The 135,067-nt window shown below is 49.9% G+C and overlaps 1 protein-coding gene, 2 long non-coding RNA genes and 2 other non-coding genes across 7 annotated transcripts; 3 read left to right on the top strand and 2 right to left on the bottom strand.

Moving 5' to 3' along the window:
• The first annotated feature begins 13,673 nt into the window (after nucleotides 1-13,673).
• Nucleotides 13,674-14,160, top strand: LOC133259216 (uncharacterized). Its single transcript, XR_009740315.1, has 2 exons — nucleotides 13,674-13,758; nucleotides 13,980-14,160. It is a non-coding gene; the product is annotated as an uncharacterized LOC133259216 (long non-coding RNA).
• A 6,356-nt stretch (nucleotides 14,161-20,516) lies between these two features.
• On the bottom strand, nucleotides 20,517-123,619 carry SYNDIG1 (synapse differentiation inducing 1). Of its 3 annotated transcripts, XR_009740313.1 has the most exons (5): nucleotides 123,364-123,502; nucleotides 73,495-74,052; nucleotides 52,550-52,687; nucleotides 21,434-21,671; nucleotides 20,517-21,322 (listed from the first exon to the last, which is right to left on the bottom strand). XR_009740313.1 is itself a non-coding variant. In XM_061436427.1 (4 exons), the coding sequence occupies exons 2-4, from the start codon at nucleotides 73,972-73,974 to the stop codon at nucleotides 21,513-21,515; spliced, it is 777 nt and encodes a 258-aa protein (XP_061292411.1). In that variant the 5' UTR covers nucleotides 73,975-74,052; nucleotides 123,364-123,619; the 3' UTR covers nucleotides 20,517-21,512. The 3 variants fall into 3 exon arrangements, 2 of the variants coding, with proteins under 2 accessions (XP_061292411.1, XP_061292412.1); XM_061436427.1 differs by having other exon boundaries at nucleotides 20,517-21,671; nucleotides 123,364-123,619; XM_061436428.1 differs by lacking the exon at nucleotides 123,364-123,502 and adding an exon at nucleotides 122,874-123,307 and having other exon boundaries at nucleotides 20,517-21,671.
• Nucleotides 22,032-24,919, top strand: LOC133259215 (uncharacterized). The gene is made up of 2 exons (XR_009740314.1): nucleotides 22,032-22,682; nucleotides 24,656-24,919. It is a non-coding gene; the product is annotated as an uncharacterized LOC133259215 (long non-coding RNA).
• TRNAC-ACA (transfer RNA cysteine (anticodon ACA)) lies at nucleotides 94,400-94,472 on the top strand. Its single transcript has one exon. It is a non-coding gene; the product is annotated as a tRNA-Cys (tRNA).
• TRNAG-CCC (transfer RNA glycine (anticodon CCC)) lies at nucleotides 95,745-95,817 on the bottom strand. Its single transcript has one exon. It is a non-coding gene; the product is annotated as a tRNA-Gly (tRNA).
• Nucleotides 123,620-135,067: the final 11,448 nt, after the last annotated feature.

The raw sequence follows: 135,067 nt of genomic DNA, 5'->3' as shown, positions 1-135,067 counted from the left end.
AGTAAAAGACGCTTACTCCTTGGAAGGAAAGTTATGACCAACCTAGATAGCATATTCAAAAGCAGAGACATTACTTTGCCAACAAAGGTCCGTCTAGTCAAGGCTATGGTTTTTCCAGTGGTCATGTATGGATGTGAGAGTTGGACTGTGAAGAAGGCTGAGCGCCAAAGAATTGATGCTTTTGAACTGTGGTGTTGGAGAAGACTCTTGAGAGTCCCTTGGACTGCAAGGAGATCCAACCAGTCCATTCTGAAGGAGATCAGCCCTGGGATTTCTTTGGAAGGAATGACACTAAAGCTGAAACTCCAGTACTTTGGCCCCCTTATGTCAAGAGTTGACTCATTGGAAAAGACTCTGATGCTGGGAGGGGTTGGGGGCAGGAGGAGAAGGGGACGACAGAGGATGAGATGGCAGGATGACATCGCCGACTCGATGGACGTGAGTCTGAGTGAACTCCAGGAGCTGGTGATGGACAGGGAGGCCTGGCATGCTGCGATTCATGGGGTCGCAAAGAGTCGGACACGACTGAGCGACTGAACTGAATGATCAGTGATGTTGAGCATTTTTTTATGTGCTTATTGGACATTAATATGGCTTCTTTGGAGAAATGTCTATTCAAGTCCTTTGCCCATTTTCCCATTTTTGAATCAGGGTTTTTGTTGTTGTTGAGTTTTAGTTCTCTCTATATTTCAGATATTAATCCCTTATCAGATATTATCATTTTAATCTTGACGGTTGTTAGTAATCTTTTTTGTAAGATACATTTCACAATTTATTTCTCAATGATTTTCATACTGTTTCTTGAAACACACATTCACACGCTCGTTTGAGTTGAGAAATGTCTTACGCCATCACTGGGAGAAGTCCTGCTGGCAGTTCCTTGAGCTGTTTGAAGCCACAGCGGCTGGCTTTCTAAGCACCTGTGGGTGGCATACCCGTATTTGGGTTGGCTGAGAGATTTAAGCCTATGATAAAACAAAGTCTAACTCTTTCTCGGTGGCTTGGACCAAGCGGGCAGAACTGATGGCCCCCTGGAAGTCTTATAATGGGGCTTTGGGGCAGACTTTCCAGAGAAGGAGTAAGAATGATTTCACTGTCAGGCCAACAAATCCCTCTCTAAGGCAGGTGCTTTCTGATTCTTGGCTTCCAACAAAGTCAAAAGGAGATTTAACTGCTGTAACTCAGAAGGGGTTCCAAGCTGGGTGATGCTGGTGGGAGAAGGAGGTGTGAGTACAGTTCCTTGGTGCTTACAGGTGTAACATAAAACCCTGAAAACAAAAGGTGAAGATAAAGGGAATGCCAAGCCTGCCCTGCTGATTCCAGAATGAAGCAATATCCGCCTATAGTGAGGCCTCAGCTGGAAAGACGACGACAGGACCCCCAAGAAAGTGAATTTGCATTGACATGAGACACAGGAGAAGATGCTCGAGGGGCTTCTCCTGTGTCCCATGTGCCACTCCTGGCCTCATCACAGCGGGTACAGTGGGCACTGCCTCCGGAAACAGAGCAGCAACTACAGAACCACCATCTCGTTTAGAGACGTTTTCCCAGCACAGCCTCACTTTGTCCATGTAATCACTTATCAAAATCTCTACTGTCTTGACTTGCTCAGTAATATCAATAATAATCATAATAAAACTCAAGGAAAACATTTAAAACACCTAGACCTTTTTGATCATAAGAAACCAAAATAATTTCCATTTATACATGTGTTTCTATTGCAGGATTTTATGAGAATGATAATAAAGCATGTTCAGGCATAAAATTCTATAATATTAGGATAAAATTCTGTGAGAGCAATGTAATGAAACTATATTTAAGGAAACAAGAGGAAGGGGTAAAAATTCTAACTCCTGGAGTAGAAATTGCCTGTGTAGTAGTATTTTTCTCATGTATGTTTTTTAATACTTAGTGTATTTATTCTTAAGTATAATCTTCTTTTTAAAAATTATTTAATTTTTCTCACTGTTATTTTATTTACTTTTATATTTTGGCCATGTGGGATCTTAGTTTGCAGACCTGGGACTGAACTGGAGCCCCCTGCATCAACAGGGCAGAGTCGTAGCCACCAGACCACCTGGGAAATCCTGCTCATGTATGCTTTATCTTTTATTTTGTTTTATTTTTTTGGCATTACTGACTCGATAGACATGAGTTTGAGCAAGCTCTGGGAGTTGGTGATAGACAGGGAGGCCTGGGGTGCTGCAGTCCATGGGGTCAAAAGAGTTGGACACGACTGAGTGCCTGAACTGAACTGGTTTTTTGAGTCTTTGTTGCTGTGTGGGGGCTTTCTCTAGTTATGGCGAGTGGGGGCTACTCTTTTGTTGTGAAGCTTCTCATTGGAGTGGTTTCTCTTGTTGCAGAGCACAGGCTCCAGGCTCGAGGGCTTAGGAGTCGTGACTTGTGCGCTCTGGAGCACCGGCTTCAGTAGTTGTGGTGCATGGGCTTAGCTGCTCCTTGGCATTCGGAATCCTCCCAGACCAGGGATCGAACCTGTGTCCCCCGCACTGCCAGGTGGATTCTTATCCAGAGAAGTCCTCATTTATGTTTTATCAGTCGTGGTGGGTCTTACATTGATGTGAAACTTGTTTTCTATGATGTACATTCTAAAGAGATTTGAGAGTTTTACATGGAAATAATTTATAATATATTATAAATTTTTTATATTTAATATTTCTATAATATATTTGTATGTTTTATTTAAATATTTATAATTATAATATATTATATTTTATATTTACAAATATGAAATATAAATATACTTATACACTACGGTGAAAAGGCACATGTAATCTTAAATGTATATGAGGGGAGCATCACAGTTTTGTTAAGACAGTTGAGGAGCCAGTGCAGCGGCAGATGCACTACCATTGTGGAAGCTGCAGCATGGCCTGGGTGTAGACAGTGGGGTGTCCAGCTGAGGAGGGGAATGGGGAGCCCTGGGGGGAAGGGGGGAGTCTCTAAGTCCTCAGTGAGGAGCCGCAGGAGTGTCTGGGTGGCAGGCTAGCGATGGTGGAGGCCATGGCAGGCAGTGACCGACCGCGTGTGGGGAGGACGGCGGATCAGGCCCCAGGGGCTGAGGGAGGTGGGAGGACCCAGGCCGGGGCGGCAGCAGCAGAGGGAGGTGGCAGCATGCATGTTTGGCAGGCAGAACTGACAGGTGCTTGTGACTCACAAGGAAGAGGTGTGGGTGGGGCAGGTCCAGCCTCAGGCTCGTGACTCATCTCTGGGCACAAGTGGTGCGGGGATGGTAGCACAGCCGGAGTCCTCAGGTGACACCTCCAGCTCTCCTGGGCCTAAAGAAGGATGAGGTCTCATCACAGCCACCAGCATTTTGCTGAATGTATACGAATGTTCCTTTTGGTCTCTGAACTCTACTCTCAGTGATGGAAGTGGGAGGAGAGGGCTGGACAGGTCCCTGCCTGGGCAGGCATGCAGGTCTCATTTGCAGGTGGGCTTGTCAAAAGAATAGCAAACATCCATCCAACTTCTTATTTTACAAAGGAGGGAGCTGAGCCAGAGGGTAATGTGATGGGCAAGGTGACCAACTAGGTGGGTGGCAGTTTTCTTGAAGATGTCTTGGCAAAGGAGTAGAACAGGCAATCGTTTATGCTTCATGGGCAGAAGGTAAAGTAAGGCCCCTCTTCCCGTATCTCCAGTTGGAGACAGATTTGTAAATGGGCCAGACATTCCAATTAAAAGGCTGAGATCGGAAGAACAGGACAAAAACCATGTTCCAGTGATATGATAACTAAGAAAAGACACACTGGAGATTTCAAGACACAAATCGATTGAATGGGAAAGGATGAGAAAAGAGATTCCCTGGAAACAGCCACCCAAAGAGAGCTGGAGTAACTGTACTAAGAGCAGACAAAAAAGAGTTTAAGGCAACAATTGTTGCTAGAGAAAATTAAGTAATTTTATAATGAAATAGAAAATCCATCAAAATGACACAGCGATGATAACAACAGAGTCCCAGATATATGAAGCCAAACAGGCAGATGTAAAGAAGAAATAGGCAATTCAAAATAATAGCTGGAGACGTCAATAGCTCATTATCAATAATGTATAGAATAGCTATACAGACATTAGCAAATAGACTTCCAACATCAGGAAACAGTGACTCCTCACAATTGTCTGTACAACACCCCACCCAACAATCGTAGAAGACACATCCTTTCCAAGCACATTCCCCAAACAGACAATTTATCAGGCCACAGAACAAGTCTTTGTGTGTTTAAAAGGACTGAAGTCATATAAAGTATGTTCTCTGATCACAATAGAATGAAATTAGGAATCGATACGAGAAGGAAATTTGAGGATTTCACAAAAATGTGGAAAATAAACAGTATACTTCTAAATAATCAATAGCTCAAAAAGAACTACAAGGAACTGGCAAATATTTTGAGATGAATGAAAATGAAAACACAACATACCAGAATTTATGGGTACGCTGAAAGTAGTGTCAGAACAAAAATTATACCCGTAAATGCTTACTTTAAAAAAGAAATATCTGAAGTCAATAACCTCACCATTCATCTTAAGAAACTAGAATAAGCAGAGCCGCAGTAGGAAGTAAATAAAGCAGACAGAAACACAGGAAATAGAGGATGGGAAAACAATAGAGAAAATGACGCACAAACCTTCAAATCGGTTCTTTGTAAAGAAGAACGAAATTGACAAACCTGTGTAGCTGGACTGATCAAGGAAGGAAGAGAGATTCATATACTAGATCAGGGATGAAAAGGGACGTTGTTACGTGCCCCGGAGAGTAAAAAGGATTGTAAGGGGACACTGTGAATATCTGTGTGACAACACATTAGGTGATTTATAGGAAATGGACCCATTCCTAGAAAGACACAGACAGCCACAACTGACTCGAGGAGAGACAGAAAATCAGTCAATTTATAACTGGAGATTGAACTGGTAATAGAAAAGCTTCACACACACAAACCCCAGAACCAGATGGCTTTCCTGGTGAATTGTTGACAAGTCTGAAGAAAAATAAACAGAGTGAGCGTTCATTTTAGGCAAAGAGGGGGAAAAACACTGAGCAAGACAGGAAATTAAGAACAATAAAAGAAGGAACTGGTGAATCTGAAAATAGAAAATGAGAAGTGAAAAATAATCTTAAGTTGAAGATACACGTGTGTGGCACTCACAAACTCTGTGTCTGCCACACACACACATATGTACACGTACAGACGCTCGGTAAACTCAGCCTCAAAGGACAATTCAAGATGAGAAAGTGTAAGAAACCACAGATGCAGAGAAAACAGTCAGATTCAAATGGAAAAGGATACTTTGCTTCACTCTGTGGATTAGATGACTGATGCCAAGAGACCCAGGAAACTAAAGGGTCAGTGGCCACGTCTGAAGCTGAGCGGCCCTTCAGATGGCCTTCAAGAGAGGGGCTGTGAGAGGGGGGACCATGGCCAGGACACATCTCCAAGGTGCCCTGTGAGCTGTGGTAACATGGCACACTGGGGAACGCCCACGTGTAGTGTGTGTGGCCACGCCTGTAACCTGAGTACACGGGCACGCTGGGCACCATTGTTTTCTGGGCACCCAGGGAGCAAGCCTGGCGTATTGAGCTGGGGCACTCACGTGTGCAGGTGGGAAGAAAGTGATTTCCACTGCACATCCTTTTGGTCCAGCTGGCTGATTTTTACCACTTCTTATCATTTACTAATGCAAAAAAAAAAAAAAGGGGTGGGGGGAAGTTCCATGGAACAATGCCAAAGAGATCTCTCCATACCTTTTTCTGATAAACACCCTCAGATACAAGCCTCAGGGGAGCTTGGGACATCAGCTGAGGGTGCAGAGTGTCCTGACTGGAGTGTAGATGTTGGTCTCCTGTAATGACCAATGTGTCTCACTGGCCAAGTACTCTGTTGGCATTGGGAACACTCCGGGCTTGTGGCCAAGGTCTCTTGGCCAGTAGCAGTTCTAACCCATCCCTTCACGGTGAAATGATAAAATTGGGTTGGCAGAATGGTTTCTGAAATGAGAACGGTGATGAATGCCCACAGCTGTCAGTCTTTAGCAGAAATTTGTCATATTATATACAGAATAAAATCCATCCTCCATTAAAAGTATGACAAAAAGAATTAATTCATTTTCAATGTAATGACTTAAGCAAGCAGATCTTGCATAACAATGAGGGTTTCTGAACTTCTAATGAACTGTTTAAAGTGTTCGAGCTGAATTTGGTTCTCTGATAATAATTTCTAAGATCCAAGACTCCCCAGTTGGATGGCATTGCCGATTCAATGGTCTTGAACTTGGGCAAATTCCAGGAAATGGCGAGGGACAGGGAAGCTTATTGTGCTGCAGTCCATGGGGTTGCAATGAGTCGGACACGACTTGGCAAATGAACAATGAAAAACAACAAGACTCCCCTAAAGGAGCTGTTTGGTGAGACACTGTCCAAGGGAACTGGTCTGGAGACAATGAACACAAGTGAAAAACTCAGGGACTGTGGCAGGCTGCTTTATCTGTGGCCCCCATGGTGGCCTTACTCCCTGTTGATCTGGAGGCTGCCCATGTGGTTGTTCAGGGTGAGGTATTAACAACCGTGAGCTTGCTAAGTGCCATTGTGTTGGGGTCTGTGTTCCTGGGACACTGTTTTGTGGAAGTCACCTGCCATGTGCCAAGGCCAGTGGCCTGAGGCCACCTGCTGTCAGGAAGCCCAAGCTGCCCTGTGGTAGGTCACACGGAAAGAGCTCTGTGCCATCAGCTCTCGGCTGGGTCAGCTGGTCTGGCCGAAGCCCCACAGCCCAAGTGTGTTAGTTGGAGGGAAGGACTGCCCAGCTGAGCCCAGGTTCAGATTTTTACTGTTGCTCAAGCTGCTAAGTTTTGAAGCATCTTGTGCAGCTTAGGCAAGGGCTGGGGGTCCGAGGTGAGAGGCACCTGGAGAAAAGGGAGTAGGTGCAGGAAATAAATGCACCAAGAGTGATCATCTGTTATCGTAAGGCGGTCAGAACTCTGCTTGCTTCACAAGGACTCTCTGGGTGACAGCGTAGCCAAGATCCATGTGACTCAAGTGTGGTCCCCACACCGTAGCGCTGACGTACTCTGGGAGCTTGTTCATTTCTTAGAAAACCCCAGACCTGGGGCCCTGCCACGAGGAGGTTCATGTCTCAGAGGCCTGGGTTCTGGGGTTGTGAGCCCCGGGGTTGCCACACTCTCGGCAGTGAGCAGGTCATGATCATCTGCATGCAGATGGATTTCAAGATGTCCATCTCCCTGGAGACCTTTGCGAAGGAGTGATTCATCCACTGAAGGTCTCACAATACCACCCCCCACACACCCCCCGAATAATCAGCCTTCACGTTCCCAACCAGAAGCACACGTTTCTAGGTCATGTGGCCATCCTCAGAAAAGATCAGTAAGAGGGGGCTTTGTTCACTGCCAGTGCAGAGGCACTGTGTCGGCCGGGAAGGTGATGACCTGTGAGGGGCCTTGGGGAGGCGGGTAGATGGCGAGGGTTCCACGTCTCTGAGCCGCTGGTCACGCAATGGAAAGGCTGGCCCAGTGGCCCCTGGAAGTCTCATCGCTGGTCAGAACCCAGAGGCCAGGCCCTGCCCCTGCACCGGGGGCTGGGGTGGACCCGAGACTGGGCCTGCAATCTTGACAGGCAGTTCCGGGACCATCCTTCCTAATGTAACCTGAGCAGTAAGAAGGAGTGTGCTGTGAACCGGCAAGGCGAGATGGAAACAACCCACAACCCCACTGCCGAGCAGTGTCCCCTGATGTCTGCCGTGTGGACACTCTGACCAGCACAGACTCCAAGCCGCCAACAGCTTAACCACCAGCTCCCTAAACGTAGCCTGGCAGAGCCTGGGAACCTCGGTTGGATGCTCACAGAGGGGTGGGGGTTGGTGGGGGTTGAGGGGTGTTGAGGGACTGGCCCACCCCCTTCCCCTCCTGACCACAGCTGCCAGGCAAATGGGATGAAGGCAACCGAGGCTAAACTCCCACCCAGGCCCGGGATGGGTGTCTGGGATGGAGCCCGGGGCCCCGGTAGCCCTGGCCTAGGGAAGATCCCCGGCACATCTTTTCCCAGAGCTCTAGCACCACCTGGTGGCGGGGTTCCCAAGTCCGGGTGCACCTGGGATCCAGATGGTACCAACTTGGGCATGTTCTGGGTGAGCTCGGATCAGCGGGAGAGGGTCCCAAATAAGTCCCAGGAGGCCTGTGCCCCCTGCCCAGCCTCAGGTCCCACTGCCTCACTGCTGTGTCCTACAGGCGCATTTCTGGGGAATGTATCAGAGTGAGGCTGTTGTCCCAGGCTCTGCTTTACAGGGACAGAAATTGAACCCAGTCTTGGTCCCCGCTTGTGCCCCTGTGCTGCCTCCCCTCTCCCCAGTGGTGATGTGGGGCGTAGGGTCCAGTGTCCTTGCCCTGGCCAGACATCCGGGCCTGAGCACCCCGTCCTGCGGCCTGACCCGCCTCAGGCAGGATGAACTCCAAGAGCCGGGCAGCAACAGCCCTGATCATCCTGAGAGCCCAGGGTTAGAAAAGTGACCAAAACAGGAAAGTTTTGCTTTCTACAAACCTTTTAACATCTTCTCCAAATCCCAAATTCCCATATATATATTTATTATAATATTAACATGCAACATATTCATATATTATATAAGGTTTCCCAGTGGCTCAGTGGAAAAGAATCTGCCTGTGATGGAGGACACACGGGAGATGTGGGTTCAATCCCTGGGTTAGGAAGATCTCCTGGAGAAGGGAAATGGCAGTCCACTGCAGTATTCCTGCCTGGGAAATTCCGTGGACAGAGGAGCCTGGCAGGCTGCAGTCCATAGCATTGCAAGGAGCGCTCTGTACCCTGTTACCTGCCCTGAAAGGGGCGCTCTGCCTGCCTTTTGTTCCATTTGGCACGTTGGCTGTTTGGCTGTTGTCGGCCATCAGGGACTCTAAAGCCACCTGAGAAAAGCCCCTGTGATGTTTGGACCAAGAGATGTGACATAAGGGGGGCCAGCAGAGGCTGAAGGATGAGCTGCTGCCCCCGGCCTGTAATGCCTTCCTCACCCAGTGTGTCCCCACAGGCTTTGAGCTCAAGCAAAGTCATCCTTGGAGACACACCCGTTGTTTCAGTTGCTATGGCTTCACAACAAACCAGCCCAGGCCTCAGCAGTTTTAAACAACAGTGTTTGTTGACCTTGAGCATGTGAGTCAGGAATGTGGACAAACACAGCGCTCTCCACATGGTCTCCAGCTCCGAGGTGGAGGGGGCCGGCCCCCACGTGGAGGCCATGCCCCAGGAGAGAGAGGCGGCTTAGCCTCGGACGTCAGCATCATCTCCTGTGAGGGGCACTGAGGTCGGACGCATTTCACAGCTGCCTTTAGAAACTCATCGTCCAGGCCTCCGTTTCACAGAGGTGACCCCAGCAGCTGTGCAAACTGGACACTCAGGGACCACGTTGCTGGGCTGGGATGGAACAGGCTGGGGCCAGGGACTATGCAAAGGGAGGACCCAGGGTGTCTTGGAGAGGCCTCGGCCCACCCAGGCCCTGGCGATACCCCAGGTGGAGGGGGATGACTGGAGGCTCCAGGCAGGGGAGGAAGTGGATCTTGGTGATGAAGGGCCCCCTGTTGCTTGTGGATCATCAGTCAGCCAGTGGCAGAGGATGAAGAAAGGGAGTGGGTAGGGAGGGAACCACGCCACCAAGATTGCAGCCAAGCTCTGTAGCTGGACGCAGGCAAGAGGCAAAGTTTCCATCAACCCCATCTCTTAGCCCAGGGAGCCTCCCCACACCAAGAGCCATTCAACAGTGAGCCTGAGGCCTTTCTGCTGGGACGACAGACTGGGGCCTCTAGCAGCCCTGTTGGGTGGAGAAGGCTGAGGCTCTCCTACTTGTCTGGCGTCCAAGGAGATGGTCATCTCTCAGATGAAACTTGGGTGGAGGCAGGGCTCCTGAGACTACAATCTCCCCCGCTCAGATGTGGCTCCCAAAGCTAGGGTTCAGGGCTTTTTCCTGAGATGGGACAAAAAACATCCCAGGATTTCCGCCCCCCACTCCCATTTTTCCCTTCCTTCAGGAAGCCCTCCATGACTTCCTGCAAACAGGGTTCCGGCCTCTGCCCTGAGCGCCCACTGTTTCAAGGTGAGCGTGTGGTCAGGTCCTCCAGGCACTAAGTGCTGTCTGGTCCACAGTGGAGCCCAGACCCCCTCGCAGGCCTTGCTGGGTGGAGAGTTCAAGACTGTGGTTACCATACAGGGGGCGGGGTGCTGGGCGTGAAGGGTGTTGTGTCCTGCACACCGGAAGGTAAGGGGTAACGGCACGTGTTGGGAGCCCGTCTGAGCCCTCGGCCCCTGGCTCTGGTCCTGTGGGCAGGAACACGCTCATTCACGTCCACCCAGGGACAATGGGGCTGCGGGCTTGGTGGCTGTTACCCCAGTGCGTGGGAAGGAGGCTTACATAACTTGTAACCTGAGCAGGGCAGACCCTGGTGGGGAGAAACGTGGCCTGGGTTCGGAGGAATAGCTGGGCTGTTTCCTCCTGGGGGAGCCCCATTCCTGGGCCAGTTGCTGCTACTTACAAGGGTGCCAACCTGCCTGGCTCTTGCCCTCGCACCCACTGTCCCCACAAAGAGCTGCCCTGCTGGAGCCATGGGCATGGCTTCGGCTTCCCAGTTGGAGTCTGGGGTCCAGGTGACTCCCTGGAAGCCCCACCTGCATCCTCAGTGTCACCCTTTGATTCTGGTCTCCTCCTGGGGGCCCACACGCCCAGGCTCACTGCCATCGTTTGAGGGGGTTTTCTGGGGCTTGGCTTCTCTTTCCACTTGTCATGCATCCTCAGGTGACTAAAAGGGACTCTGTCTTGGAGCAGGTTTTGTTCAAACAGAAGGTGACTCTTGTTCGTGATGGAGAGATGGGGGCACCAGCATGACCTTGAGGCGGCAGTTTGGAGGCTGAGGTAGGGGCAAGGATGCTGGTGGGAGGCGGGAGGAAGATGGGGGCATGTTAATACAAGAGGGCTTCTGAGTGCACCCCACGCCTCCAGCGCTCAGGAGACTGGGAGCAGAGTCAGAACTCCACCCTCAGGGTCAGCCTCCACCTAGCACCCAAGCCCCGAGCTGAGCCCAAGAGGCTGGAAAGGAGCCTGTGTGAGCCACAGCCCTCTCTGGACATGGCTCGGGGATGTTTGGACTCTTAATTAGTGTGAATGTTCTTTAATCATCCTTAGATGGAGCTCCTGATGAGGGTTGCCATGGCCACAGGGCTCTGGTGAGTAAAGGGCCCTCCACACTTTCACATCAGTCACCTCACCCATGTGGAGCTCAGGCAGCTCTGCTCCGAGCCTTGGGCGCCTCCAGGACCTCCTGGGAGCTCCTCCTTCTGTGGCACCTGAGGTCCCTGGGTGCTCCTGGTAGGTACACATCACCACAGGCTACCACGTGGTGTGTCCTCTGGGCCCTCCCAGTAGTACCACCGGGGGCGGTGGAAGAGGAAGCAGGTTCACAGAGGACCAGTGACGTACCCAAGCCCAGTGATGACTGTCCACGCCCTGTGCCGGGTGAGGACGTGATGACAGTTCCATGGCATCAGGTGAGGGCTCGTGGCCTGAATACCAGCAGCCTGTGAAGTAAGTGCAGGTAGCCGTCCCTGCTTTGTAGGTGAGGTGAGCGGCTCGGAGAGGCTGAGTAACTTGCCCCAGGTCACGGAGCAAGTGAGAAGGTGAGGTGGGCTTCTGGCGCTGCCAGTGTCTGCTCTCGGTAGCAGAGGCAGGGCCCAGGGTTTGCTGTGGTTCCTGGGTCTTCCTGGAGCATGGAAGTTATCCCTTCTGCCCCCTCCACTGGCCCTGCGGTGGCCCCGAGGGCCATGGCACCATGGCATGAGGTGGGGAAAGTGGGGGTGATGGGGTGCTCCATGCATGGGCACCTGCAACCCAGGGTGGGTTTTAGAGTTCAGTGTCCCATGGGGACTGTCCCCAGCCTCAGCCCAGCAGCTCCCACAGTCTCCTTCAAAGGGGGCTGATTCTTCCTGGCTCCTGCCAGCGCACACGATGGTCTGGGGGCCAGGCCAGATATGTGACGCATCCCATGCCAGCTGCGGACAAGCCAAGGGCACGCGGTGGGTGGGGAAGCGAGTGCCTGATGCCCTCCAGAGGGGTGCTGACAGCTGGGTCCCTGTCCTCGTCATGAATGTCCTGAATGCAGGCTGCCCTGCTGTTCCTGGTCTCCTAATTAGAGTGAGACGTGGTCATGTGCATCCCCTGCAGCTTTTCCGGGTTGTTTTTCACCCAGCTGAGCAGAGGCAGGGCTGTTAGTCCTCGTCACGGTAGATGATCATGGGTCACGCGTGGTCAGATGTTTGTTCTGGGAAGTTGGGTCTTCAGAGTATGAGACTGTCACCTCTCCCCCTTTTCCATGTTCTGGAGGCTCCTAACCCGCAAGACTTAAGGAGGCCCCAGCGCCCTGGAGGGCTGCTTCTCCTACCCCAGGCGTGTGCCTTCCTGGACTCAACCTGGTCGTAGGTGTGCAGTCCTCTCTCCTCTTTTGAACGCCTGACTTTGCTCACACGGGTGGGTCTCGCGACAACCTTCTCCATGAGACACTCTGCAGGTAACCCAGGTCTGTCTCCGTGGGGGGCTGTGGGCTGCTGCAGCAGAAAGACCAACGTCCAGACTCTAAAGCACGGACGTTGGTGCTCATTCCCTGAGCAGGTTGGCAGGTGGCTGCCTCCATTGGGAGGCCCCTCCTGGGGGTGCGTTCTCTGTGTCCTTCGCCCCTTCTGTCCCTGGATCCAGTTGCAGGTGGTGAGGAGCGTGGGGAAGGTACAGCCACTTCCCAAATCCTGGACCAGGTGCTGGCCGGCCTCGCTGGCCCACGTCTCTGGGGTGAGGATGCAGCCGTCACTGCCACCTGCAGGGAGGTGGCAGGCGGTGCTCTGGGCGCCGGGAGGAAGAGGGGACGCAGCCTTGAGGGGCCTCGGGAGCAGGTGTGAGTGAAGAGGGGGACTCCTGGGGCCCGGGGCAGGCCTGTCCTCAGCACCTTCCTTGCATGTTCTCCTTCTTTGTGACCCGCTAGGAGCTCGTCCCAGACTTGGCCATCTCCCCAGATGTCTGGCCATTTCCAAGCTGGTTGTGCGTCAGAATCACCACGGTTCTCTGGAGACACGGACCCCTGGCCCCAGGCCCCACAGTGCTGCTTCACAGGCCCAAGGCAGGACCTGGGCGCCTGCAGGTAAAAAGGCCCGCAGGTCCAGCGGTCCCAGCCCCTACGCTTGGCCCCGGTTCTGCCCCAGGTCCAAGGAGAGGCATCCACGGCCCATGTGGAGGCAGCGCCGTGGGTTCACTCCCCGCCTGGCTCCCGCAGGATCTACGAGGGCCCCAGGGCAGAGTGGAGAGGACATGCCCGCCTTGGGAGACAGGAGCTGGGAGATGTGATGTCCCCGTCAGGAGGCACAAGCTGCTAATTGCTTTGTTTCGCGTTACCAACATCTGCGGGGAGAGAGCAGATGCCGCCACTTGCCCAGCCTGCTGTCCCCAGAGGTGACCACTCTGTGGCGTCCAGGGCTCTTGGCACAGAACCTGTCAGACCACAGCCGAGCACCCTGTCCGGCTGCCCCCGTGTCCTTGCTGCTAAGACAGTCGCACCCACACGCTGCCCTGAGAATGGGCACTGTGGTGACTGCCACTCCTTCCTGCAGCAGCACCAGGAGCATACTTCTCTCTCCTTCTCGAAGATTCCAGGCGGAACCTCTCAGCTCGGCGCCACAAACTGAACGGCTCCACCAAGGTTTCTCTCTCTAATTTTAAGGGCACCTTTCCCCCCAAGCTGCAGCTCTGGGCTCTCAGAGGATGCTGGAGGGCCAGAGCATGCAGGGGCGAGGGGTGGGGGAACGACTAGGGTCTCCCTTACAGAACACCTTGAATGTTTCTTTTTAAGTGGGTGGGTGGGTTCTCAGATGCAGAGAAAACCCACATCTTGGTTCAGTGGCCGTCCTGTGTCCCTTGTAGGAAGAGGAAGTGCCTTGTCTGCTGAGAGGAGCTCCATTCAGCCTCTGAGCCTCAGTTTCCCTGTTTGTGAAACCAAGAACTAACCCCCCTGCAACTGCATCATAGGGTTTTCTCAAGAGGATCAAATTTAATCAGGTTCAACAAGCTGTGTATTAATACAACATTTAAACTGCTTCCCAAATGACTGGTGCTGAGGGAATACACGCGTGCATAAAATGAGATGTCGTTCTCAGAAGAAATGGAAAATGCAGAGGAAGGCACACACACATCAGCAAGCAGGATGCAGGGCTGAATTAGTGATCATGGTTGTCCCCATGGCAACCACGGCCCCAGGACCCCTGTCTCCATAGCAGACTGTGCCCTTGCTGGCCTGTGCCCACCCTGCCCCCAAATGATGAGGGTCCATCACATGCCCACAAAGGGGAGAACCCAGCCCGTCCTGTTGGGAGTGGAGACGGTGACCCCTGGGCACAGGGGCTATGTCTTTTGAACCTCCTGGTGCTTCAAGCCCAGCAGAGTACCTGGCACAAGCTCAACCTCTGAGCTTTTTTTAACCATGAAACAAACTAGAGGCACAGTGACCAGTATAACAGTTTGAGAACAACAGCCCGCCCCCGCACCCTACTTGCTTCCCATCTTCTTCATCACCTAAGGAAGCGTCACTACTGTTTGGCTTTTCTTCCTTTGAACCAGGTCTAAATGGATGTCAACAGGCATCTTCTGGGACGTGTGTTTCTGCTCTCCACCGTATTGAGACTCAGTTAGTTAATGTCCCCTCTGGGGCAGGACTGATGGTGGTGGGTGCAGTCAACGTTGCTGAATGCAGGCAGGGGCTGTGAAGGCAAACACCGTGTGCCTAGCCGAGGAGGAGAGAGTTGGGAGCCCGCAGGAGCCTGAAGGCCAGGCTTGGCAACAGCTGCACTGCCTGGACCCTGGAGGGTGTGCCTGTCTCAGCTGGGTGCCTGTGTGGGTGGAGCCGGGGGGGTGTGGAAGCCGGGGCCCTGCCCAGATCGGGTGCGGAATGCTGGGGTATCAGCAGGCAGGGGCAGGGATGGGCCTCCTGGGGCCGAGGCCGGAATCAGTCCCTGAGCACACGGCTGCCCCCACCTCTCATCCTCAGAGGAGGCCTCCACCCGGAGTAAGGGCTGAACTGCCCATGCCCACTCCCCTCAGTGAGCTCCGCATCGCTGGATCACAGCATTTCTAGGTGGGGCTCGTCTGGCTGTCTGCTTGGCCTGGGTCGTGTCCAGGTCCTCGGCCTCTTCCCATCTAAGACCTTTCCAGGATGCATGTCCACCAGATACAGATGGACAAAAACTGCAGTGGGCCTGGTCCAGCTAGACCAAGCATATCCCTAGATCTGACCTCCTTCTGCCTTGGTCCCCTGAGGGCCCCTCGCCGTCCTTGTACGTGGTAGGTGCTCAACAAACTCCTGTCTGGCAGCCCTGAGATGCTGCACCTCGGGTTCGGTGCTGAAGCGATGTGGAAGGACCCAGAATAGATACGTCCTGTGCTGACCTGCTGACCCGCGTCCAACCTGGTTTTCAAACCCCTCCCCACTCTTCCTGGAGTGGGGAAGGGATGGCACTCCATCAGGGCCAGCTCTGGTCATGGGATCTGACATCCCAGCTATGAGCTAGGGGTGGAGGAGTGTGGCCCCAGGCCACCTGCCTGAGCCCGAGGCCAGGTCTGTCCCCTCCCCGCAGGTGACATTGAGGCCAACAGCCTCCGTGATCTCCATTTCCGTCTGAAACTGTGGATCTGACGGGCCTAGCACAGGACTGCTGTGGGTACAAAGTTGAGTCTACTTGCCACACCCTCTTCAAATGTAAGGGTCGTGTGATTTTTAAAAGACCTGGGATCTGAGAGCCCCCAAATGCCAGATGGAGGGCTGCTTCGGGAACGGGACCAGCTGGGCTTCTCTTTGGGCCTGGGGAGCTCCGCCGTGGGGTCCTAACATTTCTCCCGTATGGGCCAATGTGAGGGCTACGGAGGCTGAAGTGGCCTGAATCTGTTTCTAAATCTGACACTGTTGTTGGACACTGATCATTTCCAGCTCCTCTTTCACAGGCCCCTATGAGTGAGAAAATGTGGCTGAGCTGGGAGGTTTTATAGCCTTCACTCACCTCATTCCTGGGGCAAGAGCTCCATCCACTAGGAAATTCTGCTCCCAAGGCCAGAAAACGCACACCTTATAGAAAGTGCTGCGGCCACATCCAGGGAACAAAAACGTCACACTAGGTGACTGAGAAGGTGCTCAGTCTTCCCCAACTTGTCCTACCTGCGAGGAGCTGGAGCCCAAATATGGATTCTCCGGTGGCGGTAGACAGACAGCAGCCCGATCACTGTACGCTGTTCAGCTGAGTCATAAGCTGGACTTTGGTGACCTGAGGAGTCACAACTGAAGGCCTGAGGGAATGGAGAGCCGCGTGTCATGCTAGGATTTTGTGGGACCCCCCCCAACCAAAGACTTGCAGGTATTTTATGTATCGTCTATCTACCTATCGTTAAACTGGCCCCAGATGACCTGGCTCCAGTGGAAACTCAGTTCCCCTAGAGGCCATGGGGCAGTGAATACCCTCGCTGGCATTTCCATGGCCCCCATCGAGCACCTTGAATTCAATCAGTCTCTGCTGGTCAGTAGGGTGCCTGGCGGAGGCGGAATTCAGACGCATGAACCTCTCTCTCTCTCTGGCAGGGACTCGCAGCCCCCCTCACTGACTGCTGGCAGGAAGTTCACCCCTGGGTGACGAGGATGCTGGTCTGTGCTCAGTTAAAGGGACAGTCATCTTGGTGGCTGGGGGCTGGTGCAGAGGCAAAGAGGAATTGCAGCCCAAGGCAGGAGCAATCTGGAGGTTGCTTGCTGCTGAATTGGGAGGGGGCGGGAAGCCAGAGCCATTTCAGATCAGTATACCTGCCCCCTGGAGAGCCCGGGCCACCCCCTACCCCCACCTCTGGGGGTGTCCACCTGGGGCTTCTCCTTGGAGGTCCCCACATTCTGCTCCTATCACCCCAACCACAGTTCCTGATTCCCATGTTATCTTCTCCATCCAGCAGATTCGGTCAAATCTTTAGAGCCCGAGGGGCTTCCCTGCCCTGTGACTCACTCAAGACACCTGCAGGGAGCCCCACTCCCAGGGGTCACCACATCCTGCTGTGCGGGGCATCTGCCTTTGTCATCCACCTTGGAGCCTGTGTTGAGCTGCGGCAGGCAGACCCCACCTGTCGTTCCTCAAATGCCCTGTGCATCCTCACCCATGTGGAACTCCGGCCCCTTCCCATGGGTCAGTGAGATGACAAATTCTTTACTTGAGTTGCACCTGTGTCTAGTGGGGAGCCAGCTGTCTGCAGGCCCAGGTGTCTGTGGGTTTGGCATCTGCCTTTGCTTTGCTACCAGAAGCAGAATCTTCAGGGGGTGAGAATCCCAGGAGGTGAGACCCCTGACCCCTGGGGGGAAGCTCAGCTGATCCTGAAGACCAGGGAGGGGCTCTCAAGAGGTCAGGGGGAGTCATCACAGCCCAGGCCTCACGCCACTTCTGGTGCTAAGGTCATCGACAGCAGAGCACCAACGTGAGCGTGGTCTCTACTTGGTCAGAGATGGGACAGCTGCCTTTTGGAGAGGTCAGCCTTAGCTCAGGGTCTGAATCCACACTTAATTGTTTATTGACAAAGTGGGCCAACAGATGTCAATATCCATGGCGACAAAGGCAGGTGGACTTTGAGGGGATAAAACGAAACTGTCCTCAGGGCTGGTGCTAAAGCTAGTCTGCAGGGCCCCTGAAGGCTCCTACAAAGTCTCAGGGGCCCCGGAAAGGCAGCTTAATGCAGTGGCCACTGGGCATTCATGTCTGGAATGGACAGCATCTGTTGGTGATGATTTTAAACCCAGAGTCTGCCCCAAATGAGAGGTGGCCTCTGGCATCTGGAGAGGTGCAAGATGACTGGCAGGGCTGAGGGATGACCTGCCCAGCTCTTGGTGTCAGTGGGCCCTGTTCCCAGGCAGCTGTGTGGCCCCACTGTGGCATCTCTGGCAAGTGCTAACAGCACAGTGACAGAGGGGCGTGGCTTCCCCCATAAGGCTCTCCTTGGGACCCAGGCTCGTTCCCTGGAGAGAGTTGGAATAACTGGGCAAGCGGGGAAGCCTGGTGAGGTGGGGGCACCTGGTGAGGTGGGGGCACCTGGTGAATCAGGATGACCAGGGAAACAAGGGAGAGAGGGGCCTGGGGCAGCAGGAGACCAACAGGCCACAGGCGTCTGCAAGGATGTGGGAGGGCCTCACTCATGCGAAGATGACATTTCCATGGAGGTCACCTAGGCTCCTGCCCGTCCTGCCCCACTCACCCCACCACCACTGCCAGAGACATGCTGAGAACATAAACCAAAGTCTTTTCGGATCCCTAAGAGTCCTGACCCACTAACATCTGGGCCCAGATGAGATTTCACTCTTTGAAAACCACAGCTGAGGCCACGTGCCATAAGAGGGGTGACCGATTAGGATCTGGCTGTTCGGGGGCAGCCTAACTTTGCTGTTTCCGGGGAGTGTAACTTTGGGGAGATTACAGGCGCTGGTCTCTGTTGCAGAAAGGGTTTTGACAAGAATGCAGTGAACTGGCCAAGGGGAGGCTGTGCCCTCAGGGAGACCGAGGAGGTGGCTTCCACTGGGCACTTTGTGGCCTGCAGGGGCCACCGGGGTGGGCCTGTCCCCGCTGTACAGCTGCCACGTACGTGGTGTCAGGCGCATCACCTTCTCTGACCCTCAGCTCTGACTCCCATCCTCTGGCGCTCTCAGGACTCCATGGGGAAAGGGCCCAAGGGCTGGGGTGAGGCCTGCCTGGGCGGTGCCTATGGAGGCCGCCGTGATTGCAAGTCAGCTTGGGTCTAGGGAGGCATGGCGGCCTCATGCTTTTAGAAGATGGCGTGTGGGCAGCAGCGACTGACACAGTCCCCTCCCCAGCAAGGCCGAGGGGGCCGCGGGGGCCACCCTTAAGTGAGCTTCAGGCCACACGCGGCTGGTCATCAGTTGTCCTCTGATGGTTTGGCCCTGACCCCCACACCCTCAAGGCTACAAGGCACCATGTGTGGTCATGATGCTGGCCCTGGGAAGGCCTGGAGGAGCTGAGGGCACGGGGAGGGCTGAGCGTTTTAGACAGAGGGCTGAGGGGACAGAGGGTAGAGGTGTGGCACAGCCCTGAGGGGAATGGAGCCCCCAGTGGTGGCAGGGCAGGTGGATGGGAGGGACATAAATCCAAAGATAGGCAACTGTGGGCACTGCTTGAGTGAAAAATGGGCATTTTAAGACAAATACAAAGAAGAACACTTCACACAATGGCTCACAATGAATGAACTGGAGAGGCTAAGTAAAAAGGACGGGAGGGTGGCACCAAGCCTGGGGACGGGTCCTCGGGGCCTGTGACCACCCATCTCTGCACCCGGTGGCTGAACATGGCCTCCAGCCTGTGTTCACCAGCACCCTCTCTCATCACCCTCACCGAGAGATGAGGACCAAGAAGTGTGCCCACCTGCCCAGGATCACAGCTGAAACCTGGGTTGGTTTGGTCCCAAATCCAGCCTCTCTCATCAGGCTACTCTGACTCTTCCAGAAATCTCTGGGCTTCTTCCATATATCCTGTTTTGAGTGTGGTTGGTTTGCTGTTGGTTTTTATTTATTTTGGCCACGCTGTGTGGCATATGGGATCTTAGTTCCTCGACCAGGGATTGAACTTGTGCCCCCTGCGTTTGGTCCACGCTGGCTGGTGGACCACCAGGGAAATCATTAGGATGTGTGTCTGGAGCATCCATAGATTCAAATGCCTGATGGAGCTCAGTTTTGACCGAGAAAGGCAGTGCTAATAATTTTCAGAATGGGTGCATGCTAAGTCGCTTCAGTCATGTCCGACTCTGCGACGCTACGGACTGTAGCCTGCCTGGCTTTCTGTCCATGGGATTTCCCAGGCAAGAATAATTAGAGTGGGTTGCCATTTCCTTCTCCAGGGGATCTTCCTGACCCAGGGATCGAACCTGTGTCTCCTGCATTGCAGGCAGATTCTTTACCATTGAGCCACCAGGAAGTGTTTAAGGTTGACGAGAAGAGCAGCAGGTGAGGGGATCAAACCTGATCCCTTATCCCAGGACCGTGGTTCTTAATTTCCACTGCACCCTGAAATCACCAGGCTGCACTCTTGATCAATCATACAAGATTTCTGGGGCTGGGACCCAGGAAGCAGGGCCCTCCTAAGCACCATGAGTGGAACCACTGCCCTGGAGCGATGGCCTCCGCATGCGCTGAGGTCTCAGGATAAAAATATTTATGGACATGTTCACGTGGGAACCTCAGCGCCTCATGCTGTGACCCTCCTGGAACCCCCAGGACGCCCCGCTGCTGCTGCTGGTGGCTCTGCAGTCACTTTAACAACAAGGAAGCTTTGGTGAAACCCAAGGATTGGTATTAATCAGAAAGAAAAGGTCTAAGCAAAAAAAAAAAAAAACCTAGAAGATAATTTTTGTTAAATAATGAACACTCGTGAAACAGCCATGAAATGGTATTAAAATGTCTGTGATTACTTATTTCTCAGCATTCATCTGATAACTGAAGCAGCAGGAAGCAATAGTTGCACTTAAAAAAAATGACAAGAAAATAGCTATTCATTTAGTCGTGTCCTCAGTAAGATCACTAGTGTCACCGTCGTCACCAAGGTGTCAGCAGGTGGGGAGAAGCGTACCCCGGGGTGTCCGCGGCTCCTGGGCCTGGAGTTCCTGGAGCAAACCTGGGTCCTCCAGGGAGAAGTCTGGGGAGGGGCCGGCCTGCCCCGGCCCCAGATCAACGAGGACCCCAGGACTGCATATTGCTGCATGGTGGCTGCGGAGGTGGGACGTGTTCCAGAGGAGGCCTGACATTCCTCGGCCGGGGACAGCGTGGAGGGAGCGACGTTCTGGGCCTGGGGGCGATTCTGGTTTTGCATTCTCAGGGCTGGACTCGTCTGAAGATCTGTGACAGCTGGGGGTCCTTCCAGCAGCTTCTCTGTCTCTCCCCCTACCCGGCCTATTTTCTTCCCTCAGGGAAGGTGCGTGGATGGAGGGGGCGGTGCTGCCAGTGGAGTCAGGCAGGGCCACCGGCAGAAGAGCATGTGTCCCCTGCCCTCTTCCTGTTGCACCATATTCCAAAATAAATAAATAAATAAATGAACACATGTTCCTGTTTGTCTGTTGCTAATGCTCTGGCATCCTGGGCACTGGCCATTAATCCACCAGGATCCATGCGGAGACAGCCTTGAGGGTCAGGATCTTCGGAGCATCCACTGGGAATGGGTCAGCGGTACCCCATCTGTCCCAAGCTCTACACAGTGCTGTGAAAATGATATGAAAGGGTGAAAACAAAGGGAATCCATAAATCCCAGGGCTTCGTGGCGTCATTGGCGATGACTTACACTGTAACAGCCTCACACAGGTATATCCACCTGTGTGTCCACTCTGGCCAACCCTGCTCCTCTGCACCCGCACACGACTGGCCCAGGTTCCTCGTGTGCCCGGGGAAGCTCATAGGTGGTTGCTCTTGGAGAGGTAGGCGATGAGGGCCACGGCCACGCCCACGTAGATGCCGGTCCCTATGGTGATGGAGAGCACGGCCAGGAAGAGGGCCCGCCGGGAGCTGGTGCTGGCCTGGTGGAAGTCCCCCTTGGCCACGGCTTTGTTCGTCTGCAGAGAGAGGAGGGAGAAGAGAAAGGGAGCGAAGATGAGCGAGGGGAACAGAGAGCGGACTGGCCAATGGGAGGCCATGCGCGCTCCCAGCCTATGGGAGGGGAGGCAGAGGTGCTGTCACTCACCACTGTTCCACCCCCGCCCCACAACACTCCGCCCCTGCCCTGCAATGCAGGCAAAGCTTAAAAGAAAGAAAGCGAAGCCCCAGGGATGCCCAGGCCGGCAGTGGTCAGCTGAGCACCAGCCACTGGAGTCCTGGATCTCGGGCACCAGGATGGAGGGTGGGGACGTTACAAGTTGGTGCCTCCTTCTGCCCGGTAGACACTCGAATGATAGTTCTACAGTGTGTTCACACTCACCTCCTCTGGTCCTTACAGCACAGGGGCCCACAGGGAAGAAAACTGTAGTTCTTATACCTGGAGGGGAATCTGCCATCTAAGATTGTCCAGTCCACTCCTCAGCCAGTGTCCGGGGATCTGTGTACCCCAAGCCCCCTTTCTGCCGTGGAGGGGGTGGCACCCCTCCCACCAGAAAAATGACTCTGGGTGAGACCAACACCTCTATTTCTGGTCACCCAGTTGCACAACGACACGTTGGTTTCACTAGATCCACGTTCTGCGGGGCCATGAGTTGGAGGGGAGCATGGAGGCTTTGGGTGTTGTGTTGGATTTGGTGCTTTGTGGCGGTGCCCACCTCTCCACTGCCAGCCCCATCCTCCTTGTCCCCTTGACCAGGGAGGCACTGGGCTGTGGGGACATACGTGATTCAACTGTGACATCATGGAGGGCCAGCCCCCTGAGTGATGGCAGGTGAGGGTGGAGGCCCCCCAGGGCAGGTGCCCCTGGAGCCCCAGGGGATGGCCAGGAGGGCTGACCCCAGGCAGGGGGCAGGGGTGTCCTCATCAAGGCAAAGGTGGAGCCTGCTCCTCAGGTGGGACATCTCGACTCCCTGAGGACCCATCTCCAGAGACCAGCCTCTCACCAGATCACACTTCCGTGTGTGTTGCGTGTACATCTACGTCTACATTTTGTGGGCAGGATGGGAGGTGGCATACTGTTTACTCAAACAGTAAACTTGATGTGGTCAGAGGGCAGACTCAGAGGTCACTAGGAAATGGCTTTCTGTCCTCTGTGGTCCTCCCGCACCCACTCAATGAGATGTCGGCTAGAGAAGGGACTCCTTCCTTCTCTAACTTCTGGATCTTGAGATTTTATGTCTTCTTTCTCAATCTGGGGTCTTGGAAGTGAGCCTGAGGACTCCCTGTGGATGATCTTTGATGAAGTGGAGCGAAGGAAACACAGAGGGAAGCTCCCAGGACAAGAGTGACCCTCTTGGGACTCTTGGTGGCGAGCCATCCCTGCTGGCATGCCTCACCCCAAAGGGGCAGACCCCACGGAGGCAGGCCGGGGGTGGGGACAGACCACTGTCCCAGGAATGGCTCAGGTTTGCCCCACAGAGTACATCATAAAAAAACAGAGCTACATGCCACCCCTAGAATGGCTGCAAGGGAAAGAGACACAGCGGAAACCCATACTCTCATTTGATCCCGTTGAAAGTGTGAATTCCTGTAGATGGAGAAGAAAACAAATGAGAAGTTGAGGTTATTGTCATTAAATTGATTAAGGAGGAGTAGGCTTGTGGGCTGATTAGACTACTTGGGAAACGGAGCACTTGTTATAGCTGGATGTATAGACACACACATGACACAAGCGTTACCCCTCCTCCGCCCTCCCTGGCAGGCGCGCAAGGGAAATGAGGCGTTTGTGTACCAAAGACACCTTCAAGAATGTCTGTAGCTATACTGACCGTTATAGCCCTGACCTGGAAGTCATCCCAACATCCAACCACAGCAGAAGAATAGATAGCAATGATACCTGATGCAGGGGGCTTCCCAGGTGGCTCAGTGGTAAAAAATCTGCCCGCCAAGGCAGGGGAGCTCTGTTGTGATGGAGGCGCTTAAGTCTGTGCCACCCAGCCTGGTGGCCACAGTGATGGAGGTGGTTAAGTCTGTGCCGCCCAGCCTGGTGGCCACGAGCCACCTGCGGCTACAGAGCAGTGGGGTTGTGATGAGTGTGACTGTGAGTTTTTAATATCATCTGATTTAAATTAATTAAAATGTAAATAGCCAAACGTTAGAAGCCACCATGTTGGGTAGCAGACACCCAGAAGAAATGAGTGGAGGGTCCCACGGGGAGCAGGGAGGAGAGGAAGCCCAAAGGAAGGGGGCAGGATGAACCCAAAGGAGGTGGAAACCCGGGAGGGTTGGTTCAGGCATCAGTGCTGGGGAGCTGTGGGGGGTGGGGTGTCCCTGCAACCAGAAACTGTTCCACATACACATCTGCCTCTGCATTTACCTGTGTATTTGTTTCGGTGGCTCAGTGTCAGGTGGAGATAATGAAACAGAGGCAAGATAAAGGAGGCTGGGGTGACCCTGTGAGGTGGGAAAGCCCATGAAATCTCCAGATGATGGGGGCCTTAGGACCGGGGCGTGGAGTGAGCATGCTGGCCGGAGCCCACTGGCCTTGCTCCCAGATGGAATCTCTCAGGGGCTGATGCTGGTCTCCAGGTCTCAGTGACACATGGCAAAGCCCAGAGCTCCATCTCTGCTGGGGGATACCTCCCCTGAGCCCCCTACCCCCCGGGAGATGATGCTCCCAGGGTCTGGCACTGGATTGATTTTCCCATAAGCTTTTGCCAAAGTCCTCATTTTCTTTGGCTAAAAAAATACCTACTGTTGTTTGAGGTTCAGGAAAAACATGACTTTCTCTGCAATATATCCCTGCTTTGATTTTCTTGCTTTCTTTTTTTGATCAGATGGGTTGGGGGATCTTAGCTCCCCGACCAGGGATCAAACCTGGGCCCTGGAAATGAAAGCATGGAGTCCTAAGCACTGGACCACAAAGAAGTTCCCATTGTTTTGTTTTTCTTATGGTATTTTGTATTTTTATTGTTAATGTTATTTCTATGGTCTCTTATTTTAGGGGCAAGAACTGCTAAGGTTGGATGAGTCCACATCCACGTGGCTCTCTGCTCGGGTTGAGGGGCCGGGTCCAGGCACAGCTGGGACAGACTGGGCAGCACAAGGCTGGTGCCAGACTCCCACCTCCAAGGAGCGTGAGGGACGCACTCTCTGCCTCCCAACCATCTCTCTGGAAATTTAGAGCACGCTGGGCACTTTATGGCTCATTTTTCCTCTAGCACCAATATCTGTCTGGCTGGATTACATTTCTTTGCATTATCGCAAAGCTGATTTCCCTTATTTATTATTGTCTCCTGCTCGCTGTGCGCCAATGGGCACTTGGAGCTGTGTTGGGGGAGGAGGTGATTGTGTGGCGGTTTAACAGGCTCCTTTGGGGAGGGAGACCCTCTGCAGCCACACACACGCATTTCTTATGTGTGTTCAGTTCCACGTGCATTGCTATGACCCTTGTCTCCTGCTTTTATTTATTTTTAAAATTTTATTTATTTTAAATGAAAGGATAATTGCTTTCCAGTATTGTGTTGGTGTCTTCCATTCATCAACCTGAATCAACCATAGGTAGACATATGTCCCCTCCCTCTTGAACCTCCCTCCCCATCCCACCCCTCTAGATTGCCACAGAGCTCAGGTTTGAACTCCCTGAGTCATACAGCAGATTCCCATGGGCTATCTATTTTACCTAGGGTAATGTCTGTTTCCATGTTACTTTCTCCTTATATCCATATAAAGCAACTTTTCTATTTTAACCCATTAAGAAAAATAAACCTTGTTAGTTAGGTCTGAATGGCAGATAGATCAGCTATGAAACAAATGTATCTGCCATGAGTGAATGAAACCTGATGGGAGCACAGCCCCCCAATCTGGCCTTGGCTTGGGTCACAGATGGAACCCAGGCCTTAGGACCAGGGCGTGGAGTGGGCATCCTGACCGGGGCCCACTGGCCTTGCTCACAGATGGGATCTCTCAGGGGCTGATGCTGGGCTCCACATCTCAGTGACACGTGGCAAAGCCCAGAGCTCCATTCCTGCTGGGGGATACCTCCCCCGACCCCCCTACCCCTGGGAGATGATGCTTCCAGGGTCTGGCACTGGACTGAATTACCCACAAGCTTTTGCCAAAGGAGGGGCTTCTTATGGTGGCATCTGAGGGCCCCTGTCAGGAAGGTCGTTTTGTAGGGAAAACGACAAAAACATCAGCAGGAGCAATAGCCCCTGTGCCGTCTTATGTGGACGCCTGAGTGGCCTTGTCTCCATCCTCCATCCTTCAGCTGAGCTTGGAGGAGTCCCAGACCTCATGGCTCCTGAGAGGCACCCCCTCCCTGTGCTGCTCCTCCCTCCCTGCAGGCCTCTCCCCGTGCTGGTCACCGGGCCCTGCTGGACAGAAGCCCGCCTTGGTTTTCCCTGATGACGAATCATTATGAACTCGTGCTTAGCTTAATATAGGCACAGATGGATACATACAAAAATAATTTTACAAATAGACTATTTCTATATACAAAGATGTTGTCGCTGTTCACTCAGTAAGTTGTGTCCAACTCTTTTGTGACCCCATAGACTGCAGCCTGCCAGGCTCCTCTGTCCATGGGATTTCCCAGGCAAGAATAATGGAGTGGGTTGCCATTTCCTTCTCCAGGGGTAGACACATGTATTTCTACATATAGAACTAATAACATGTGAGTATACACAAGTGTATTTCCTATTTCCTAGCTCTGTTACCAAGAAAATCCAGAACCAATGACACGCCAGTAGCAATAAGCACACCCAGTGCCTAGATTGCGGTTTCTAAAACCATTTTTCCAAGAGAAGGGACTAGACCTCCATGGGGAAGTGGCTGATTTTACAACTTGGGCAGGAAATACATGAGATGAGCCTGGGGCGGCATTTTAGAGTACAGAAAAGAAGAAATACTCCAAGATCAAAAGGAGAGGGGCATGTCAGGGGGACATAGGAAATTCTCCTAATGGCCAAGGGACAAAACATTGGGTTGGCTGAAAAGTTCACTTGAGTTTTTCTGTAAGGTAGTATGGAAAACCCAAATGAACTTTTTGGCCAACCCAATAATGTAGTATTGGATTATAAGTCAAAGTGTAAAATAAACATCCATACTGATATTTGGTATGGATGGTTGATCCATACTGATAAATAAATGATCAGATGGATCAGTTCACTGGAGAGAAGAGACAAATCTTCCATACAGACAAATTCCAAATCATCTAGGTAGTTCCTCTACCTTCAGGGAAGTAAAGCACAAGCCCCACCCGTGGACAGAGGGTGGCACAGTGACTTCCTAGGGCTGAGGATGAAACAGAGAGGGGAGGAAGAGTGACCTCGAGGTGGAGAAACCCAACAATCACAACCCTGACCAGGTGACCAAGGTCAGCATCTTCAGCGACAGGTCATGTTGATGGGGTACAGCCCTGACCTTCACCTCTGTGCTTCTCTCCAAACCTGTAACCCCAGTCTAAGCAGGAGGAGCGCATCCAACAGCATCCCACGCTGTACCCAACCAGGGCTCCTCGCAGCTGTGAGTCATCAGAAACAAGGGACACCTAAGACATGGTCACAGCCCAGAGGAACCCAAGGAGGTCTGACCACCCAGTGCTGGGTGGATCCTGGATGGGACCTTGGGGCAGAAACAGGGCACCAGGCAGCTGCTAAGGCGATCTGGACAGGGCACTTAGAGTACGATGATGTGGTAACACCGGTCATCACCTGGGACAGACGAGCCCCACGTGAGATGCTGATGAGGAAGCCGTCAGTTCTGCACCACCTCCGTCCATTTCCTGCAGAGCTAAACTGGCCTAAGATAAGCCATTCATTTAAAAGGCAGGGTATGGATGGGGCAGGTGAGAGGCCTGACAGGTGCATGTTCCCCGGGCTCCATCCTTGAGAACCTGGGGGAGGCAGGGGGAGCTTGGGACAAACATACCTGCTCAAATCCAGCCCTGGTGGGATCTTGCTCAGCCCTTGAACTAGTTACCATTTCTCTGAGTGTCTGGTTCTACTTCTTCCCTAAAGCAGAGTTATAACACCTGTCTAGTTGGTATGTGATGATGTCAGCACAGGACAACCTGACTTACTGCTCTGCGGAAGAGCCACACAGACAATTTACTTGCCTGGTCTCACTTCCTCCTTCCTGACACCACAGAGAATGACTGTTGTTAATATTGGTTTCCATGAATATACCTTTAATACAACAATGAATTATGAAGATGTTCAAACACACAGAAAAGGGAAGAGCTCAGCTGAGGGATGGAGGATGGAGACAAGGCCACTCAGGTGTCCACACAAGACGGCACAGGGGCCGTTGCTCCTGCTGATGTTCTTGTTGTGTTCCCTACAAAATGACCTTGCTGACAGGGGCCCTCAGGGCCATAGAAAGCCCCTCCTTTGGCCAAAGCTTGTGGGAAGTTCAGTCCAGTGCCAGACCCTGGGAGCATGGTCTCCTGGGGGTAGGCAGGTGAGAGGAGATTAAAGATCTTTAAAACCCAAGAGGGGAAAATCAGGCCTTTCTCTTTAAATACCCCTTGGGGACAAGAACAATTCTTGAGAACAAAACCATCAGAGCCAGGAGTTCTGGATTCACACCTAAACCACCGTTTATCTTGACGCTGCCCTTGGCTCTCTAGCTCCCTTGGCTGGTCTGTCGGTTGGTTTGTTTTCAGCAGCCATCACTTTTGCAGATTTTCATCCAGTGGCGAATTAGAAAAACATACACTTCTGTTTTTACCTTCCACCATATTGCTGCTTTAAACATAGCTGCACGTTTATCAGTGATTGTGCTTCCTTTAAACAATCCACTTTTGCATCTGCAGCCGGAGGTGAGGGCTACCAGCCGGGTCCTGAGGCCCGGGGGGCAAAGTCCTCGGCCTTGGGCGGCGGGGCAGTTCTGCAGTCCCACTGGGATCGCTGTTCCCTTGTAGGGCCTGTGTTCCCAAGGCAGGTCAGGAGGGTCTGTTTCTCAGCCCTTTGATGAACGCTGGCAATGGCTTCCACCTCCTGGTCACGGGAGGGGAAGGGAGGGCAGGTTCTGTCTTTTCACTCAGGAAGCCAACTCCCCCGAAGTCCCCTCTTCCCGGTGAGTGGTCGCACTGGGAGTCTGGTTCCACGCCCAGCTCTTTGGCCGAGTCTTTTCATAGTGACCCGTGTCCACCTCTCTGCCCAGTCTGCAGCCTTCCCCATCTGCCTGCAGATGCAGGGCTTACATCCCCTTCCCCTCCTATGGGATGGCTGGCTTGTCCCACTGCATCCCAGCCTCTCTGTCACAACCTGTCCCTCTTGGCCTGTCCTAGAGGTGCTCAGCTGGTGAGCCCTGCCCTGCTGGTTGCTGGATCTCTGGACAGTGCCTGCCGGGGGGACATGTGCTCTGTTTTTTGCTGGTTTGTTTTGTTTCTGGAACACATGCTTCTCGTTCCCTTGATTTGAAACTTAGTGACTTGGTTGGCACCACATCTAGGAGGTAAGCATTGGAGAAGACTCACCCCGTGGCCAGAGCCCACATCATGGTGGAGTTTTCTAGGTCAGTAAGAGGGTTCACGAAGAGGATCCAAGGGTCAGATGGGATCCCGAGGACAGACCTCTCTCAACTGGCAGGCTCACCTTACCCATCTCGCCAGCATTGTTGCTTGTCTCAGGGGAGAGATTGTTAGAGTGAAAGGAAGGGAGCGTGGGGGGACTCCAGGAAAACCCTGCTCTGGGCAGAAGGGGTTTTATGTTGCCTTATATTTAACTGGTATCTTGGGCTTCCCTGGTTTGTATGTAGGGCTGCAACATCTGTCCAGACCGAAGGAAAGGTGTGCTGGCTCTGTCTGGAGGTGAACTCACCAGACAGACCATTTCCAGGCCCGCCTCCTTGGTGAATATTTACAGTGGCAAGGAGCTTGCTGCAGGCCCCCGAGCATACCATGTTCACATTAACCTTGGCCCATCCCTCACTCCTGATTTCCTGGGGGACGAGGACCAGAGCAGAAATATGAAGAACCACCAGAAATGATGGGAAAGATTGTTCTGAGCTGTGGATGCCAATGGCAACTTTACTGACCAAGAAGAAAACAGGAAACTTCACAAGAGCCACAGTGTACACTCCAGGACCTTCCAACATACCATAGCTTCTCATGGATTCATTCCAGAAGCGGGGAGGTGGTCGTGAGCCCCTGTCTCTGGAAGCCGGCTCATCTCTCCCAGACCCTCATCCTCTCTCGGCTGCAGGAGACATGCTTCCTCCCTGAGGCACTGCTGTTTGCTGTCTTCTTTCCCCCAAACACTCATGAACTATCCAAAGGAAAGGGCAACGTCCCGCCGCTCTTCCCAGGTCATTCCAAATGTCAGTTTGAAGCTACCACACTACATCTCAAGGGCTTCCCAGGTGGCTTAGTGGTAAGGAATCCGCCTGCCAAAAAAGGAGACTCGAGTTCAATCCCTGGGTTGGGAAGATCCCCTGGAGGAGGAAATGGCAACCCACTCCAGTATTCTTGCCTGGAGAATCCACAGACAGAGGAGCTTGGAAGGCTACAGTCCAAGGGGTTGCAGAGTCGGACATGACAGAGAGGCTGAGTCCATTGCCCACTACATCTCTTCCTGGGTTTCCAGCCTTCCTTGACTTCACATACACAGGACCCCAGGCCAGCCTTTAATTCTCAGCCTCACCCCCGTGGATGACATGGGGGTGACTGTGACATTCCCCAGTAAACCTTCTCCCCACTCATCAGGAGCCTCAGTCATTACTCTTCCAGATCTCGCTCACTGCTCCATCTTGCTGTCCTCTATCTCTGTGGAGTCTTATTCTTTGTTGCTCTTTATGGCTTTTCACTTGAATTCAGTGTGTGTAGTAGTAAAATCACTGCAGCTGATTGTTTCGGAACCACCTACCTTCTGGTCAGGAGATTCCACAGCTTGGGGGTTCTAGAAACAAGGGGTGCTAGGAGTGGTTCTAGGAGTAGGTGGTGCTCAAAACTGGTCCCGAAGGCTCAGAACAAGGGGGATGATCCCCACTCATGGCCCTCATCAACACACAGGCCGGGGAGAAGGGCCATGTGGGGCTCCACAGGGAAGATGCTCCAACCCACCCAGACTCTAGGTTCACAGCTGGTGTTTGCTTCAGAAGAGCCCTGGCCACCCCCAAAAGCTTCCCACAAGCCCTGGTGGCTGGGGCGAATTCCTCTCCTTTTTCCCCCACAAGGGATTTTTTCCATCGGAAGGGGGCTGAGCAGCTAAGGACGGCTCGGGAGCTGGAACAGGGAAGCTGTGTCCATGATTCGCCCACATCCACCGCCTTCACTCATTTCCCTGGTTCCCAGTGGGGACCTCTCCCCTCTCACCCGAGCACGTTAAGTACAAATGATCGAAAATGGTTTAATATCCACATTGTACACCCAGGGCATGAATAAAAGATCTAAAGATACACCACAGCGGAGAGCGCTGTTCTTCCATTTTTTCCTCTCCACCTCTCCTCTGAGCCTGGAGGATCTCCGTGCCCAGTGATGGGAGCACTTTATCCTCTGTGAGCATGTATACTGTTGACTGGGGTCCTGCTCCTGGGGAAGATCTGGAGTCCTGAGGGGCCCCCTCCTTACGATTCCTTCACCTGGACATCAAACACAAGCTCACAAAGGTCCCTTCTACTTTGGGAGCAAAGTATCTTGCTGTTGAGAATTGAAAGTTTTCCCATGTCTAAGGATGAAGGTGAAAACCAGTGTCAGCTCTAGGCACTGGGATGGGGGAGACGTCACACTTTTTAGCTGTTGGAAGACTGACCAAGAGAAAGACTTTCTAAGAGCAGGGAAACACCATCTTGCTCAAAAGACTTCAGGATATGGAGATGCCTGAGTGTCCTGGCCGCATGTAGACCCCATCCCAATTACATAAAAATGTCTAAGACGGGCCCAGACGCTGAGAGCTAGTCAAGGTTTCCAGGTGATTCCAATATACAGCCAAGGAGGGAACCATTGTTTGCACAGAGAGATGGCAATTCAAGGGGAGTCAAGTCTCCTTGCTTTCAAGGAATTGGTCATTTCATCTGGGTTACTGAATTTATGGGCACAGAACTCTTCAATCTGTTGAAATCTCTTATTCTTCTCTTAAAGTCCAGGGCATCAGTAGTGACAACCCTTTCTTTCCTGGTACAGGTAATTTCATTCTTTCTCTATTGGTTAGCCTGGCTAGCAGTTTATGGAGAAGGCAATGGCACCCTACTCCAGTACTGTTGCCTGGAAAATCCCATGGATGGAGGAGCCTGGTAGGCTGCAGTCCATGGGGTGGCTAAGAGTCAGATACAACTGATCGACTTCACTTTCACTTTCCACTTTCATGCATTGGAGAAGGAAATGGCAACCCACTCCAGTGTTCTTGCCTGGAGAATCCCATGGATGGAGAAGCCTGGTAGGCTGCAGTCCATGGGGTTGCACAGAGCCGGACATGACTGAAGCGACTTAGCAGCAGCAGCAGCAGTTTATGAATTTTATTGACTTTTTCAAATTGCATTGATTTTTTTTCCCTTTTTGATTTCTTTCAAAGAGCTGGGTTTGGATTTTGTTGATTTTCTCTGTTTTCCCATTTTCAGTGTTAATTGATTTCTCCTCTAATTGTAGCTATTTCCTTCATTCTGTTTGCTTTAATTTACTCTTATTTCTGTAACTTCTTAAGGTGGCCCCTTAGGTTATAGATTTTAGATCTTTCTCTTTTTCTAATATATGTATTTAATGCTACAAATTTCTCTCTACATACTGTTTTAACTACATCCCACACATTTTAATGTTTTATTTTCATTTAGTTCAGAATATCTTTAAATTTCCCATGAGATATCTTTGACCCACGGGTTATTGAGAAGCATAGTTTTAAAGTGCCAAGTATTCAGGAAATCCCAGCTACCTTTCTGTTATTGACTTCTATTTTAATTCCTGTGTGTTCTAGAATGAACTTTATATTTTTTTCTTTAAAGTTTTTTAAAAATCAATTTTAATCAGAGAATAGTTGCTTTACAATTTTATGTTAGTTTCTACTGTACAGAAAAGTGAATCAGCTGTATGTGTACATATAACCTCTCTTTTCTGGATTCCTTCCCATTTAGGTCATGACAGAGCAGAGTAGAGTTCCCTGTGCTCTACAGGAGGTTCTCATTAGTTTTCTGTTTTATGCACAGTACTGTATATGTGTCAATTCCAATCTCCCAATTCCTCCCACTCCTCCCTTCCTTTCCCCCTTGGAATCCATACATTTGTTCTCTACATCTGTGTCTCTACTTCTGCTTTGCAAATAAGATCATCTATATTATTTTTCTAGACTCCATATGTATGTGTTAATATATATTTAACAATGTTTAAGGACTGTTTTTTGGTCCAGGGTACAGCTTATCCTGGTGAACGCCCCATATGCTCTTCAGAAGCATATGGGTTTGGCGGTGCTGGCTGACTGACAGAACTGTTCAAGTTGTCTATATCTTTACTGATTTTCTGTCTACTTGATCTATCAAGTACTGACAGAGGGGACTGAAGTCTCCAACTATAATTGTATCTATTTCTTCTCTCAGTTCTGTAGTTTTGCCTCATATCTCAACTCTGTGGTTAGTGCATTCACTTTAGTTTACAATTGTTATTTCTTCTTGGAGAATCAATCCCTGTATCATTATGTGACATAACCTGTTTATTCTCAATAATCTGCCTTGTTCTAAGGTCAACTTTGTATGACATTAACATAAGATACTCCAGATTTATCTTGATTTTTGTTAGCATAGTATATACCTTTTCCCATATCATTGCGTTTAGTATTTTCAATCTGTCTAGGCTTTATATAAAAGTTTCTTTAAATGTAGGCTGCATATAGTTTACAAGTAGACAGCATATATTTGGATCTCATTTTTTTAAAACCAATCTGATAATCTCTGTGTTTTAACTGGCGTGTTTAGACTAGACAAATCATTTAACATATAAATGATTATTAATATAATTGAGGACTTCCTCAGTGGCTCAGCGGTAAAGAATCTGCCTCAATGTAAGAGCCACAGATGACACGGGTCGGTCCCTGGGTTGGGAAGATCCCCTGGAGGAGGGCATGGCCACCACTCCAGTATTCTTGCCTGGAGAATCCCGTGGACAGAAGAGCCTGGTGGGCTACAGTCTATAGGGTTGCAAAGAGTTGGACATGACTGAAGTGACTTAGTGCATATGCACACACACACACACACACACACACACAATATAATTGAATTAATTTATCATCTTTGTATATTCTTGCTTTGCTTTCTTTCTTTTTTCATTCTTTTCAGTCCTGTCTGGTTTTAACTGAGCATTTTGTGATTCCATTTTACCTCCTCTATTGCCTTATCATTTATACTTCCTTTTAAAATTCATATCTCAGCTGCTAAGCCTACTATTTGAAACACAGCACCATGTTGTTGCAAGTATAGTGCTGGTACCTTATGATGGAATATTCCCCAAATCACTCCTCTCACTCTCTCAAAACCATTGTCACTTTTAAACTTTTACATGTTCCCTAATTGCCAGAGCATGGTTACTATTACTGCGTTTTTTCCTATTCTTGCTTTAAACAGGCAGCACTCTTTTAGATAAATTAAGAAAAATAAAAATAAAAATTATATCTCACTTTTATTTATTCACTTTCTGCTGTTCTTTTTTAAATCAATGTAGATCCGGTTTCCTGACCCATGTTGTTTTCCTGATGCCTGAAGAACTTGACTATTTTTCTAGACCTCAGGTCTGCTGGCAGTGAATTCCCCCAGTAGTTTATTTGAAATCATTTTTATTTATCCTTGACTTTTGAAGGATATTCTCCTGGATATACACCCAGGTTGGCAGGTTTTTGTTTATTTGTTTTGTTCTCTCAACACTTTCAAGATTGAGTTCATATTCCTAGTTATGCGGATTTTGAAGAGAAGTCAGCCACAACTTTTTTTTTCTAAAGGAGGGATTTTATTTTTTCAATTTTTACTTATTTATTTATATGGCTGTGCCAGGTCTTAGCTGTGGCAGGCAGGATCTTCAATTGTCATTGCAGCAAGCAGGATTTTCAGTTGCAGCAGGAGAACTCTTAGTTGAGGGCTATGAGATCTAGTTCCTTGAGCAAGGACTGAACGTGGGCCCCCTGCACTGAGACTTCGGAGTCTTAACCACTAGACCACTAGGGAAGTCCTTTGGCCACAATTTTTAATCCTTGTTTCTTGGTAGGTAAGGTGTTTTATTCTCCTTTTTGGGAATCTTCAAAAATTTCCCTTTGTTTTCAATTTCTTACACTTTAAATATAATACATGTAGGTTTTGTTGTTGTTGGTTTTTGCTTGTTTGTTTAATTCTGCTTGATGCTCTCTCTCTGCCTCTTGGAACAGTGATTTGTCACTAACATTGGAAAACTCTTGGTATTATTTCTTCAAATACTACTTCTTCTTTTGGTATTCCAATTACACGTGTTACACCATTTCCTGTGGTCTCACAGCCCACAGTTCTTGGATGTTCTTTTTTCACTGTATGTTTCAGTTTGGGTAATTTCTTTTGGCCCATCTTCAAATTCACTGATTCTTTTCTCAACTGCATCAAGTCTACCAACAAAACATTTTCATTTCTGTTACTGGTTTTCACTTCTAGCACTTCTTTTAGCTTTTATCTCTCTGCTGACATTACCCAGATATTCACTTGTCGTCTACCTTTTCTTTTAGACCCTTTAACATATTGGACACAGTTATTTCAAATCCTCTGTTTGATAATTTTAACATCTGAGCCATAATCAATTTGATTCTAATGATTGCTTTGTCTCTTCAGACTTTTCTGGACATCCAGTATGCCTTGTGATCTTCTGTTGATAGACATCTTTATAGGGAAGTAGATATTAAAGCAAACAGGCCTTTTGAGTGAGTGTTTATGTTAATCTGGCCAGACGTGGAGCGTGTTTGACGTTTGTCATAGCTCAGAATTTTGTTGTACCAAAACCTTCACAGTCTTCTAATGTCCTTATTAAAATTGTTTATTTATTTTTTGATTAACTTGTTTGACCGTATCAGGTCTTAGTTGTGGCATATGAGATCTAGTTCCCCAAACAGGGATGAAACGCGGGCCCCCTGCATTGGCAGCTCAGTGTCTTGGCTACTGGACAACCAGGGAAACCCTAATGTCCTTATTTTTGTCTTTCCTCTTGGCTTTGGGACTTCCCTGTGTCCTGCTCCTTAAACAGAGTATATGTCTCATGCCTCCCACTCACATCCATGGTTATCATGCTGGAAGCTTAAATCCACAAGATGGAAAGGTGTGGGGGAGGGAAAGCTCTCTGATCTACTAAGTCTTGTAATTGGAGCACGCAGTTGGTCAGGGGTGTACTCCACAAAGAGGGATGAACTCGTCTTGTAACTAGAGCACACAGTTGGTCAGGGTGTATTCCACAAAGAGGAATGAATTCCATGATCTTTCTGTCCCTCCTCCAGAGTAAGATCGCTCCCCACATCAAAAGCCTGCCAGAGACCACCCAGCATCAGCTATGACTACAAAGGAAGTAATGAGATCCCAGCAGACCCACCAACAAAGGGAAATGAAGCCAAATCACAAAAGAGTTATTTCAAAATATGAATAAGCAGGATGCCGACTTAGAAATGCAGTATTTGAGTAAATCTGAGAGGATACATCTTGTAAATGGCCACTTAACAGTACAAGGGAACCAAATCGGTTTTACTGGTGTGCTCAGCCAAGCTCAAACCTTTGAAGCACAAGGCACTTATGATGTAATAAATTCTTTACTTAAGTGAAAAAGTAAATATAACAAACTTTCCTAGTACTCTGCTTTTAGAATCACAAATGAGATGCATGTTGAAGATAAATAAACGCTTTAACATGAGTGTCTTTTGTTGAGACAGTTTCTATTTCTTTCCCTACACACACATACTGGAAGGCTGTAGATATCTGAAGAAATATGTTAACTTATTTTAAAAATCATGTAGAGACTTCCCTGGTGGTCCAGTGGTTAAAAATCCACCTGGCAAAACAGGGGATGTGAGCTCAGCTCCTGGTCTGGGAAGATTTCACGTGCCACAGAGCAATTAAGCCCCTGTATCAGAACTACTGAGCCTGCCTTCTAGAGCCCGTGCTTCACACAAGAGAAGCCACCACCCTGAGAAGCCCATGCCCACAACTCGAGAGTAGCCCCTGCTCGCTGCGAGCAGCGGTGAAGACCCAGCACAGCCAGAAGAAATCATTTAGCATATTTAATACTGTCATTTAGCCTTACCAGCATAGTGCTGTTTGCTAATTGAAAATTCACAAGATTCTCAGCCCTTCTGTCTTCACTAGGCAAAGTGTTTATCATCAGTGTCATGCGTGCCAACTTGCATTTGATAAGTATAATTGTGTTGGAGTAAAAATACCCTTTACTTTTTACTGTAATAATGCCATGACCTCATAAACTAGAAGGCATTTTATGTTTCAGAGGGTTTGCTAATTTCATGTGTTCTTTCTGAATATGGTATTTAGGAAAGAAAGCTGTTCTATCCTTTTTTCATTTCATTTCCTGTGAACCTAAGAGTATCACAGTGTTATGTATCTAATTTTCTTCCATCCCTGTCAGTGCAGCTATGACAGACTGTATTTTCCCCAGGGTGGTAGCTGCGATGTTTTCCATTCCTCACAATCTTCTAGAGTTGTGACTCTTATGTTCCCTCCCACCAGTCTGGGTGGACCATTACCAAGGCCTCGGCCGGCAGCGTCTGGTGGTGGTGATGCGGCATGGCTTCGGAGACTGGGTCTTACCAAGGTGTCGTGCTCTGTCTTGGTATTGTGGGACACTCACTTTGGGAGTCCAGCTGCCACGCCATGAGGAAGGTCAGATCAGCCAACACGGAGGGACACATGGAAAGGCTGTGTAGTGGGTGCTCCTGTGGACAGATGTGAAGTCCCAGCCAACAGATAGCATCAGTGCCCAGACGTGGGTGTGACGAAGCCACAGATGTCCCGGCCTTGAGAGACCCCAGACACAATGAGCAGAGACAGGCCTTCCCATAGTGCATCCTGGATTCCAACCATGAGCATGGTGTTCAGTTCAGTTCAGTCACTCAGTCGTGCCCGATTCTTTGCGACCCCATGAATCGCAGCACGCCAGGCCTCCCTGTCCATCACCAACTCCTGGAGTTCACTCAAACTCATGTCCATCGAGTCAGTGATGCCATCCAGCATCTCATCCTCTGTCGTCCCCTTCTCCTCCTGTCCCCAGTCCCTCCCAGTATCAGAGTCTTTTCCAATGAGTCAACTCTTTGCATGAGGTGGCCAAAGTACTGGAGTTTCAGCTTTAGTGTCATTCCTTCCAAAGAAATCCCAGGGCTGATCTCCTTCAGAATGGACTGGTTGGATCTCCTTGCAGTCCAAGGGACTCTCAAGAGTCTTCTCCAACACCACAGTTCAAAAGCATCAATTCTTGGGCGCTCAGCCTTCTTCACAGTCCAACTCTCACATCCATACATGACCACAGGAAAAACCATAGCCTTGACTAGACGGACCTTTGTTGGCAAAGTGATGTCTCTGCTTGTGAATATGCTATCTAGGTTGGTCATAACTTTCCTTCCAAGGAGTAAGCGTCTTTTAATTTCATGGCTGCAATCACCATCTGCAGTGATTTTGGAGCCCCCCAAAATAAGGTTGTTTTATGCCTAGAGGTGCAGGGTGGTTGGCTTTGCAGAAATGACTGGATCGGCACCCAAAATAAAAGGCAGAGGCTTCTCAGAAAACCAGGGGCAGGTGTGGTGTGTCAAACACTTTCACTGCAGAACCAGGCAGGGGGCATGGAGACTGCGAGTGTTTGAGGAGACCACACCAGCCTCCCTGAGGCAGCAGGACTCACCCCTTCTGTAGAAGTCTTGGGGCATTTCTCTGGGGAGGCTGGGGTTTGTACCTCGTATTTCTTGGTGCACGTCTAATGAGTCCACTTAGACATGGGGGCCTCAACTTGCCAGTGTTCTGTGGTCCCTGCAGGGTCTGAAACCCTGCAGAAGGCTCAGGGTCACGTCTCCTCTGCCCTAGCACTGGAAACTCCACCCTCTGTGAGTTTAGACATGAAAGTGTGGCTGGGTCACACCGCAGGGATTCGGGGTCAGGCGTGTTCTGGTCACTGCCCGGGATATGGTCCTTTTATCTCTGGAGCTTTGTAGTCAGATAAGCTCATTAAATAAGAAAAGTTAGCCAGTAAGGGCTAGACTGGGGCTTCCATGGTGGGTCAGTGGTAAAGAATCCTCCTGCCAATGCAGGAGACACGGGTTACAGTCCATAGTGTCGCACAAGAGTCGGACACGGCTAAATAACAACACAATGACAACAAAGGCTAGACTATTACACAGTGACAATATGATATCTCTCTGACTTTACAAACCTTGCAAGCACAGTATATGGGTAAGGTCCTTAAACTCACGTGTGTGTGCGCACATGTATGGCCCCATTTATGCCACGTAAAGGCCAGTTCCTGTGAGACTGTCGGTGGACATGAGCACAGGAAGGGCAGATAGAGGAGAGAGGGGAGAGCTGTCTTGGGCCCACAGACTTTCTCTCTGTTCCTCCTTTTTTAAAAAAAAATATTTTCACTTTATTTCTTTTTAAGTCTTTATTGAATTTGTTACATATTGCTTCTGCTTTTTGTTTTGGTTTTTTGGCCCCAAGGCATGTAGGATCTTAGCTCCCTGACCAGGGATCAGACCTGCATCCTCTTCATTGGAAGGCAGAGTCTTGACCACTGGACTGCCAGGGAAGTCCCTCTGCTTTTCCTTTCGTTGGTGTGTCTGCCCCTTTTGGAAGCAGTCTTTTTCAATAGTCTCGCCACCCTCTTCTCCACTCTCCATTGTAAGAAACAAGCAAAATCTTTTGGAGGAAAGTGCCTTTCTGGCGGAGGAATCAGAAACAACAGGCTAGTCTGAATGTCACTCTTCCCTGTTGCCCACCCCTTGCAGACAATTCCTTTTGCTGGGTCCCACTTTGGGTCAGGTACAAACTGGCTGACCTCTGTCTTGCTTTTCTCATCACCTCCTAGAAGCCGAGGAGGAAAGGACACCGATGAATGGCGTGCATGCAGGGACCTGCCACCTTCCGTTCACTTAACGACTGCTACACCGAGAGGATAGCCTGAACCCTGACAAGGGACCATGGACCCCGGGGGGCCCGGGGTGCCAGCTCAGAGAGGCCCGGCCAGTCCAGGTCCTTCCCAGCCACCAGGAATGGTCAAGTTCAGCTAAGGGTTCCAACAATTCAGATGCCTGCTCTAAACACACACTTTTCCACTTTTGCAGTGTAAGTGATATATTATACACCTTAAATTTTTGTCAGTTATACCTCAATAAAGCTGGAAAAAGTGATAAACCTAAGACCACAGCCTCCCTGTAGACCCTCTGGCAGTTCTAAGTTACAGGGGCTTCAAACAAGGGCCCCAGGGCTCAGGTGTGACCTGCACCTCCAGCTATGCCCCCAAGGTCTGCTCCTCCTCCTGGAAGAATCTGGGACTTTGCAGAGGCCGTAACTGGAGGAAAGGAGTGCTTCCTCCGTGTCATTTGATGACTCTCTTTGCTGTTGTTTCTGGAAGATGCTCCTGAAAGCTGACATGCAAAAGCTGGGCGCCGGTGGGGGTACGGGGTGGAAGCAAAGGAAGAGGGGAAGGAGAGAGAGGGAAAGAAGTAAGAGCGTCTTCTACAAAGAAGAAAGGTCACTGCAGCTATTTCCAGCGTGTAACATATTCCATTAGCTTTATTATGTGGAAGACATTAGCATTACGCACGGCGGGAAGGGACATTTTCATACAGAGCATCTTTTGCCAGCTTCAAAGATGAGAGCGAAATATGAAGATAATGGGATGATGTCTTTCTCTCCTCGGGGCTTTTGGGCTGGCAGAACAACAGGCTGGAAGGAGCATACTATGTGGGCCAGAAGTGACCCTGGCAAGAAAAGGACATTTAGGCTCAGCCCTCGGTTCTGTCGTCCCGGTTCTGACCCGCAGCCATGCTGCAGGACCACCTTTCTGGCCCCTCTGGGAGCCCCTTCAGGGCTCCACCAGGACCATCTGGGGCTAGGGGCCATTTTCACAATGGGGAGAAATGCTAACTTTCAGTTGGAAGTTGGTGAACATCACTATGAACTCATTTCCCACAAGCCCATGGATGACCCTGCTGGCCTGTCTGCCTGCCCTGGTGGGATCTAGGACCTGCCAGCCCCCAACCCCTGCCCCCGCCAGGTGACACTACTGGTAAAGAACTTGCCATTCAATGCAGGAGATGACAGGGACATGGGTTCGATTCCTGGGTCAGGAAGATCCCCTGGAGGAGGGCATGGCAACCCACTCGAGTATTCCTACCTGAAAAATCCCATGGACAGAGGAGTCTGAAGGGCTACAGTCCATGAAGTCACAAAGAGTCAGACACAACTGAAGTGACATAGCGTGTACGCATACATGCGCATGCTTCCACTAGGGGAAGAGGGTGGGGAGGGGAAGACCACCCAGCTGTCCATACTTCCTGAGCTGAAAGAGGATGTCCAGGACTCTGGGGAGAGGAGGTGGTGGGGACAAAAGTGGGTGCTACCTCAGGGATGGTGTGTGGGGATGACAGCGTCCTGTGTCCCCAGCAAAGCCACCTATGAGGGGAGGCCCTGGAGCAGAGGACCTCGATCTGTGGGTCTGTGAACAGGACAAGCGGGCTCAGGGGGTTCCCGGTGCTCGGCCTCTATGGGAGTGTCCCCCCAGGCTACATCCCCCGGTGTTAGGGTGTCCATGTTTAAAGGAGCGTCACATGACTGTGGGGAAGCATGATGGACAGAGCCAGGGGGGCTGACTAAATGGATGTTAAAATATCACAAGGACGCTGCTCACCTACTTAAGGTACTAATGTCATTAAGACTTCTATAAAGAGGCCACTGAAAGAACTTCTTCAAAAAATAAGCCACTGACTTCTATGGGACAGAAGAAGACGTTGGGGGCAGTACTGCTGCAGTGGAAATGTCTGAGCATCCATGCTTTCTAGGACTTTTCTCTTAAGGTATCGTTACCTTCTGTTCATTTCTTTCCCCGACACGCCTGTTGGGCTATACTCATCTGCCTGTAATAAATAACTCTATTGCGAGCATTTAAATGGGTGAGCAGGACTCCTCCTTGACAACAGCTTGTCAGCGAGGACTTAACCATGTGTCTGTCTTATCTGTTCATGGACTGCCTCCAAGAAGGACTGAGGAAGCCTGACTGTCTCCTGAAGGCCAGTGGCCCCTTCTCATCCCGTTTCCCAGCTGTTTCCCAAGGTCTCAATGAATTCACTGTCCCCATCAGGGCATCGCCTCAGCTCAGGAACTCATTTCAGTTAAGGAGAGCAGGCGACTTGTGGAAGAGCTCTCTCATTCAGGCCCCTTGTTCCTGGACCTGCTCCCCTGTTTCTGTCTTCACACCAACCAGGCAGACAACTGGAGTGTGTTTACTAGACTCCTATTTAGGCCACAGACCACAAATAGCACACCCTGGAGATGCAGCTGACTGGACAGCGAGGCAGCCCCCCATCCGTCCACAGCCCATCGTGAGCTGAAACCCTTCTGCCACGATTTCTGACGACAGACTATCATTATAATTCTATCCTGGGAGCTAAGGGGAAGAGCTCTGAGTTTAGATAAATTTAGAAATATAGCTAAGCCCGATTCTGCTTGAAGCCTTCCCCTGGATTTTGAATTCTGTTAAGTTCCTGGGAAATAAAGTTAATCATCTTGCAGGTTCATAAAGGTTGTGCCAAGAGCACTTTTATGTCCTGCCGCCCGGGCCGTTCTTCAGTTTTATGGCTTGTGGGGCACCCGCGTTGTGCCTGGGATGTCCCATTTCTCTGCCGGGAGACAAGTGCAGCAGATGGGCTCTGGTGGGGGTCGAAGTCTTCCCAATTAGATGGCTGGGGCGTTTAGGGCACACCCGATCCTGTCCTGGCACCAAAGGGCTAAAGTCTTCCCGATTAGATGGCTGGGGTGTTTAGGGCACACCTGATCCTGTCCTGGCACCAAAGGGCTAAGTCCTCTGTCCTGAGTAAAGGCAGCCCTCCCTAGTCTCTTGGCTGGAGCCAGACAGCTCCTGTCTGCTGGGGAAGTGTTGCTATCTAGGGAAATGAACCCAGTCACTCTGGGTCTCCCTAGTCTCAGGGTGATGATACAACAGGGAAATTTCAGAAAGAACTGGCCTTTCTCATGAAAGGCTCTTATGCCAAGAATGGAGGCAAGTGGAACTTGTCTGCATTTAAACAATCAGGTGCTTATCAGCTTGATGATAAACAGATGTAATATCCACGGGGCAGTATTTCCTTGTTACTGATATCAAGCGGCCTTGCAGCTGTCAGCACAGATGTGACACTCGGACAAAGCAGGGGACCCACAGGTACATCTGGTTACAGCTCAGAACTCCTGAGTTACAGTCCTCTCTTCCTGGACTGTATTTCTTCAGATGCTGGTGAAGTGTGGGTCTGGCCTGATTCTCTGTGAATCCTGCATTCAGAGCCGGTCCCCACACCAATGAGGTGGGAGCCATGGAACAAAACAGCCAGAAATGCCCGGCACGTTTCCCTGATGGTCCCCCTTGCATATCAGGGTCACAGTGTGCCCGCACAGAGCTGTGAACACTGAGGGGTCCTCTGGGCCAAGAGAGGCCTCCTGGGAGGTGCTGGGGCCTGGTGATGCTGTAGGGGTGGGTTGTGGGGTCCTGGGGGTCAGACGCCTAAGTCCGGGCCCAAGGGGCTCTGGGCTCCAGGTGGGGGGCACTTGCTATTCTGTGGGCTGCGGAGTCACTGAGGCCTGTGAGCTGGGGACCAGCCCGGGCCCATCCGCACATGGGGCCCCGAGAGGAGAGGCGCTGGAAACAGGGTCCTGAGCTGGGACAGCGAAGGCCTCAGAAAAGGGGCCATGAGATCAGGAATCGGGTGAAGGGGCTGACGGGGGAGTGGTGAGGACGAGGCTGGTACCCGGAGGGTGCGAGGAGTCAGAGCCCAGTGAATGCAGTGGACAGGAGGCAGACAGGGAGGCCTGGGCATCTGTGTGCTGTTTGCAACCTTGAACGTGGGCCAGTGCTGCATCTATCCACAGAGGAAAGAAAACGCTCTCCGCTGGCATCCAGAGCACCCTGAGCACCTCCAGGTCTGGGCCTGGGAGCGGATTCCAAACTCTCCTCCTGGACTGGTGATGGGAGCCGACCTGGGGCAGAGACAGCCCTCGGACCACGGAACCAAGCCACCTGCTCCTGCACCTGCTGCCGCAGATGAACACACGTGCCTCCAGAAGGCCAGGCTGCGGACAGCGCTTCCCTGCACCCGGGGCACCCGCCTCCCCGGGGAAGCCCCAGGACAGCTTTGGGAAGAGAGGCCACGCACCCTGAGGGGACCTGTCGCCCTTGGGGCTCCAGCCTCCTTCAGACTCCAGCGGGTCAGCCGAATTCTGGCCCCCCATGTCCTGATCTGAAATTCATGCATAATAAACTGACTTTCACAGTGAGCGGTCCTTGTGAGACACCTGCCAGTTATCTGAAAACCAGCTTAAGGGTCAGAGCAATCAGGTGTATTCTCTGAGTTGGATCAGCACGCATTCCTGTGCGACGTGACGGGCACAGATGCACTCCCAGTGCCCCCGACGGGCGAGGCCCAGGACGTCTTACATGGACACGGAGGGCGCTGGACGAACATTCGTTGCTTATAAGCTCCACTGTGGTTCTGAAAGGCTGCCTGTCATTTCCAGAGGAATGCAAGGCACTTCATACACCTCTAAGGACCGGGCAAGATGATGCAGTCATCTCAGGAAGGCAGAGACTGATTTTAGAACTGAGTTCCAGGGGGAGGGTCTCAGGATGGACTTAACATGACTTCACTGTGCTTAGATTCCTGGGATTACCACAAAGTACTGCCAGTCTGTTCTCAGTACTTTCTCCCCTTTTAAAATATTTATCTATTTATTTTTATTTGTTTCACTGCACTGGGTCTTAGCTGTGTCGTGTGGGATCAAACTAGGGATGGAACCCGGGTTCCCTGCATTGGGAGTGCAGAGTCTTAGCCACTGGACCATCAGGGAAGTCCCTGTTCTCAGAATTGTGTGCCCGTAAACCTAGCCTGGAAGCTTCTGAGGCTCTTAGTGACCAAAAGGGGACCACCAGAGACCCGGTCTGGTGGTGGGCAGTGCAGGCCTGGGATGGGGCAGAGGTCGTGGCAGGAGGGGGTGGGGTGAGGGCAGAATGTGGGTAGTGGGGAAGCTTTGGGGTTCAGGCTGGCTTTCAACACCTCACTCAGTTTGGATGGAAAGGGCCGTTGCTGGGGCTTTGATACTATCCTCCTGGGACTGAGATGAGCCAAAGTGGCCCCAGACCGTGGAGCTGCCTGGAGAACCCCAGCTGTGCCAGAGAGGGGATGGGAGGGGCCCAGGGCCACATTCACCACCTGCATGTCTCTGCCCCCAGTGCAGGGCCAGTTCTAAAGGACACTCTCCACCTGCACGTCTTGCTGCGTCTTGCACCCCCTAAGCCATCTGCATCACATCACCTAAGAACTCCCCGCTTCTTTATCTTTCCTTTCCTTTTAAAGCAGCTGGCCCCACGGCTCTCCCCGACCAGCTTGGGCTGGGCACACAGGGCTCCTTCGATCCCGCCCTTGTATGTGCATGGACATGACTGTGAGGCAAAAAGCTTAGACCCATGTAAACACAGGCTGCAGTTTTGTTTCAAGGACTCCTTCCTATTTATTTGTAATTTAAATAAAATTAAAGGTTAAGGTTGAAGAATCCCCCATCTAAAAGGAGAGAAGGAAAAATAAGAACAAGGAGCGCTCCACACACGCTCTGCAGGTCACAGTATGTGCTGTGCTCAAGGTAATTTTCCAGCTCTAAATTCAGCATCCTCTAAAGCTCTGTGTCTGGGATTCATGCAACTCTCAAGCACCAGAAAATGCCAAAGCTCATCAAGGAAGCAAGAAAAGAGGAGCCCTGCTGAGAGCAGCAGCCCCAGCCCAACCCTGAGTCAGGGGCCGAGGTCCCGTCCTCTCGCTGCACCAATTCCTACGCCCGAGGTACCCGTGTAATGTCATCAGGACCTTTAACATCCATGTACAGCCGGCCTCCTGGGTGACGCAGCCCAGTGACGGGTCTTTCAGTGCAAAAGGCTAAATTCCACTATTGCCAACATCACAGCGTCAGAGATGTACCAACAATGGCCCTGATTCCCAATAGAGTCCACTCGGCGGACTTCACCGAGCAGTGAGTCATCACAATGGCCCCCAGATTTCTATGTCCTGCTGACGTCACTGTATCGTGAGTCCAGACACAGGAGGTACTGTCCAGTCCGTTCGTGCTACGGACTGTGAGATGGCTCAGTGGCCTAGCCACCCCTGTGGCTGGGCCTGGAGATGCCTGTGCTGAGACTGGCATCTGTCACAGACCAGGGCCCTCTTGGCTGAATGTGGCTGGACTGGACTCAGCCTTCACAAGCTGGGCCATGGAGGTCACGGGCCACTGCACGGAGGCGAGACCTCCTGAGACCACAGCTGTTTGGTTTGTTTATTTCTCAAGTTGTCACAGGACACATGCAGAGCCTCAATCTCAGAAGAGAGGTGAAAGAAAAGACCAGCCTTTTTAGAGGCTATGTCCTCAGAGCTTTCGACACACCATCCCAGAGTCCCAAAGCAAAAAGATCACGCATTCGGCAATGTAATCGGAGGTGAGCATGAGGCCAGAGGGAAGAATGTAACACCCGCTGTGCGCTTCACTCCAGGTTGCCGCGCACTGCAGGCGCTCTGCCCTTGGACAATCAACACACGGGGTTCTCTGCTCCGAACAAATAAGCACAAAATCAGGACACTAATTACTGAGACAGTACATATCCTATAACTGAAAAAAAAAAATTCAGCTAACCCACTCCAGGGAACAGAACAGACAAGAGCGTTTGTTCATTTATCCACCAAAACAAGCTGAGATCAGTGACTCAACTCCAGCATGCATCCCGGAGGAAGAAAAATAGATCAGAAATCTGGTTTGTCTTGGCTGCACCGGATCATTAATATTTATAAAGAATTGTTTAGATCCAGAAGTTGCAAAACAGCTCTCGGAAGCTACAATCAGCATATTAAATATACATACAGAGATGGAGATAGAGACAGAGGAGGAGAGCTCGGGAAGGAGGGAGGAAGAGAGGGAGGGAGAGAGGAAGAGAGAGAAAGGGGTGGACGGGGAGGGGTGGAGGGGTGGATGGGGGGAGGGGTGGAGGGGGAGATACAGGTTAAAATATATCCGTCTGATATATTAGGCTATCTTTCTAGCCATGTTTTCACTCCACTTCTGCAAAGGCAACACCAATCCTGGGCCTGGTGGGACTCCTGCAGCCCCAGTAGTTCCTTTACCATAACCTTGGTGGTTGAGGGGAAGAGGTTGGTCTGTCCAAATCCTTCCCACCCCTTCTGCCTTCCTTCCCAGGTGGTCTGGTCACTCCTGCTTCTCCACACCTGTTGAGACTGGAAGGGGGTCTTGCCAGGTCCTTCCCTGTGACTCTAGAGGGTTCATGGCTTTACTATTTAGTTACCAGTGCTTTGTTGCCTTGCTGAACCAGATGGTAGCTCTGTTAGAGGACCTGGGACTCTCATATATGAAACCGGGTCTTGTGCTAATTCCGAGTCTGCTAGAACTTACCAATGCAGTCACCGGCGGTACTCAACTTCCTATAAATCAGAAGGCATTTGGGAATAACGAACTTGAGGACAAAAAAAGGGACATGGTGACATACATAAAGCATTAACTCCAGACCTGTGGATGATAATAAACCACAGCACTCAGTGCAGGGAGGACATAAGTGTCCAGTTTTACGTGATGCACCTGTTCCAAGCACACAGCTTTGAACAAACAAGAGCATTTCAAAAACCTGTCCTTGTTTGTGACAGGGTTTAGCTGGGAGAGCGTGGAAATGCCGGTCCCTCTGGTGAGATGAATGGCTAGAGATGGACAGGTGACAGCTCCTCAAAACGCCTGCGGCATCTGCCAGTCAAGACTCTGCTGGAACCAAGCTCCTGGCTGACGCGGGGGTGGAGGGAGGTGAAAGGCCCCGTCTCCCTCCATCTGTCTCCAGCGACCCCCAGGGTGCAAAGCAGAAACCCACAGAGGCCCACAGTGCCTGACACATCTGCTCGCTTTCTTGTGGAAGGATTTTCTGCTCTGAGTTGACTATTCCAGAGCATTTTGCTTCTGGGTGGTGCCCTCTGACACCTGTTTTATTTCCCATCTTTATCCTTTGGTTTAAAACCCTCAGTTAACAGACCGACTGCAGTGTGTGTTCAAAAACCCTCAGTTAACAGACCGACTGCTAACACACTCTAAGCAGTAACAGACCGACTGAGGGCTCTTGGGCCCTGCCCTGCCCTCCTGGGTCCCTCAAATCACCTCTGTCTTTGTGGCTTCCTCCAGTGGGGCGCCCTCAGTCTATGACTGATGGAAGCCTCTCCTTGTGGGTAGCTCAGAGGATGGCACTGCCTCCAGGGGGCCCGAGGTGGGGGGTTTGTGTTGGCTCCCACAGACCTGAGTAGGGCGTGTGCCCAGAGTATTTGGTGGCTTGACTGGATCTTTGTCATGGCATACTCCTCCTGGTTGTGTCTGGACACCCTCAGGAGACACCACGTTTGTAAGCCACGAGGTTCATCTTTAGGAAATGACCAAACAGAAAAATGGGTGTGCATGTGTTTGTATCAGACACACATGTGAGCCCCTCGAAGGGCCGGGCCTGGGGCTTTCCACCCGTTATTCACACGGCGGTGCCACTTCTCTGAGTCTGAATGAGGCTCTGATGGGCTTTGTTCTGTATGTCCCAGTGCACTTGACCACTCGCCCGAAGAGCCAGGACGAGTTCCAGTTGGTGCCGGAAGGAATGGGAACTCAGATGACAGATAATCTAAGTTCCTCAATCAAGCCTTCAGTTTGCTAATTAAAAATATTCCTGTTGTAAGAGGAACACATTCTCTGCATAAGTAATTAAGAGAAGAGAGAAATACAGATTTCTGCTTCTGCTGATGCAACAAGTCTTCTGCGGAAGACAGCTACAGATTCTTTATGAAATATTAAATAATACTTTTAAGCACTGGTGCTATTCATAAAATTCATAATCTGGCTCTTAATTCCCTTTTCTCATTTAATTATTGTTATAATAGTGCAGATAATAAAGGAAAGAAACATTTTGTGAAATGAAATGAAATCAGGACATGATAGATGCTCAGTGTAGACAATGCCTGAGGCAGACACAGTGCACGGAGCCCTCAGGCTTCCCTTGGCTCCAGACTCAGGGCCTCTGGGTGGTGGGGGGACGGAAGGGTCTTCCAGCTCCAGTCTCAAGCTCGAACCTGCCACACAGGTGAAGGCACCTAGGTAAACGCCCAGTCCCTTCTAGAAGGGTTCTTTTCCTCACTGTAACACACTCTAAGCAAGTGGGGACAATGGATTTAGACATGAGAACTGTGCTTTTATTTTTTGTTTGCAGATAAAAGTCAAAGTTATACTGCGGTAGGGGAAGGAGGGGACTTCCCTGGTGGTCCAGTGGTTAAGACTCTGCGCTTCTACTTCAGGGGTGTGGGTTTCATCCCTGGCTGGGTAACCCGCATGTCTCGTGGCCAAAAAATAAAATAAAAAAAGTCTTAAAAAGTTATATTGCAGGAAATTTGATTTTGAGGGTTAGAAACATTGATATATGCATCATGTACCATACTTGCTACATCTCTGATTTCAGGAAATTATTTAATCCCTTGAAACTTCAGTTTTTTCACCTATAAAATGGGGATAATAAATTCCCAGCTTTCAGACTCATTGCAAAGATTAAATAAGACAAAGTGAGCACATCAACTAGGTCCTAGCATCGCTCAGCAAATTTGGCTTCCTCTCCACCCTGGATATCACTCAGAGCATCGGTTCCTTGGTGGACCCACCAAAACTACACATAACATTCTCCTCTCTCCTTGGTGCCTACGCTGGGGGCTGGATCAAATGATTAGCACTGGAGCAAATGAAGTTGTGGACAGATACTACACTTGGGCCTCCACGCCGAGTCCTCCACACTGTCAGTTCCAATTCGCTGCCTCTTCCGGGTGTGGCTCTGGGCCAGGCCCACTGCCAGCTAGGTCTTGCCTTGGGATGCCATCACCCTCCCTGATCCCATAGCCACCAAGCGATGTGAGGGCAGTGCCCTGTCACGGACTTCCCGAGAGAACATGCGTGTGCAACAGCTCAGACTATAGCAGCCTCAGGAGCGAGGGAGGCTTGTTCAAATGCAGGCTCCACACCCCACCCTGGTGGCTCTGATGGAGCAGGTCGGTGGAGCCAGACAACACGACTTTCTAACCCCGCTGAGGCTGTCGACACTGTTGGCCAGGACTGCCCGAGAAGGCAGGTGTAGGGTGTTTAACCTGGACCGGGACCTGGCAGATGCAGACGCTGCCCACCTCACTGATACTTTCTTACGGCCTTTTTCAAATCATAAAATCTGTTGGAGAAAAGACCCCACATCTCCGTCCAGCTGCCCCTTCACCTGGGGACTCAGGTGTGTGCTGACAATTCCCATTTCCAGTGTCTGCAGTCGGGCTTTAGAGTTAGGGACAGAAGGCCCGGGGCCTCAGGGCTGGGCTGGGCTGTAGCGCTGGGTGCCTGGGGCTGCCTGCCTCCTGGGCCCGCAGTGCCTGGGTCTCAGCCACAAGCTCCCATGGAACCATGTTCCTTGAGGGGCAATCCACGCTCACAGCACAAAGAGAAGAGGGGCTGAGAGCGGGGGACCTCGGAGCCCCTCCTCTTATTCCAAGAGTGAAGACAATCCCTCAGGCCTCCAAACACTTGCTCTTCACTCCAAGAATGTGGGCAGCACATTTGCTGTGAATAAATGATCAGAATCCTTTCCACTGAAGGTATTAAACATCCTGACTGGTCAGGCCCGGGTCTAGGAGGTTCTTAAGGTATGAAGGATAACATTACTCTCTGAGAAAGTGAAAGTGAAGTCGCTCAGTCGTGTCTGACTCTTTGCGACCCCATGGACTGTAGCCTACTAGGCTCCTCTGTCCATGTGATTCTCCAGGCAAGAGTACTGGAGCGGGTTACCATTTCCTTCTCCAGCAGATCTTCCCAACCTGAGAAGGAGGATCTAATGCCAATCTCCACAATTGTGGCTGGATTTTTGTTGTATTTACCATCTTTCAGACAAAGATGCTATGCCTGCTTTGCCCTGCTCCAGAGACAGGCCTCCCCCAGGGTCAGGGAGAAGCAGAGATCAGGAACGACCTGGTCTGTAGGCGATCTGTCCTGGACCCTACCTCTGCTTACCCAGGGTTCACCCAGCCCCTGCTGGCAGGTGACACCAATGTCCACTTGCAGAGTAAAAATATTGGTCCCATTCTACAATTTGGCAATTAAAACACTGCTCTAGTGTGGAGGGCACCCTCTGCAGGGGATAGGGTGAGTCAGCAGGCCAGGACAGGAGGCTGGCCTGGATGTGTCAGGACTGGATGCAGAGGGCGCTGACGTCACACCCAGCTTCCCTTGACTCCACCCTCCTGGACCTTCCTTCACCTGGTGGAACCCTCTTGCCTGTTTGTAATGCAGGAACACAGGATCAGGGTGCTACTGACACGGAGTGGTGGGCTCTGAGCCCGAGGTCTTCTGGAGGCCCCATCTGCCCACGTGCCTTTGTCCAGGTCCCACTGTGTGTCCCAATCCTGGGTGCACGCAGCACCCATGGCCACTGCTTGGGCCCAGGAGCTCCCAGACTCACTCCACTCACCACCCCCAGGCCCCTGATGGCCGGGAGTCTAGTTCTACAGCCTGGGTTTGTGTACCCCAGAGTAGGGGCCTCTGGCGTGTGTAGAACCAACTCACCAAAGAGATGCTCAGACAGACCCTCCAGGCCAAAGCTGGATGTGGAACAACCACTGGGCACAACTCTGGCCAAGTAGGACGGCTCCATCACCCTTCCCAACACCCGTCCATCCTCTGCGACCAAGATCTCAGAGCAGCGGCCGCACCACGCTCCCCTGGAAGGGCCTCTGGGGCCTCTTGGTTTCCTTGCAAAGAGGGGTTGCACTTGGGGGCCACTAGTGGATTCTCCTCTCCCTCCTCACTCCTTGTAGGATCAGGGAAGCGGGGTAGGGGACACAGGAGTACACAAAGGCACTCTCACCCAACACACTGAATTGGGACAGACAACGGCAAGAAGCAGTGAGAGGCCAGGGTCCTTCTCAAAGCAAGAGGAATGAACGTTTCCAGCATAAGGCCTGGGTGGACGGCCTCAGAGCCACGGACACTGGAGAGGGAGCCCCAGGTGCCCTGAGGACGCTGTGGGCTCTGGAGCAACAGAAGGGGCTGCCTTTCTCCCCATCTGGTGGGGATAACGCGTGAGGCTGAAACTCCCTCTTTAATTGACAAGTACATGTCTTCCTTTGATTAATAAGAATGGGAATATAGATAGTTTCTGAGTGACAGGAACACAGAGGAAGTATTTAAAACCTGGGCTCCATGAAGGCACAAGGAGGAGGTTGGCCATGAAAAAGGGCCAGGAACTGGCTCTCTTAGAGCCTTGCCACTGGACAGAGGGCCCAGTTACTGGCCGAGACAGGCTGTTTGGGATGCGTGCACAGGCGCCATGCCACGGGACTCTATTTTATGTGCGAGCCTTTCACAGAGAAAACAGAACCCACTTTGCCTCTGTTCCAGTGCTCCAACGGACTCTCCCAACACAGGGTCGGTCCTGCTGGCACCCCACGAGTGTCTGCTCGGAGGCCCGGATCCCAACCTGCCGCTTCCCCCCCGGCCGCCCTCTGAGGATGCGCCCGGGTCTGCTGGGGTGAGGCTGGGCCCCTGAGACCAGGTTTCCCCCGCAGCAACCCCACCTCGTCCTCGCCAGCCTGGGCGCACTGGCTGCATACGTGTGGCCGACGGGAGGCCTTACCTCGTGGGACAGGTAGAAGGCGGCGATGCCCAGCGGCCAGAAGCAGCAGAGCATGGAGAAGACGCTGAGGCCCAGGTGGTCCCGCGGGGGCATCACGAGGAAGTTGTCCTCGCTCTCCGTGTCGCTGGAGTAGTCACTCTGCCGGGAGAGACGGACGGGAGGACGAGGGTCAGCATGGGTCTCCCACCATCACTGACGTGGGGGTCAGGCCCAGCAAGCCTGCCCGGCAAGTGCCGTCCCCCGTAGGAAGAGAAAGACCCAAGGATGGGCTCTGGGCTGTTCCAGGGAGATTAAACCCACAGCCCAGTGGACCTCTGGGATGGGGTGTGGACAGCGGGGTGTCCACTGGAGACTGGGGCTGGGGGGAGCACACAGGCGGGGTGTGGAGTCCACTCCTCGTTCTAGGACATCAACCTGGTTTCAGGACGAGGCAGGACTGGTGTTGGGGCCAGGACACTGCCTTGAATGCCTTCTTTCCTTAGACTGTGACCTAAATAAGGATGTCGTGGGCCTGGTCTTGAGCCCCGGTGTCCCTCCTGTTTTGGTTAATCAAACGCACATAAAACTGCAAATCGGAGCCTCCACTGCGCCTGTGTAGGAAGCTTCCTGCTGCACTGTTTGTGTCTTGTCTGGGAGGGAAACAGGCACACGGGGAGGGGCTCACCCCGAGCAAGGACTGACCTTCTCCCGGGCCCCCAGGGTGGGAGCGGGTGACACATTGTCCACCCAGCACCCAGCTGCCCTCCACGCATACAGACACATGTGCACACACAGACACACAAACACACACATAGACACAAACACACATCCAAACACACACAAACACATGCACACAGTTACACACACAGACACACAAACATACACACAGACACATGCACACACACATCTGAACACACAGAGACACACACAGACACATACAGACACAGACACACACAGACACACACACAGTTACATACACAGACACACATACAGACACATAAAGATATACAAAGACACACGCACACACACACATCTAAACATACAGAGACACACACAGACACACAGTTACCCACATACATGTAGACAAAGACACAGATACACACAGACACACAGTTACCCACATACATGTAGACAAAGACACAGATACACACAGACACATGCACACACACACAGTTACACATGCAAACACACAGACACACACAGACACACACAGACACATGCACACACACAAACACACATCTGAACACACAGAGACACACACAGTTACACACACACACGTAGACAGACATACACGCAGACACATACAGACACAGACACATGCACATGCACACACACACACAGATACATGCACACACACACGAATACATACGCACGGTTACAGACACACAAACACACGCAGATACATACAGATACACACAGACGCATGCATACATACACAAACACACCCAGACACACATCCAGATGCACACACACACACACCTCGGATCCCCAGTACCCCTCCCTTTCCCCTCCGCTGGGCCAGGTTTGCAGAGCTCCTGTCTTTCCTCTGTAGCATCGCCTCCCAAAGAATAAAGGGAAGGGGGGACACCCATCCTCACTCCTGCAGAGGTGGAACCAGCAGCCCCACGGAGGCGTCACATGTGGCGGGGTCTGGGACTGAGGGCTGTGGGCAGACGCACATGTGCCCCACTGCAGGGAGGCCAGAACCCTCCATCCAGGATGAGGAGGCCAGGTGGGGTCTCCAGGAACCTCAGCACTGGGCTGGAACTGCCACGCTGCCCTTGATGGGCCTCTGCATGGGGTCTGGGGAAGGGACCCCACAGTCGGCAGGACCTGAGGGCCAAGGAGAGACACAGAGGATGGGGCCGAAGGACAGATCCAGAGAGGATGCGCATCACGTGACAGGTCAGTCTATGCAGGTGGGAATCCTGGTGCCTGCGTGACATCTCTGATTGTGGGTACTTGTTCAGGCTTTGGGCTTCCCTGGAGGTTTTAGGTTTTGTTTTAGTTTACTATGAGTTTAAATATGTGGGCTGGCTGGATTCTCACAGCAGCTCTGGAAATAGCAGCTGTGGCTATTTTTCTGGTTATTTCTATTTGGCAAAAGACACCCTGGCCTCTGGGAAGTTACAATGTCCCTAAACAACAGAACTGGCCAGCTGGCCAGGTCACCCTGGACCTCTGAGCTCTCCACTGTCTGAACAGCAGTGTCTGGTCATCTGCCAACCCTACTGGCCTCAGTGGCTTCTTGTCTGAAGCTGGGGTGTCTTCTCCACACCCTTCCGCCCTGGGATTCTGATGACCACTTCTTGACTGCTCAGTTTCACGGTGGCAACAGGGAGGCCGGCGGCCAGAGGGGTCAGTGGGAAGTCCTCCAATCGAAGAGTAGTGCAGTGCGAGCTGTGACCACAGACCCCACAGAGATGCCCGGGCCTCGACTCCCCTCTCTGGAAACAGCTTCTGATGACACAACCATGTAAAGGGTCACCCCTCAAAATCTTCCCAGAGTTTTATTTAGAGTATAAGGGAGCCACTTCTGTAAACTACAAAGTTGTGGCTACATGGCATCAAAACAACTAGTCAATTTTGATTAAAATTGGTTTTTAAAAACTCAGATAAATTACAGGGCAGACAAAAACAGCCCAGCTCTCTGTACATTCTCCCTCCCATCAGCAGCAGTGCTGTAGATACAATTGGTCCTGGGCATTGTGCCATCAGACGGGGGTGGGGGTCTGGGGGGGTGACAGGGACACCCACAAACCAAGAAGAGAAAACACACAACTGCCACCACCAAGACACGAGCCACACACAGCAACTGTTTCTGAAAACCCTCTTCACAGGTCATTAGATTAGAGTATGTGCAAGGCAGGATGCAAGCATCCAAAGGCGTTCACCGTCCACATGGCTGGAGGAACAGATGCTTCAAGTGGGCAGAACGGGTCTGGACCCCCTCCCCATGGCCAGGCAGTCCGCCTTCAGCCGTGACCTCCATGCAGAGAGCTGGTTCTCCGCCCCTGAGGTTTCTTCCTTGGGAAGATTTCATAGGATAATCACAGAGCCCGGCTGGACACGTATCAGCCCTGTGAGCATGGACACGAGGGTGCAAGGGTGCAGGGGGCTGCACCCCTTGTCACTCATCTCTCTCAAGGCCTCACCCCCCACAGTAGCTCCCTGGGCCCCCACTGCCCCCTCATCCCCTTGGCCTTCTCTGCTGGAGAGAAGCATCTCTGCTGGGGGGAGCATCTCTGCTCGGGGGAGCATCTCTGCATGGCCTGGGTTGGGAGGCAGAGGCCAGGAGACACTGGGAATCGGGAATTCCTGTGAAGTCTGCATGGTGCTCCCGACAGCACTGCTTCAAAACAGCAAAGTCACAGAGGACTCCATGTGGACTTTTCTACGCAGTCATGGAAAATGGTGATGTAGGTACTTATTCACTGCCCTGGAAAGACGCTTGTAATAACCGAGGGAAAGAAAGAGGTAGAACGTGGAACAAGTCATATTTCCTCCAAAATGTCAGAAATTAAGCTGCTTCCAGACGAGGGGGCACATCAGTGGTTTTTTTTCTTTCTTTTTGCATTTCTAGTTTTTCCTACAAGAAGCAAGGTTATTGGTGATGAAACTTACAAAGGAGCAGACGTGCTGACAGGTGGGGCTCCCCCGTCCTTCATCCTCACATGGAGCACGTGGGATACGGTCCACCTGGAGACACTGCATCGGGGGCCCAAGGAGCAGCCAGTGGAGCAGATCAGAACTCGGCACAGCACTGGAACTCCTTGAGACGCAGGTCTGACCCACCAGGCCATGGAGGGTTAAGACCGCCACAGTGCCCAGGTCTACGCTGACCAGCATGGCACCACTGCCCCACGAGTCTACTGTTGCTGTTATTCAGTCACTCAGTCGTGTCTGACTCTTTGCGACCCCATGGACTGCAGCATGCTAGATTTCTCTGTCCTTCACCATCTCCCGGAGCTTGCTCAAACTCATGTCCATCGAGTCAGTGATGCCATCCAACCATCTCATCCTCTGTTGTCCCCTTTTTCCTGCCTTCGATCTTTCCCAGCATCAGGGTCTTTTCCAGTGAATCAGATCAGGTGGCCAAAGTATTGGAGTTTCAGCTTCAGCATCAGTCCGTCCCATGAATATTCAGGACTAATTTCCTTTAGGATTGGCCAGTTTGACCTCCTTGCAGTCCAAGGGACTCTCAAGAGTTCTCCAGCCCACAGTTCAAAAGCATCAATTCTTCAATGCTCAGCCTTCTTTATGATCCAACTCTCACATCCATACATGACTACTGGAAAAACCATAGCTTTGACTAGATGGACCTTTGTTGGCAAAGTGATGTCTCTTTGGAGGACATCCTGTGTGCCATCTGCTATGGGCCATTTTCTTTGCCTGGTGACTAGTGAACTGCATTCTTTGTCTAAATACTGAGTTTTAGCCCTTTGGTTTTGTTTAAATACTATGTCAAGTGCAAACTTAAATTCTCCCCATTTAGCTTTGTTTGTTAAACTGAAGTTCTCTTAAAAACTTCTTGCCTTTTGAAAGGTACTCAGATGTGTGTTTAAATATGTATTTTGAAATGGGTGTAATTTGCTTTACCTACTAGATGTATAAATATAATTTTTGTAAGTAAAAAACAATATGCTCTCTAGGTTTGTCATAGCTTCCTGCCCAGTGTGATTTTCTTCGTGTGTGACTTTCTGCACGTAAGAGCTTCATGTAATTGCATAAAGCAATGCTCATCCCTTTTAGATCTTATTCTTCCCCTTTATGTTACACCTGTCAGAGAGATATAACATGTTACCCACTGGGTTCCCTACTCTTTGCAGGTGGAAAGTCCAAGGCAGCTTTGGCACCATGGGTTGGGATTGGTTTGAACTAGGACTTGACTCTCAGAGTCACATGAGTGCAGGGTCAGCATCTGAAATTCCTGGCCTGGGTGCTCTGATGGTTTTGTCTCATCCAAGTGGAATGATGTCCATCCTCGCTTGAAGAAAGGAGAAGCCAAACCGCATGAAGATACCGTGTTCTACCTAAACCAGCCATCCTATCTGTTAGGCTGTGGGGACACAGGCTGGCTGAATGCAAATTGGTGCCACCTTAGGAAGCAGATCTGTTAATGTGCAGCACAATTAAATATGTGCTGAATTTTGGCCCAATAATCTCACTTCTAGGTTATTTATCCTGAAGATTCACCTCCAATAATAGAAAAATACACATGCTCAAGGTTATTCATTGCAGCCTTGTATGTAATTGCAAAATATTGGGAATGACCTAAACGCTCATTCGAAGGACAGTGGTTACATAAACGGTGAGGCGTCCAGCCCATGGGATAAAGAGCAGCTGAAAAAAGAGTGTGTGATACTGATGTGAGCAGACTGGATTAGACTGAGGATGTTAGTTTCCATCTATCTATAAACAGATTAAAAAGATAAGTATGTCTGTGTACACAGGGACTGTGTACACATACGGTTACACAGATGTGCTTGTGTATGTATGTGCTACATGTTTCTTCCAGCTCAGTCTGTGGAAAGGGCCTGGGACAACACACCCACTCCCAGGTGATGAGCAGACCCAGTACCTAGACATCGGTTTCTAAACACGGTTCTCCAATATGTGGAACCAGGGCACTTTGAAGAAATGACCGATTTCAGGGTCAGAGCTGCCAAATCCAAAACAGAGCTGGGACAGCTCGCTGCACAGGAAATGATGATAAAATGGGTAAGAGATGATGAATTGTGTCAAAAGGACACAGAGCCAACCAGAAGGGGCACCTGCTGTTTAATCTGTAACAAAGAGAATAAACACACCATGAACACTGTAAGGATGGACAGGAACCTATAAACTAACAATCAATGGTCCAGTCTGTATGAAGCAATGAATGTGTAAATAAATAAATATGGGGGAAGGGAAAACTCTACCCCATGGATGAATGCCCAGCTAATGAATACGAAAGGAGCCATGAGGTTAGGAGCTTGTAAAGAATGTTAAAACCAGTAAGTGAACAGCTAGCACTAAGTGGGGTGCTCCATCCTCACATAGCACCTCCTCACAAGATGTTTATTAATTCCAGAGAAATGCTGTTTGGCTGGGAGACACCTGGCAGATGCCACTTGCAAAAGGGGATGGGATCACCGCTTGTCAGGTGTCCCACGGAAATGCCAAGCTGGTAACAGGACATGTGGAGGCAGATGTCTCCTCGTGGGGGCCCTGCCCACAGCATCATCACCTGAATCCAACCAGCAGGAATCACCAGATGACCCAGAAGGAGGGCTCTCCTGAGAAACAACCGATCTGGACTCTCGAAACATGTCAAGAACATGAAGCTGATGGCAGAAGAAAGGTTCCAGATTATAGAGGGCTGTGATCAGAGAACAGCCTCAGGGCTCCCTGGTGGCTCAGTGGTGAAGAACCCGCCTGCCAAGGAGGAGACGTGGCTTGGATCCCTGGGTTGGGAAGATGCCCTGGAGAAGGGAATGGCAACACACTCAGTATTCTTGCCTGGAGAATCCCATGGAGAGGGGAGCCAGTCCATGGCATTGCAGAGTCAGACACGACTTAGCAACTAAACAACAACAACAAAAAGAGAAGAGCAAGAAAATGCAAGATTGGGTCCTGACCTGGGTCTGATTGTTTTCCCCTTTTGCTATAAGAACAGTATTGAAAGAACTGGAAAAATGTACATAAGGTCTATAGATGAGATGACAGTACTGGAATGACTTTAATTTCCTGACTTTTACAATTGCACTTGTTTTTAGAAAACATACCTCACCCATTTAGGGGTAAAAGGCCATCTTGTCTGATACTTTCTTGCAAAGAACTCAGGAAAACATATGCACATTGAGAGAACGGTAACGTACCCAACGGTAAACGGTTAAGACCAAAGGAAACCGGGTGACAAGCATATAGGGATTCTTCATACCATTTTTGCAATTCTTCTGTCTGAAATTATTTCGGAAATAAAAAGTCAAAAAATCCCTCACACGTGCCATTTTAGGAGGAAAAAAAATTATACTTTAAATTGAATTCTTTCTTTTGGGGATTAGGCATTGCATTCACTTTTCCCTCTTTTTTCATTACACTTTAATGGAAACACTGTGAGAGTTATGGGGGGGAAATGAAAAAAATATTGAATTCACTCTTTTTATGACACATGAATAATTCATTTTACACTGTGATTTGGCGTTTCGTCAAGTTTGTCCTTTTCGTGTTTCTGCAGAGAAGCCACTTAGTGTCAGTGTCACACACTTGCTCTCTCAGGAGCTCAGAGACACATGGAGCCCAAGGCGGCTCTTGGAACAAAGCCCAGCCACCGAGCCGACGGGTGGCTGCACGTCCACCCCCGGGGCCAGTGACAAAGGGCTCCCAGGTGAACCTGGGGGCGGACAGCTCACCTGGGCCTGTGAGGATGACACTACCCTCGACCAAGAGGCGAGGAGGGCAGGCAGGGAGCGGGGGCCCTGGTGGAGCGTTTACCTCCTGGGAACGAGCTGTGGGGACATGCATCCATCCAGCCATCCTCACCTGTCTGTCTGCCCAGAGAGGTGGGGCGCACACCTCCTGGGAATGAGCTGTGGGGACACAGCATCATCCAACCATCCTTACCCGTCTGTCTGCCCAGAGAGGTGGGGCACACACCTCCTGGGAATGAGCACTGGGGACACAGCACCCTTTCAATTGTCCTCACCCGTCTGCCCACCCACCACAGAGGATCTGCACCCTGAGGAAGTGCAGGAGCTACTTGTGCCTCAGGAGGGGCCAATGAGAACCACAGGGCCTTCCTCTGAGAGCCTAGCCGCCCCCTCCCTCCTGGACCCCCCCACCTGGCCAGGCTCCAGAAGCCTCTCTGGCTGGAGTGGGGGCCACAGCTGTCATGCTCTGGAGCAGGCTGACTGTGGACCTCTTGCCTGTTCAATGCCTTCTTCATCCTCTCGTAGCATCAGGGACTGGCCAAGGTTGCCAGCCCCTGTGCAGGGTGAGGTCCTCAGAGCCCATGCCCCACCTCTGCAGCAATGAGAAAGCCGTCTGTCTAGGAGCAGGGACCCCAGGGCCTGCCTACCTGGTGTACCTCAACCCCTTGCCACTGAGCATGGCCACCGCCCCGCATGTCTGCGTGCACCTGTGGCAGAGGTGGGCTCCCTAGTTTGTAAAATGAGAGCATTTTCTAAACCAAGGGATGCCTCTGTGCAAGATCCCATCACAGTAAACCTATGGCCATTTATCAAGTCACTGGCTGGGCTGTTCAAAGTCATCAGTTACCAGAGGGAGGTTCAAGAGGGAGGGGACATATGTATACTTCCCCAGACCCTGATGCTGGGAAAGACTGAAGGCAGGAGGAGAAGGGGACGACAGGACGAGATGGCTGGATGGCATCACCGATGGCATCTAACTTACTCTAACTCAATGGACATGAGTTAGAATAAGCTCTGCGAAATGGTGAAGGACAGGGAAGCCTGTGTGCTGCAGTCCACAGGGTCGCAAAGAGTCGGACATGACTGAGTGACTGAACAACAACAATGGCTGACTCATGTTGATGTTTTGCAGAAACCAACAAAATTCTGTAAAGCTATTATCCTTCAATTAAAAAATAAAAAAAAAATCACTCATTTCCCAAGTTTCTTTACTGTTCTGAAATACTTCATTTTATTGAAAGGAATGCATGTATTTAAATTGTATTTTAGTTAGTTTGAAGATTATAGAGTATTAAAATTCATCACAGATGGCCTTGTACAGTATGTGTATGTATGTATATGAATAAATTATTTCACTCGCTGTGTCTGTGTGTGAGGTCACATCTAAAAACTCTTCAACTAAGTCTAGGTCACAGAGATGTATATGTGTATACACACACAAACAGACATACACACACACCCTTTGAAACAATTTTAGACTCACATAAAAGTGTCGAAACTAAAACAGAGTTCCTGTAGGGACTGCAAAGATAGAACGCATCCCCACATCCGTGAACGCACCTCTTACATAAGCGTGGCCCAGAGCCTAAACTAGGATACAGCTCTGCCCAGGGCAAGACCCCTGACCAGCCGCCTCAGCACCAGGCCCCAAAGGTCACCCAGGCTGCCGGGGGTGTCAGCAGTTCACTCCATTTTATTCCTGAGTGATTTTCCACGATAAGGAAGTGCCGCTATGTGTCCATCCGTTCGTCCACCGAAGGCTTTTTATTTTCAGTTTTTCATTCTTACTAATAAAGGCTGTGAGGCACTCATGCAAGTTTCTGCTTGAACATAGAATTCGTGTCTTTAAATACCAGGAATGGGGTTGCTGGGTCACACGGTGTTTAACTTTACAGGAAAACGATCAGCTGTCTTCCGGGGAAGCCGGCTGGCTTCTGCATCCTCGCGGCGCTCGGTGGTCGTCGGTTCCCGGCGGCTGCCCTGCGACGCTCTGTGCGGGGCTCACTTGTGCTGGCTTCAGTTCGCGCTTCTCCAGAGGTGGTGATGTGGACATCTCTGCGTGCTTACTTGCCATTTGTATCTCTTATTTGGGGAGGCATCTGTTCTCTCTTTGATGTGGCAGCTGGCTCCTTCCACACTCTCCTCCAAGTCCCTGGCATCCTTCCCTTAGCTTTTGCCTCCCAAATGCAGACGTCCTGCATGCCAGGTGGACCCGGGTGCTGTGAGAAGGCACTCAGAGCTGGTGGATTAGAGGTCAGCCTCCTGTCTGACATTCTCCTGTCTGCCAGGAGTCTGACATTCTCACACCTGACCCCCAGCCCATGCTAAGGACAGCAGACAGGACGTGGGCGGTTACGTGGAGGGCGGTGGGCAGTTCCAGCTGGAACAGAGGGCAGAGCTGCGAGCCCCTTAGGAACACACTGACCTCCAGTGGACACTGCCTGATGCCAGGACCCTGCCCGAGCCACTGGCATCCACCCAGCAAGGAGCTCACCTGCTTCCTCCGTGAGGCTGCACCAGTTCGTTGCTACATTTCTAGAAGACATATGGAGAGGATTCTTAGCCATCCTCACTGCCCCCTGAGGCTAAGTGTGGGCAGCGAGGACTCGTGGAAAGAGCCTGGGGAGGAAGTTCCTGGGCAGAGGCAGCGAGTGAGGCCAGTGCCACCTGGACGCCAAAGGCCTGGCAGCACCAGCAGACCTCGGGGATGGAGGTTCTAGAAGGAGGGGCAGGAGCTCCAGTCTGCCCCACACTGCACAGATCCCTCTGGGTGATCTACTTCTCACCTCACGTCAAGAAGGATCCAGAGCAACCAGGATGATGAGGAGGGTCAAGTGATGCCTTACTGGGAACAGGGTCCTGGGGCAGGGAGCTCAAGGGGTGAGCCTTGTAGATGGGTTAAGGGCCCTCCTTAGAAGAAGGAGAGAGGGGCCCTCAGGCATCCCAAGGGGGCACTGGGGGCAGCCCCTCTTTAGCAAGAGAAACCTTCTTGTATCTTCTCCATGAAGTGGCTTAGAAGCTGCCTGGACCACCGAACAGTGATGCTCTCTGCCCTCACTGCTCACAGTGCAGTCCAGGGGCAGCAGCATCGGCCTTGCTGGAAGTTGTCAGAGATGCAGATGCCCAGGCCCCACCCTAGACAGCTGGGACCTACCTACACAGAGGCTGCTGGGCTCAAGAGAGGTGTTTGGATGGGGAGTCATGGGGATTCTGTCTTGGGGGCGTCTCTTCACCGTCACATGTCAGGACTGTCCCAAGTTGTCTGCCCTGATACCTACCTCCGGACCAACGTCTGCTTCAGCAAATAGGCAGCAACGACAACAATGACAGGCCCACAGTCACTCATTCTGTTCTCTGTCCTCAGTTCTCCTGGGTTCTTCAGCTTCCACGAGGCTCTTCATCTTGTTCCAAGATGGACAAACTTCTGCAGGGGACAGCGGCCTGGGGGCCATGCCGAGCTTGTCCACATGCACCTCTGACTCCGTCCTCTCCAGAGGGACCACAAGGCTGTCCCTGGGAGCTTCGATCTTGCTCAATCCCATGGACACTCTAAGGATGGGCAGGGGGCTGAGTGGAGTTGGTGGGGCCCCCCTACTCTCTCCTCTTTTCTCTGCAGTCACGGGGAAGGTCTATTAGCTAGAATGACCTTGGGATTTCTCTCTTCTCTAATGAAATGCCAATAACAGTCTTCATGTTCTGCTTTCTCCTTATTCCTTGTTTGGAGCCTGTCTCTGTTTTTGTGGTTTGCGGTAGACAGTCTGCTCTTGTGTCTCAGCACCAAGCCAATCACTGCCTGGAGGCCCTGGGGCCACCACAGGCCCTGTGGAGCGCTGTTCCCACGTCTGCCCCGTGGACTTGGAGACTTTTTAAAGCATCCCCTTAAACAAAGTCCAGGTCACATAAATGCTCACCAGGAGCATAAATGCTCAAGGAGCCTGGGTGCTCACACAGGGGAGAGTCTGGCTGCATTTTGATTATAAAAAAGGATGACATTGACCTGGAGGCCCTCGGACAGAGTCGTTTATTCACTGATAGACCCATCACCGCAACGGGTCATCAGGCGCCTACTCAGTGCTGAGTTGGGGATGTATCCAGGAACTTTGCCTCTGGTCCTCACCTTGGAGGCTAAACTCGACTCACCCATGGCCTGCTCCGTCCATGGTGTCCATGGGGACACCACCCCCATCCCCAGTCCTGCAGCCAGGCCGGGCGCCTCTGTGCTTTGAAGCCCATCCCTCCTGGATGCCTCCCATCTTACTCCCCCTGCTGACCGGCTGGTCTTCAGGGGGCATTTCCCAGTAAATCAGGTGCTCATCAGTCCTCACATCACTGATCGCTTCTGGGAAACTCAACCTAAGTTGGCTTGGCGGTGTCCAGTGTGACAGAAAATAAACAAGCCAAAACACAGAGACTTTGTCAGCAGGGGCACGAACACTGTGACCTGGATGCTGACGAGAAACTAGCTCAGTGAAGGGGAGGAGAGAATATTCTGGGTGCAGGAGGGGCTGCAAAGCCAGGTGGGGGGCTGGGAAGTTGAGGGGATCAGGAGTCGGGGGTTGGGGGAATGAATGAGAGGTGAGGTGATGGGGGAGGGGACTGCTCACAGGACCCTCAAGTGTCTGCACTTTATTTAACTCGGTTTGGGTGATCTGCTGCTTACTGACATTTCAAAAGGGATAAAAGCAAAAGGACTAGAAGAGGAGACTCAGGAATTGGCTACCCTATTGAAACCTAGATCTTCCTCCTATTTCCTAGAAGAAACACAAGAGGAAAATCCACCCAATGCCATGCTGAAACATATGTAAACTTCACCCAGCCTGGGCCAGCAGAGCACTGGATGGTGTGCTGGAAAGACCACCGTCCTCTGGGATCTGACCTCAAGCTACAGCTGCTCCCCCTTTACAACCCAACCCTCCACCACCAAGCCTCCCCCAAACACCACTGCTTTCTCTGCTAAATCCTTTTTGAATCTGTATTTCACGGTGTAGACCTCCATGAGCAGCATCTTATGTAAGGTTACTGTTCCAAGCAACATGTTCTGTTTCTAAATATACTTCTCTCCACTCTGAGGAGTGTCCTCCAACTTCTCAGGTTCTACCTGTTTGAGGAGGACACTGGCCATCCCCCAGACCCCCTGGTGGCTCTCACTTTTCCAGGCTTGAGGTTTCTGATGACTCATCTGCTCAGCACCACTGCAGGCTGGCAGATGTTTTGCTGACAGATATCAGGTGGATATTTATGGGCACCTTGGGTGAACCATGCAAAGGGGACATTTTCCTATGTTTTCCTACCTACACACCATCAGCAGCATGCACCTGTTGCTGTGTGGATTTGTTTTTTAACTGAACAGAGGCTGTTTTCCTAACTCAGTTTCGCATTTCTCTAGTGACAGGGGCATGATATGTGGTGTGGTTTTCATTATCAAGGAGAAAAGATCCTTCCTTCCGGGACCCTCAGCTGACATGCAGGACAGCCAAGGTGGGACCATCCCAATTCCGAATGGGGACAGCACCCTCCCTGGAGACCAGCCAGACAGGAACCCTCAGCACTTTGCACAGTGAGGCTTCTCTCTTGCCTTCTCTATGTCTGTTTCCTCCTGGTGAGTATGAGCACCACGGACCCAATGCCTGGGACCACAAGGACAACATGCAGGCTCTTTGTCCATAAGGATGGAGTCTCTCACACCTGCTAATAGTCTGAATGATCTGATGATCCTTGCACTGGCCAAATGCCTCTTCTTACAGAAATCTAGCATAACTCCAGCACATGAGGGCCAGCCACCTGCACTATTTCCCCTGTGTTGGTTTCTTTTTGCATCTCAGAATTCATAGTATGTCTGTGAACAACCATCTGCATGTTAGCCCTGTGAGCTTTTCCTTATCTTTTTAGGAAATGCTGTGAAATGGCTTGCCAAGGGGAAAAAAAAAATATTGGCAATTGTGAAGCTGGGCTCATGCTTGATTTCTCTGGTTATTCTCCCATTGTTCCACAGAAGCACGATGGACAAACAGCTGAACAGACCATGATATAGGGGTGATGCTTCACATCATTCCCTTAAAAAGTGCATTGTCAGACTTCCCTAGTGGTCCGGGTTTAAGACTCTGAGCTTCCACTGCAGGAGGCATGGGTTTGATCTCTCGTCTGGGAAGTTCTGCATGCCTCACAATCCAGCCAAAAAAGGGCGGGGCATGCTGTCATCACCAAAACTTTAAATTCAAAGGATGCGCTTCTTCTAACACAATTGAATGTTTATGATCACTTTCCTCTTCTGAAAACATTATACTGTAGTAAGTGGAAGATGAGGTTTTTATCAACATGGGCCAAGGTTAAATGGCCTCCCCAGGGCTCCAGGCTATGACGAGTGTTTTCTGCATGCATGGTGGTCACTGAACATGGGTGTTAGGGGCACGCATTGAGGAGAGACGTTTAATGAAGCATTGAGCAAATCTGTCTCTCAGGGACCCCAAAGGATGCTCTTGGTACTGGGTTTTGTTACATGAATATTGCTTAAAATAGGTGGACCTTTGGTTAAGCTTGGAGAAATTTTATTAAACTCCAATGTGGTTTAGAATCAAATTTTACTGGTGTTTGTTCAAACTGAGTATGAAAGAGATTCACCAAAGTCATGGACTCTCCTTTCATTGTCATTCAAATCACATTTATTGTGTTAGTGTTTGACTCACAGCTATCTGTAATCTTATGAAAGCTGATTTCATTAGAATTGTTGTTTAGTCGCTAAGTTGTGTCTGATTCTTTGTGACCCCATGGACTGCAGCACACCAGGTTTCCCTGTCTTCACCATATCCCGGGATTTGCTCAAATGCATGTCCATTGAATTGGTGATGCCATCTAACCATCTCATCCTCTGTCACCCTCTTCTCCACCTGCCTTCAATTTTTCCTAGCATCAGGGTCTTTTCCAATAGGCTGGCTCTTCGCATCAGGTAGCCAAAGTTCTGGAGTTTCACCTTCAGCATCAGTCCTTCCAATGAATATTCAGGGTTGATTTCCTTTAGGATTGACTGGTTTGATCTTGCTGTCCAAGGGATCCTCAGGAGTCTTCTTGAACACCACAATTAGAAAGCATCACTTTTTTGGTGCTTAGCTGTCTTTGTCATCCAACTCTCATATTCATAAGTGACTACTGGAAAAACTGTAGCTTTGACTATATGGACCTTTGTCAGCAAAGTGATGTCTTTGCTTTTTAACATGCTAAGTTTGTCATAGCTTTCCTTCCAATGAGCTAGTGTCTTTTAATTTCATGGCTGCAGTCACCATCCACAGTGATTTTGGAGCCCAAGAAAATAAAATTTGTCTCTGCTTCTACTTTTTCCCCTTCTATTTGCCAGGAAGTGATGGGACTGGATGCCATTATCTTAGTTTTTTGAATGTTGAGTTTTAAGCCAGTTTTTCACTCCCTTGTCTCACCTTCATCAAGAGGTTCTTTAGTTCTTCTTCACTTTCTGCCATTAGAGTGGTATCATCTGCATATCTGAAGTTGCTGATATTACTCCTGGCAATCTTAGAATAGCTGTAGTCTTTTTAAAAATTTTTTATTTGGCTGATCTAGGTCTTAATTGCAGCATGTGGGATCTTTGAACTCCAACGCGGCATGCGGGATCTAATTCCCTGACCAGGGATGAAACCCGGGCCCTCTGCGTTGCGAGTGTGAAGCCTCAGTCACTGGACCACCAGGGAAGTCCCAGAATAACTGTAGTCTTACAATGATGAAACATTCTCCTTTGTCAAAACAGATAAACAGTTTTCTCCCAACTGTGATTCTGAGCAGGGGCTCAGAAGCCATGGATGAGAGATCTGATCAGTGTGGGCTTGAAAAAGTAAAAAGGTTTTATTTCCTTGGCATACAAATTCAATCTGATGCCCCAATCCTTCTGCTTATCGTAAAGTATTTCAGAGGAACATGATGAACGATCTCCTTGTGTTCTTATGACAGATGGATTTATTATCTCAGAGATTCTCCCCTCATCAAATGGCTATAATTACACACTCCAGTGCCTTTTACTGGCAAATGTAAGATGAGAATATAAAGATATTGATTTTTACTTTTTAAGAAACATGCTGAGAGTACCACATTTAAATGAGAGTTTCCCTTGACACAGAAAATGAAAACAGTAAATGGCACACTACTATTCCGATCATGCTTACATTGCACATGATATTTTTGAATTCGTCTTTGGAAATTGTCAGTATGTAGGATGCCCTCAAAATATTTATTCCATAAAGGTAAATTTAATTTCCAGATAGGAAGTTATTCACATAGGCCTGTTTACAGAAAGAGGAGTTTGCTGCAGGTTGGATAGCACTAGATCAGATGTGACTATAAGGAAAGTTAAGACAGATCTCCTGATCATTTTGAATGATTTTCAGATCATTCATCTAAGGGTGAATGATCTGCACTTAGAGCCATATGAAACTGGAATGTCCAAATATATTTTTTTTATTTACGGAAAGATTGAAGGCAGATGGAGAAGGGGACGACAGAGGATGAGATGGCTGGATGGCATCACTGACTCAATTGGCATGAGTTTGGGTGAACTCTAGGAGTTGGTGATGGACAGGGAGGCCTGGCGTGCTGCAGTCGCAAAGAGTCGGACACAACTGAGTGACTGAACTGAACCAAACATACTGTCTCAAGGGAGGAAAATGAGTAATTAAATTTCCTAATGTTTTAAGTGGATACATGTCAGATTATTTAAAGATAATTAACTTGATTAATATTCTTAACCTAAGCACAAGCCATCTGTGGACATATTCTTTGCCCACATCTAGTGCCTGCTGGAAAATGCATGTAGCACTTCAGATAATATCCTGTAAGACTTCTGGTATGACAGAGCCAGGAGGCAGGCAAATCCTGTCCCTGAGAAATGACTGAAGAGAATTTTCAAAACAGCCTTCTTGGAGGGCTCAGCAATGACCCTGGGTCAGTGATAAATGGAGGGGTGTTTGCTTACAACCACTGCTGAATCCTGAGTCAGAGTAGTGTGAGTCTGTAAATGTATGCAAGACAGGAAAGGAGACACAGATATAAAGAACATGGACTCTGGGAGAAGGCGAGGGTGGGATGATTTGAGAGAATAGCATTGAAACATGTATATTACCATATATGAAATAGATGACTAGTCCAAGTTCGATACACAAAACAGGGCACTCAAAGCTGGTGCACTGGGACATCCCTGAGGGATGGGATGGGGAGGCGGGTTGGAGGAGGGTTCGGGATGGGGGACACATGTACTCCCATGGCTGATTCATGTCAATGTATGGCTAAAACCACTACAATATTGTAAAGTAATTAGCCTCCAATTAAAATAAATAAATTAATTTAAAAAAGGAATATTATACACAAAATCATGGAGTACAAAAAAAAAAAAAAAAAGAATAGTGTGAGTCTGGTTGATCTTGCCCTGAGCTCATCCAGACCCATCACCTGCTTAGCCATGAAGTATTTCTGCTAGGGAGGGGCTCCTCTTGGAGACCAGATTCTCTGCTGCTAGATGGAGCCGAGTTGACTGGGGAGCACAGGGTGGAAGCTCCATTCCCAGCCACAAATGGGAAACCTTGCAGTTCTCCCAACTTATGGCTCTAATCTGTTTGGGCCAAGTGGCAGAAAGCTGGATGACCCAGGAATTTAACCAGGAGCTCCTGGAAGGGAGAGGACCACAGCGCCTGGGAAGCTCTCCTCACATCCTAGTTTGAACTAAACAGGAAATGAAAACACAACATATCACAGTTTATAGGGGGCAGTTGAAATAGTGTTTGAAAGTTATAGCTTTAAATACATATATTATACAGGAAGAAAAATCTCAAAGCGATAACTAAGCTCCAGCCTAAAGAAATTAAATAAAGAGCAAATTTAGACTATAGAAAACAGAGAGGAAAATATCATAAATATCTGACTGAAAATCACTGAAATGTAAAACTGAAATGAAGGACCAATCAGTGGAACCAGATAACAGATATTTGAAAAGATCATCAGAATTTATAAGCCTTTGGCTAGGCTGAGCGAGGAAAAAATGGAAAAATCACAAAATTAGGCAGGACAAAGAGGAAACATCACCAACTGTGCAGAAAGCAAGAAGATTTAAGTGTACTATTACGGACAACCTTATGCTGACAAGTTAGATAACTAAGATAAAAGGGGAAAATCCCTAGAGTGGCACAAATTACTAAAGCTGAGTCAAGATGAAAGGAAAACCTAAAGATTTTCTTTCAAATCATAAGGAAATCAGGTCTGATCAGTAGTTAAAAAAAAAAAAAAATCTTCCCACAAAGAAGATGGTGGCTTCACTGTGAATGACTATCTGAGAAGAAAAAGTCCCAGCACAGGGCAGCATCTTTCAGACAGAAGAAGAAGGAACACTTCCCAATTCATCCTTTGTGGCCAGTGTCACCCTGAGACCAAAACCAGAAGACACAAGAAAAGAAAACTGCAGTTGTCAAGGACCAAGGGTCCTCATGGACACAGAAATAAAAATCTTACCAAGTTGTTAGCATGTCAAATCCAGCAATATTTGAAGAGGCGCAAACACCATGGCCAATTTATCCCCAAACATACAGGATTGCTTAGTATATGAAAGGATAGTTCAACATGTGAAAATCAATTAATGTAATAGGTCATATCAATAGGATAAAGACGACCCCCACAACACACATGATGACCTGAATGGACATTTGGCAAAGTTAAACACCTGTTTTTTATATTAAAAAACTCTGTTCAACCACATCTTGACAAAGACCACTTTCTACATCTGATAAAGAGCCTGAAGAGCTCGGTCATTCATTTGAGAGTCTGAGCACTGCCCCTGAACCAGTAGTGAAGGGAGGACCCCCATTTACCACCTCTGTCATCACTGCGTGTGAGGGTCTAGCCCGGGGCAGCCAGGCAAACCAACCAAACTGCATCCTGCTTCCTTGCCCCACCCCAGATCAGCCTCTCCCAGCCTCACGGGACGTCAGATTGTGTTTAAAACACTGCCTGCTTTTTTTCTGAGTGATTTCTGTTTCCTCTGGGTCCCCTTTTCTATTTTTGTTGTTCTTTCTCATTCTCGCTTTGGGGTTCTCGTCCAGTGTTTGTGCGTCCTCCTAGCTGTTCTCCTGTGTGTGAAGAAGCCTCTGCAGGTGCTACCTATAGTGTGAAATCCTCTCTCTCCCGACAGGTTTCCGGGACTTGTGGTTTTTCATGGGAGAGAGGTCCAGCTGAGGGCTCAGACGTAAGGAGGTGGCTGCATCCAAAACAGCCGTTTGGGGACCACACAGCATCGCCGTCAGGACATAGGCGTCTGGAGCCAGCAGAGGCACCTGGGAGCCCTCCAAGCTTCTGCCTCCCACATGCAGTGGCAGGGACAGAGCCTGCCGCCTTCAGGCTCTGGGGTCAGACGCGCTGGTGAGAGGAGGGAGGAGGGAAGATGCTCCAAAAATGTGCATCTCCTTCTCCTTTGCTCTTGCGTCACTGGTTCCCAGTGATGACATTCCACGGGCTCTCTGATGGATGCACAGACTTGGCTTTGTCACAAAGGGGCGGCAATCAGCCTTTCAACACGTGGAGAGGCCCTCCAGTCCTGACCTGCAGCCACTTCTTTTCACAGCTTTAAACCCGAATTTGACATTTTGCAGAACTGCTTTATTAGGTGTGCTTGAGTCTCTCAGTTTAAATTTGTCTATGTGACAAGGAAATGTGATTTCCAGCAGTTGGGGTCCTGGAGATGAGGTTTAGCTGTTGTGTCCGGGAACCAGGAGGAGGTCCCAGGGCTGCAGGGCCCCAGCCTGGTGATCATGCACCTGGAGAATCCCCAGGGCCCCCGCGGTGGCCTGCTTAGCCACCCTCCATCCTTGTGTGCCTCCAGAACCCCCAGGACGACTCTCTGCTGTGAAACAGTGCAGGGCAGATGCTATGGCTGAGGCCCCTCTGCGAGATGCTTATAATCAGCTACAGATCTGCTTGCTAACACCGCCAACCCCAGACCCCAGAGGACGCAGCCACATGAGCTTCAGCAGACGCGTGCCCGGCAAGCAGACCTATCTGCACTAGGACCGCTCTGCTGCAAGTGCAGGACGAGCCCGATCAGGCAGGAAATGAGAGCAGAGAGGAAGATCCTGTGACAGACCCTGCTCCTACCTGGGCAAAGCTCTCTGCAAACTGCGATTTCCTGGAAACAGAATTGCTCTGCTGTAGACCGAGTGATGCTACGGCATTATCCAAGGATGCAAAACCACGTTTTCTCTCTTGTCTGAAGTATAGCTGCTTCCTGGGAAGAGCCTCAGGTCAGTGTGGACTGAGTTTTTTGTTTCATTCACAATAGGAGCATGACTGTTCTCATTCCATTCAGTTTGACGATTAAAGAGTGATGGTGAGCGGTCTGCACCCTTGCTCGCTGGGGGCTGCTGCTGTCCTGGCCCCCAGTTGAGATGTTCCTGTCCCGTCACCCTGAGCAGCCCCTTGCACACCAACTTTGGTCTTGGCCACATGACTTGCTTGGGATGGTCAGAGGTAACGTATGCTCCACACACAGGCTTGCAGAGCTCTGGCTTGCTGGACTCATGTGGCCGCCACATGATGACAGGTGTGTGGTCCTGTCTCCGGGGCCAGTGGCCAGCCGGCATTCTCAGGCTCAGGCCAGTAGGGGAACCTGGCAAGCCCAGTGGGGCAGCCTTCTTCCAGCCATCCCCACAGCCATGAAACAACTGCCCCCCAGCCTCGGTGCTGGTCTCCTGGGCTCAGACCCCTATGGCGTTGCCCTCACCCCGCCATGGGGGCAACAGTGTGGCACACCATGGCCAACATGCATGTTTCTAAGACTGGGATCTGATGCCCGTGCCCGCTCTACGGGAGACGGGACTCCACAGTAATTCAGCTTGACTGCCCCTTATGCTATCAATTTCAACTATTTCTTCCAGCTGGTTTTAGGTTTCAGCTGTTCCAACAATCCTTAGTAAACACTCCAGAATGTCAAATTAAGGAAACCACATGTGGCAGCCAAAACATCCCCAACTGTCCCCAAGTGTACACTTCCAGGCTCTTGAGGAACCTCCTTCCCCTGGGGGCTCTGGCCAGTGGCCACTGTTCCCTGGGTCAGGAAGAGTCCCTGGATGAGGGCATGGCAACCCACTCCAGTATTCTTTCCCGGAGAATCCCTTGGACAGAGGACCCTGGTGGGCTACCATCCATAGAATTGTACACAACTAAGCCACTTAGCACAGCACAGCACTCTCCCCTGTGGCCAGGCAGTCAGCAGAAACCCCCAGCCCCCTGAGCTGCCAGCACGGTCAACCCTTAAATGCATCTTAGTCCCATCCTGATGGCTTCGACCTGTGTCCCCTAAGCAGAATCCCCGCTGAAGCCCTAGGTCCCAGACCTCACCTCCTTCTCCATCCCTGTATCTCTTACACAGATTCTGAGTGAAGGGCACCCAGGAGGCTGTGTGGTTTCCTTGCACTTTTGCTCACTGGCTTCATGTCCTGACTTGCACCTGCCTGGCTCTCGTCCCCCCAGAGCCCCACATCCCACTCCCGATGGCCCGTGACAAACATATGCTCTGACCTCCAGCTCCTGGAACTCCTCCTCCTCCTCCACGTCGTAGGATAGCGTGTGGATCTTGATGTCTTCGGGCGAGAGGTCAATGAACTTGCCGTCGGGGTACTCCAGGCTCTCCTTGGTGGGTGAGCGGTCCTCGATGAAGGTGGTCTCACAGCAATCAGCTGCCACGCCGTCCCCCCAGGGGCGCAGCACACTCTCCGAGTATAGGATGAGGTTGGGTCGGTAGCGGGACTCCACTGACTGCTGGAGCGTGCTGGGGTCCAACAGCTGTTGGAGTGGTTCATTCCTGGCGCCGTCTGGGCCGGCCGATGCCACGCTGCCCACCACTCGGCAGCTCTGGTACTGGGGAGCGGGGTACACGGACACCAGACCATCCCGGCTCTCGGCCACCAGGCTCCTCGTGTTGATGAGGCCGTTCCTCTTGCTGGCCTCGCCGAGCTTGTCGCGCACCAGCCCGCTCTTCTGCTCCACGACTCCAGCCATGGTGCTGTCCTCCCGGCTGGTCGTCGGGCTGGCGGGCTGGACTCGAGGGTCACACTTGCCTCACAGGGCCCATTTCTCCTGGAGGAGGAAGAAACAGAGATGAGACAAGGAAATCACACCTGAAAAGCTCATCAGTCAGACCCTGGTTGTCCCAGTGTGTCCTGGTCGCTGGGGTGAACAGTCACTGGTCTGAGCCCACTTACCCTGATGGTTTAGATAGGCTCGGTGGGGGCAGTGGCCAGAGGGAGGCAGAGATAGACCCTGAACATCTTTGGACAGACTCTGCTTCCCAATGAAGGAGGCTGTGCAGGAGTTAGGACCACTGTTGCCCCAGAGAACACCAGGATTTCAGCTGACTTCTGAAATCCACAGGCAAGCCCACCCACACCAGCCTCGACCACGGGGCAAGTGGGACCATTCATTCAACTCTCCTAGGCTCCTCATCCCAGCAGAAAAACTCGCACCAAGGAAGCAAGGGCTGACTTACAAAGATCTTGTGACTTAGTACTGATGGAACAAAGGAATAAAGAATTATTTTAGCTTTTGATCTTTTCAAATAGATTTTCAACAAGCAACCAACCTACAACCTCTTGTGAATGAAATTTTAACTAGAGGGATTTAAAAGCTTTATATACTAATAAATTCAAAATTTTTGAGTAATGTATTTTTATCTTTATATTTTCAGATGTTTTGTCTAGTATATCTTAAATATTGATCTATTTTATCTTTTCTTTTTTCTGAAGAACTAAGTTGCTTTTGCTTATAACTTATCATAACATGCCTTTGTATGATAAAAACAAAAAATAAAAATGCCCCACACAGATTTAGAAGGTAAGTGATAAGAAGACCTACATGTTAGTGCTGTACATGGACTAAGCTCCCCAGCTGAGAAAATCTTACATGCACATTTTAGTATGTTCTACACACATGTTAGAATTAGTCTGACATTCACACTAGCCTTCAGCAGGGTCCCAGGAAGTGGACTGAAAATTTTCCTGCCTCAAGGATGCTTGGCTTAGAGAAACACCTGTGTATCTGGGATACAATTAAGAATTCTTCTAAACTATTTCCCCCTAGTTCCTTTCTAGAGTTTCAAATGTTAAGAAGAAGACACCAGAGTTTACGATTTTGGGGAGACAGCTTTTCCTCTTTGCAAGTTAATAACTATTATGTAGCAACATTCCATCTTGAGGTTTTTGCTGTTCTGGCTTTCTAGGAGATTTAAGAATTGTCTTACATTATAACTGCTTTGTTTGGAGGTAGCTACAGGAATCTAAGGTGGCACTAGTGGTAAAGAACCTGCCTGCCAATGCAGGAAACAAGAGACTCGGGTTCAATCCCTGGGTTGGGAAGATCCCCTGGAGAAGGGAATGGCAACCTGCTCCAGTATTCTTGCCTGGAGAATCCCAGGGACAGAGGAGCCTGAGGGGCTACAGTCCATAGGGTCACAAGGAGTCGGATACAAGTGAAGCGACTGAGCATGCACACACACAGGAATCTAAAATTTCACACCGAGCAGAGGAGAGAAAGAAGACACCCTTGTGATTAGTGGGAAAATAGCAGTTTAATCACGTTGACAGAGACTGGTTGAGGGCAGGGTATGCACTGAGAGGTGTGGGTGTCACCAGCTTGACACCGTGACACATGTGAGAGAGGTCAGAACACAGTGCCAGCTCTTGCTCCTGGGCCTCTAAGCCCTCAGCCCCGGGGCTCGGGAACAACCAAGAACTAAAACCAGGTATTCCGAGTGCCTGTGAAGCACATCATGCATGTGAGCGTCACCTCCACACCTGGTCACCTTCCCAGCTCCTCCAGGTGTTTCTGGTCCAAACATCCAGCCTTTCTGATCTTCATCCTTCCACAGAGAAGCTGATGGGCCCCTTGTGTAGGGCTGGATGTACCACCAAGCCCAGAAAAACCTTCCTGAAGCTCAGATCTGCTTCTCAGACTCAGCTCCTTCTGCCAGGATCTGCAGTGAGTATCTTACAAATAACATGTAGTTGCATTTGTTTAAATTCCTCTTCTTGGATGGAGTCCCTTGTTCCAGCGCAGCCAGTGTGACCCTCCCTTTTCTGGTGCATTCCTGGCCGCTGGGCTCCGGTTTCTCCTACAGCTCCTGGTTTATCCTTCTCTGCCAATGTGACAGCTACTCAACATCACCGCCTCCTCAGCCCTGCCCTGCCCAGAGTCTGAAACAAAAGGACCACAGTTTCCTCCCTGTTCTAACCCTGGTATACAGCCGGTGTTCAGTGAATGTCTGTCAAAAGTAACAGTCTGAAGGGTTACAGGATTGGACTCGCTACTTAGGGATCTCCTTGCCTTGCACCAATCCTGAAGTCGGTTGAAATTGTGGCATTTGGAGGCAGGCACAGCTTACATCTCTACCACCCAGAGTTGACTGAGAACCTGCAGCATTAGCACCTCCTGGGATTCAGTCAGGAAGGTGGAGTCTTGACCACCTGGAGCTACTGATTTAGATCCAAACAAACACCACCACAAGGGCTATTTTGAACTTTTTAGGGAATGCTCTCTAGTGAATTGCTGGGAGGAATATCAACAACCTCAGATATGCGGATAATACCACTCTAATGGCAGAAAGCAAAGAGAACTAAAGAACCTCTTGATGAGGGTAAAGGAAGAGACTGACCTAAAATTAAATATTAAAAATACCTAAGATCATGGCAAATGGAGGGGGGGTGGGGAAAGGTGGAAGCAGTGACAGATTTCCTCTTCTTGGGCTCTAAAATCACTGTGGATGGTGACTGCAGCCATGAAATCAGGAGATGATTGCTTCCTGGCAGGAAAGTGATGACAAACCTAGACAGTGTGTTAAAAAGCAAAGAAAAAAAGAAAAGATGCTCCAGCCAGGAAGAGAAACAGGTGGGATTTGAACCAGGTACGTCTGACTCCAAGGTGTACCATCTCCTCTCTCAGCTGGAGTGACACCCACGTGGGGAAAGCTGGGGAAGCTTGTTGGACTGCGGACCTCACCGTCAGCCCTCACAGCTGAGGGGTGCGTGCTGTTTCAGGAAGATCCCAGTTCTGTTGTTCTCTCGTTTTAGTTAGTAATTTCATTCATTAAAAAATAACAACATTATTGGGATATAATCTAGAGACACAGGTTTGATCCCTGGGTCTGGAAGATCCCTGGGTTAGGAAGACCCCCTGGAGAAGGAAATGGCAACCTGCCCCAGTATTCTTGGTGGAAAATCCCATGGACAGAGGAGCCCATGGGGTTGCAGAGAGTTGGACACGACCCAGCGCACATGCACCAACATCATAATGTTCACCTGACTTTTACTTTTTTATTTTTAAAATGAATTTTAAGATATTAATTTATTTATTCAGCTGCACGAGGTCTTAGTTGCAGCCCGAGGGATCTTGGCTGTGTCTTGCGGGCTCTTCCGTCGCAGTGCACGGGCTCTCCAGTTGTGGTGCACAGGCTCCGGGGTGTGGGCTCAGTAGTTGCGGCACATGGGCATAGTTGCTCCGCAGCTTGTGGAATCTCAGTTTCCCGACCAGCGATCAAACCCACACCCCCTGCATTGCAAGGTGGATTCCTAACCACCATGGAAGGCCCTGCCTGACTTTTAAAGTGTACAGTTCCCAGGGCTGTAGCATACTCACAGCAGTGTGCGGTCTTCCTCCCAGCCAATTCCAGAATATTCCCATCACTTGTTACACAGCAAGCACTGCCCTCTTACCTGGCCCCTGGCAGCTGACAGTCTGCCTGCCACGTGTATGGGTTTGATTACTCTGGATGTTCCACATGAAAAGAATCATGCGTGCGGTCTCTGCGCAGGGCTTCTCTCGCTGAGTGTCGTGTGTTCAGGGTGCCCGGTGCGTCCGTGTCAGCGCTTTGTTCCTCCTGGCCGAGGGGTCATCCTCTGTGTGGCTGCATGGCATTTTGTTGGAGGGAGCGGTTTTTCTCCTTGAGATCCTATATAATACTGGATTAATTACGACTGCACCTCTCCTCTTGAGTTGTTAATACAATAGAGCTTTCTTTTTCTGGCAAATGCGCAGTCAGAATGGAGTTGACTGCGTTAGTTGCTTAGTCGTGTCCGACTCTTTGTGACCCCATGGACTGTAGCCCGCCAGGTTCCTCTGTCCATGGGGTTTTCCAGGCAGGAATACTGGAGTGGTTTGCCATTTCCTCCTCCAGCAGATCTTCCCGACCCAGGGATTGAACCTGGGTTACATGCGCTGCAGGCAGATTCTTGACCATTTGAACCACAGGGGAAACCAAGTCAGAACGGAAATGTCTTCAAAACAGAACAAAGCCAAATGAACTCTCAGTCTGTGCCTCTGGAGTGCAGGAAAGGCATTTCACGTACGGCCCCGGAACATGGGGTGACAGATGCCCTAGGAGTGTGGAAAGCAGAGGCAGAGTCTCCCCCATCTCAGCTGGACCAAAGAAAGCCCGTGGACAGACAGGCCATGTGACCTGCTGATGGAGGGCACACCGTTGGCTGAGCCTGCCTCCTCATTGGACAGAAAGCTCCAACCCCAACGCAGCAGGGGTTTCAGAACAAGGCGGCCAGGACTGCGAGCCCAGCCTCCATCTCCCTCACCAGAAACAGGGTCTGAGCGATGCTGAGCTCTGTCTGCATCTGGCCCCGCCACACACGTGCACCACCAGGACCCTTTATTATGAATATGGCAGAATCATACATGGACCTCTCTGTGGAGAAACTGGGATTACGTATTCTAGGTTGTGTTTCTCTCAACCTTGTTTCCAATATTTCATAAATGTTTTGCTCTGAGGAAGTAACTCAGAAAAAAAAATCTAAAGAAAGTTTTGGGAGCCAGAGTTGTAAGTGTAATAATTTCCAGAGATATGAGCAATGAAGTAAACGCAAGTGAAGAACTAAACCGTCTTCCTATGAGTTGTTCTTTTCTCTGAGCCTTTACACAATTCTAGATTTTGAAAAAAAATCTATCTCCCCACCTCCTCTCACTCACTCCCCCATCCCCTGGAAGACAGAAGCATCTGCACTGTTAATGTGTGTCTACTGGGGGAGGAAGGAATTTTGTAGAGTAGTACTTGATATCTGTGCCTCTGTGGCTGATTAAGACCCTTATCTGTGCCAGATTTTGTGCAGCAAGAGTCACATTTAACACGTAAAACTACCTTTAGAGCAGCATCTTTGAATCAAAGGAGAACAGAGCAAACTAACTAGGCAGTCGATGGGGAAAACAAAACTAATTAGCAGATTCGTTTAGCATGACGCTTGGGTCCTGTGACAGGCCTGGACTGCTCCTCACACAATCTGCCCTCACACGGCTCAATCAGCAAAGTGTTAGGAGGGCACCAGGTGCGGGGTCTTCCCTAAACCCCAACTCTGTCAGACGCCTCTTGTATCAACAGTAATACTTCCCTCCTGCTAAGTAAATAATAGATGCATTCTCACCAATATGCCCAAGTGTCGAGAGAAGAGATCTGCTTGCAAATCCTCATTAAAACAATTAAAATCTGCCTTTAGCATAAACATACAGAAAAGCCTGTGATTTGGCAGTGGAGAAAGTTAATGAAGCATTAGAACCAGATCGGTTATTGTTATTTAACGTTTAAATGGCACATTACAATTGCAAAATGCTGCATCACCCAACTCATCACTTCGGGTGGCTGGGGACTTTCTGCTCACACAGCTGATTCAGACTCCTGTGGGGAGCCAGGCTCTGTCACAGCACCTCTGGGAAGAGCACAGGAATCTGAGCCTGATTCAAGACTGTGGAGAAGAAATGCTGTGATATTGGAAGTGTGTAAACCTGTGTGTCAAGGACTCTGCTATCTGTGAAAGTTGTGCTAACTTCCTTTAGCTCTGTGGGTCTCTATCTCAGTCTTAAGGAAGATGTTGTGGGAAGAGTCTTCCTTTCCAATAGTACCATCATGTCTACCTTTACCACCTCTAGCTTTTAATCACCACCATCTCCACCATCACCATTACTACCATCATTAACATCACCCTCACCACTATCATCACCAGCTCCACCATCACCACAATCACCACGACCACCATCTCCACCATCATTACCATCACCACCATCTCCACCATCATCACCATCACCACAATCACCATCTCCACCATCATTACCATCATCACCACCACCATCTCCACCATCATTACCATCATCACCATCACCACCACCATCATCACCATCACCACCATCACCACCATCTCCACCATAATTACCACTATTACCACCACCACCATCATTACCATCACTACCACCACCATCATCATTACCATCATCACCACAATCACCACCACCACCATCTCCACCATCATCACCATCATCACCACCACCACCATCTCCACCATCATCACCATCACCACCATCTCCACCATCATTACCATCATCACCATCACCACCACCATCTCCACCATCATCACCATCACCACCATCTCCACCATCATCACCATCACCACCATCTCCACCATCTCCACCATCATCACCATCACCACCATCTCCACCATCTCCACCATCATCACCATCACCACAATCACCATCTCCACCATCATTACCATCATCACCACCACCATCTCCACCACCATCATCACTATCATCACCATCACCACCATCTCCACCATCATCACCATCATCACCATCACCACAATCACCATCTCCACCATCATTACCATCATCACCATCACCATCTCCACCATCTCCACCATCATCACCATCACCACAATCACCATCTCCACCATCATTACCATCATCACCATCACCACCACCACCACCATCACATCATCACCATTTTCACCATCATCATCACACCACCACCACTATCATCACCAGGAATTGGCAAACTATACCCCATCAGACAAATTCAACCCACAAGCAAGAAAGATTTTATACATCTTTAAATGACTGAAGATAAGAAGTATATTCCATGATGCATGAAAACTGAGACATTAAAAACTCCTCTGTCCATGAGATTCTCCAGGCAAGTATTCTAGAGTGGGTAGCCATTTCCTTCTTCAGGGGATCTTCCCAACCCAGGGATTGAACCCAGATATCCTGCACTGCAGGCAGATTCTTTACCACCTGAGTCATCAGGGAAGCCTGTCAGCATCCATAAATACAGTTTTATTGGACCCCATCCACATCCATTCATTCACATATGCCTCTAACTGTTCTGCACTAAAAGAGCAGTTAAACACCTGTAATAAGAGGCCATATGATCTGCAAAGCCTAAAATAGCTTTTATCTGCTCTTCACAGGAAAAGCTGACTGATTCCTGACCATAATCCCTCCCATACCACCACCACCACTACCACTACATCACCACCACCAACAGCACAAGCGATGTGGACACCACCGCCACCGATAGCAACGACACCTCACCCCACACCACTCTGTGGTTCAGAGGTATGGAGGCCGCCTGTGCGGTCAAAGGGTTCCTCGAGAGGGCTGTGAGTGAGGACACAGACTCAAGCTCCTCCTCACCAGTGAGTGACAGAGACAGCAGTCTTGCAAGTAAATGTTCTTGTCCCTTAGATCTTGCAAGTGACCTGTAGCTTGGGGTGACTTCAACTCAGAGAACCTGCAGCCACAAGCCTGAACTTGGACCCCAAGCCCTCACCCTTCGTGTGCCTGGATCACTCAGTTTGGAGTGTCCAGGGCTGGAAAATCCCACTCACCTCTGCTCTGATTCTTGGCAGGAGTAAATGAAAATCCCCTCTGGAAGAATGTGCTAAAAAAGACAGATCTCAGAAAATGTCCACAGATCATGCTGTGGACCTCGAGTCTGGGATTAAGCACTTGAGGAAACAAGCCCTAGTCATCAGGGGTGGGTGGCTCAGTTGGTAAAGAATCAGCCTGCAACGCAGGAGACCTGGGTTTGATCCCTGAGTTGGGAAGATCCCCTGGAGAAGGGAATGGCTACCCACTCCAGTATTCTTGCCTGAAGAATTCCATGGACTGTATAGTCCATGGTGTTGCAGAGTCAGACATGACTGAGTAACTTTCACTTTCACTTTCAGCAGAGGTGAGCGAACACTGCAGAACTGGGGCCACACATGTCAGACACAGGGACAGGACAAACATGCTTACTGTATTTAAAAATGAAGGACTTAGAACCTTAAAAGTAAAAAAACTAATTTGTGAAATTAAAATCTCAACAGATAGACCATCCCTTCTGACTTTAAAGTTGACGACATGCTCCAAGGGTTTCTCTTACTGCAAAATAAGACCCAGGATTAGGACACACCTGGAGACATGCTGGTTGTGGAGGAAAATCACCAAAGACCACTGCCTTTCCATGAAGAACTACTGGGAGGGGCCAAGTTGCACTGATGTAGGATGCCAACTATAATAGTGATGGTGAGTTACGCAGCTTTGGTAGAGACATAAGACGGTGAAGTTGATCCCTGACCCCTAATTCTCAGCTGAGAATCGATGGAAGTGGCCTCAGTGTAAGGACTAGCATCGCCAAGCACAGATTCCCAGGCCCCCAGCAGTTTCTTATCCAGTGGGATATGGATATGCAGATCTATGGACCACACTTTGAGACTCACTGTTCTATAGATTCTGACATAGTGTCAAGTAAGTGATGACCACTGGCTCCAGGCAGAACTAGAATCAAAGCTCTGGGATGGAAAGCCCTCCTAATTTAAGCATATAAGAGAGTTGGACCATAAAGAAGTTTGAGCATTGAAGAATTAATGCTTTTGAACTGTGGTGCTGGAGAAGACTCTTGAGAGTCTCTTGGACAGCAAGGCGATTAAACTGGGAAATTCTCAGGGAAATCAACCCAGAATATTCATTGGAAGGACTGATGCTGAAGCTCGAATACTTTGACCACCTGATGTGAAAAGCCAACGGCTTGGAAAAGGCCTGATGCTGGGAAAGACTGAGGGCAAGAGGATAAGGGGGCAACAGAGGATGAGATGGTCGGATGGCATCACTGACTCAATGGACATGAGTTTGAGCAAACTCAGGGAGATGGTGAAGGACAGGGAAGCCTGGTGTGCTGCAGGCCATGGGGTTGCAAAGAGTCGGACACGGCTTAGTGACTAAACAACAACAACAAAGTATCAAACAGGGACTTCTCTGGTGGTCCAGTGGTGAAGAAACTGCCCCGCAGTGCAGGGGACACAGGTTTGATTCCTGGTCAGGGAACCAAGATTCCACTTTTCCTGGGGCAACTAAGTCGTCACCTGGCAACAGAAGAGCCTGCATGATGCAAAAAGATCCTGTGTGCCACAACTAAGGCCTGACACAGCCAGAAAATACAAATATTAAAAAAAATAAGATCAAGCAATAAGCTGACAGTTAAGGTTCCTCCCACACAAAGACTTCATGTCCCTGTGAGTGAGAACCAATAGAAAAAAATAGCTTTGGACAATCAAGGATTTCAGATATTAGATAGTAGGAATATAGAACAATTGTTTATAAAATATTTATGGAAATATTTATAGAAATAATTTGTGAAATATTTACAAAAGAAATAGAAATATTTAAAGATGAGCAAGTAATAAGAGACTATCAGAAATAAACAGAAAAAAATAAAAAGTTTGAGTTTTAAAAAGTGAAAACATTTCAGTTGTTAGAAAAACTCAACAGAATTAAAAATAGCAAAATAGACACAGCTGAAGAAAAAAAAATTAACTAGAAGATACTTTTGAGGAAAATATCCAGACTGCACTATTAAAAGAAAAAGAGACAGAAAATATAAAAGGTTGGTTAAGAGTGTGGAGTACAGAATAAGAAGGTTCAACCCATTTCTAATAAGAGTTCCAGAAAGAATGGAGAGATAAACACAGGAATGCCTCACGGACATGCTGTAGTCAAGCTGATGAACTCAACTTCATGGAGACCTTATAAGTAGTCAGAGGAAAAAAGCAGATAATTTACTCAGCAACAAACATCAGAATGACAATGTGTCGAGAGAAAGTAGCTGCCGACTTAATTTTTTTGTGTGTCTTTAAAAAAATTTTATTGGAGTACGGTCGCTTTACAGTGTTGCCTTCATTTCTACTGCATGGCAAAGTGAATTGTTTATATGTGTGCACATATTCCCCCTTTTTTGGATTTTCTTCCTATTTAGATCACCACAGAGCACTGAGTAGAGTTCCCCGAGCTGTACAGTGGGTTATGTTACGTTACAGTAAACATTAGTTATGTTAAACACAGTATCAATCAATAGTGTGTACATGTCGATCCCAGTCTCCCGATCCACCCCACCTCTCTCTCCCCCTTGGTGTCCATACATTTGTTCTCTACATCTGTGTCTCTGCTTTGTAAATAAGATTGTCTACACCAGTTTTTTATTTTCATATTCCACATATATGCATCAATGTACAGCATTTGCTTTTCTTTCTGACTTACTCCACTCTGTATGACGGTCTCTAGGTCCATCCATATCTCTAGTTGCCAACTCTGAACGCAAGCAAATTGTCTTTCAAGAACAAAGTGAAATAAGATAGATTAAGAAATGAAGAGACTTGAGCCAAACACAATTCTAAAGGAGGAAGAGAAACGATGCTGGTGGGCAGCTTAGGGGGCAAGAACTGGTGAACAGAGAAACCAACACCTTGTTCATGAATCCAAACAAATAACAAGGCTATATGACCCCTGCCCCTCAACTGTGAGGTTCATTTAAAAAAATTAAACACTGGAAAACAATAGTATGTAAATCAGGAGGTGGGTGATACTAACATCTTTTCAGTGTTCTAGAAATGTGTTAAATTATTCAGTTTTAGGCTTAGGTTAAATACGCCTGGGTAAATTTCAAGGATAACTACCAAATGAATAAAAATACTATACACATTTCAAATTAGGAGAGAGAAAAAGGGAGTAAGGCTGAAAAAAAAATAGAGCAGGACAAAAATAAAAATAAAAATTGAGGTAACAAGTGAAAATAGATCGGCACTCACAATCGCCATTAATTAGTTGAAATTGCTAGTTAAAATTAATTTTCACTCTGGGTTTAAAACAGTATCCTGACATATGTTATTTATAAGAGACATACCTAAAGCATAAGGAAGTAGAAGCGCTGAAAACAGAAGAATGGAAAACATGTATACAAGAAAAATCCTAGGCAGAAAATGAAGCTGGCACAGCTTAATGAATCTAAAACAAAGTAGAAGGGGCTTCCCTGGTGGTTCAGTGGCTAAGATTTCGCCTTCCAATGCAGAGGATACAGGTTTATCCCTAGTCAGGGAGCCAAGATCTCCCATGCCTCAAGGCGAAAAAACCAAAATGTAAAACAGAAGCAATATTGTAGCAAATTCAATAAAGACTTTAAAAATGGTCCACTGTCCAAAAAAATCTTTAAAGAGATAAATAAAACAAAGTAGACATCAAGGAGTAAAAAAGCTACCACTTAGTAACATAGATGCTACATAGTAGGGGGTTCAATCCACCCAGCTCATTGCTGGACTTCCCGGCACACAATCAATTCATATCACGGTCTCAAAGCAAAACTGGTAGAATTACAGGAATAATGGAATATCTTCACCAGCAGAACAAGAAACTTGAAAACACTCTCTAAACCATGTTAAGAAATAAATAGACCAAGAATAAGAAAGATGTAGAATATTCAAAAAGCAACAGTAGCAATTTTAAGCAATGCGTACATAGAAAATTCTGCATCCAGCAATTATAGAATAGATTCTTCCAGGCACTTGTATGCTGTCTTTTTCTCTGTTTCTCCTAATCTTTCCTTCCTTCTCTCTCTCCGTTCCCTTCCTCTCTTCCTTCCAAAAGTGATCAAGTACTAAGCCATGAAGCAACTACACATCTCATATCATTTTGTATCTTACAGATTGTGTTTTGGAACCACAGTACAGTTGATATAGAAGTCAGTACGTTTAGGAAACTTCCCAGGTGGCTTGGTGGCAAAGAATCCACCTGCCAATGTGGGAGACACAGGAGATGCGGGTTTGATCTCTGGGTCGGGAAAATTCCCCTGGAGGAGGAAATGGCAACCCACTCCAGTATTCTTGCCTGGAAAATTCCATTGACAGAGGAGCCTGGTGGGCTACAGTCCATGGGGGTTGCAAAGAGCTGGACAAGCACGCACGGTGGTCCAGTGGTTAGGACTCTGTGTTTTTACTGCTCAGGGCCCGGGTCAGGTAACTAAGTGCAGCAAAAAAAAAAAAAAAAAAATCAATACATTTAGCAAAAGCCACTCTCAGTTAGAAGTGAAGAAAAAAACAAACACTTTCTTAATAATCATTGGACCAAAGAATAAAATTATTTAGAACTGAATCCTGTTGAAAAAACTACGTATTAAAGCAAACTACATACCAAAACCTAGGCGTGCAGGTGAAGAGGTACTTAGACAAAACAGCTTTACATGCACATATTAGGACAATAAAGGTTAGAACATAAATGAATCAACATCCAAATTGATAAATTAGCCAAAACAATAATAATGAAGGGAAAAGATACATGTGACAGGTAGAAACAAAGATAAGAGCAAAAATAGTGAAACAGAAAGCAGAGACTTGATACTGGGAACCAGCAAAGCCAGTCTGTTCTTTGGAAAACAAGCCTCTGGTGGCCCGGATGAAAGGCTATGATGGAGCCGGGCTTCTGACTCCGGGAGGAGGATTTGGCACATTAATTGTCTTCTGTGTCTTGAAAACCTCATTAAAATACTACTGAAAGAATGAGAAAGATCTTCTAGGCAGGGATAAACTGGGAAATTGACATATGCACACACATATACAGAACAGATAACTAATATGGACCTGCTGTTATAGCACAAGGAACTCTAGTCCATACTCTGTAATGACCTACATGGGAACAGAATCTAAAAAAGGATACACGTGTATGTACAACTGACTAATTTTGCCATGCAGCAGAAACTAACGCAACATTGTAAACTAACTACACTCCAATAAAAATTTAATTAAAAAAAAAGAAAGGCCTTAGTAAGGCCTGGAAGTACCATACAAGTGCCTGGAAGAATCTATCCTAGTAGGAGGATAGTAGTAGGAGAGAAAATAGTAGCAAATACTGAAAGGATGAAAAGCCACAGCAAAATTTCCTCTTCTTTCCTAAAGAAGGAAAGTACTGGAAGGGACGAGATGGCCCCAGCCTGGAATCTGAGAGGAGGTGAGTGGCGGCCGGGGAGACAGGCACACAAGCTGACATGTGACTTTCCATTAATACAGCACACGCTGAACAGTGGGGTCGTGCCTTCAAAGCTGGGAGACAAACTTTGAGTTATGCACCTCACAAGCGATCACTCAGTGAGCAAAAATAAAAAGGAAGCCAAACAACAACAGTAAATATTTTCAGCACTCAGAAAATTTATCTCACTCACACCCGCTCTAAATAAGTAGCTCACAAATTTACTCCAGAAAAAAAAAAAAAAAAAAAAACAGACAGTGGAAAACCAAAGAAGCGGGTAATCAGAGATAAAAGAAACAGTGACTATCCAGAAATGAGAAAAAGAAATCCCTGTCTAGCAGCTGGCCTGCAGCAATCTGTCCAATTTATAACGAACATCTGTGGGCTTCACAAAGGCAAGTTGTGTTCGTTGTATTGTTTCCGTCAACAACAGGAAAGAGAACAGAGCACTGGAAGGCGTCAGTGATGCTGGAAGAAGGCACAGGTTTCTTCCCTCAATGTTAAAAGAAGGTCATTCAGAAACTCCAGGAGAAACGCACAGCCAGAAAGACTGCCGGAGTTCCGTGAGTCTAAATACAAAAATCCACTCCCCTTCAACTTCCCATTATTTTAAGCAGCTATGGAATATAAAAAGACAGATCCTGTTTGACCTGGACACTAAGAATATTTCTTCTCTCAGTACATGGGGTCTGATACTGGCAACTAGTGTAAAGGAAACAGTATTTTATCACTACACCTTGGGTTTACAGTCAACGATGTTTAAAGAATTATGATGATAGCTTTTATAATTCCACATTTGGAATCTACATAATTAAAAAACAGATTTTAAAGGTTACCAGTCCTGACAAAGTTGTCATCAGCAGTATCACCATCATCATTTTGGCCAAGAAGTGCTGGGCATTTCCTAAACACCAGGCACTGTGCTAAGGTATTTATAAGGATCAGTCAGTCAGTCAGCTCAGTCACTCAGTCGTGTCCAACTCTTTGCGACCCCATGAACTGCAGCACGCCAGGCCTCCCTGTCCATCACCAACTCCCAGAGTTCACCCAAACCCATGTCCATTGAGTCAGTGATGCCATTCAGCCATCTCATCCTCTGTCGTCCTCTGGATTATCCTGTTTAATTTTCAAAATAACCCTTTTGAGGTAGGTATTACCATTATCTTCATTTCACTGACAAGGACCGAGAGGATGAGTACCTTGCTTCCTGCCATCACCTAGGAGCAGAGCCAGAATCACATCCAGGAAGCCTGATTTCAGGGTCTGACTCACAGCCATTAAGTGAGACTCATTCATTCTGGTGTAAAGTCAGGACACAGCTGAGCTCATGGGAAGGCACATGGTATGAGGGAGGAGGAGTGGGCAAGCGCACTGCCCACAGCCTTCTCTTGCCTGGTAGGAAGATGGGAGATGGGGGTTTAATCAAGTCCTTTTACAGATACAATAGTGATGGATGGAAGGACTCAAAATTATACACCAGAAAGCTTGGGGGAAGGAGATGGGCAGTAATTCTAGCGATCTACATTCTAGCCATAAGTAAGTGAAACTCTCCCCTTTCAAAACAAGAGGTTTACTGGACAGAATATAAAGCCAATGGAATAAGAAAAAACTAGATGCACCCAGCAGTCCAGGCGTGGTGCTGGCTGTTGAGAGGAACAGGTGGCTTCTGGAGAGCAGGTTGGGGATATGGCTGATACATTAGGACTCAAGGTGAGAGGTCTGAATTTTTCACCGCTATCTTTGTCTACTACTTAATATCTTGCTGTATCTTTGTTATCCAAGTCAAAACAACCACAAAAATAATTTTCAAGTCACTTATTGTGGAGGAATTGGAACCCTTGTACATGGGTACTGGCAGTGTACAATTGTGTAGCCACTGTGGAAAACAGTTTGGTGGTTCCTCAGAAATTAAACCTAGAACTAGCAGATGATCCAGCAGTTCCACTTGTGGGATTTACCCAGAATTGAGAGCAGGGTCTCTAGGAGGTATCTGTACACTGTGTTCATAAGAGCATTATTCACAACAGGCACGAAGGGGAAGCAACCCACGCACCCATCAATAGATGAAGGATCAGCAAAATGTTTTACATTCATTCAGTGGAATATTATTCAGCTTTCAAAAGGAAGGAAATTCTAATAACACAGAGGAGACCTCAGAACATCATGCCCAGTGAAATAAGCCAGACACCAAAGGACAAATACCATATGATTCCACTTTTATTAGATACCTTTTGGTCAAACTCGTTGAGACAGAAAGTAGGGTGGTGGTTACCAAGGGCTAGGGGAGAAGGATGAGGAATGATTATTTAATAAATATAAGTTCAATTTGGGATGATGAGAAAGTTCTGCAGATGGATGAGGTGATGATTATACAACAGTGTGAAAATACTTAACATTACGAAGCTGCATATCTAAAAATGGTCAGAATGGTAAATCTTAAGTAATGTGCATTTTACCATATTAAAAAAAATGACTTTGGGGACTTCCCTCGTCATCCAGTGGTTAGGTCATCCAATGCCCCTTGCAGCAAGGGGCATATGGGTTCAATCTCTGGTCGGGGAACGAAGATCCCACAAGCTGTGGAGCAGCTAAGCCTGTGCACCACAACTAGAGAGGCCCTGTCCTGCAGCTACTGAGTCTGGGCACCGCAGAGTCCACGAGTCCACTGACATCCGTGGTCTCGTGCGCCTCCCACTGCTGAGCCTGCAGGCCATAACTAGAGAGTCCGTGTGCTACAACGAAGATCTGGTGCACCCAAATAAATAAATGAAGATTAAAAAAATCTTTAAAAAATTGCTTTCTTCAAAACAAGAAGCAGTGACTTTGGTGTCCTAACCAATAAGATATGGTATATTTAAAGTTATTTGAGTTTAAAATAAATTATTTCTTTTATAATTTTCTGGAAAGTACAAGAATTCTAGAACATGTTAATTCTGATTATGACCTCCCAATTTAGTATTATGATTGCATTATTTTAAAGTGTATATATAATATATACAAAATATTATTTTAAAAACATATAGTTATATGAAGTACATATATTTTAAACCCTAAATTATTTTATTATTATTTAATGAGGTCAATATTCACTTAAATTTGCCCACATACATAAAGATATGCTCAGGGAAGATCCTTGTCATAACTCAGCAAGTCTCAGTAGCCATGGATTGTAAAACACATCCCTATTTCAGAATTTCAGAAAAACATTGAAGTGTGAAGACTGTGCATGCTAGAACTGAAGAAATAAAATATTAAACAGAACCTCAAACTGCAACATCTTCCCAGAAAATCCTTCCACCTTGGCCAGTTAATAAATGGGCGTCACCTGCAGGAGTTACAGCTTGTGCTTTGAGGGGTGGCAGGGGTGTGTGTGTGTGTGTGTGTGTGTGTGTGTGTGTGTAAGAGCGTGCACACAGGGGAGACAGACAGAGGGAGAGAGAACTCGACCATGCACCCAGCAGACCAGAGTTTGACGAGGAATAAAATTACCAAAGGATCAAAGCAGCAGCACAGCAGCCCATCCATATCCACAGAAAAGACGCACTGAAGTGGGCTGTGGATTGGCTGTTGCTAGGATCCATTTCATGGAAAAGGGTAAAAAGAAGGCTGCAACGATGACATGCTTCTTACCTTCCCAAGTTCGCAGAAATAAATCCAGAAGGAGAACACGGCCAGCTCCTCCTTCACACCATAAACTGGCTACTAAAAGACACCTATAGGACAGCATACGATCTTAGGGACCCACGAAAACAGATGGGGTTTGCTTTTTCCTGTACAACGAGGTTTTCCTAAACCTCAGATTTGCTAAAGTACACTAAGAGCCTAAAAACTAAAAGTGATATTCCCTCACATTTTCCTCATAAGGAAGGGCTTCTTCAACCCAGAAACACACTTTATTACAAAGATTCAGAAACGGAAGCACCATCTCATGCTGCGTCTCTGGCCCACCTTCTAATTAATGGACACAGTAAACATTCAGGTACCTTAGACCTTCATGGGGGAAGCACTGACCAGCTCATCTGTAGCTGACGTGCACCTGCCAGAGTATGCCTTAGAGATAGAGAGCCACCTTTCAGCCCAGCCTTCCCAGCCGACGTCTCAGGTTTTTCCCTGCCGTGTATTTTCAGCCTCTCTGCCAGTCTGGCGTCTTCACAGACCTGGCAAACACAACTGGAGTAACGGACCGGTCTGGACCAATGGCAGAAGGTGAAGACCTTAGGAGGCTGGCGGCGGGGGGGACATCCTCATCGCAGGTCACCTGCTGCTTCGTCAGTCTCATTAGCTTTCAGCAGAGCAGAACCAGCTATTTCCCAGGGGAATTCTTCAAAGTTCGATGGCTGAGACTTTACGGAGTGAAGATGCAGAGCTCCCAGTGGGTCACACACAGAACGTAGCAAGAACGAGAGGCAGGGACACAGTCAGGGCCAGGAATTCAGAAGAGCCGGGCTTTCCTTCAGAACAAGGAGTTTCTCTTTGTTGAAAACATTTCCCTGAAAGGCTAGCTAAGTCCCAGGAAGGGAGAAAAGGAAAAACCAGCCCTGCTGGTGGTAACAATGTTTCTACCAGGACAGGGAGAAATCCTGCAAAAATTCTTGTTTCTGCATGAGAAATCCACTGCAGACACAACATTGAACAATATACATTATCATATGTAAAACACAGCCGTGGGAGTTTGATGTATGATGCAGGGAACCTGAGCTCTTCTGACAACCTGGAGGGATGGGGTGAGGAGGGAGGTGTGGTGGGTAGTTCAGAGAGAGGGGACACAGGTATGCCTATGGCTGACTCACGTTGATGTATGGCAAAAACCATCACAATATTGTATATCCTCCAGTTAAATAAATTTTAAAAAAGATCGACGTATATACACTGCCATGTGTAAGATGTATAGCTCATGGGAAGCTGCTATATAGCACAGGGAGCTCAGCTCAGTGCTCTGTGACCTAGAGGGGTGGGATAGGGTGGCGTTGGGGGGAGGTCCAAGAGGGAGGTGATGTATATATACACACAGCTGATTCACTTCATTGTACAGCTGAAACTAACAAAACATTGCAAAGCAATTATACTTCAATAAAAATATAATAATGTAATCTAAAAAAAACCAAAAACCTGCCTCAAGCTTTGCTTCTGAGTGATGCCCTCTCCCACACCCAACCTGGCTGCCTGGACACAGATTACAGTCCGAGCTTCTCTGCAAAGTCACACCCATTGCTGCCCCCTCCCCAATTGCTCCTGAGAATCACTGAGCACCGACCCCAGTTCTCAGGACCCTCCTCCTCTGAGGGTGCCGCCACCAGTCTATGCAGCCCCCTTGACTTGCGGCAGTGGCTGAATATGGCCAATTTAATTTGATCCCAGGCTGTGCTCCTTCTGGCCTTAGGTGGCGGGCCTGGACATAGTAAGCCTCAAAGTTAGAAAAACAGGCACCACAAGAGGCTGGCTCACAGACGCCAGCATGGAGACCAGGATGTATTCCGAGTGATAAACCAGAGGCTGAACCCAGGGCACTTGCCCCACCCTGTTTCTGCCTATTTCAGTCCTGGTGTCACCAGATCACTGTTTTTCTTGGGAGAAATCTGCTTTGAGACAGACCGTGCGTGCGACGTGTAACCTCCTGTGATAGAGCCTCTGACCAGGTTGTGTAGCAGCAGACGCTGCCAAAGGCAGAGCTGAGCGCATGAGAGAGCAAGGGGAACATTCCGGGGCAGAGATGTTAAAGACAGACACGAAATATAGAGCCTGACACCCGAGCTGAGGCTACTGCCTCCCTGTGGAGAGGTCAGTCTCAGTAAACGAGGCTTGGGTTGTAGTGGTCCCTCCAGGAGGAGTAGGAACGGATGCCCCTCATTAAGATGGGACTCTCAAAGGATGACTTGTCCGGTGAAAGTGTTGCCTAAAATCACTGTTCATTGGCACAGGGAAGGGGACAATGGGGGTGACCCTCTGGGCCTGAGACTGGGGCATGTTTTCTGCCGGAAATTTCATGTCATGTGGAACTGAGGTCTGAGATGTTAATATGCATGTGGTCAGGAAATCTCTCAAGTTGAGAGATTCACATTAAAAAAACAACATGGTCTCAAGTCAGGAATCCCTGGGGCACCCACCAGACACACCTTCCCATCAGGAAATTCTCAGCTAGAATTTTCAGAGTTCCACAGAGAAGGATCACAGTATAAACATTTACAATTTACCAAGAAACCACCCACCATGTGTCTATGTCAGTGGACAGAGCTGCCTCCCAAGAACTTAGGAACAGTAAGAAGTGATTTGGTAAGTCTCTTTCAAGATGTTCAAGGCATGCAAGGAGGAAGCATTAATAAATCATGAAGGGGGAAACACACTTTCAAAAGAGATGAGGCAAATTGGAATTTCCTAAAGTAAAAATATGCACTGAGTTTAAAATAAGACAGATGAGTTAATGAGCAAATTGAATGTATCTGATGAGAGAATTAAAGCACAGGAGCATGGCGGTGCTGACACTGCCTGCAGTCAGCATACAGTGGGAAACGGGAGGCACAAGGAGAAGGCAGGAAGATAAAATGAGAATGTCCTTTAATCAACTGATAGAAACGCTGCAGGGAGAGGGTGGGGTTCCGGCATGAGGGAACACTGAGAAAGGAAGAGGCAACGTCTAAGGAGATTTGAGATTTTCTCAAAACTAGTGGTGGAGAAGGAAATGGCAACCCACTCCAGTGTTCTTGCCTGGAGAATCCCATGGACAAGAGGAGCCTGGAGGGGTACAGTCCATGGGGTCACAAGGGTCGGACATGACTGAGTGACTTTCACTTTCACAGAACTAGTGAAAGAAGCATATAATGCAGGTGATTCCACACCTATACATCTTAGAGAAAAACTACACAGAAAGATGATCCTAACCAGAGGAAAATGTATAGACTGTCTCCAAGAAAAAGGCAAACCAAGAGGAGATGTCTCACCAACAGTCATAGAAATCATAAAAAAAAAAAAAAATCAACAAGATGTCAGAGAAAGTGAGAAAACACACTGGACCTAGAACTCAATACCTAAACTATTCTTCACAAATGAGAACATACTCCATTTGGCCAAACACTGAGAACCACCAACAGACCCTCACTGAAAGGGCTACTGCAGCATGTCCTCCAGCCAAAGAAAACTGATCACAGAATGAAGAAATGAAATGAAGGTGTAAGAAAGGGAGAAATGTGGTCAATCGTTAATAAGCATTGACTACAGAAGATGACCGCAACCATGCGGCAGTAATGACGAATTCTGAGAGGAGTGAGAGGGAACAGAAATTATGAACAATCACGCAAGATGGGAGGAGAATTCTACGATCCTTACATCATTAAGGACTTCCCTGGTGGCTCAGACGGTAAGAGCATCTGCCTACAATGCGGGAGACCCGGGTTCGATCCCTGGGTTGGGAAGATCCCCTGGAGAAGGAAATGGCAACCCACTCCAGTACTCTTGTCTTGAAAATCCCATGGACAGAGAAGCCATGGACGGATGCTACAGTCCATGGGGTCGAAAAGAGTCAGACACGACTGAGCCACTTCACTTTCACTTACATCATTAAGGAGCAGGATGATGGCAGCACTAATTAAGGAGTACACATAACATTTTAAGAATCACATCTAGCAATGTGAATAAAAAGTATACCTTCTAAATAAGTTGAGGGCAGAAAAAAAAGAATAAACAGTTCACAAGAATCCAGAGACCCAGATTTACTTTAAAATGACAACGAGCTGAAGTTGTGTGTGTCTGTGTGTGTGCACCCACGTGCACTCGCTGAATCCCTGAGTCCCTCTGGGACTGAGTACAACATGCCTGCAGCCCAGTGGGTCATAAATTCTGAGTGACTGGTGTCTGTGCCAGGGGTTTCTGCAAAAATTACAGGGACCCAGTGACATCTTACAGTAAACTGATATTCACTCCAGAGAGAGATTTACTCCTCAAGGCTGTGCTGTCCTTCATATATTTTATTTATGGTCTTTTTATGCTGTGTTACTTTCTTAAATCACAATGAATGCATTCTGTTGTAGGCCCCGGTGTCCTGGCAATTGTGTTTTTATTTCTTATTGGCCTGGTAGCAGTACTCTTTAGTTAATCTGTAGGTTCCTTATTTTTACCTCTATTTTCTTTTCCCTTCAATTCTCACAATCATTCCAGAGTGCGGGGAGGAGGGGTTGGGAGCTGGAAAAATCATGTCCTTTCAAAAAAATTTTTATTGTTTTGAAGAACTGTATCTATTTAGCTTTCAATTTCTATTCTTGCTTTAGCATATGTTTGCTCATTTGTTTTTTGTTTTTATTTAAAATTTTAATCTTTAACTTTTGGCTTTCCTCTTAGTTTTGTGCCTGTATTTTTTTTATTTGCTTGTTTTCACATCTATTTTCAATTTTTTTTAACTCATTGCCTTTTTTTTCCTTCTTGGAGCTTTAAGTTATCTGATAGTTAAATATCACCCCTGGTTCTAACTTTCCATTTCCCCACTGTTATATTGAGTCAACCCTTAACCTCCTTCCCATTTCCTTAGTCTGTTGTTGTTGTTTTTTAATTTCCCCAAAAGGTAGATTTATTTATTTTAAAAATATTTATCGATTTGGCTCTGCCGAGTCTTAGCTGCAATATGTGGGATCTGGGATCTTTGATGTTCATTGAGGCACTTGAGTTCTTTAGTTGTGGCATGTGGGATCTGGTTTCCTGACCAGGGATTGAACCCAGGCCCCCTGCATTGGGAGTGCAGAGTCTTAGCCACTGGACCATCAGGGAAGTCCGGTAGTCTGTTTTATCCCTTTCTCTTCTTAGGGGGTTTTCTTTCCTTCATTTCTGGCCTTTGTTTTTAAGCCCATATGTGCCTTCAGGAGACCCAGACTCTTCTCTCTAGTTATGCCTAAATGGCCCCTTCAGGCCAGGGCTCTTCTTATGAGGGACCATGGTCAGTTGACCGTCCTGCTTGGGGCTTCCTGGGTTTGTGGGAACAGTGCTCCAGATAGACCCTGGGATCTTCTTTGCAAGGTCATACCTGATGGAAGGGGAGTTCTTCAATCCAGTCAGTCAGTAACAGCGGCAGACGCTGTCCTTGGTGCTGAAGGCCACATGGGGGGCCGAGTGAGGAAGCCCCATTCTTGTGAAACCCACGCTCTACCTGAGGGTGGGAGGCAGACTTGAGTGATGAGGCTGTGAGCTGTGGGCAGTGTGGAGTAGGGCAGGGGGCCTGGGAGAGGGGTGGGGAGGCACCCGGGGTGTTTGGGAGATGCTGTGCATCGCAGTGTGATGTTGCTTCCAGGACAACTTTGCATCTCAACTCAGGAGCAGAAATAGATGATTCTCGCATGAGTCCAGGCTATTTTTACCACTTGGACACTGTGAGTCATGCTGCTCACAGTGTCTCCCTCCTTTGCACTGTGGCTGTGAGCTCTCGGTCACTTTGGATACCATGATAGGATGTGGGGCGTTGACCTCTCTTCAGGTTCTGTCTCATTTTTTCTCCTAATCTTTTCTCTTTACCCATTAGTATCACCTATGGATTAGCTGGATGGTTGGTTAACCAGTCTTGTTAACTGCCAAGCATCCTTGTCATGCCCAGGTGATTGATAACATGCATGACCCATCTGGTAGATTCCTGGCCATCAGCAGCAGGAAAGCCAGCCCCACTCCATGGCCCACAGGGAGGAGCAACTCAGAGGAGGGATGAGGGTGTTTCACGGACCAGCTTTGCTTCAAGGCCACAGAGCTTCTGGGACCCCGGCTATGAATCTGGGGCAAAGGATGGATCCTGGACGAGACTTCAAGCGGTAGTCTTCTTTACCTCCATGGGTAACTTGGAGCACAGGGTGTCATGCTCAATGTCATGACTTCTGAATCAGTGCAGAGTGGATCTGTCAGAGTTAATATCCAGAGATGACCTTAACTAGTCAGAATTGAAAGCGGAATAAACACAGATACAGATAAAACTCTCCGAGGTGCTTTCCAGACATGTTGGAAGCTGATGCTTTGCAACACGGTTGCTGGCACTCTCTTCTTTCTTCTATGACCTTTGGTTTTTGTCACCTTGGATGGTTGAGGACAGCCTGGCAGGCCTTCATGCTTTCCTAACCTGAGGACAAATGGTCCTGCACGTAGGGATGTGGTTTTGATCTGGAAATGCAAGTTACATGTTCTTAAGGGATTCTGGCTGGGCCATCCATGGATTGATGCTTTCCCTTAAAAGTCACTGAAATGCCTGCAGAGGACAGGGAATAGTTGTTTCACAGTCATGTTGGCTCTGCAGGAGAAGGCTCCTTTGTGGGGATCTGGAGAGGTTCTGTCTCCTCCAGATCCACTCCCGTCTGTGCCCGGGAGATGATTCATCCTGAGAGGCTGTGATGCTCTGTGAATCAGAGCAACAACACCATGCACAAGCAAGGCTGCTTCCCAAGGCTCACTGCCTTCCAGTGACACACCAGCCCTGCCCTCACTGGCCCGGAGCTTACCTCCTGAGCAGCAGAGAAGCACAATCTTGGCAGGACCACCATCTTAGTAGGGCTATAACTCCACATCCACAGTGATGCCCAAGTCTGCTGGGCAGGCTGGAAACAAGGACTGGCGTGTAAAGGGTTTATCAGGGAGGAGGTTCCAGAAATGTGGAGCAGGTAGAGGGGAGCAAGGCTGAGGGCAAGAAGGTGTGCATTGTTAAACTGTTCCTGCCGCTGGTAGCTGGACCCCATCTCAGCAGGGAGTCCAGGGATTGTACAAAACCTGCAGGTGGAGTTATCCCACCTGAGGGGCCTCTGCACACTGACCCTGGTCCACCACTGGTCAAGGGTCACTTCCAGCCCTTGCTCCCTGGCCCTGTGAGCCTGCAGGCTGAGGGCTTCTATTGCTGGACAGTTAGGAAGTGGCAGGTGTTTGCTCTAAGGAGCCTGGACTCCCAGAGTTGAAGGTTCAAAGGCACCTGCACACGAGACTCCTGGATGAGACTTCGAGTGGTCGTCTTCTTTACCTCCATGGGTACAGCCGAAGTGTGGTGGGTGGTAACAGGGGGATGAAGTGGGCAAGCTCCTTACAGCCTATCTGTCCTGGACATCCTGTAAATGGCCTATGTGGCCTCAGAGCCTGTCTTCATCCTCTTCTCCATGCAGATACCATGTCAGGAAGGCAGCTGGACACAGACATGGACCCGGCTGGGCTGTGCACAGACTTGTTTGGGGCCTGGAACAAATACGAAGGCTGGATGATCTCTTAGCTGTCACTCAGGGCTGGTGTCAAGGGCAGTACAAAGTCAGCTGAACTGCCATTAAAGCACCAGAGACAGGGCGGCCTACATGACTGACATGCATCCTCTCACAGTTCTGGAGGCTGGAATCTGAGATCAAGGGGCCAGTGTGGTGGGTTTCCAGCGAGGGTCTCTTCCTTGTCTGCCATGGCTTCTTCCTCCCCGTGTCTTTTCCTGGGTGCCTGTACTACAGAGGGTGAGACCTGCTTCCTCCTCTTCTTTTAAGGCCACTAATCCCATCATGAGGGCCTCCCAGGTGGCATTACTGGTAAAGAACCTGCCTGCCAATGCAGGAGACATAAGAGACCTGGGTTTGATCCCTGGGTCTGGAAGATTTCCCTGGAGGAGGGTAATGGTAACCCACCCCAGTATTCTTCCCTGGAGAATCCCATGGACAGAGGAGCCTGGCAGGCTATAGCCCATGGGGTTGCAGAGTTGGACACGACTGAAGCAACTTGGCAATCCTGCATTGCAGGTGGATTCTTCTTTACCCACTGACCCAACTGGGGAAGACCTCATCCCTCCCTGATTACCTCCCCAAGGCCCCACCCACCAATACTATCACATCTGAAGTAGAGGCTTCGAACATGAATTTTGGGAGGGATACAAACACTCAGCCTGTACCACCATTAAGTAGGAATGTTCAAGAGTTTTAGTATATTATCTATAAAACTATATCCAAAGCAAAGCATAGATATGACTATTTAAAGTATAAAATAAATAACATACTTAAATATATGAAATATGCAAATACCCTCAGTACCTAGATCAGGAGACCTAGATATATTTCTTTTCTTAAAAGCTGCGCCAGATTATTCCAGATGCTTGCTAGCTTGAGGAAATCTCATTTTTTCCCCGTGTTTTTAGTGTTTGTATGGTAGAGTTGGTAAGCCATCTGCTTCTGCTTTCAATTTTCTCCACTAATTAAAAAACGTTCCCGTGGGCCTCCCTGGGGTCCTGAACACAGGTCCCCACTGTGCGTGGCTTATTCTGCTTTGTGGGAAATGGATCTCCCCCAGCAGTGGCTTCCAAGCCGCTGTCCTGCGCTCCTCCCCGGGCAGCGCTGATGTTAGATAGACACGCTGATCTGTGTCAGCATCTTTAAGGCCGTGCTTAACCAAGCGCCTCACAGAGTCAGACGGTGAAGCCATGCGGGAAACACAGTGCCCTGCGGGGCCTGGATGTGAGTGTTGCCCTGGATTTTACGTCCTGTAAAAATTCCACGCTTCTGAGAACACGTGAGCCAGCACTGAGGTAGTAAACAGAGGAAGTTGTATTCGTGCTACTTGGAAGAGAGAAAATTCTTTAATCAGCCCATAAAAGCTGGATCAAGGGCAAAAATAAAATTAAAAAAAAAAACTCAAAGGGATTTTTCAGGAGTGGGAGATAAAGAGAAACCAAATCTTAGAAATAGATAAAAACTTTATCACTCAAAAGAAAAAATGAAAGAATGTTTTAAAATATCTAAAGTACAAGTAGATGTTTTTTTTCTTTGACTCTGTTGGGGCTTTTAATTTAGCGTATGGGGGCAAGATGTCATACGTAGGAAAAAAATCATAATTTTTACTGCACACTCAGTAAAGGAAGGATACAGCTAGAATTTACTTGTTTGGTGCTGAGCACTCTCGCGTTCATTACTCTGGGTCATCACCTTGCTGACCCCACTACTAATGGACCTGACTCTCACTTTATGGAGGAGGAAGAAGATGTGAGAGAAGCTGTCTCAAGCTGCTGGTCAGGAACAGGGGCAGAGCTTACACCCAGGTCTGTTGGAAGCCTACCCTCATACCATCACACACAACACCATGCTTTGAGAATCAAGGATAAAATACATTTAACAAAAGAAGCTGAAATGTGTTCACCCAAAACTCTCGAGACACCATTAAAGCAATTACAGAACTAAGTAAAGACAGAGACACTCTGTGTTCACGGACTGCAAACTGCATGGTCGGAAGGGCCCGCAGGTCAGCCAGCAGATTCTGGGCAACCCTGTCAGCATGAAGCAGGGTTTTGGGCGGAAAGTGACAAACTTACCCGAAAATGCACACAGAAATGCAAGACATAGGGTTCCTCTCCTGCTGCTCCTGCAATGTAGGGCAGCCTGATGGCTACCGAACACAAAACAGTAACAATCCCACCTACCGGAGAGTCACTGTTAGGCTAGGGGTTCATATACTTCCCCCAGGTGATCTTGTTCAATGTCCTCAAAAGTTTGGGATTACTCAGAATCGCTCCCACTTTAAGTCTGAAGAAAGTGAAGGCCAAGTTTTAGGATTTGACCTTAGGTCTGAGTAAAACCCCACTGGTTTGTTATAAAGGAAAGTTCTTCACCGTGTTTGTTCCAACCTAACCAACACTGTCGGAGGCTAGGATTGTCAGTGAGGTGAGTCTCACACAAGCTGCCTCCCGTCCCAACCCAGGTGACACCCCAGCCTCCTTGCCATCACCCTTCATAAACCAGGTAACCAGGGGAATGGAATGACATGGGTTCAGATTATACACTGGATTAAGCTCAAGACATAAGTGGGGTGAGGGCAACAAAGGATGAATGTTTGTATCTCCCCAAAAGGCAGCAATGTAGAGGGTACCCCCAAAGGGTGGTCATGTAGCTGACCTCCAGTAAGGTGGGGCAGCAGGCAGGTGGGTGTGAAAGATGCTTCCTGCCCACGGAGGGCAGGCCTGTCACCTGAATTAGCTTAGAGAGACCTGCTCTCCCTGGCCTCAGGTCATAGAGTTGAGCTGGCACATCCCGTCTTAGTGGAACTCGGATACATGTGTTCTTTGCCAGGCCAGATCCTTGCCTTACCTTATTCAGGGTAAGTGTAATAAGTACAGTGTCAATGACCACAATCATAGTAGGTACAAGAGTGACTGTCCCGATAAATAGAAATTCTTTCTAACTGACCGATGCTATGTAACAAATGAGAACTGGCATTTCTGGGACCTTGAATTGAGCAGTATAAATCATTCCTAGCAGGGGCACCTACAGAGACACTCTGAGTGCTGGGAGGGACCTCACACCCACCTGTGCGATAGAGGGCATCTGGGGGTCCACCTTGGAGGAGGAGGAGGGCTGCCAAGTGCCTCCCACCCTAGGGGTTCCTGAGAGCCAGAACCATGTGGTGCCCTCTCAGGGTCCCCTCCCCAGCATGCAGGGGCTCCGCTGGGCAATCACTCTGGGCTTCTGCACAGCAGAGGGAACAGTGACCACACTGGAGCCCCGGGTCCTCCCTGTGGCCGGTCCTGGCAGCCCCTTCCCTGCCCGCTCCCTCATCCCACCTGCAGGAACACTCACAAGTGGGCGATGTCACACCTGCCACCAATTACCCCTTATGTCACTGTTCTGTGGTTTCAGGGTTCACCCAGCTTCCTGGCTTCTCAAGGGGTTCCCTCCCCTCTCTGAATTCTCCCTCCAGAGCATCAAGCCTCCATCACCGCCCCCAGCGCTGAACTCCAACCCAGGGACCGGACGTCTCTTACTGTCTGATCACCTCACACCCCAACCCCACAGTGTGATCTCTGATGCACCATCACAAACCACACTCACACGCACAATTCCCTCACCTTCTTGGAGAAGCCTCTGTTCCTCTCCAGCCTCCCTGGCCCCAATACTCAGTAAATGAAGGGGGTGATTGAGCCCCCAGCCTGGGCCCCTGTGGCCTGAGATCTCGAAGGGCGGAGCCTGAGGACTCTGTGGCTCCTGATTTCTGTTTCCTGGGCTGATCCTGGGTCTCCAGGATTCAGACTCTACAAGCCAGGAGAACTCTAGCTCCTTCCTTCATCTTTCCTTTCCTCCCTCTCCTCCGGGGAAGGCTCAGCCAGTCCTTGGGCTCAGTACCCTCCTCTGAGCCTGGTGGTGCTGGTGGTGTCCACACTGGCAGGCAACATGTCCCTTCTGAGCTGGCAGCCAGCTGGGTACCCCCTGGTAATTCAGGGGATCAGCCCGCCTTCCCTGTATTCCTCCCCCACCTCCGCACAGCACAGAACACCCTCTGAATTTCGGGCCCTGGACATGGGGCAGTGAGCAAACAGGACAGGAGCCCGGCCTCGAGGGCATCCAAGTCTCATAGACATCCAAGTCTCGTGGTCCCAGACCTGAGCCATCCTTCACTTGCCTCTTCCTGTGTGACACCGGCAGCCCAATCCCAACCAGGCATCCTTGGCCCTGCCCCACCCACCTGCTTCCCCTTCATGGTCAGAGTTGGACCACTCAGGAACCAGAGCCTCTTTCTCCTGCTCCAACCGCCCATGAGGGTCTTGATGGACTCAGAACACAACCTGGGTCTGGCCCCTCTGCCTGGAGATGCCATGTGATCCCACCTCTTCATCAGTGAGGCTAGCTCTGTGAGGTCTGCTCGGTCTCATCTGCTGTGCCAACACCCTTGACACATGTCTGGTTTTGGCCAGATCCTTCTTGTCCTTAGGCTCTCAGCTCCAAAGTCATTTTCTTACAGATACCATCCATGGCCACTACATAGATACCATTCCAATGGCCTGTCTGTGGTGCTGGAGAAGACTCTTTCGAGTCCCTTGGACTGCAAGGAGATCAAACTAGTCTATCCTAAGGGCAATCAACCTTGAATACTAATTGGAAGGACTGATCCTGAAGCTGAAGCTCCAATACTTTGGCCACATGATGTGAAGAGCTGACTCACTGGAAAAGACCCTGATGCTGGCAAAGATTGAGGACAGGAGGAGAAGGGGGCAACAGAGGATGAGACGGTTGGATGGCATCACTGATGTGAGACTGAGCAAACTTTGGTTGATAGTGAAGGACAGGGAAGCCTGGCGTGCTGCAGTCCATGGGGTCACAAAGGGCCAGACGCAACTTTGCAACTGAACAACAGTGGCCTGTCTACCTGTCATGTGAACCTGCAGACTTCTTCCACAGTCTACACTGCTTATCCAGCCCCACGCCGCCTAGTGGCTGATGCCAGCCTCACTCTCTGGTTGCTCACATCATAGCCTGGCCCATAAAAACGCTCAGTGGTCCACAGGATAGAGAAGTGGTCTTTCTGGAAGCTTCCAGCCCACACTGTCCCACGTGCCTGCTTCATGTCCATGATCATTCACACCTGAGAATTTGCTTGAATCTGCTTGTTCATGATTCACCACCAGACCAGCCACTGCTGGGCCTGAAAGAGGGCACTGGTCACACTCAGCCTGCTCTGACCTGGTATGGTTGTGAGTGGGCAATGTGCCTCTGCTGCCAGGCTCTGGCTTCACCCTGTCCATGATATCAGACTCAGCAGTGACTAGGAAATAGTGCCAGCTCTGGGTCCCTGGTCAGCAGAGCGGCCTGAGGAAATCAGACCAACCACAGCTCCACATGGAGACTCTAGGGAAAGGCCATCTGAACACCTCCAGAACTTATATTAATACAGGAGATGTGGCTCAGCTGGTAAAGAATCAGCCTGCCATGTGGGAGACCTGGGTTCGATCTCTGCATGGGAAGATCCCCTGGAGAAAGATCCCCTGGAGAAGGGACAGCTACCCACTCCAGAATTCTGGCCTGGAGAATTCCATGGACTTTACAGTCCATGGCATTGCAAAGCGTCAGACACAACTGAGCGACTTTCATTTCACTTCAAGGATAGTTTGGATTAGGAGGAAAATATAGCAAAAATAAATACACTAAAATTAGGAACCAAACTTCAAGAAGTGTGTACACATGTGGGCTTCCTGCCCCAAGGGGAACTCGACCTAGGAAGTGAGTTCATTTAACCTTTAACAAGGTTTATAGATAATTATGAATGTACAGACTTTCTGAGCAAGGAAGACTGTGTGGTCAGGTTTGCTGGTGTAATTAATTCTTCCAACAAAACTTATTTCACAGCAACTGGAAAGGGAACGATATTTACAAAATAGTCAGGGTTTCCCTAACTTTCGTGAGGACTATGCTCCCATAGCCTCATGTTACACAGGACTCCACCTGCCCTCTCCTGGCATGTGTGCGTGCTAAGTTGCTTCAGTCCTGTCCGACTTTTTTGTGACCCTATGGATTGTAGCCTACCAGACTCCTCTGCCCATGGGATTTTCCAGGCAAGAATGCTGGAGTGGGTTGCCGTGCACTTCTCCAGGGGATCTTCCTGACCCAGGGATCGAACCCAGGTCTGTCTCCTGTATTGACAGGTGGATTCTTTACCACTAGTGCCACCTGAGAAGCCCTCTCCTGGCACTTGCTCTCAACAGCCACCCTCACCTGCATGGCAGTCAGGCTCTGAGGAAGTCCAGGGCCATCTGTACTGGGCACCCCCTACCAGGCCTGGGAGGTGGTCAGGATCCCCTGGGATTCGCCTTTTCCCTGGCTCAGCCCCACACAGATGGTTCAAGTTTACAGAGCATCTGGAGTGGCTGCTGATTGGGCATCTGTCCTGCCTTCCTCTGTGCCCACCTGGGCCCTGGCTGTCCAGGTTTCCAGAATGGCCTGGCCCCCTGTGCAAAGCCCAGCCTTGGTCAAGGCCCCATATGAGGCAGTGCACGCCCCCTTGAGCTGGCCCTGATGTCAGCTGACATCACTGAGTGCTGCCTCATCTCAGCTCATGTAACAACCCCAGGCAGGGCAACTGGGGCCTCCTCTTCATTCATAGGAAGACCGAGGTACAGAGAAGTTGAATACCTTTGCAAAGGGCACGGGATAAGCCAGGGCTTAGCCCCGGGCAAGTGGACCGCAGAGCCCCCAGCACAGTCTCTGTGCACCCCCGCCTCCCCACCACCGCCCCTCCAGCCCAGCCTCTCTCCAGTTTCCAAACACCCCAAGCAAGCCCCATCCCAAGAGCTCACAGGCAAAGCATGACTGCTATTTTGGGTGCAATAACTCTCTCTATAAAAATCAAGAAGCTGCAAAGACAAGCCTTACATAAACTCCTCTGGGAACTGTACTCTTCCCCCAACCCCAACCTCAATCCCATGTGGACACAGACCAGCCACAAGGAGGTCCAAGCACAACAGAAGAGACCCCCTTGCAGACTCTGCCTGCAGCTGCTCATCATGAGGGGAGAACGGAGAGAATCCGTTTACCTAAAAACCTGGGCCCCAGATCCACCCACATCCTTGCCTGACATGTGCGCTCAGGCTCCCACTGCCCCCTCCCTCCTACCATCCCTCTGCTGTTGTTTGCAGGCACTCACCCCTGGGGGCCACGTTCAGATCTGCCAGCCGGACGAGCCAGGAGCTCTGGTGCCCTGGAGAGAGGGCTGCCTGATGAGGAATCGAGTAGCCCCGTGAGGCGTCTCTGTGTCCCCCAGGACTGTCCTCTGGCTCGCCCCCTCAAAACAGCTCTGTCCAGCAGTGATGTTCACATGGTGGAGTTTACTGCTCAGGGTGTAAGTGTGTGTTTCTGTGAGTGAATGTACCCATGTTTATGTTGGTATGTTATGTGTGTGTCTACACGTGTGTGAATATGTCAGTGTGTGCATATGCAAGTGTGTGTGTGTGTGTAAAGGAACAGGGAAGGAACGTGACCTTTGTCTGCCAAACATATTGTCTTCTACGAGGAGCTGGACGTCCAGTTCTAGGTAGGGCGCCGGCAGGAATCTCAGCCTCCACAGGCAGCTCAGACTTGCCAAGACCATGGACAGGGCTGAGTCACCACCAGAGAAATGATGACAACCCAGGAGGCTTTTTACATGTCACCCCCTTTTGTCCCAGAGCCAGCAGAGCCCGGGCTCAGTCCTGGCTGACCCAGACCCATGCTTCTAGCTGAGGATCCTGGCAGAGAGAGTGTCTCCGTATTCAACTCTTGTTCTGCAGACACTCACACCTAGTCCCACTCAGCTTGTCGGTAAGGCATGTGGGCCCAGGAGGCAGAGTCCTCAGCGAAGGCCGACACAGGGGGATGCCACTCTCTAGGCAGAGCCAGTGTGCCCACGGGGTGGGCTCCCTGCACCCACATCCTTGGGTCACGCCACAGAAGACACTGGTCCCCCCTTAGCTGGTCCTGGAGCCCAGGGGACAGTCTGGAACCTAGATGATTATCACCACCTCGCTCCAGTACTCATCCATCTGGTCTACCTGTTCTCAAGCCACCCCGGGGCAGTGAAGCCACAATTAGGTCACTGACAGGGAGGTCAGTCCACACGGCACTGTTTTGAACACTTTGTGGGGGTGAAGAAGGAGTGATGTCTGCCTGGGATGCTAGGTCCAGTTCCCCGAGGAGGCAGCAGCTCACGTGGGGCAGGTCCTCTGCAGGGGCTCAGGGGTGCCGGCCGTGTCACTTCCCACCTTTCCTCTCTGCAGGGTAGCAAGTGGCATGCTGAACTCCCATCTGATGTTCGCTCAAGGGCTGCAGTATTGGGAGCTTCCTGGCAGTCCAGTGTTAGGACTCAGCCTTTTCACTGCCATGGCCTGGGTTCAATCCCAGGATCCTGCAAGTTGTGCAACATGGCCAAAATTTAAAAAACAAAGAACAGGGCTGCAGTATTGAATGCAGTTCAAACACATATTTTTATGCAGATATATTTCCAGCCCAGGTTTTTCTAGCCACGGGCATCAGTCATTATTCACTGTGTAACAAACACCCCAAAAGTTAGCAGGTTAAAATGGCAGCTGTTTTATTTGCCTCTGGGTCCTCTGGGTGACCAGGTGGGCTGAGCCAGGCTCCTTGGTTCTTGGCTGGTCTCTCCTGGGATCACTCAGGAGGCTGTGATCGCTGGGGCTCCACTGGGACCGGGAAGCTGTAACCCATGTCTGCAAACAAACTACTGTACCTCCCACGGGTCAAGATATTATGGAAGGAAGGAGACATGCATGATTCACACATGTGCACATATGCACACGTGAACACATACCCACTGTGGGTGTCTACACACTTGCATTACTGTGTTTATTTAGCCCCCCTGCGGCCAAGGAGTGCCCTGGAGCCTTTGTGAGATAGTCTATCACGTTCTTAGCACCAACAGCACTGGTCTCTGGTTTGGAAGTGGAGAGAGCAGAGCACAGATGTTAGAGACTGTAGGATGGGGGGACAGCCCCCCTGGGCTTGGGCCATAGCCATGCGACTTGCAACACTCACCCCAGTCAACCCAGAGGCACAACAATTGCCAACTCTAGCATTTGTTTTTAAAAAAATATTACACAAGATACATTTTAAATATATATTACTTCTTGACCCTAAATCCAGGCTCTGCAAGTTTGTTGTTGTTGTTTAATTGTTCAGTTTTGTCTGACTCTTTTGTGACCCCAGGGACTGCAGCCCACCAGGCTCCTCTGTCCATGGGGTTTTCCAGGCAAGAATCCTGGAGTGGGTTGTCATTTCCTTCTCCGACCCAAGGATCAAACCCATTTCTCCTACCTTGGCAGGTGGATTCTTTACCATGGAGCCACCAGGAAAGCCCCATGTAAGTTTACATACAGTGAATAAGCCCACACATAAGGGTCAGCAGCATGCTGGCCTCACCCACTACGCAGCTGGGACCCTTCCTCAGCTCACACCAGGCACAAGGGATACGGTCCGCCTCTTCTATGCCCCCACCCTCTCCCACCCTCTCAGCCCTTCATCACCTGCTTGCAAAGGGGGACCTGGGACCACCAGCAGCAGCATCAGAGGGCACTTGTTAGAAACACAGATTTCAGGCTCTGACCCAGACTTGCTGAGCCCGGCTCGGCCCGTCTGCAAATCCCTGAGGGTTTCGTGTGCGTTAGAGTTTGGCGAGTGTGGCTTTAACAGGTGTTTCGGTAAGAAAAGCCGACTCAGCTGCTCCTTTAAACATTATTGAACTCAATTTGTATTCTGTACATTATTTGTGTATAAACCAGTTTTCAGCATCCCCTGGTGAATCCACTGTGCCGCCAACTCTGAGAACCACTTGGACCTGGGCCACTCAGAGGGAGGCAACAGCATCAGCTCGGTGCCTGGGGGGGACACAGGGTCCCCTGCTCCAATCTGCTGCCCCAGACCCTGTGTTTACCAGCCCCCAGGAGATGCATGTGGTCACTTGGGCTGAGCCAGCTCTGCTAGGCCCTGGTCCTGTCTGCTGGGCTCAAGCCCAAGGTTTGTCACCTCCCTTGTCTCCACCTGCCTGCCATCACTCCCTTGCACACTACACGCGAGTTGTCACTAGCAAACCACCGTGGTCCCTTGTGTTCACGTGTACAGTAAGTCTCCTACACATGAACCTTCAAAACGCTCCCTTTCAAAGAAGCAAGTGTGCATTCGCACGTCCAGTCACAGAAGTTACTTCATGCTGTCTGGTGTACATTGTGGCGTGCATGCATCCCCTACAGGTGGTCGGGCTTGTGTGCGCTTTACTGTATGTTACAGAGTACAGTAATACGATATCTTTATTTCAAGTCCAGGACGTCTGAAAGCAAGCATGAAAGCATGATGTAGCTGGTACTGCTGTACTTTTCAAGGTACTGTATTGTAAGATTTAACATGATTTAATGTCTTTTTTATGCATTATTTGTGTGAAAAGCACCATAAACTATTACAGTACAGGACTGTGCAGCTGATTATGTCAGTTGGGTACCTAAGCTATGTTTGTTGAACTTATGAAGAAATTGGACTTACAACCGCACTCTTGGAATGGAGCTTGTTTGTGTGTACACACGGTGTGGTCTTCCCGTCCCACTGCATCCCAGAATACCCCTCGGCACTCTTCTTGTTGACAGGGAGATGACAGTCACTGGCTGAACGGAGAACCCGCCACAGGACATCACCTTCGCCCACCTTCACCTGGAGGCTGGAAAAGTTAAATCCTCCTCCTTACCCCAGGCTTTCTTATAACCGAGAGTGGTCACACACACAGCTTCAGGCCCAAGACAGCTGTGGGCAAATGTCTTCTGGAGGGGCTGTGTCCACCTTTCCCACCTCTTGCCCTGATCTCAGATGTGATGTCTGGAGCTGAAGCAGCCACCTGGGAACCAAGAAGTGGGAAAGACATAGCCCTGACTCCACCGAGTTGCCAAGTCACAACCTCCCACGTGGCTTATATCACATCAGAAAAATAACCCCTATAGTTCAGCTCCCATGACCCTGGTTCCCTGTTACTGTTGCTGCTTCATTTCTAACCTATGGACTCACACAATTCTTCAAACAGGTCTTTTTATTTTGCACACAAATAAGGAAAAGGAGAAAACAAGACATGTAAAGGCAAAAGGTTGGATCCAAATCAGCGTTGCCACTGATTTCTGCGTAAATTTGGAGAAGTTGTTAGACCTGTGAGGACATGAAACTTCTGTTTTTCTCACCTGTCCCTTTTATCTCTGGAGAATGATGGAATTGAACAAAATCCCCAAGACCAAGAATTCAATCACATAATAACGAATGCACCCACATAATGTGCAAAATCACTGCTATTAATCTTTGCCCCAGTTTCTGACTATGGGCCTAAGATAGCATCACATTCTAGAAGATACTTTTGAGAAACAATGTGACTTGTGACTCACACATAATTGATGAGATGTGGCAGGAGTTACTCCTGAGGCTATATCAGAAGAGTCCACATCAATTAGTTGCTAGTAATTAGAACCTTAGAGCTCCAATTAATATGAGTCTTTTTTAATTGTGGTAAAAATACACAACATAAAATTTACCATCTGGACTATTTTCAAGTGTACAGTTCAGTAGTGCTAAGGGTATTCTCATTGTTGTCAAACAGATCTCTAGAACTACTTAAATTTTTTTTTTTTTTTTTTTTAGGATCGAACGTCCTCAGTTCCAAACCTCCCCAGTTGCCTACCTAAGTTCTCTCTCCACTTCATCCTTTATTTGCATTTTCACAGTAATTCCAAGAAGGCAGTGGGGAAGCATCTTCATTTTACAGCTGTGAAAGCAGGGGTAGAGTCAGGTGGCCTCACCCACACCCCCTGGGCTTCCGGGTCATCTGGTACCCACCTCCACTCGTGCCCAGAGACGGGTTCTCCTGAGTACAAGAAGCAGCCAAGCAACCCTTGCCACGGTTGTGCCTTTGTTTTACTGAAGCATAATTGACATATAACATTATGTCACTTTCAGGTGAGTGGCATATGATCATTTGTATGTATTGTGAAATGATCACAATAGGTCTAACTGACATACGTCACAGGCATAATTACAATGTTTTTCTTGTGATGAGAACTTTTAAGATCTACCCTCTGAGCAAGTTTCAAATATGCAATGCAGTAGTGTTAACTACGGTCACCATGCTGCACAGCATATCCCATGACATTCATCTTATAACTGGAATTTGTAACTTTTGACCCTCTTCACCCATTTTCTCCACTCTTCCACCACTGCCTGCCTATGAGTTTGGAGTTTGTTCATTTTGGTTTTTCTTTTTTTTTTCAGATTCCACATACAAGTGAGATCCTATGGTATTTATCTTTCTCTGTCTTATTTCACTTAGCACAGTGCCCTCAAGTTCCACCCAAGTTGCTGCAAGGCGCAGGATTTCCTTCTTTTTATAGCTAAATAATATTTCATTGTATATATGTGTGCACATATTTATAGCTATATATGTGTCTATAGCTATGTCTATATCACATCTTCTTTATCCGTCTATCAATTGCTTCCATATCTTGGCTATGGTAGATAATGCTGTAGTGAATACAAGGTGCATATATCTTTTTGAGCCACTGTGTTCATTTTCTTTGGATAAACCCAGAAGTGAAATTGCTGGATTGTATGGTAGTTCTATTTTTATGTTTTTAGGAATCTCCATTCTGTTTTCCATAGCAACTGTACCAATTTACATTTCCACCATCAGTGCACCAGTTCCCTTTTCTTCAACAACTGATTTGTTGTCCTTTTGATAAAAGCCTTTCTGATAGGTGTGAGGTGATGCCTCATCAGTCAGTTCAGTCCTCAGTCACGTCCAACTCTTTGCGACCCCATGGACTGCAGCACGCCAGGCCTCTCTGTCTATCACCAACTCCCGGAGCTTACTCAAACTCATGTCCATTGAGTCGGTGATGCCATCCAACCATCTCATCCTCTGTCGTCCCCTTCTTCTCCCACCTTCAAACTTTCCCAGCATCAGGGTCTTCTCAAATGAGTCAGTTCTTCCCATCAGGTGGCCAAAGTATCGGAGTTTCAGCTTCAGCATCAGTTCCTCCAATGAATATTCAGGACTGATTTCCTTTAGGATGGACTGGTTGGATCGCCTCACAGTCCAAGGGACTCTCAAGAGTCTCCTCCAACACCACAGTTCAAAAGCATGAATTCTTCGGCACTCAGCTTTCTTTATAGTCCAACTCTCACATCCATACATGACTACTAGAAAAACCATAGCTTTGACTATATGGACCTTTGTTGGCAAAGTAATGTCTCTTCTTTTTAATATGGTGTCTAGGTTGGTCATAGCTTTTCTTCCAAGCAGCAAACGTCTTTTAATTTCATGGCTGCAGTCACCACCTGCTGTGATTTTGGAGCCCCTAAAAATGAACTCTGCCACTGTTTCCGCTGTTTCCCCATCTATTTGCCGTGAAGCAATGGGACCGGATGACATGATCTTAGTTTTCTGAATGTTGAGCTTTAAGCCAACTTTGTCACTCTCCTCTTTCACTTTCATCAAGAGGCTTTTTAGTTCCTCTTCACTTTCTGCCATAAGATTGATGTCATCTGCATATCCGAGGTTATTGATATTTCTTCTGGAAATCTTGGTTCCAGCTTGTGCTTCATCCAGCCCAGCATTTCTCATGATGTACTCTGCATATAAGTTAAATAAGCAGGGTGGCAATATACAGCCTTGACATACTCCTTTTCCTATTTGGAACCAGTCTGTTGTTCCATGTCTGGTTCTAACTGTTGCTTCCTGACCTGCATACAGATTTCTTAAGAGCCAGGTCAGGTAGTCTGGTATTCCCATCTCTTTTAGAATTTTCCACAGTTTGTTGTATTCCACACAAAGGCTTTTGCATAGTCAATGAAGCAAAGAAGTTTTTCTGGAACTCTCTTGCTTTTTCGATGATCCAGCAGATGTTGGCAATTTGATCTCTGGTTCCTCTGCCTTTTCTAAATCCAGCTTGAACATCTGGAAGGTAATGGTTCACATACTCTTGAAGCCTGGCTTGGAGAATTTTGAGCATTACTTTATAAGCATGTGAGATGAGTACAGTTGTGCGGTAGTTTGAGCCTTCTTTGGGATTGGAATGAAAACTGACCTTTTCCAGTCCTATGGCCACTGCTGAGTTTTCCAAATTCACTGGCATATTGAGTGCAGCACTTTCACAGCATCATCTTTTAGGATTTGATATAGCTCAACTGGAATTCCACCACCTCCACTAGCTTTGTTCATAGTAATGCTTCTTGAGGCCCACTTGACTTTGCATTCCAGGATGTCTGGCTCTAGGTGAGTGATCACACCATTGTGATGATCTGGGTCTTGAAGATCTTCTTTGTATAGTTCTTCTGTGTATTCTTGCCACCTCTTCTTAATATCTTCCGCTTCTCTAAGGTCCATACCATTTCTGTCCTTTATTTAGCCCATCTTTGCATGACATGTTCCCTTGGTATCTCAAATTTTCTTGAAGAGATGTCTAGTCTTTCCCATTCAATTGTTTTCCTCTATTCCTTTGCACTGATCACTAAGGAAGGCTTTCTTATCTCTCCTTGCTGTTCTCTGGAACTCTACATTCAAATGGGTATATCCTCCCTTTTTTCCTTTGCTTTTCACTTCTCTTCTTTTCACAGCTATTTGTAAGCCCTTTTCAGACAGACGTATTGGTTTTTCGCATTTCTGTTTCTTGGTGATGGTCTTGATCACCGCCTCCTGTACAATGTCATGAACCTCCATCTATAGTTCTTCAGGCACTCTGTCTGTCAGATCTAATCCCTTGAATCTATTTGTCACTTCCACTGTATACTCATAAGGGATTTGATTTAGGTCATAACTGAATCGTCTAGTGGTTTCCCCAACTTTCATAAATTTAAGTCTGAATTTGGCAATAAGGAATTCATGATCTGAGCCACAGTCAGCTCCCAGTCTTGTTTTTGCTGACTGTATAGAGCTTCTCCATCTTTGGCTGCAAAGAATATAATCAATCTGACTTCAGTATTGACCATCTGGTGATGTTCATGTGTAGAGTCTTCTCTTGTGTTGTTGGAAGAGGGTGTTTCCCATGACCAGTGCATTCTCTTGGTAAAACTCTATTAGCTTTTGCATTTCTCTGATGACTGGTGAGTAGAGCACCTTTTCAGGTACTTGCTGGCCATTTGCAGGTCTTCTCTGGAAAAATCTTTACTCAGATGCTCTGCCCATTTTTAATAAGGTCATTAGTATTATTATTTGCTATTGAATTGTAGAGTATTTATCCATTTTGGATATGGACCAATTATCGATATATAATTTGCAAATATTTTCCCCCGTCAGTAGGTCAGTTGTCAATGAATGGTCTGCTTTGCTGTGCGGAGGGTTTTAACTTTGGTGGAGTTCTACTTGCTTATTTTTGCTTTTGTTGCCTTTGGTTTTGGTGTCAAATCCAAAAAACCATCACTAAGAGCGATGTCATGGAGCTTAGCACCTACATTTTCTTCTAGGAGTTTTATGGTTTCAGGTCTTACATTCAAATCTTCAACCCATACTGAGTTACTTTTTGTGTGTCGTGTAAATAGTGTCCAGTTTCATTTTTTGCATGTGACTATTTAGTTTTCCCAACACCATTCATTGAAAAGACTGTCTTTTCCCCATTGCATTTTCTTGTCTCCTCTGTCATACACTGATTAACCATATACACATGTATTTATTTCTGGGCTCTCTCTTCTGTCCCATCAATCTATATGTCTGTTTTTATGTCAATAAATACTGTTTTGATTACTATAGCTTTGTAGTATAGTTTGAAATTAAGATGTGTGATGTTTCCAGGACAGTTCTGCTGCTCAAAGTATGAGGAGGGTACAAACAGTGGGCTCCTGCCAGTCTCACCTGTCCTGGCCCAGAGGACCTGGTCAGGGAATCTAAGGAGGTCAAGGTGGGGAAGGAGGATTCAGAGGAAAGAGAGGTGTAGATCAGGACTGTGCTCCCAAGATGTCCTCTAAGGCTGAGCTGAACTCCAGCGGAGTCGATGGCCCTCTGATCTGTGCCCCTGAGAAACAACTAAGCTCAGCTTGGTTTTATTCTCCAAGAAAGGGACCAAATTGGTCTTAAGGCGAAAGGGAAGCAACAAGCAGAGTCCCATCTCACTGAAATGCATTGTTTAAACATCTGAAGCTCTGAATACAAATTCTAGGAAGACCAGGCTTTTTGGGCAGCATCTAAGAACATTTCTAACTTCTGGGAAAAGCCTTGTGCCAGAGCAGAAAGCAGGTCTTGCTGGGTCACCTCCCACACTGTTTTATGTCTCCAGACATTCTCTGTGTCATCTGGAGCCTGCAGCAATAGAGGAAGCAGCTTCCCCTCTGACTGTCATGTGTTGTACAGGACACACCTGTTCTCCGGGACGTCTGTGGGCACGCACCCCTTGGACGGTCCACAGCTGGCCTTCCCCTCACCCCTGGTCACTATCTGCTCACCTGCATGGACACTCTTCTCCCAGGAAACCACCACCCAGCACAGAGGGACAGACGACCCAGTGATGTTTGCCCCACTTGGCTTTTATCACAAAATGGAACTGTCTGTGTCTGTCAGTCCAAGATGACACAGGACAGGCAACTGTCCTGAGCTTTACACTAAGCGCAGCACCAAGAAACCTGAGTGTGGGGGTGGGCAAACGTGACCTTGAGACAAACAGCAAAGGAACAGATCCCTGAAGGGTCCATGCACTGGGCCCATCCTCTGGCAACTGGAGGGCCAGAGAGCCAGCGGGGAACCCCCTGGGGTTCACCCCACCAAGTGTGAGAAGGGGGATCTGTATAAATCCGTGTGATACACACACTTTCCATGGTCACCCTCTCTTCCTGGCCTGGGAGGGAGATGCAACACAGGGCAAACAGGAGAAGCTTCTGTGGGTTTCCCTGAAGAAGCCCCGAAGAAGGTGCTGTGCTGTGAAAGCTTCCGTCTGGCCCTTCAGACGTGTGCTGATGCTTCTTCTCCAAGTGCGTGAACTCAATTTACTTCCCTAGGAAACTGGGCCATGGGGCCCCCTTAGTGCAACCAGTCCACCATAGCTCAGGTGGGCACAGCAGCTCCACCAGAGAAAAGACAGAGAGCAGGGCTGCCAACTGGGGAGCGGAAGCCAAGGGCTGAGTTCCTGCGGTGGTTCCAGACCCCGCCCCCAGGGAGCCTCTGTCAGGGGAAGTGGAGGAGGGGCCCTTCCAGGGGCTCTTGGCCTCCTTGGGCCCCGCCTCCCTCCTCTCTCCACCCCCACCCCCAGCCCTCATTTCCACTGAAGGGCTGCCAGTTCCCCTGCGTCTTGAATCCACTGCAGCCAGGAGGGCAGGGCTGTGGGACTCACTGTCCTGGCCTGTGGGTGGATCAGGGTTCACAGTCCAGAAGGCCCCGGGCACCTTGATCACTGCTCTCCTCTCAAGCTCAGCCCCACCTGGAGTAGCCTTATGTCAGGCCCACACTGCCCTCAGCCCCCACACGTGTCCACAGGCTCCCAGGCCCTCAGCCTGAAGATGGAGAGACATCCACAGGTCTGGCTGGGTTCATGTTCCCTAGAGGTCACACACTTTTTCCCAGGGACCAGCTGGACAAGCCAGGAGCATGGATTCTGAGGCGGGGTGGCTGTAAGAGCGGAGACCATTCTACAGCTGGTGCTCCCATTCTACAGATGGAGCAGGGACCCTTGATCCTGGGGGAGGGAGATGTGTCCTGGAAAGGTCCTGGGGACAGATCAGTGGTGCCTCCCCAACAGCAGAGAGGGGATGACCAGAGCTCCAGTGAAGGGACAGCTGTTTGCCCCCTTCCCTTCCTCCCCCAGCTACCGCCTGCCAACGGTGTTCCAACGCCCGAGTAGAACAGAAGAGCTGACAGCAGACGGAGCAGGTGCACTCCCAGTGGGCAGCATTCTCCAGCCCACAGTGTGATGGGGCTGCACCTCTAGAGTGGACTAGGTGATGACTATCTGAAAGTGACTGGACATCCGGGCAGGAGCCCAGGAACCTGGGGCAGCTGCAGCGTTGTGTGGGCAGGTCTAGACGGGCCATAGCTCCGGAGCCCACCCTCACCAAGGTCACTGGGAAGCCCTTTGCTCACACATCTGGGAGGTTGGCTGCCACTGTCTTGCTGTCTGTCCACAGAGCAGCTGGCGGAGGCACAGCAGCTCCAGGCGGGATGAGTTCAGAGCCCCCCGAGCTGCACCCACCAAGGAGCTTCTAAGTCAAGGACCAAAGAAGGGAATAGGAAGAGGGGACAGTGGTGTGTCCAAAGCGTCCACTTTCCTGGTGGATGGAGCGTGGGGGCTGGGGACTTGCACATATGAAAACCTCTCTACTTTGGACCAGGATCAAGTACCTGTGGGCAGTGGGCACAGCCAAGTGGTCACAGCTGCACTGGAGCCACTCACCTTGGTGGGGGGGGGGGGTTGTCCTACACACAAGCAGAGACAATGAGAATCTGGGCAGGAACTCATGTCTACCACCCAAGAACCTGAAGTACGTGTTCTTCCCAGAAAGGGACTTGGAAAGTCACTGCTGCAGTCCAGCAATGGAGAAGGAAAGTGCATTATTCGGCCACAGCCCATTTTCATTCGTGGCTTCAGAACAGACTGTGATGGCCAAATAAACTCAGTGGCTCTGTTCACAGCTAAGGACCCTGCACCCCAAACACTCAGATCAACAATCCTGCCAAAAACACTGGGGTTAAAGGGGGATGACAGGGTCTGGGACATGGTCACATTGGTGGTCCTTGTGTTCTGAGCCGCTGGGCAGGTGTGTTGTGCTGAGTGCAGGGGATGTTAGGGCTGATGCCAGCAAGGGCCCTGAGATCTCATTCTGAGCAAAGGGGGCAAGGAAGAGGGTCCCCACATGTCAGGTGGGACCTTCTATTCACAGCCAACAGAATATCAAGGGTGAAAGGCAGAGAATGGACTTAGAACAAAAGAGATGACTTTCCTTTAGTTAAATGTTTAACAGGAATCCCTCTTAGTGATGGCATTGGGGGTATGGCCCTGCACTGAGACCTGAGCCGGGCATTCTGTGTCTCTGGGTTCAGTGTAGAAAAGAAAAGCTGTGGGCAGTGAGCGTGCTAATTCATCCGCTTGGAGCCTGTGTTTTGCAGCTGCTTGCAGGGAGGACATGAGGGGAGAGGAAGAGAGTGGGAGAGAGAAGACGGGACGAGATTGTTTGCAGGCCAGGGGTCTTGGAAGGCCTTTCCAGGCTGGGCTAGGAGGGGTGGGCTTGCCCAGTGCGGGGTCCTCTCCACTGTCTGTGTGCACACTGGGCACAGTCTGGAGCAGACGCCTGGCTCTTGAGTCTACCAACGGCTGAGCCGTGGGCACAGGCCAGCCCCTGTGCTCAGATGGTGTCTCAGACCCAAAGCACACTGTTGACCCACCTCAGCTCACCTTTGCTGCTGACCTGCAGGACACAGCAGCCTTACCCGAACTGACACTGAAATGTTCCCTCTAAAGGAAACCCGAGGGAAAGAGCCAGGGCCGAAATTTCAGATACTAAAACTGGCTACAGAAATGCAAAGACTTTACCTTTACCATTACATCTTTAAAAAATTTCTGCCCCACTCTTTATGGGGAACATTTATTTTGGCCACATCACTTGCCATGTGGGATGTTAGTTTCCTAACCAGGGATTGAACCCGTGCCCCTGGCACTGGGAGCACAGAATCTTAACTGCTGGAGCACTAGGCAAATCCCTGTGAATATTTTATTTAAAGGCAACCTGAGACATTGCCAACAAGAGAAGAACAGGTAGCAATCTTTGGTGGCATGACTTGGACATCTGTGGGGCCCTTCTGATGCTAAAGGGAGCTTAAGCCCAGCCCTTAGTGCTGGGTTTCCCAGCCCTGCATGCGTGTATGCTGTCACTTCAGTCATGTCTGACTCTGAGACCCTGGACTGTAGCCCTCCAGGTTCCTCTGTCCAAGGGATTCTCCAGGCAAGAACACTGGAGTGGGTTGCCATGGCCTCTTCCAGGGGATCTTCCCAACCCAGGGATCAAACCCGTATCTCTTAACATCTTTTGCTTTAGCAGGTGGGGTCTTTAACACTAGCATCACCTGGGAAGCCCTTCCCAGGCCCGACCTAGGACTTAATCACACTGGAATCCTCAAAAGCAAACCCTTTTATTTCAAACACTACAGAGTTGAGAGCCCATGACACCAAGGTGAGAAGGCCAGAATCATGAGGGTCACATAAAAACCGCATGTTGTACCAGGGCAGAAAGGTTAAGTTTATGTCATATGTTTGTTTCTCTGCTTTCCTGAGCAGGGCTAAAGCCTCAACGTATTTCAGGTAAGGTATTTTTATTTCAGGAGTATCTTTGATTTAAAACTGAGGCAATGGAATAAAACCTTTGTGGCTCTAATTGTCTGAAACGTTTGTTTGCTTTTTGCTTTTGTTTTGGGCACTGATGTCTCCCAACAAAAAAAATCAAGGAAGGAATGGAAGGCAGGTTTGAAAAGTGATTACTCAATCAGGTCAAACGTTTGAGAAGTAATATGTTTTAAAAATGTGACTTGAAGCTAAGCAGGCCCTTGATGAAAGACTCCAATTGCAATCAGTTAACACCCACGTTCTCTCCCTCAGAGTCTCGGCCCCAGAATGTCACTGTAGCATTGTTAGGACCAATGTTTAAAAATGACTGTGATGAACACAAGACACGGCTGGGAGCTAAAAACTCAAAATGTTTTACATTGAACGCTGACTTGACCCCCAAGAGCAAAACTCCCACCTCTCTGGGATAATGTAAATTGAACTCGGTGGTATGTTCTTTTTAAGCAAGCCAAAGTGCAGAGTTGTCCCCTGGGCTGGTCTCTCAGAAGCACCTTTTTGTTTATTATTTTCTATGCACACATATTGTTTCCTGGTTTTAGTTCTAATGGTTTTCTTGGGTCCCAAGGCTTATTTGTTTTTCTTTTCCTTTAGTATTTGATTTTATTCATTTCATGCAATTTAACAGGTTATCTGTCATACCACGGTTGAAGATGACTTGGACTTTTGATCGAAACATTTGTAATTAAATCATGGAGTATGATAAGCAATGTTTGTGGTTGGTTGATCATCTGCTTTAAAATGTTTCATCCTAGAGAACAAACTTCACTTTTCTAAGGTAACTTTTCTAAGTTGATGTGAGTCTAAACACAGTTGTGTTAGAGGCATCTTTCATGAGCCTTTCCCACGTGCGTCCTCTGAACCCACACAGCAGCAATGTTGACAGTGCTCAGGAGGTTCCTACTTGAGGACATGTCCCTGTGGATTGGTGGCCCCCTCCCAAACCTTATCCTGACTCCTGCCAACAAGAATTTGGAGGGCGCGGGAGCATGGACAGGCTGGGGCTCACACTATGTCCTGAGAACCACAGGGATGAGAACTTCACCCAGAGAGACACCCTAACACTCTAAGTGAAGTGCTCCTAAACCAGAGTCGTTCCCATTTAAAAAATGGTAGCAGCCTTTAAAATTTTGTTCTCAAAACCCTGGGAAGAACACGGAGGGAGAGAAACAGAATCTCAGGAAAGTTAAGTGAGCTCAGCTTAGTCAATGGGCAAACAGCAGAGGCTGTCTGGGCACAGAAATTCCAGAAGGTGTCCTGGGGCAGACCAAGCTTTCTCCCCCTCCTCCTTCCCCTTCCTCCTCCTCCCTCCTTCCCCTTCCTCCTCCTCCCTCCTTTCTCCTCCCTCCCAGACCAAGTCCTCAGGCTGTCTGACCTGAACTAAGCCAGGCTGAGGGCACTGAACTATAGTCCAGCCTGAAAGAGTTACAGCTGTTCCTGTTTAAAACATAAGCTCTCTGAAAAAAATGTGAAATGTCCTAATATCTTGCACAGAGAATGTAGAAAAATCACATTTGTTTAAACCACTGGGAACTACCTGTGTTATTCCAGTTCTGGTGACATGAGCAGGAACTGGGTCAATGTTTGGAATATTTAATATTTGAATACCTTTCATGTTTTATTTTTATTTTTGACGTGTTGGCACGAGGCCTCCAGCTCTGCGATGCTGGGTCAAAGCTGTGGCCCCAATGTCACCCCTGATCAGCCCTTTCCCTCCAAACAGCCTCATGTGACTTCCCACCGAAAGACCAGGCATTTCTGCTTCTCATTAGCCCGAGACTGTGTTGATGTTGACAAACCAACACACCATCCTTCTTCTCACCTTTGCCTGCCCAGTCCGAGGATGTTGCTGTGACTACAGGTCACAGCGTTTCAACCAGCCCCTTTGGCTGTGAGGATCCCCATTGTGCGTGGGTCCCGAAAAGGCCAATGCAAGGCGCTGGGGGCAGAGGTTTTGTCTGCTGGGGGCAGAGGAATAAAGGGCTGGCCTAGGCTGTATTCACATCAGAGCAGGTTGGCTGAGGATCTGGTTCAAGAACGCACCTTATCAAGGTGTCGGAAAGCCCGCCCAGTCCTCCAAGCGCATTATTGGCAATTTTTAGGGGCAGCTTTTCTATAAAGCCAGGTGCAGAGGCATGGGGAGTGGGAAGGGTGTGCAGGTGTGGGGGCTCTCTCCCACGGTCTCTGGAGGCTGGCCCCAGGAGACCCTCTCCAGCCCACAGACCCCACACTCGGAACCCATCAGAGCAAGTAGTTTCCAGATGTGGCCAGGTGACAAGCACATGCTTTCTAATTGAGAGATGAAATGTCAGCACTCTCACGAACCTCAGAATAGCACCGACTAGTGTCTCTCATAGAAAACTTACATAAGAAAATAGCTTTTTATTCTATTACAATGGTAATCACTCCTGAGAAAATATGCATTAGAGCTAATGAGGAGCTGAGGCCAAGTCAGTGCAGCACTTTTAATGTGGGAGAAATTGCTTAATGATTCAAGTTTTTTTTTTTTTTTTTTACCAAAACGTATTCTTTTGCTTATCCTGGTTTAACTGGGATCTGTTTACCCCTTGCACGGCCACTGGCACGAGCCAAATGCAATTGTTCCACATATCTCTTTTCTCGGCATCTGAATTTTTCTCTCTCCTCCTTCAATTCCCCTCTTTGGGCCTCCAGGAGGTTAGCAGGTTTCTTTTCTACCCCAAAATGGACACGGGGGCATCTTTGTTTCTATTTTAACATCACCTATTTCTCATAGAATCATTCGAAGAAGTTGTTTCTGCCCCAGTTAAGTGAAAATGAAATGAAACGTCATCGGCTGGAGATTCATGGGGCCGTGTTTTGCGGTGAAGGGAGCTGCGAATGGATTTCCAAACCCTTCCTCAGACATGGCCTCCAACTCGCAGGAGAGTGGTAAACAGGAGGGAAGGCAACAGGGTTGGAGGAGGGGCACTGACATTCTCCATCGTAAGAAACTTCAGACAGAGATTTCCCCAGTTTTTTCTGTATTTGATAAGGCCTTCTTGATGACCGGGATTCCATTTCCATGCAGTAGGTGGGGGCAGGGTGGGAGAGGGCAGCAGATGAGTGATAAACTAACCTCTGCTGGGAGCAGAGGGACCCCGGGGTGTTGCAGAAAGAGAGGGAGGGAGAGAGGTGAGGACTCGTCCTCAAACGGCTCACAGGCCAGCACCTGTGGTCTGATCTCCAGAAAGACATTCCACACCACCACCAGGCACACAGCATGCAATAATTCATCCCAAACCTGCTCCAGCCACTTCCTGTCCTAGCCAGAATGGACATCAGACCACCGCCCGGCTGGCTTTGCAGTCTGGTTGCCCGGAGCATTTAGCGAGTCAAAGCCCCTCAAAAGACCACATCCCAGCACCAAGTCTGACTGCCCGGCGATCTCTCCTCAGCAAGGAAAAGTTGGCCGGCTCCCGGTGTTGTTACCGGAGGCTCACCCCACGGGCTGCAGGTCTTTGCAGCGCAGCAGCCGCTCCCTTTGGGCTCTGACCAAACACACTGGCCAGCAGGAGAGGGGTCAACAAGATCCACAGACCCGGGGGCTCACCCCACTGCCTGAGCCTGATTCTAACTAAAGCACGGAGCCACCTACTCCCGGCCCCTAAATCGGCCAAACCCTCGGCCAGTGTCTGCCGCACCGAACCTGAACCCAGGACGCGGCCGAGAAGGCGCAGACAGGAGTCCGGCCAGGAGCCTGGCGGGCGCCAGAGCATCTGACGCCGCAGAAGGGTTGTGCGCACCTGGAGTCTGGGTGACAGGCGCCTAAGGCTCTGCGTGCACGGGGACCACCCCAGGAAACGAAGGCAACCAGAGGACCCCTTCCTCTAGTCCTTCAGAAAAGCCGAGCGACCCCACTGGCAGCCTTCCCAAAGCAGGACTCGAAGCGCCCACTCCACTGGAACCGCCGCAAACGCATTGCCATCAAAGCCCCTTCCCTAGGAAAAGTGCCCAGTTTTCCCTGTAACCCAAATCCCTCGCTCCTCACCTCCGAGAGCGCGCACGAAGAGACAGAAATCTCACCAAGGAAAATTGTGACCACAACTTGAACCCCCAAACGCATCCACTCTCTGCCCTCTCCGCGCGGTTGCTGGCAGCTCCCGGGGCTGCGGGCGGTAGCGGCCGCGAGGGGCTCCCGGGTCCCGGGCCCCAGGGCGCTCTCACCCTTGTCTTCCCTTTTCCCTCCGCTTGGTGAAGCGAAGCGCGCTTCCCTTCCCGGTCCCATATGAACCTCGGTCCGCACCTCCGCCGCGGCCCCGCTCACCAGCCCCCGTCTGTCTCCTGTGAGTCACTCGAAGGGGTCTCCGGACCCGCAGAACCAATGCCTGCTGCGCGCCTCCACCGCCCGGGCAGCCCTGCTCCACCGCGCTCCCGGGTCTCGATCTCAGCAGCTCCCTCCGACTTTGCACAGCGGCCCCTCGGCGCCGCCCGGGTGCCTAGGGTGGCGAGGCGCCAGGCTGCAGCCCGGGCTGCCGGCGCCCAGCCCCTTCTTTCTCATCTTCTTCGCTTGCTCCGATTCCCCCAGGCGCCTGGCGACCCCGCGCCTCCCCGGTCCCGCCGCCCGGACCGCCCGGACTCACCCCGGCGCCACACCGCCGCCGGTCTGCGCTCTCCGAGGCGGAGCCAGGACTCCCTCCCGCGCGGGGGCCGCCTCCCCGCCTCCCGCCCGCGGCCCCTGCCCCACTGCCGCGGACCCCTCCTCTGCCCGCGCGGCCGGGGCGGTCGGGACTTACCTCCTGGACAAGGTGACCCGCTAGTGCGCTCGGCGGCGGCCCGCGCGTCTCCGGAGACAGCGAGCGAGCGCGCGGGGCGCCGGGGATCCTGCGCCCGCCTCTGCTTCCCGCTCCCTCCCCCGCCGCCCGGCCCTTCCCTCCGTCCCCTCCGTGCAGCTCGGCTCTGCGCTCGCCGCCCGCGCCCCCGGCTGCCCCGCGCGTCCTGGAGCGCCGGGACGCGGGGCAGCGGCGGCGGCCCGGGCGGCTTGAGCTAGCGAGCGGCGGCGGCGGGGCGGAGCCCGGCCCTCAGTCCCCGGGAGAAGAGGGTGCGGGGAGACTCCCGCGGCGCGCGCCCGGCGGGCGGGTGGGCGAGGGGCACCCGGGGCGCGCCGCTTGGTTCGGCTGCAGAGCCTAGAGACACGCGTGCCTGAGGCGGCGGCCACGGGCGCGGGGGGCGGCAGGGAGGAGGAGGAGCAAGGAGGCAACGGCTCCGCGTGAAGGCTCCGCCAACTTTGCCCCGGGCGGCCGGGCCCCGCGGGGGATCGCGTCTGGCAGGTGGCCCGGGCCGGTGTCTGGGAATGTGGGTGACGGAGGCTGGGGGGGAAGGGGGAGGCCCCTGGAAACTAGTGGGGCGGATTTGCCTCCTGGCTGGGAGGAGAGATGGCTCCCCTCGGTCCTAAAGGCCTCCCCAGGCTCTGGTTCGTTCTTTTTGAGGTCTCTAAGGACCCCCTTTACAGGCCTGATCTGCCCGAGTCTTGACCAGCCAGCCATCCTCGTGAAACCCGGCATGGGGCTCAGACTCGGGTCCCGGGCACAGCGTCTGCCTGGGCCTTGGGGATTGAGAGGAAACTAGGGCGGGTGAAGAAGGAGATGGGGGTGGGTGGGCATAATCCTGATGAAGAGAGTGGGTAGTGGGGAGGGAGGGCACCTCCCAAGATAGTCTGCATTTCCAAGGTTGAAGAAGGCGGGGGAAGTGGTGTTTTCAGCTGGGATTTCACAGAGAAAGAAGACGAAAGAAATAACCAGAAAGAGTGATTTAGGGAAAGAATCTGTGAGCCCACTTCTGTCCAGGCACAGAGGTGCCAGGCGGGCAGGCACTGGCCACGCGCTGGCGGTTATGGTCTGTTTCGTCCAGGAGACCTGCCACGGTGCACTGTCTGTTCCTGCCTGGTCACCCCAACCCTTTGCCCCCAAGAAGGCATCTCTTCCTCTGCCAGGAGCCTAGGGTGGAGTTTCTGGATGGCTGGGATGGGAGGTGGGGCCAGAACATAGGTCTCTCCCCAAGTTCCCTTTGAGGGACTGGCTCCTGTTGGGTGCCTGGCAGCCCAGAGAGAAGGCTCAAAGTGGGCACGGGGGTGGGGGCATGGGTCAGCAGACCCGGCTCCATTTGTGCTCTGTCTTAATCCACCTGAAAGCCACCCCTCTCTATCTTTGCAAGGTGGCAAAGTGCAGCCAGGTTTCTTCCTCCAGGTCCCTGAAAGGGGTGTGGTCTGGAACTTTCTGGAAAGGGCACTAGAGGAACTGCTCGGATGGGAGGAAGATGCCATCTTACCCTAGTGAACTTGCCACTGACCCTGGATCCTTTCCTGACTAGAACGTTCTGTCATCTGAACCACTGGGCTGAGCAGATACTGTTAGACTCATTGGAGGTGGACAGGCATGACTCCTGTTTATCACCTGGGGGTTTTGCAGCCACCAAAATACAGCTGACCTGGGTTCTCACCTCTCATTGCACTTGTACTTGTCCAGGCTTTGCCTTGGCTTCAGGGGCCTGTTTTGTTTTCTGCTCCAGAGAACACCAGCATGGGGGTGCAGCTGCACCTGCCCGTGTCTCCAGAGCATGACATACCTTTTCCACTGGACTTTTCTGGATAGAGCAGGCAGGTACCTCGTGAGTGTGGTGTAACATGTGACCCCGGGCTGTGCTGACTGCCTGCGTGGTGCTCCCTCCAGAAGTGAGGGGTGCAGAGAGCAAGGAAGGGAGCCTCTTCTCAGTGGCCTTCTGTGTGGAGTTCTGTGGTTCGCCTCTGTGTCGTGTCCTTGGTACTTTGGAACATTCCATGCCGGTGCTTTGGAACTCAGTCCCCAAGCTCTTCCAGGTAACGTGTGGAGAGTGGGTATGTGGGGTCAGTGTGGTGCATTTCTGAACGTTTTCTAAGGCTTCGTTTTCATAACACACTTCACCCAGTTTAGCATTTAAACAGTCTGATGGTCTTCTATTGTGGAATGAATATGGTGGGCCCCTTAGGTCACTATGTTTTATTCTCATACGGCTCTTGGTCCCAGAGCATCCCAGATCCTGAACAAATAGTGATTGACTGCACTAGATGGGGGTGGCATAAGTAAAATTAGATGTCTCTGAGGAAAGACGGTAATTTGAAGGAAAAGGGGAAAGTTCACGATGTGGTGAGTTATTATTATTGTTCATTTCTCCCAGGCCACTCACATAGCTTCAAGGATTCTAGAAGTATATTCTTTTCTAGATCCCACCCCTACACGTGCACAGACATCTTTTACTGTCTGCATTTCCATTGGGTGTCAGCATTCACTGCATGAACAACCTGCCAGGGCCAGGAATCTCAGATGACCAAAGGGGTGTCTCCTGCTCCGGGCAGATGTGGCCACTCGGGGAAGGCACCAAGGGCCAGGTGGGCACCTGGCTGGTCTGGAATGGTAGGCAGCCACACCTACAGGGTAGTTTCTCTTGAGCCTGGATCCCGAGGTGTTGCTCAGAATGTCGTCATCTCTGTTAACGCTGTGATGAGTGTTGAGATAGGAAGACACAAGAGGGACTGTCATATACCAAGCAGCGGGACACAGCAGAAGTCACCGGATCTCCTGGGTGTCAAGTAACCTTCTTGACAAGGCTTATCTCTTAGGAGCGATTACAGAACTTTCGGAGCTAAGAGAGGTCGGGGGCCAGTTCCTGTGCTGTGAACTGTTGCTCAGGCGCCAGCCACTGTCAGGCTCTGCATGACTTTCAGGAGAAGCTGTTAGTGCCCAGAGGCAGGCGGGAGGATGAAAGGACGCACGGACTGGAGATCTTCGGTAGGAGATATTCCTCAGCACGTCTTGAGCTGAAAGCATCCAGACCCCAGGCAGAGCTTCCAAAGTGCCCTGCATGGTGCCTGCAGCTCAGCAGGCCCCTTTTAAACCACCTTTAGATCAAACGTGTGAAGTGCTCAGCCTTGTTATGTGCTGATTGTAATACTAAGGATAGAGCAATAGAGCAGGTGTATCCAATTTTAAGGCAGTGTCATTCATCTTGTTCCAGCCCTCCAATCTGTTATTACATAAATTGTCTTGATAGATGACATCCAGGAATTGAAAATGTCTTGTCCCAGGAGAATCTTGTGGACTCAGAAGGACAGAAAGATGACCAGTCAGGTGTTCAGCTGCTAAGTCATGTCTGATTCTTTGCGACTCCCTGGATTGCAGCACACTAGGCTCCCCTGTTCTCCACTATCTCCCAGAGTTTGCTCAAATTCATGTCCATTGAGTCAGTGCTGCTATCTAACCATCTCATCCTCTACTGCCCTCTTCTCCTTTTGCCTTCAATCTTTTCCTAGTATCAGCGTGTTTTCCAATGGGTTGGCTTTTCACATCAGGTGGCCAAAGTATTGTAGGATTGATGGGCAAGGCTCTAAGAAAAAATGATTTTGGTATCAGAAATAAAGGGAGAGAGATTCTGAACCTAGAAAAAATTATGAGGCAACGTCGAAGTGGGCATTTAAAACGGGAAGAGATGCACCAGAACTCCAGAACATGGAAGTCAGTGGAGTTCCTGGCACTCACCTGGTATGGCCCTCTGGTCCTCAGGCGGCCTGAGTGGGGTGTGAAACCCAGGTCCAACTTTCAGATCTGTGGTCTGGCCTCTGGATCCCTCACATCACTTTTAAAAATTGGGCTTAGCTTTATTGTGCTTCACAGATTTTTTTTATTATTACAAACTGCAGCTTCGAGGAAGCTCTGCATTGAGCAAGTCTATCTGTGCCATTTCCTTGCATCACTTGGAAATGAATCAAGGAGGGCAGGAAGCTAACACATTGTGAGCCACCTCTGTGATCCAGTGGATCAGTTACCCACTGCTGCAAACAAACCAGCCCAAACATTGTGGTTGAAAATGGCAACCCTTCGTTTGCTCACATCTCTGAGGGTGGTGGTTCTGGTTGAACTGCTGGGCACCTCTGACTCCCATGGTGTCACCTGGGCTCCCGCGGACATCCGTGGTCTGCTGCCCGCCAGGCTTTCCTCACCTGTCTGGGGGTGGTGACTGCAGACTGGGGTGATAGGCCCAGGCTGGTGGCGCCCAGCACCTCGGGCCCAGTGCACACGGCCTTCCAAGCTCACGTTGTATATAGTGAGGTCTCCCTGACCAAAGTCATCACATGGCCCAAGGTTGAGAGGTGGGAGATAGCCTCAAGCCTTTGATGGTGGGGCCTTGAGCTCCCACTGGAGATCGGATGCATGAGAATGGGAGGCATCTGGGCTATTTTTGCAATCAGCTGCTGTTGTATCCTGATCAGAGCATGGTGGGATGGCAGGACTGACCCCAGGAGAGGAAGAGGCTGAGTGCTGGGCACGGTGGTCTCACGGCTAGGGAGTGAAGAGGGAGCTCAGGTCAGGTCTGTTTCTGGCTCTGTGAACAGCCAACCTTCACATAGGGTGTGCCTCAGAGTGGGCTGATGGCGTACCACGGTGAGGGGCTCAGCGAGCCTGGGAGTAAGTGTCTGCCACTGCTGTTGCCTGTCCTCAGGCAGGGAGCCTGAGGTTTCCTCTCATTTAATGATTGTGGTTGTTGTATCTGCTGCCCGGCCATGTACAGATGGGCGTGTGCTCTGTGCACCGGCTGTTCCCTGGGCAGGGATGGTGGGTTATTGTTCGCAAAGGCAGTTGGCAAGACTGCCAGGGCTGCTGGGGACTTTTCTCAAGGAAATCGAGGGGAATGGCAAAATCTAGATTCTCGGCACAAAGCGTGCTGCTGCTAGAAGGCCTTCAGATGCCACACGAAAGGGCGATTGATGTTTTCTTTCATCCAAGTGCCTCTTTGTTTCAAGGGACAGAGGCTGAGCGAAGCCGACACCTATCAGATCCCCCGGGTCCCTCTGCCAGCCCGCAGCTCTGTGGGCCTTGCTGCTCAGGACTCACACCAGCATATGTCTCAGTCTCTTTTCCTGGGACAGCCTTCATTTCTCCTATCAGAATGTGAGCCTGTGGGCTTCTGCTCCACTCAGCTCCAGACTTTAAAGCCAGAGCCTGGAGAGATGACCCAGTGGGTCTAGGACCACCGGACACACACGGCACTCATGGGAGGACATGAAGAGGCAGGCCTGGTGACACTGTCCATCAGGGGTCGATTCTACACCTTTCCCAGAAAACAGCCCATATGCACCCGGCAGCCAGAGACCGTCTGGGAAAGGTCAAGTTCAAGGGCCTGCCTCTTCTCTAGGCAGATATCGTGGGCCCTTTCCACTAAGAGTCTCCCACCCTCCCCCGTTCTGTCTCCTGATTTTGACACTTTAGTTCTTCTTCCTGGACTGTCACTTGACTTGAGCACAGATCTGGCCTCGCATTCTCCTGGATACGTGGTGTCAGATGATGACCCAGCCTGTCACACCTTTGTGGCCAGCAGCACTGGTCCTCTGTGCTCCCCCTGACCTGCCTTAGCAGGTGACTTCTTCATCTAGGGACTCATTTCCATGACCCAGTTAATGATCCATAACCCATATCTATTATCATGACAGAGGATAGTATCAGCATAATCGGTATCTTTCATAAAATGTATTTTAGCTGAAAGTTGGAAATAGGATTGGTTCCAGGATGATTGGACAGAAAAATAATTAGGAAAAACTGATCTTTACAAAACCTTACTATTGGGGTGGACTGGGAGGCCAGAATTTACATCAATGTGTTCAGAAACACTAGCCTCAAAATGGGGCTTCGTAAATCCACTTCGAACCATGCACCAAAGTGGACACTGCACCTCCTTCACTCAGATGAAAGAAGACTGTGTTTTTCTTGCCAAATGAAAGAACTGTGTATACCGATCTAAACTAATGAGAAGCTGAGAGGTTGGGGTCCTTGAAAACATTGCTGGTGCAGAACTAAGCACTTGAACACATTGTTAATTATTAGCATGATTTCTGGTATTTTCTAAAAGGCCTACAAACTCGTTTTTGGCTCAAGAATATATATTTATATTATTTGCTGTCTGTGCTTTTTTTTTCTGCAAAAAAAAAAAAAAAAGCGAATTCTGTGGCAAAAATAACCACTTCTGTAATTTTGCAGGATGTGGAACTGGAGGGGAAAACCCACAAAGGTAAGCAATTTTGTCTTTGTGATTCCCAGTTTATCACTCATTTTTCAAGAAAATAATGTTCCTTTCTGGAACAAAGGAACTCATTCGGACAAATGCTGGAACCTGCCCTCTGTGCCCGGCTCTGCTCCCCTGGGTGACTGTCATACACATCAGCAGCTGATCATTCCTGGGGTGCTTTGGACGTGCTTTGCTGGATATCAGGGCATGCAGGGAGAAGAGGGTCTCCTCCCACAGCCGGGGCTGAGTGTGGCCACAACAATAACCCATTTCGGGGCTGACAGCACAAGGAAAGAGTGTTCTCTGGACCAGGTGCCATGAAGCGAGCCCCTAGTTCAGGACAGATCTCAAGTTCCTTGGCTGCTTCTGTGCTCTGGGTCAGGCGTGCGTCTCCACCCGCCCCTGGCCTACACTGCGTCCACCCATAAGCAGGCCCACTGCCGACATCCCCAGTTCCTGGACACAACCTTGGGGCCTCGGCCTCCCTTCAGGAAGGGAGTCCCTCTCCTCTGTGTCTGTTTCCCAGACTGCCTCCTGCCTGGAGCACTATTCCGTTCTTCATCCATCTCACTTGCTCTGCTTGCAAGCCTGGAAGGCCTCTATGGGGAGGGGAGGATTGTGTGCACGGGGTTATTCGGCCTGTGTTTGTCCCCAGGGTCCCCGCTGCGGCTGCCCAGGCGCTGTCCATGGTAGCAGCAGAGAAGCAGAAGTGAGCAGGGTGCACACAATTTAAATACTATGGGGCGTTCTTGCTGCAAAATTACGCATGTCCTAGAATTTATGTGTATTATAGGGCTTTTTCCCTCCCACGCAAATGCATTTGATAATTAAAAACTTAAATTAGCCATAACAATAATTTTGAAACATTCTGTGGAGGTTTTTAATTGCTGTGGGCTTTTGGCAGCAGCTCCTGGGTCACGTGGCTTCCACTGACTGGACACCACAATCTCACAGACAGATGTCGCAGCACAGCCAGGGTGGCCAGAGGTGGGGGTGGCACCTGGCAGAGGAGGGCGGCCCCGTCTCCATGGGACAGGCTGGGCTGTCCTTCCTGAACAAGCAGTGGCTTGTGCTGAGACAGTCTGTTCTAGTCCGTCTCCCTCCGGAGTCTCCTCTCTGGTTATTTCTGCTCTGGTGCCTCTGGCTCTGGCTGCCCCAGGTCACCTCAGCTCAGCCAGCTTCCCTTCCAAGGGGCTCAAGTGGGGAGGAGAGGGAGGAGCCCAGGTGTGTCCAGTGCCTCCGGTGTCCACGGTGATGGGGGCCGGCCCTCCCCTCCATGCTGAACGCCCGGGGAGTTTAGGTGCCAGGCCAGCAGTGCGTCCCTGCCTTTCCTCAGTTCTTGCCCAGCCCCAGGCTTCAGACTCAGGAGCCCTCATCTTCCTATAAATAGCCTGCTCACCAAACCGAGATGGTGACCTGAGAATTACCCGGTGTCTTCCCACCGTCATTTGGAGGAGGCCGAGATAACATCCCCGTCCCAGGGGCAGATGGACCCTGGCCAAGGCAGCGGTCCAGCGGCTGTGGGAGCAGTATCAGCTGGGTTGTGTCTCCTCCCCTCCCCTCCCCGGGCTCTGCATTGCTGTGGGGTGTGGATGAACTCTGGGCACATGGACGAGCACATCTGCTGACCACTTTGGGAGAAGGCGCTGGGCTGCCCTGGGCACTGGGCTGGTCTCTGAGCTCCAGGGCTACACACTCAGGCCGTCTCCTCTGCAGGCATCATGACCTGTGTGCAGAGGCGCGGCTCCTGGGTTGTTGTGTGGAGCAAAGAGGAGGAACCTGGCTTTGAATCACAACCCTAGGCCCGGTTTGGCCCCTGATTCCTTTGGCTGCTCTCTTTCCTGGCGACTCACCCATCTACTTATCTCCCCCTTTCCTTGGTCTTTGGCCTCGAGCCACATTCTGGCTTTAGACCTCAGCTTCTCCCACCGCAGGTCTGGGGCCAGACCTCAACCATCCTGCCTGCAACCTGGGGGCTCAGCGCTCTTCCTGGGAGTGGGATGGGCCACCCTTGGAGCTTCCTGTGGCCTTTAATATCCCAGCCGGGCCCCTGGGTCACATTTACCAACTGGTAGGATTGATGCTTGCATCTGGACCTCCTGACTCTGGGTTTTCTCCAGACCATGGTCTGCACCTTGACTCACTGACCTTGGAGGACTGGGTCTGAGGGGAAAAGAGTCAGAGCAGGGAGAGGAGGGAAGCGCCCTGGAGACTTGGCTCATGGAGCAGAAGCGTGAGACTGGAGGCGAGGAGCAGGCGCAAAACCTGCTCGTGCTCTGGATTCAAGAAACGGGAATCCCATCCTTTCTCGGGTTCTGTATAAAGTGGAGGTGCTAGTCTCCAGGTTGTGCCTTACGACCCCCCCCACCCCCACCGTCCCCACAGGACAATGGAGGAATGATGGACCTGGGACCCACACGGCCCTGAAGTGGTCAAGGTGCCTCTTCAATGGCTGGAAGAAACAAGCAGTAGAGTCCATCCTCAGGGTGCCTCGGGGGGACCCTTCACGCCACTGCGTTGACTTGACGTGACTTCCGCTCGAGCAGACGAGTGTTTTAATCCCTCTGAGCAGCATTGAGTGCTGCCCTCCACTGGGCCTAGGCCTGCACTTCTCCTTTCGAGTCGTCCTGGTAGATCCTCCATTGTTTGCTCTGGGCTCTGATGGCATCTGTGTTCCTGCCACACACGGCAAGGCTTCTCATGACTGCCACTGTTCCCAGTGGGAGGGGTCTAAGACAGGCACTGAAGACCCTCCAAAGGTTGAAAGCAGGAGGAGAAGGGAATGACAGAGGTTGGAGATGGTTGGATGTCATCACCGACTCCATGGACATGAGGTCGAGCAAGCTCTGGGAGTTGGTGATGGACAGGGAAGCCTGGCAAGCTGCAGTCCATGGGGTCGCAAAGAGTTGGACACAACTGAGTGACTGAACTGAACTGAAGATCCTCTGCTGAGATGGCTGTAAAAAGAGCCCCCTACACCACGTTCCTAAAGCCAGCGTGGGTACTGTCTTCAGAAGACTCAGGTCACAGGGACTTCTTGCCTTGCGAACTCAGAGAGCCGGACGTGCCTGAGGGCGACGTCCTCCCTGGAGGCTGGTGAGGATGGACGAGGCACAGTCTGGCTCCCCTACTTCCACACGGGGTGAAGCCCGAGGTGCTGCCCACCCTCCAGAGCCTTGGGGGTCCCGATGAGGCTCCCTGCTGCAGGATGCCCTCCCCGTCCCTGAGACGGGCTTGCCTCCCTTCCTGTCCCTTCTTCTGCTTCCTTCCTGACCCCCGACGGGGCCTTGTGCTATAATCAGTCACTTGCCCATGGGGCCTCATCTCAAGGCTGATTCAGTGAGACCCACCTGAGATGCTGTGTTTCAGGACTTGCTCACCTTTCCAACTGTCTCTCTGGCAAACCTTCTCCAAGTGACCTCTGGTGTGCTGTCCACCCTCTCCCAGGCTTGGATTTCTCACTTGAACTAGAGTTTCCATCAGTTCTAACTTCCTGAGGCTCTGTGGCCAAGATCACAAAAGGAGGCTGCTATGAGGGGTAAGACACTGCGTACAGGAGGAAGGTACCCAGTCAGAAGGTGGTGCTGGCACTTAGCAACTGTATATATGTGTGTGCATGTGTGTGTGTGTATGCATGTGTTTGTGTGTGCACAGATATGTGTCTGTGAAAGAGAGAAAGACAAATCCTGGGCGAACACTTAATCTCTCCAAGCCTTGGCTCTCATCTGTAAAATGGGGGCAGTAACAGTGTCTCTTCATCATTTAATCCTCTCTGTTGGGAGGATTAAATGCCTCCTTGTGAAACATGCTTGGAGCGCCCTGCCCCGCCCCCCCACCATCCCCCTCTGGCATTCAACTCACTTTAACCCTCTGTCCTTCATACCTGTCCTGCTGAGGTCATGACCCTGAGGGTACCTGTGTCAGGGAGGACCCCTCTCCTGCTGCCCAGGGCTGGGAGAAGGTGGTGAGACCCACCCTTGGGGGGACCCTGTCTGATGTTCTGCAGAGGGTCACCGGGAGTGGGATACGCCGGACAGTTTCCAGGCCTCCCATCACCGGGGCTGTGGGCTGAGTGCAGGTGTCCAGCACCGGCTACAAAGGGAAGGAGGAGGATGGCCTCGCTCTGCGGGGATGAGAAGACAGTCATCTCTGGAGTCGATGGTAAAAACAAAAGTGAAGTCATTTACTCTTCCCTCAGGCTCTCGGTGGCGAGCGGTGTTTTATAATTAGCGGATTTTGCCAGGGATGGAATGTCAGAAATTTATGGCACCAAGGCCTGCTCATTGGATGCCCGAATATAAGACAGAAAAGGACAAAACACTTAGGGAAATTAGAAGCCATTTAGAAAATGAATCCCCAGGGGATCTGCTGAATTTCAATTGGCTGGGACAACGGCTCTTTTCTACTATATTTTCCTGTCTCCTTTCCTAGCCCGTAGTCAGGCCATCCTCCTGAAGGGCTGGCTGAGTTCTCATCATCTTTAGCGACCTCCGGGCTGTGACTGGAGGTGGGTCTGAATCCACCGAACCCTCCCTCCTCTAGGCCAGCGGGCAGTGGGAGACATGGTTCCCTCCCCATTTGTCTCCTTAGGTGCTACAGAGGATACAGACATGGTTCCAACTCAGCATCTGCCTGGCGAGGGCTCCTAATCTAGGAGGCTGAGACTGGGGAGACAGGGCCAAGAATGTGCAAAGCTAAGAGAGGTGCGCTCTGCAGAACAGATGAGCTCTGGTGTGGTGGGCCCTGCCCACCAGTGGGGTGGCCTCGGGGCCCAGCCAGCTGTTCCAGGCCCATGCGGTGAGGCCAATGGTCTCCTCACAAGAACATTAAACATTTGATCTAAAACACTTGAAAACTAGGTGTACTTACAGACATAGCCTTTTATTTTATTTCCATATAACTTTGTGATCAGTGTAAATATTTTCATGATACAAAAGTGTTTTTTTCCCCCAGAAAGAAGATTCTATTTTATGACCTTATGAATCTGCAGAGGAAGGGATGGAAATTAAGACGCTTGATTTGGTGCTCAGACTCAGTGAGGTGTTAGTTAGCTGTGGTGGCTAGACTGGGAGAAAGCATTTATCAACATCTTCCTGGTCAACCTTGGGGCTGTGACATCACAGCTGAGCCTTCTGGTTGAGGCCCAGGTGAGGCCCACAGGTGAAGCTCTCAGCCTCAGGTTCGCCTCTGCTTCTGCTCACCTTTGGCGAAGCACTGTCCTGAACGGCTTGTGTGTCTTCTCCTAGCCTACCACCTTCTACTTGTTTAACAAAATCTACATACTTTTACAATTGCCTCTAATCAGTTTCCTGATTTTAATTTCTAATTAGATGCACCATCGACACGTCGCATTATTTTGAACAAATCATTTGATTCACTAATACATTCATATTCTTAATATGTCTCACT

This window comes from Bos javanicus, chromosome 13 (assembly GCF_032452875.1).
Source record: "Bos javanicus breed banteng chromosome 13, ARS-OSU_banteng_1.0, whole genome shotgun sequence".
Taxonomy (NCBI): Eukaryota; Metazoa; Chordata; class Mammalia; order Artiodactyla; family Bovidae; genus Bos; species Bos javanicus.
The sequence above is the reverse complement of the archived record's forward strand: the minus strand, read 5'-3'. Positions and strand labels throughout refer to the sequence as shown.

Excerpts from the sequence above, each read along its gene's own strand:
- SYNDIG1 (XM_061436427.1), bottom strand. The coding sequence starts at position 73,974 with ATGGCTGGAGTCGTGGAGCAGAAGAGCGGGCTGGTGCGCGACAAGCTC. Across the intron at positions 52,688-73,494 it reads AGGAGTTCCAGGAGCTGGAG|AGTGACTACTCCAGCGACAC; the intron begins GTCAGAGCATAT and ends CTCTCCCGGCAG. Across the intron at positions 21,672-52,549 it reads CCTTCTACCTGTCCCACGAG|ACGAACAAAGCCGTGGCCAA; the intron begins GTAAGGCCTCCC and ends CTCTCTCTGCAG.